This window comes from Pogona vitticeps, chromosome 9 (genome assembly GCF_051106095.1).
Source record: "Pogona vitticeps strain Pit_001003342236 chromosome 9, PviZW2.1, whole genome shotgun sequence".
NCBI classification, from domain to species: domain Eukaryota; kingdom Metazoa; phylum Chordata; class Lepidosauria; order Squamata; family Agamidae; genus Pogona; species Pogona vitticeps.
The window spans coordinates 15,480,730-15,620,575 of record NC_135791.1 but is presented as its reverse complement, the minus strand read 5'-3'; the positions used below and the strand labels follow the sequence as shown (position 1 = coordinate 15,620,575).

Genomic DNA, 139,846 nt, shown 5'->3' with positions numbered 1-139,846 from the left:
AGGAGATAGGATAATGTTTTTAATGATGGTGAACCTGGAAAGCCTGCCCTCTTTTAAACTGGCCTGTAAAAAAAAAAGTTTATCGGGGGCTGGGGAAATTAGTAGATTTGGGATTGCTTTTCTCTGTTTTCTGGTGTATGTGGTTTCCTATCCTACTGCAAAGTGGCAGTTGTGGGCATGGTACCCTCAACTGAGTGTCTGTTGTCTCCCTCCTCTGAACAGTTTTCGAATGCTTGTCAAATTTAGCACTTTATTAGATAAGAGCTGTGTCACCTTTAAAAACTAAACATTAAAAGATAATTGACAGGACTGGAGCCATGCCAGAACCCTGCAAGATCAGTGCAGGCAGGATCGGTCCCATCTCTTGGGGGAGAACTGCTGGACTGGATTGCAGGACTGGACCCTTTCCCTGCAGCTGTTGCCCAGCTTCTCCGGAGTGCCACCTGTGGAAGCTGAGGACTGGGCTATATAAGAACAGGCCTTCCCCACAGAAAGAAGCTATCTGGCTGTGTTGTTGTTCCTGCCTTTCCTCTCTCTGCATCCCTGGACCCTGTTGCCTTGAGACAGCTCCTCCTGGCTTTGACCCCTGGACTGTCTGGCCATGATTTGCATCATCCTTCTACTTGGTTGCTGTTTGGACTCAAGACCCTAGTTGGTTGGTCTCTGATTGGGCTGTGGACTTGGTTCTACCTTGTTCCTGTGGTCTTGCTCTGGACTGGGTCCTGGTGCCTCTTCTACCGAATCCTGACAATAACAAAGGGAAGAAGTGGGGAGGAGGTGGTATTGATAAGGCTGGATTGTGTTCCTGGAGGACTTTGAAATGATTTGGAAGTGCACTGGGGATTCTTGCAACAGGGTAAATTAATTGCATCACTGTGGACAACTAAAGCTATTTCAACAAGGGAAATGACCAAGAACGTGGCTTAAATAACTTTGAAGCAATCCTTGTGTTCCTCACTGTATATCTGCATCCTTAGAGAAGCTTCAGGCTGGACATTAAAGAGCTTGAATTGGAGGATGGGATAGGGGAGGAAACGGAACATTGCAGAAATTATCCTGATCAGAGGTTGTAGGGTAAAAAGACCTGAGTTAAAATAATATCTCAAGGTATAGACTGCAAGCTTCTTGCATCAGGTTTCACCTCAGGCAATATAGGATTGTCTTTTGCTAGCTCTGTGGACAAATGTTGCTTGTCATCTGGTATGTTCTTCTATGCATTGTCTTGAAGTATATATTTCTTGCTTGACCGAAAGTAGAGCCATACAGAGGCATGGCAATCCCCACAATAGAAGGGATGGAGAGTAAATTTCACTGACAAAAGATGTCAAATGGAGCAAGAGACATTGGTTGGGGTCTAATTAAGAGCATTACCTTATGAGTAAAGGAAGATAGAATCCTCAAGTTAGATTATCTTTCTTGAGTAACAATAGATATCCTCGCTCTGGTTGTTGATTGTGCTGAGTGGTTGTTCTGGGTGTTTTCCACAATCCAAAAAGAAAGGGAAAATGCTGTATGGTCCCTGGGCAAACTTTTAAAATAAGTGTGGGTAATAGCCTTTTTGGATGGCTAGAATGATAAACATAGGTGAACTTCTGAATCCAGTAGGACCCTGGGCATTTTGGGGGATAAAGGAAATGGTCCAAAATTATTTTAAATTACCCGTATTTTTCGCTCCATAAGACACACCTTTCCATAAGACACACCAATTTTTTAGGAGAAGAAAACAGGAAAATATAATCTGTTTTCTTCACTCCATAAGACGCACAGACTTTCCACCCCCCTGTTTTGTGGGGAAAAAAGTGCGTCTTATGGTGCGAAAAATATGGTACATCGCGATGCTGCAATATCTGGTCTAGATTATTTTTGGATTACTGTATTCTGTTCAGAGGTGTGCTAATTTCCCAGAATTCTCCAGAGCAGAAAATTTTACAGAGAATTCTGGGTGTTTTGATCAAAAAGCACAAACCCACACACTTCTAATTCTGTTTCTGTACGTTTGACCTGAAGCTGTGTGATGCTCAGCCCGAAAACAACCCATGGTGGACTGGAATATGTGCAAAAACCGCATAATGGTTTTCTTTTCATTTCATTAAATAGGTAACAGTTTGTTGCCTTTTACAGATCTATCCAAGCCAGCTATCTGAAACATCTATTTCATTTTGAAATGGTAGGGCTGGCCTATAGGGAAAGCCACTGATAGAAGTCCAGCTGGAAGGAAACAGATAAAAGGTCTTTTTGATTGTGATACCCTGATTATGGAACAACCTCACACTAGAGTTGGTTCTGGTCCCTCCATTATCTGCTTTTAAGCCCTGGCTGATAACTGGGCTGAAAGAGGAATCAATCAGATAAAAGTAGTATTTGTTCAGTTTTCATTTCTGTTGTGGCACTGTATTTTAAAGAGCTTTGTTACGTTTGTTTTAAATTATTGGAAGCTCTCTTGAATTGTTTTTGTTTACAAAGGCTAAGATGGCATGTGAATATCAATATAAATATAGAGCAAACAAGCACATCTGCAAAATACAACTACTTGAGTCCTGACTTGAAAAACCTAGCTATACTAGTGACCTGGCTGCAAACTGCACCTCTACCAATATTGCCATGTATGAGAAGATCCAGAGAATGAGGAGTCTTAAAGGAAGAACCTAGAGCAGGTCTGGATTTAGACCTTTAAGGGGGTTGGGCAGGACACTTCAGGTTTAGTGGGCCCATCATACACAGGAATTAATATACATGGCTGATCACCAAATTTGTACATCAAAGTCCATTTGTTTTATATCACTGGAACCTATACATACATAGAAAGCTTCAATTAATTATATATCTGAAGTAAATACATGCCAGCAAAACCCCAAGTAGATTTTTATAAGACAAATTATAAAGAATATCGCTATGCTGCTACAAACTCTTTAGTTTCCATAGATAACAATAGTTGATAACAATTTACACAACAAAATTAAACTCTGAACCTGTCAATGCAAAGCATTAAAGTTTAACTCTGCTAAGTATAGTAAGTACTTACCTCTATATGCATCACACTACAGTATCTACAAAAAGTCTTTCTTTCTATACTTGGCATCTGAAAAATCTGTAATGAACTCCTCAAACTGTATCTTCTTTACGACACTGCTGTCTACATCCAGTAGGCACAGAGCACTTGGTCTTTCATGTGTAATTGTGCAGTGATAAGTTTCTTAGTGTCAGCTCTTATCTTTGCATCATAGGTTGACTATGACTTTGAAATTGTGATTTCAAATTTGATTGGTATGCTACCCTGCGTTTTTGTAAGGCAAGAGACAACTGATCTAAAATAACATTAAAAGTTCCACATCTGAATTCCTCTCTTGAGCGAATGGCAATTTCCTCTGAGACTGATGTTGGATTTACATCATAATGTTTGTTTCTCTTTCTTAGTCTGCTTGTAGTTGCTTTGTAATCTGTGTTGCCACAGAAGTTTCTGGCATCTGGTTCCAACTTATCCCAAAGGGATTTCAGAAACCTATCCAGAGAATAAATTAGGGCTTCTACTTCCTTCAGGTCAACTACAACCTCTTGAATAACTTTGTGTGCTGTTGAAGAATTAAGATTCAGATCTTGGCCATCAGAGCAGTTTCAAGACAGTCCGTTTTGTCTGCTAATGTCAGAACTTCATGTCTTGCTTCAGGTGTTTGCTCTAAGTCACTTTCAATGTCTCTGAGGGCATTTTGAATGCAGTTGCATCCATCTACAAGGGCTTCAGTAGCAACGGCTCTTGCTGACTAAAAGTGTCTGATAAGGACTTCACAGTTAATGTTCTTTTAATGCTCCTTTATTTCCTTCCAAAGACTTCATTACATTTGCCCATCTGCGAGCTGATGCACAAAAGTATAACCTTTGTATGAAGCCAAAATAACTAAGAGCTTCAACACAGCAAGAGGCAGCCGCCTGTCCAACAAGATTCAATGAGTGAGCAGCACAGGGAATGAAAACTGCTGCTGGGTTCTTATTCTTAAGTTTGGTTTACATATTGTTTGCATTGTTGTAGGACTGCCTTCTGCAGTCTTCAAAATTAATACCTTTATTTAAAAAAATTCTAGCAAAGATATAGACAGTACTTCAGCCTTGTGAGAACCAGTCTGCAGGAAACTAAAAAAAAACAAAAACAAAACAAAAACAAAAACCACTTAGAGTTTTCGGTTCTCCCATAATATAATTCTTAATATTTTTTGCCATTGGGAGAACAATTTCTACATAGTTGGTGATAATTATGATTAGCACATTCAGGCTTGCAAAATTTTTGAGGTTACCCATCAAACATGGATCAGAATGAGCAATTAGTTCCCTAATTCCTTAAAAAAATCCCATTATGCTTGGATCCTGTGATCTCTTTGCTACCCCTAAATGCCAGGCCTCTCTCAGCTAAACAAAATTGTCACGACCACAATACGGCACAATATTTCAGTCCATTATTTCTTGCACTTGTATTTTCCCAGTTCCTATCATCAAAAACTGAACTTCAGAACAGAATCTCTGTGGACTTGGCTTTGTTCATGGGTTTTCATTTTTTCCTCTGCTTTTTTCAAGTCATTAAAGCTATCCACACTGGGAAACCTGTCACATTTTCTGGACATCAAAGTACAATAAAAGCAATAAACAACACCCTTTGATGGGCTGTAAAGGAGACACTTTCTGAAATATTGCTCAGCATTGTCATGAGTACCGTAAATTGTGGGATTTTTGAAATAATGACAATGCCCATCCCGTTTGTCTTGAATTGATTGATAATGCCGTTGAGATTCTGGGTAGGAATTAGAGTCATTTTTGTTTTGATGTATCACAGGTGCTTTTTACCCATGCTTTTCTCTGACAGGAAATCACATGGCTGCATCTGGATCACATGAAGGTGCTTCACTATCCATGTCTGAAATAGAATGTGCTGATCTATCTCCTTCAATATTTTGATTTGATATGTGTAGTGAACACCCTGTATTCCTATATACAGTGGTGCGTTGCTTGACGACGTTAATTCGTTACAGCAAAATCGCTGTAGAGCGAAAACGTCATCAAACGAAATAAAAAACCCCATTGAAATGCATTGAAAACTATTCTATGTGTTCCAATGGGCTGAATACCTGCTCGTCCAGCGAAGATCCTCCATACGGCGGCCATTTTCTGGTGCCTATTAAGCGAAAAATCAGTCCTCAAAACAGTGGGGGCCATTTTCTTCAGCCGGCGGCCATTTTGAAACCCGATGATCAGCTGTTTGCTGATAGTCGTAAAGTGAAAATCGGTTCCCGAACCAGGGAACCGATCATCCTGAAACAAACAAACAAAAAAACCAATTTAAACAATCGTTTTGCGATCGCAAAAACTTCAATGTTAAGCGGAATGGGGTAATCATCCAGCGGGGCACGACTGTATAATGGTATTGGCCTGCACCAATGGGAGCTGTTGGGAGGTGAAGCCAGAGAAACCAGGAGGGAGGGGGAGTCAGAGAGAAGAAGTGGAGTCAGAGTCTAGTCAGTTCAGTCAGGGAGAGCTAGAGAAGAGAAAAGAATTTAGGGGTTTGAGGCAGAGAGAGTGTTTAAGGAGTGATTAGTCAGAATGCTGTATTAATTGAGATAGAAGAAATTTATTTATTTATTTATTTATTTATTTATTTATTTATTTATTTATTTATTTATTTATTTATTTATTTATTTATTTATTGGACTTATATACCGCCCCATAGCGCTACAAGCATTCTCCAGGCGGTTTACAATTTTAATTATAAAGGCTACACATTGCCCCCCCAGCAAGCTGGGTACTCATTTTACCGACCTCGGAAGGATGGAAGGCTGAGTCAACCTTAAGCCGGCTACCTGGGATTTGAACCCCAGGTCGTGAGCACAGTTTTAGCTGCAGTACAGCGTTTTAACCACTGCTGAAGCTTTGTGTAACTTTAAGAATGTGCTTAAGAACTATTCCTAAAACAACTTGTAATCAATAAACCTGCTTCAGTTTAAAAGTTCGGTACTGAATGGACCTCAGTCTTTCTGATATGAACAAGAGCAGAAAAAGCCCTGCTGGAAAAGGAGTATCTCTGAAGCAGAAGGACAGTGAGCATTCTTCAGAGCCCTCTTCTTCCTGTGTACTAGAGTTGCCCAAGCAGTGTTTTTGCCCTGAGAAGAAAGGAGACTCATTTGCACTCATGCATACAGTAGTTTGCAAAAGGAAGGATGCTCGTACACAGTTTGCAAAAGATCAGATCTTTGCTTTCCTTGGATGAAGCAAAGATCTGGAGCTAATGTCAACTTCCTTCTAGCTAAGTGGAAGCAAGCAGGAGATCTGCTCCATATCTTTGTCTCAGCTGAGGAGAAAAAAGATCTGGTCTCTTTTCTTTTACAAATTCTGTGGGGCCGTCCTCATATCTTGAGGTCCTAAGCATGTGCTTATTTTGCTTATTGGTCAATCTTGGCACTTTTACAGATGATTGCAGGCAAAGTATTGTTTTATAAATTTTAATGAAAGAAAGTGTTTTTTAAATTATTGTATTTTTGTATTGGGGAGGCTTTCTGGCAGGGCCCCTGAGGCCATAGCCCCCTTTGCTCCCTAATAAATCCAACACTGACCCAAGCATAGGAGATGGTGGACCCAGTGAAGATCAAAGAAATTGGCCCTGCCACTGGCCACATCTTTAATTTGGGGAGGATATTGTGGCCACTGTCTCAAAATGCTTGGTGAGGGTGGCACATTGCCTAGTCATAAAAAGGCAACCATAGGCATGCTCAGTTACATGATACCCATTTCCCAGAAAACAAGCTTGGCCTTCATGAGAAAAGGGGTCATGCTTCCCTTAGAGGTTTCATCTTCTGATTGACGACAGTGCCATACCTAATGGAAAGTTTTCATTGGCAACACTCTTTAAGCTTTTCTGAGTAGTACTGGGGTTTCAGGTGAGGAGGACCATACAACACTTTTTAAGATAAAGAAATTCAAGCCATAGTACTCTCTGTCTGCACTAAATAAAACATCACCCCAGTGTACCCCTATTTTGAGACAGCCCTGTCAAACCCTTTCAAGCTGCTGTCCTGCTCTTGTCTCTCTGCTTCACTTCATACCTGTTTCTATCATCAATTCAAATATGGGGATTTGCATGGCTTTCCGGATACTGCTGGACTGCTGCTCCCACCAGCTTTAGCTAAAATAGCTAGTAGTGAGGGATGATTTAAACTATATCCGAACCACATCTGTCCCTATCTCTGCTTTGCTTGAGCAGCATGCTTTTAATAAAAATAAGAAAACTCAATTCTAAAGTGCCTTTTCTTTAAGAATGCAAATATACTTGTACATGGCAGTCCATGCTATTTTTTTATTGGGAAGAGGAGCTGTCCCTACATTTTAAGACATTTCCAGGAGTTTATGGTGTAGTCTTATGTGGGCTTATTTAGAGATAAACACTACTTTCAGTTCTGTGGGATTTAGTACCATGGATTGAAGCCTTAAAGATAACAGTGTCTGCCTTTTAAACTGGAATTTTACTCTGGTCCATGTTTTATAATCATCCCAATCCTAAAGCTCAACATCAAAAAAACTAAGATCATGGCCACTGGTCTTGTCACTTCCTGGCAAATAGAAGGGGAAAATATGGAGGCAGTGACAGATTTGACTTTTTTGGGCTCCGTGATCACTGCAGGTGGTGACAGCAGCCACAAAATTAAAAGATGGCTGCTTCTTGGGAGGAAAGCTAGACAACATCATAAAAAGCAGAGACATCACCTTGATGACAAACGTCTGCATAGTCAAAGCTAGGGTTTTTCCATTAGTGATGTATGGAAGTGACAGCTGGACCATAAAGAAAGCTGACCGCTGAAGAATTGATGCTTTTCAATTATGGTGCTGGAGGAGGCTCTTAAGACTGCTGGACTGCAAGGAGAACAAACCTATCCATTCTAAAGGAAATCAACCCTGAGTGCTCACTGGAAGGACAGATCCTGAAGCTGAGGCTCCAATACTTTGGCCATCTTATGAGAAGAGAAGACTCCTTGGAAAAGACCCTGATCTTGGGAAAGTGTGAGGGCAAGAGGAGAAGGGGACAACAGAGGACGAGATGATTGAATGGTGTCACCGAAGCTACCAACATGAATTTGATCCAAGTCCGGGAGGCAGTGGAAGACAGGAGCGCCTGGCGTGCTCTGGTCCATGGGGTCACGAAGAGTTGGACACGACTTAACGACTAAACAACAGCAATATAGTGGTGCTTCGCATTACGACGTTAATCCGTTCCAGCGAAATCGCTGTAGAATGAAAACGTCGTAATGCGAAAATAAAAAGGCCATTGAAACGCATTGAAACCCCTTCAATGCGTTCCAATAGGCTGGAAACACACCGTCCAGTGAAGATCCTCCATAGGGTGGCCACTTTCGGTGGCTGTCTTGCGAGGAATCCATCCCAGAAAACAGTGGGGAGCCATTTTATTTACCCAGCGGTGATTTTGAAACCGCCGATCAGCTGTAGGAAAATCATCGTTTTGCAAAGAATCGGTTCCCGAAGCATGGAACTGAGCATCGCAAAACAAAAAAAACCCCTATTCAGACCATTGTTTTGCGTTGTAATGTGGTTTCATCATAATGTGGAGCAATCGTAAAGCGAGGCACCACTGTAGTTAAAATGACTCAAAAATTAAAGGAGAATTTTTTTAATAAAATAAAAAGTGATATTAAAGATAAATTTCAAGGGCATTCTAAATTGAAACAACAAAATAATCCAAGTAGGTTATAAAAACAAAATAATCCAAGTAGGTTATAAAAAGGCTATAGTCTTCAGTGATCCTGTAGAACAAGAATCCTGTACTAAAAAGAAAAATTCAGTAAAAGTCCCATTGTCCTTAGGAAAGAAAAATCCAGTAAATGTACCATTGTCCTTACAAAATTACAAGAGCATAGTCCACATGAAGTATTCCAAAAATAATAGTTCATAGAGAAATAATCCATAGTCCTTAGGAAAAAGCCCATAAGTCCAAGGGTAATCCAGTATAGTAAAGGTTAGTCCCATGTGTCACGAATGAGTGAAGAGTCGGTCTTGAAAGACAATGTCCATAGGCAAAAAGTTCCTTTTTCAAGAGTAACTGGCAAGGGCTTATCGCACCTTCCCACGATGTCATCCAATCAGAGTTCGTTACTAGGCAAACAGTCCTGTTGCACCACATGACTTCTTTCCCATACACACCAGATGTTATTTGGGTTACTGTGGCTTCGCAAAAAGTCACAACAATTCCCATCTAATCACACCGAGTCCTTTTCTCAGGCTATCAGAATAACATTCTCTCCGCTCGCCAAGAAAACAACCTGTCAGCATAGCAAAGATACTTCATACAAAGCAACAAGATGGAACCTCTCTTGCTCATTTCTTAATTACAAAACCCCATATTCCTTACAAGACTTTAACTCAAAAACCCATCTCATCACATCATGGTTTGGGAGAATCACTATGATTAAAATGAAAATATTACCAAAAATTAGCTTTTTATTTAGGATGCTCCGAATACAATTAGAAGAAGATTTTAAGTACAGTAGTTTCTCGCTTTACGATTGCCCTGTATAACGACAAATCTGTTTAACGATGCCTTTTTTGCGATCGCAAAAGCGATCACAAAACAATGCTTCCTATGGGCAAAATCTGCTGTGCAATGATGGGTTCCCTGCTTCGGGAACCGATTTTTCACATTATGACAATCAGCGAACAGCTGATTGTCGGGTTCCAAAATGGCAGCTGGCTGAAGAAAATGCCCCCCCCGCTGTTTTCTAAGACGGATTCCTTTTTGTTTTGTTTTGTATTTTATAGTTTTTTTCTGTAGTAATAGGTGTATTTTGTATTCTTTTAATTAAAATAATTAATAAAAAAAAGATGGATTCCTCGCTAGGCAAGCACCGAAAATGGCCGCTGTATGGAGGATCTTCACTGGACGGTGAGTTTTTAGCCCATTGAATGCAATAACCGGGTTTTAATGCATTTCAATATTTTTTTATTTTTGCTTTACAATGTTTTCGCTCTGCAGCGATTTTGCTGGAACGAATTAACATCGTTAAGCAAGGCACCACTGTATTGGCAGGGATTAGTTAATGGATTTTGTAATCAAGGTAAAAAAATCTAGAACAAATAAAAGATATTGGTATAAGGCCCCCAAAAAGGAGGTTTAGGTATTCCTAAAGTAAAAAAATTATTATATAGCAAATCAATTAAGATTTATTGGAGAGATTATATACAATTAAGAGAAAGTAATTTGGTGGGATACAGAATCCTCAGAAATAAATGGGAATGTTGAAAAATATTTGTTTAATGTAGTAAAAAGAAATACAAAAAATCAGATGAAAACCCCCTTTTTAAGAAATATGTTAAATATATGGAATAGATATAGAGAAGCTATGTCCCTTGACTTCACCATTAAAATATTAGTGACTGAAATAGAAAATTTTCCTATAAACCTAAAGAGTTTAGTAGATTTGTTTCAGGATAAAAATGTTGCAAGATTGCAGGATTGGATGAGTAAAATGAGACTGAAAGATCAGATTATGGTCAAACTAATAAACTATCATGGTCTAATTATATTCAGTTAGACAGTTGGACAAATGAATGGTTGAAAACTCATGGTAAATGTAGAGAATGCACTAAGTACGAACAATTTCTATCATCATGTGAAGATATGCAGAAAGATGCTTTGATGAAGGGAGTAGTAAACAGAATATATAATATAATTTCAGAACAAGAGGAAAAAGAGATAGGAACAGAAGGTTTGAAATTATTTTGGGAAAATGATTTAAAGACAGCAATTAAAAGAGAGGATTGGATAAAAATGTGGAGGATGAGAGTTTTAAGGTTAATGTCGGTAAGAATAAAGGAATTAAAAAAAATCTGTTTAAGGTGTTATATAGCAAAGGTAAAGGTTCCCCTTGACATTTAGTCCAGTTGTGTCTGACTCTAGGGCGTGGTGCTCCTCCCCATCTCCAACCCATAGAGCCAGCATTTGTCCGTAGACAGTTTCCATGATCATGTGGCCAGCATGACTAGACACAGAACGCCGTTACCTTCCCACCGTGGTGGTACCTATTTATCTACTCACATTTACATGCTTTCGAACTGCTAGGTTGGCAGGAGCTGGGACAAGCAACGGGACAAGCAACATACATCGCTACTGGAAAAACCATAGCTTTGACTATGCGGACGTTTGTCGGCAAGGTGATGTCTCTGCTTTGTAAGATGTTGTCTAGGTTTGTCATCGCTTTCCTCCCAAGAAGCAGGTGTCTTTTAATTTTGTGGCTGCTGTCACCATCACAGAGCCCAAAAAAGTCAAATCTGCCACTGCCTCCATATCTTTCCCTTCTATTTCCCAGGAGGTGACGGGACCAGTGGCCATGATCTTAGTTTAAAAAATGTTGAGCTTCAGATCATTTTTTGCGCTCTCCTCTTTCATCTTCATTATGGGGTTCTTTAATTCATCCTCCTTTCTGCCATCAGAGTGGCATCATCTGCATATCTGAGGTTGTTGATATTTCTTCCGGCTATCTTAATTCTGGCTTGGGATTCCTCCATTCCTGCCTTTCGCATGACATATTCTGCATATAAGTTAAATAAGCAGGGGGACAATATGCAGCCTTGTCATACTCCTTTCCCAATTTTGAACCAATCAGTGTTTCTATATCCAGTTCTAATTGTTGCTTCCGGTCCCTCAGGAGATGGATAAGGTGGGTCAGGCACTCCCATTTCTTAAAGAACTTGCCATAGTTTGCTATGGTCCACACAGTCAAAGGCTTTTGCGTAGTCAATGAAGCAGAAGTAGGATTTTGAGCATAACCTTGCTAGCGTGTGAAATGCAATTGTACAGTAGTTAGAGCATTCTTTGGCACTGCCTTTCTTTGGGATTGGGATGTAAACTGATCTGTTCCAATCTTCTGGCCACTGCTGAGTTTTCCAAACTCGCTGGCATATTGAGTGTACCACCTTAAGAGCACCATATTTTAAGACTTTAAATAGTTCAACTGGAATGCTATCACTTCCACTGGCCTTGTTGTCAGCTATGCTTTCTAAGGCCCACTTGACTTCACTCTCCAGGATATCTGGCTCAAGGTCAGCAACCAGCAAATTTGGGTTGTCCGGGACATCCAGATCTTTCTGGTATAATTCCTTTGTGTATTCTTGCCACCTCTTCTTGCTGTCTTCTGCTTCTGTGAGGTCCATACCATTTTTGTCCTTTATCATGTCTATCTTTGCACAAAATGTTCCTTTAATATCTCCAATTTTCTTGAACAGATCTCTGGTTTTCCCCTTTCTTTTATTTTCCTCTATTTCTTTGCATTGTTCATTTATGAAGGCCCTCTCATCTGTCCTTGCTATTCTTTGGAAGTGTGCATTCAATTTTCTATAACTTTCCCTATCTCTCTTGCATTTTGTTTCCCTTCTGTTCTCTGCTATTTGTAAGGCCTCATTGGACAGCCACTTTGCTTTTTTGCATTTCCTTTTCTTTTGGTTGGTTTTTGTTGCTGCCTCCTGTTACGAGCCTCTATCCAAAGTTCTTCAGGCACTCTGTCCACCAAACCTAGTTCCTTAAATCTGTTCTTCACTTCCACTGTGTATTCACAAGGGATTTGGTGTAGCTTATACCTTACTAGCCCAGTGGTTTTTCCTACTTTCTTCAGTTTAAGCTTAAATTTTGCTATAAGAAGCTGATGATCAGAACCACAAACAGCTGACTATATAGAGCTTCTCCATCTTTGGCTGCAAAGAATATAATTGATCTGATTTCGGTACAGTATTGCCCATCTGGTGATGTCCATGTGTAGAGTCGCCTCTTTTGTTGCTGGAAAAGAGTGTTTGTGATGACCACCTTGTTCTCTTGACACAACTCTATTAGCCTTTGCCCTGCTTCATTTTGAACTCCATTTTGTTGTTCCTTTTATCTCTTGACTCCCTACTTTAGCATCCCAATCCCCTATAATGAGAAGAACATCTTTGGTGTCAGTTCTAGAAGGTGTTGTAAGTCTTCATAGAATTGGTCTTTTTTAGCCTCTTCAGCATCAGTGGTTGGTCTATAAACATGGATTACTGTGATGTTGAAAGATCTGCCTTGGATTTGTATTGAAATCATGCTATCGTTTTTGAGATTGTATCCCAGTACTTTGGCTCAACTACTTCATTAGCTCTGAATCTACTCATATTTGTCCTCTGCTCTTCCTCAGTAGCATGTTGGACACTGTCTGACCTCAGGGGCTCATCTTCCAGCGTAATATCTTTTAGCCTTTTATTTCTGTTCATGGGGTTTTCTTGGCAAAGATACTGGAGTGGCTTGCCAGTTCCTGCTCCAGGTGGATCGCGTTTAGTCAGAACTCTCCACTATGACCTGTCCGTCTTGGGTGTCCCTTCACAACAGAGCCCATAGCTCCTCTGAATTACTCAAGCCCCTTCGCCATGACAAGGCAGCAATCCATGAAGGTGCACGAGCCGTAGTGTTTTAGAACAAACAAATCTGGAGCCCAGTTATGTTTTTCTGCATGTGCACTTGTGTAGAAAGAAATGAAATGTAAGTTACTTACTTCACAAGGATGGGTGTTCTTTTGCCCATATCAAGAATATGAGGAAACCACAAACAAGTGAAGAGGTTGAAGCAACAGGAGAAGGGATCTCTCAAGAACAGAGAACTGAGGGCAGAAAGATCAACACATCACCTGAATTACAGCAACCCACTACTGGCATCAGGAAGTCCAGACCAACACTCTACCCTTGTAGACAGAGGGTGTCTAGAAAGTATTTTCATAGCCCCTGCCTCAAACATGAAGTTCATCCTGGCCAGAAATGTTCTGGTGAGAGGGATGCCAAAACACAAGTGCAGGTAGCCCAATATGGTTGAAGGTTCTGACTATACTCTTACTTCAGGGATATGACTGCTACATTCGTTTTTACAAGATAGATGTGACTATAGCTTACCTTTTTGGCAAGCCCTGATTAGATTGCAGCTTGCATGCCTTTTCTCCTCACAGTGACATTTCTTTGCCTGAAAGTTTCTCTCCAGGAAAACTCATGGGAAATCTTACAGGATTCCTCAGACATTTTGTGGTCATTTCTATCTCGAAGAAAGACTGTGCATGATTATTATAGTTCTTGTAAAGGATTGACCAAAAAGGGCATTAGGGTACAAAGATAAATGAATACAGACCAAAACCTGTAAAATGCATAAATCTAAGTATGTTGGTAGGTAATGTAAACAGAACTGTACAGACTATTAAAGCTAAGAATTCAGGATAAAATAAATGAGAAAATAAGTGCAGAAAAAAGAACCTCTTGGTTGAAGAACCCTGGAAACTAGTTTGAACTCAGTACATTGTTTAGAGCTACGTAAAACATCAAAAGTCAGTAGAATAATGATTATTTCTAGTACAAGAGGAACAAGATGTTCTTCCACAGTTTTCCCTGGTATGGTTCTGCACCTTTCCCCTCCCTACCCCACCCCATTGATGCATATCAACAAACCAGTTCCACCAGTTTTCTTCTCCATCAGGAGCAGACCGTTTGTCATGCTAATGTGTCTTGATTGCCTTTTCAAGAACTGGTTATTCCAAAATACTTTGCATTGTCACATGGATAGCACTGTTGCTGAAAAAAAATTCTCCTCCAGTTACTATGAGATTGTAGTTCAGTTCAGAGTGAACAGGGTGTAGAGTGGATGGTGGGAGATGTTTTCCCCCCTTACTAAGCAAAACATCCTGATACTTCTATCCTGTAAATTGTCATTTCTTCATAATATGAACAGAACTGCTGGATAGCTCAGTATCTAGTTGTGGAGCCAGAGTTGGGAATTCATTTCCCCACTGTGCCTCCTTGAGAAGGCTGGACTCAATGATCCACAGGATCCCTTCCAGCTCTGCACTTATAAGGTTCTGAGATTATTTATGCCAAAAGAACAAACATACAGCATGCTTGTAGTGACAGAAGTGGCAAAGTAATCAGTAGCAGGGGAACATAATCTCACATATTACCAGGACTGATTCTTTGATTAGGCAAAGGAAGGTGTTTGTCTCAGAAACAGCAACAAGTTGTTCCTTATTTATATTACATGTTTATTTTGACCTAGGTGGAGGGGTGGGGGTGCCATTTCTACTCTGCCTCAGGTAACTCTTTATCTTGGGTTGGCTCTGATTATTACATCATCTGTTTTGTTTCTGTTTGATGCCTATCAACAAACTAATTCTTGCAGTTTTCACCTCCATTATCAGGAACATTTGCATTCCAAGATAACAAGTGGACAACAACTCCTAAGACCAAACCTTTTCTTTTTGAAAACCTGTGACCAGCCCACCTGGATAATCACTTCTTCAGCTCTGCTATCCTTAAGTCCAAAACATAAGAGCCAAACTGATTCAGTTGTAAAAGAAACAATAATGTATTTTTTTAATGAAGCGTAATGGTTGCATGGCAAAATTCTTAGTCATGCAGTTTTTTGTGTTTTAAAGAACCAATTTTCTAACTATAATAAGTTATTTCATAACAATGTAACTATGCTAGACAGTTCTCTTTTGGAAACCCAAACTGCTATGCTGGTAAGCTATGTATCAACCTTCTTCAAGCCCTCTTGATTGTTACCTTTTTCATCAAATTTCTTTTTTACTTTACTTGAACCCACCTGACAAGTCGTGATTGGTTCCACCATGGCCAATCAGTTTCTCCTTGCTGACACTGAGTGAGGCTGCTGGTCACACAGTCCTTCCTTAATTTTGTAACACCTTGCTGACGAGGAGATAGGTATAGGTAAAGGTTCCCCTTGATAATTTTTTGTCCAGTCGTGTTTGACTCTAGGGGGCGGTGCTCATCCCTGTTTCCTAGCCATAGAGCCAGCGTTTGTCCGAAGACAATCTTCCATGGTCACATGGCCAGTGCGACTTAGACACGGAACGCTGTTACTTTCCCACCTAGGTGGTCCCTATTTATCTACTTGCATTTGCATGCTTTCAAACCGCTAGGTTGGCGGGAGCTGGGACAAGTGACGGGAGCTCACTCTGTTGCGTGGATTCGATCTTACGACTGCTTGGTCTTCTGACCCTGCAGCACAGGCTTCTGCGGTTTAGCCTGCAGTGCCACCACGTCCCAAGAGGAGAAAGGAAGCTCAAAAAAATTGTGCCATTTTCGGGTGCCTTTTTTGATCAGCCTAATAAATAAATACAGTGGTGCCTCGCATAGCGAGGTTAATCCGTTCCGGATTAACCTTCGTTATGCTGAAGCATCGCTGAACGGGGCAGGGATTTCCATTGGAATGCATTAAACATGGTTTAATGCGTTCCAAATGGGCCAAATACTCACCGTTCAGCGATGCTTCAGGATGGCCGGCAGCCATTTTCGCGCCCTCGCCTCGCTTAACGAGGGCGCGAAAATGCTGCGCGCCGCCATTTTGGGCCATTTCCAGGCTTCCGGCGGCCATTTTGGCCGCCGAACAGCTGATCGTCGGGGTTCGTTTTGCGAAGATCGGTAAGCGAAACGCTTACCGGTCTTCGCAAAGCGAATTTTCCCCTATTGGAAAAACGTTGAGCAATCGCATTAGCGATCCGAAAAAACGGATCGCTATGCGATTTCGTCGTTATACGGTGCGCTCTTTAAGCGAGGCACCACTGTAGCTGGCTAGATAGCTCATGTATCTGGCTGTGGAGCTAAAGGTTGGGAGTTCGATTTTCCACTGTGCCTCTTTAAGTAGAGCCAGCCTGTGTAGCCTTGGACAAGCTGGAAGTCCCAGGATACACCCAGAAGAAAGGAATGGTAAACCATTGCTGAATATTCTCTACCTGGAAAACTCTGGATAAAAAGGTCGTTTTCTTTTTTTCTTTTTCTTTTGTTTTTGTCTGAGATGATGATGATTAATAAATATATCACATTGGGATGGATTTTGGAGTCCATTTGTATCAACATGGTTAGCATTGCTTTTTCTCTCTCTCTTATGTATGAGATTTTTGAATAAAAGGGAAAAATAATGAGTGTGGGTGTCATACCTTTATTAGGTTGAGAGCCTTACACAGTGGTGCCTTATGAACACCCTGACATACGAACGTTTTGAGTTATGAACAGCTCAGGATGCAAAATATTGCTTTGAGTTACGAGCCTTGCCTTGATTTATGAACGAAAAAAACAATGCCTGCCCTTTTTGTCTTAGGTCAAAAGAAGAAAAAATTCTCCCCCTAGTGGTAGAGTACGGATTAACCAGCTTTGCATTAGTTCCTATGGGAACTAATGCTTTGACTTACGAACTGTGCCTTGACATAAGGATAAAAACAGCCGGAACGGATTAATCGGTTTTTAATGCATTCCTATGGGAAATGCTGCTTTGACTTAAGAATGTTTTGACTTACAGCCTCCGTTCCATATGGATTAAGTTCTTAAGTCAAGGCACCACTGTACTACCCTCCTTTTCTGGTGCTGCCAATGCTAAACATTTTACCACAGACTTGCTGGCCACATCTACATGTGCTGGATTATCTCTAGCCACATGTCTGACTACAATGATGGGAGTTGGAGTCTCTGGAGGGCAGCGGGCTGAGAAAAGTCTCTCCAGAAACTGATTCTTAAAAATGAAAGCTGGGGTGGTGGGGAAGCCAGAGATAGTTGTGACCGCGGTCTTTTGGCCTTTTTCTGGGGCATGATCCCCTGGTTCTGAAGCAGTTTTTCTCATACCATTTTTATCAGTGAGAAATGTCATATGAAGGCAAGCAATCTCACATTTGGACAACTCTTTGCTTTATCAGGCCCTGACAACTTAGAGGCCTTCCCCTCTCCATTGGAGGGGAAAAGGGAGGAGCAAGTGGCAAAGTTGTGCAGAGGGAGCAGCTACAGCAGTGGCAGCAGCTGACTCATAAAATTTCTGGCTAAATCATAAAATATGCACACATGTTGAAACAATGAGATATTTTTAAAAATAAAAAACAACAAAAACCTTAAAACCTGTCTGGAGACCAACTGGCATTGTCAATTGCCATCACTTCTGTTGTTATCTTTGCAACACTAACTGGGAAGCCACAGAGATGGAGGCAGTGGAATGCAAGGGGACACAGGCATACTGGGCACCGTCTGCATCTGCTTTCTGTCTGTCTTCTGTTAGCATCCTCTGTACCCCAACACTGATTCAAAATATTTTGGGAGGTGTGCGAGACAGAAGAGCCATAGTAATGCTAGGAAAAGTACGACAACAGCAGCAGGAACTGGAATCTGCAACAAAAGATTGCTGTTTGTAAAGTGCTTCTTCCATTCAAACTGCTGGATACCTCAGTGGTATAGGCTGCAGAAACAGAGACTGGGACTTCTAATTCCCCACTGTGCCTCCTTGACAGGGGCTGGACTTAATGATCCATATGGTCTCATCCAGCTCTGCAGTCCTAAGATGATGATGGACTAGTACAGGGATTCCCAAACTGCGTGCTATAGCTCCAGGGGCACCACTTGAACAGGGATGGAGCATAGAGCTATGAAGGCTAGATGAGCTGTTCATAGCTCTATGAGCAGCTCCTGGACTGCTTTCAATAGGAACAGGAAGTGGAGACCATTTGTCTGCCTCTCCTTTCCCCATCTCTATGTTCCCCAGTGGAAGTATTTGCTGTGTAGCCTTACAGTATTTATTTATTTATTTATTTATTTATTTATTTATTTATTTATTTATTTATTTATTTATTTACTGCCCATCTGGCAACCCAGGCCACTCTGGATGGTTTGCAAAATACAATGAAATAATAAAATATAAAGCAAAACTGTACAATAAAATGAAACAGTAAGACAAAATAATATAGTGTAAACATAAAATAATAAAATAATAAAAATAAAAATAATATCAATAAAAACATTAAAATAAATAGTGAAGGCATAGTGGAAGGTTAAACATTAGCAAATACCTGGTTGTTAAAGCACTATTATAGAATCCAGTAAGGCCAGTCTAAATAACCATACAAGAGCCTCGTGGCACAGTGGTTAAACTGCTGTACTGCAGCCAAAACTGTGCTCACGACCTGATAGCCGGCTCAAGGTTGATTCAGCCTTTTATCCTTCTGAGGTCGGTAAAATGAGTACCCAGCTTGCTGGGGGGGGGGCAATGTATAACCTGCATAATTAACTTGTAAACCGCCCAAAGAGTGCTTGAAGTGCTATGGGGCAGTATATAAGCAGCATGCTTTTGCTTTTTAATGATTGCTTGAAGGTTCCCAATGATGGAACCAGGCAGGTTTCCACTATTGCTGGGCTACTGCCAAGAAGGCCCGGTTTCTGGTTGTTGTTTTCTGAGCCTCTCTCTAGGTCAGAACTCTCAACCGCTCAGCCTGGGCAGGCAGATCTAGTCAGAAGGCGGTGTGCTGCCAGATAATGAGGTTTCAACCAGTTTAGGGCCTTGTCTGTTAGCACCATCACCTTGAAGGTGGCACGGAAATGGACAGGTAGCCAGTGCAGGGCGGCCACTGTGGGGGAGTTTCCTGCATCAGGACGTGGAAGAAGGTGGGTTGTTGGGGATTTGGGGAGAGGCAGGCGATGAGATGGCTGGGAGTGGGGTAAAGATCCTGCTCCTGGTGGGAGAGAGCCCTGATGGCACTTCTGAGCAAGGGGAGCTATGGCCACTGGTCAGAAAATGAAGGGAACTGTGAGGCCAAAACATTTGGAAACCACTGGATGAGGATTCAGGAGGCCTGGGTTTAAACTCCCAGCCAGCCATGGTAACCCACTGGGGCACTGAACAGATAAAGCCATTCTTTTAATATCTCACTTGGGCTGGACAAAGGTTTTAAAATGGGTTGTACCTGCCATTATATTTATTTCCAAACGTGGTCTTGCATTCTTCAGAACAGTAGAGAGATTTGGATCACCAAACAATGGAAACTATCTGGGATTGCTTGAATTTATTGCAGAATTTGCGATTTTTAAATCCACACCTATTGATAGGTATGGTAACAAAGGTAATCCTTCTTCCTGTCATTGCATGTCTGTGAAGAATTTATTAATTTGATGGGTATGAAAGTTCAAAACGCAGTTGTGAAAGACGTCAGATTGGCCAAGTAGTACAGTATTCAATATGTGTGGATTCCACTCCTGATGTGAGTCACTTGGATAAGTTAAACTTTACATTATGTTATGTTGATAGATGCAGTGGTGAACGAGAGGAAAAATTTCTGCAGTTTGTCCCTATATTTTTGCATACAGGACAGTCATAAGCTGATACAATTTGCAAGACCCTTCCACTGGCAGAATATGTACCATGTATTGCTCATTCTTTGAATCTGGTTGGACAAGGAGCTGCTAGTGTCTGTCCGTGTGCTCCAATTTTTTTCCCTATGGTTGAGGTATGATTTGACTTTTTCTCTTCAACCTATCATTGGTCTTTGCTTCCAGAGCATCTGAAACCAAATGAAAAAGGATGGGTACTTTTCCTGAAGCAGCTGGGAGACACTCATTGGTCTAGCCATGCTAATGCAACATTATTAAATGACTCCAAAATATGGGAAATGGTCTAGATGAAAATTATGACACACAGTGTCCAGTGATAATTGCTTTTTTAAAAATGAAGAAATTGTAAAATATCTTCATGAGCATTATATGGAGCAGGATTTTAAATCAGTTTAATAAAACAAGTATCTATTTGCAATCAAGTAAACCACATTTGGGCACTGCAACTGAAATGCTTGAGTCACTTGTGAAATATGTTCAGAGTTTCAGAAAGGAGTTTCAAGACATGGGAAAACAGCTAAAACTATCCTGCCCAATTGTATGGAAGTTGTAATAAAAAGCATAAAACTTTTTTTGATGAGGCCAGGACTGAAGTTGTTGTTCTAGATCAAAGTATTGACATGGAGGGCCACATAATATATTTTTGAGGGCTGAAGGAATGCACACATATGCGTGTGTGCACATATGGGCGTACGCATGCATTCCTGCCCACCCGCATTCACACGCTCATACACACGCACACACATGCCCGCCTGCTCTTCCGCATCCACGCATGCATGCATGTATGCACACATGCCTGCACGCCCATCCACACTCCCGCCTGCCTGTATGCACACACGCACTCATGCCTGCCCGCCCGCCTGCATGCATGAACGGGCTGGATAAAAAGGCCAGGTGGGCGAGGTGTGGCCCACAGGCTGTACTTTGGAGACCCCTGATCTAGAAGGAAGCAGAACGTTTAAAGTTAAAACTTATAATGTAATTATTGACACAGTGTTCTTCAATAAACAGCAAGTTTGCCTTTTTGGTTGATTTGGCTTTCATATCAGTTCAACAATTAAGAAAACATGCATTTTCTCTACAACAAGCTTATTAGGATGATTTGGAAAACATATTTACAGATGAAGTTGTTGCTTTCCAGAGTTTACTACAAGGATGTCATCCCAGAATCATCAGCACCAAAAAGGACAAACATTCTCCAAATAGTCCATACTGTAGTAAATTCTTGCAATAAAGAAACATCATTTCAGTCTACCCAAATGTCAGTATAGCCTTTTGTCTCCGACATCACATGTCTCTGTGGCTGAAGGAAAGTGTTCCTTTTCGAAACTAAAGGTTATAAAACCAGTGTTATGCTCTTCAATGCAAGAATGCCTTAGCAGATTAACAATAATGTCAATTGAGAGTGACATTTTGAAGCAAATTGAATTTAAAGACATTATTAGTGAATTTGCAAAATGGAAAGCAAGAAAAACTGTGTAAAAATGTTTTCTATTTGAAACCCCCTAATATTGCCTTTAACATATTTGTGGCAAGATCAGTCCTAAAAAGCAATCCTCCCTGCATCTTGTGCAGTGCAGTTTTCTGCATGATTTATCCAGATTGCCTGGATGTAATTGGGGATACCTGTTGGATCCCAATTACATTTTGAGCAGCAAATGGACGTATCTAAAGTGTTTATTTTGGCACTGTAATAGGAGGTAGCACTTTAGCCCTTTGGCACCAGGTTTTTCTTTGGATACTCTTTTTCTTTTCTAGTATTGAAGGTCATAAGCTAAACTTTCTTTTCATTGTTGTTTGCTTGTTTACATTGTTCACTTATTTACTGCTACCAAGATTAGTCTTATTTATGTTATATTACATTGTTCATGCTGTGTGACCTATTTAGGTGGGAGGTGAAGGAGAGGGAGGGAGGGAAGAAGAGGGGGGGCATTATTATTATTTTTTTGCCCATGGTCCACCAGAGCCTTGAATCGACCCTGAACACTGGTACACTGAACAACCAGGAATGCTGGGAAAGAGCTGAGAAGAGAGCTGTTGGTGGCATCAGTTGTGGCCACTTGTGCTGTTTGGAGCAAGGTAGGGAGTGCCATTGTAATGACTTGAGCTTTCTTATTGTACAAGTATGCGTGCACGCGCATGCACACACACACACACACACCTACTTACATACACTTTATTTTGTAATGTTTACATGAGGGACCATCCCATGACATCATGAAGGCCCTGACTGTCATGACATCACAATTGCCCAGAACCTCCTGTGACAACTACCTATGACATTCTGTTCTCAGATTGTAGCCCTGAAATTTCAGAGAATGGGATCTAGCAACTGTAAAGAGGACTGTCGCATATAAAGTAGGGCACACAGCTGCTAAGGTTCAGGCTTGGCTGACAAGTTCAAGTAGCTAGGTGGCTTAAGCCCACTCAGGCCCTGAACACTTTAGTTTTATACAGTAATTTTATAGCATAGCAAAAAAGTTCTAGATGTATGATTAGCAAATATAAGACTTCCTTTCCACCTTTTGAAATGCTTTTGTTTTTCTGTGAATCCTAAAAATTAACCACTAAAAGGCTTACATGTCGGATTTTTTGTGTTCCAGATTCCCACCTGATAGTTTTATAATTAACACCTAGAGAGCTTCAGTTCTACTTTTCCAGTGACTTCTGATTAATATTTAACATTGGGTCCATGTGACATTGGGGGTGGGGTGGGAGCAAAGTTGACTTTTCAGGCTGACTCCTAACCCACACCACAACAACAATAATAGAACCACAAGGGGGATTAAAAGGAGCCTTCACACTGAATTTTATAAGCATGTCATTTTGGGCAGCAACAGGAAGAGGCTGTGCCTGTTAGAGAGAACTTTGCGTGTGAGAGTTCTCCCCAGCAGGCTTATCATGTTCTTGCAGCTGGATTTATGATGCAAAAAAAAGAAAGATCACAGAAAGGAAAGTGAAAATGAAAATGGTATTCATCAACTATGCTTTTTTAAAAAAAATATTCATTTTCAATGGGAATAGGATTGGGAGGCAGGGGAAATAGATATGGGTGGAGGAAAGGTAAAATTCCAGAGAGCAAGAGAGTACTTTTACATCCACTTATACAATTATGCTAAAAGAGGAAGATAACAAACAAGCAAACAACAAACAAAAAAGTAACAAGTTTTACCAGAATAGCTATACTTATTAATATCCCCATTCCCTAGTTGGACTTTCACATCCTTCTTTTATCTATGCTTTCCAATCCATATTTTGAGTCCAGCTATATAATCATTCCCAGTTTATGAGTCCTTTTTGAGATGACCTTTCATTTAGTGTTTCTGTTAGTACATCCATCGCTGTCACTTCCAGTATCTTTTCTTTCAGCTCCTCTAGGGATGATATTTCTGCTTTCTTCAAATATTTCTGTTGAGACTGCACAGCACTGTAGTTATGCTGTTTGAGATTTTCTTCAGCAATCTCCAAACTGAGAGGAAAAACAAAATAAAGGACACAGGAGACGTTCCCTTCACCAAGAATGTATTTACAAAATATACATATAACACCTCAGAATTGGCTGGTTCTCACGATTCTTTCCGACATAGTGACTGGCTGCTCCTCTATACATTAACCCAACAACAAGCCTAGTCAGCAAATGCTCAGCCTCGCAAACAACAGAAGCCTCTGGTAGCTGGTGACTCCCTTTTCACTGCTGCTGCTGCTGCTTGCTTCTCACTCCTGAAGCTCTGCTGGATGAAAATTTCTCCTTTCTCTCCAAAGAGGACTGTCGCAGATGTGAGGTACTTAAACAGGAAAAACATTTTCTTACTCTCATGATGCCTGGAACGTTGTGCTATCTAGGTACAGCTTCTTTCTCGGCTGGTGGTTGCTGGCTCCTTGCCACCTGATTATCGATCCTCTTGGACTCTTCCTCGCTCAGTCTTGCAGAGATGTAGGGCAAAGTTAGCTGATCCCTCGGGACTGCTTCCAATGTCACTGCCAACACATCATAGGAAGTGTCAAGCCTTGACAGGATAATATAGACTTTGTGCAACTCAGTGAATTCCAAACCCATTCTGCTGAGCTGGATGAACATCGCTGTCATCTGCTCCAGGTGTTTGGACACATTCCCTCCTGGCTCTAGCCTCATACGATAAAGCTGCCTGGCAAGGGTTATCTGAGAGGATACTGAGTCCCGAACATGTGCCCTCCTAAATGCTTTGCCAGCAATGCTGTGTGGAATCAGTTCCATGCACCAGAGGTAATTGACTGTCCTCAAGACATGAAATAATAGCTGACAGGGCACGCAGATTTTTTTGATATCATCCTCCCTGCTTTTGGGAGTTGGTGGGTCATTAATGTCCCAAAGTCCTTCCCTGAGCAGGAACATACACATCTTAAGCTCCCAAGCAAGGTAGTTCCTCTCATTAAGATGGGGAAGTTCAAAAATTTGGAGCACTTGCTGCCATTCTGATAATACTGGTGCTATCTCCAATGCTCTCACAAAACAACAGCAAAAATATATTTAATCTGTACTAATGGCATGATATAAGGGACGTGGTGGCGCTGCAGGCTAAACCGCAGAAGCCTGTGCTGCAGGGTCAGAAGACCAAGCAGTCGTAAGATCGAATCCACGCGACGGAGTGAGTGCCTGTCGCTTGTCCCAGCTCCCGCCAACCTAGCGGTTCGAAAGCATGCAAATGTGAGTAAATAAATAGGGACCACCTCGGTGGGAAGGTAACAGTGTTCCGTGTCTAAGTCATGTGACCACGGAAGATTGTCTTCGGACAAAACACTGGCTCTATGGCTTGGAAATGGGGATGAGCACCGCCCCCTAGAGTCGGACACGACTGGACAAAAATTGTCAAGGGGAACCTTTACCTTTACCTTTACTAATGGCGTGACAGATTAAACTACACTCATGGGATGGCTCTCACAACTTGAGAAGCTCCCAAAATTGGCCCAAAAAACTGTGCCCGTAACCTGTTGAGAGTGTGCAGCACTGTTGTTATGCTGTTTGAGATTTTCTTCAGCAATCTCCAAATAGAGAGCAATAACAAAATACAGGACACAGGAGACGTTCCCGTCAACAAGAATGTATTTACAAAATATACATATGTTGCACCTCAGAATTGTCCAGTTCTCATGATTCTTTCCGATAGAGTGACTGGCTGCTCCTCTATATGTTAAATCAACAACAAGCCTAGTCAGCAACTTACTTATACACTGTAGCATTATGCAAGCAGAATTGTCACATGATATTCCTGGCCAAGTGCCAACCTGAATGACTCAGCCTTTTCCAGTTTCCCATAATCCTACAAGACAATTCCATATTTATTTTTAAACAAAATGCGGATAATTTTTCCATATAGTAAATATTTCCCAGCTGCAGTAATTACATGTATTATCAAATATCCCATTTCTTTATCTACAATCTCAGGCATAATATTCAGTGGAAACAATTCCGGTTTAAATGATATACAAGATACAATTTTTGTAACATTTCATACACTAATCTCCAGTAATTTTTTGCTTCAATGCATGCACACCAAATATGATTGAAAGCACCCTCCTGTGTTTTACGTTTCCAACAGTTGTTGGAAACATTTTCATACATTTTAGGAAGTTTATCTGGAGTCAGATGCCATCTATAAAACATCTTATATACATTTTCTTTGAAACTTACTGAGTTTGTAAGTTTAATATTATTCTGCCAAATTTGTGTTCAATATTCTAAATCAATATTATGACCAATATTTTGTGCCCATTTTATCATAGTTTTCACCACTATTTTCATATTAAAGTTATAGATTCTTTTAATTATTTTATCACTTGTTCCTAGCAATAGTTTATCAAATGTAATTTGTTCTCCATAAAAGCCCATTGTTTTATCCTTTACATACCTCAAGTCTAATTGCAATCTCATCCACCAATCTAGAAAGACCTTCTGCTCCTCTAGCTCCTCTCTAGTCTTTAGCACCCCATCTTTCTTAAGCAAGTCTCTATACCTCAGAAATTTTGTTGAGTCCGTTAAGGTTGGCTGTATAAATGCTTCTAGTGGCAACAACCCACCCTGGAATTTTACAGTACAGTTGCTTTTGTATCTTATTCCAAATCCACAATAAAGACATTCTTATCATATGATTATTGAAGACTTTATGGTTTTTAGCTTTTTGATACCATACAAAAGCATGCCACCCCAGGCTAAGATCATGTCCTTCCAGTTTAAGCAATCTGTCATTATCGAGAGTGATCCAGGCCGGTACACCCTGTACTGTACACCCTGTTTCCACAAAAATAAGACCTAACCTGAAAAGAAGCTCTTGTATGATTTTTTAGGATGCTCATAATATAACCACAAAAATATGTCCCAGTTATGTGAAACCCTGCCCTCCACCATTGTGCAGCAACCAGAAAAATTAAGACCCCATCTTATTTTCAGGGGAACATGGTAGTAGATATTCCGATCCAGGAGACCAAAACCCACCCTTTGTTTAGAGTCTTGTAACACTTTCACTTTAATCCTCAGCTTTTTTCCTTGCCAAACAAATTTCATTTTTTAAAGTCCTGAAGAAGTGTTTGCTTTAGCATCACTGGTATTGTCTGGAAAAGAAAGATCAGTTTAGGTAGCACATTCATTTTGATTGTCACTATTCTTCCCATCAATGAAAGTTGTAGCTTATCCCATTTCTCCAAATCTTTCTATATCTCCTTGAAAAATGTCATGTAGTTGTCTTTTATTAATGTGCTTCTCTTATTTGTCATTTGGATTCCCAAATACAGTGGAACCTCGACGTATGAACGTTCCTACTTGCGAACAATTCAAGTTACGGATAGCTCAGTTTGCAAAAAGTTGCTTCAACTTGCAAATGGACCCTTGACTTACGAACCAAAAAGAAAAAAGAAAAAGAAAGAAAGAAAGAAAGAAAAACATTTCCTGCCCTTTTTTGCCCTAAGTTCATCTTGGTCCAAAAAAATTCACCCCCTAGTGGTAGAGTATGGATTAACCGGCTTTGCATTAGTTCCTAGGGAACTAATGCCTCTACCTACAAACAGCGCCTTGACATATGAACGAAAAATAGCAGGTACGGATTAAATGGTTTTCAATGCATTCTTATGGAAAAGTTTGTCTCGACTTACGAACTTTTTGACTTACGAATGCCGTTTGAATTCGTAAGTCGAGGTACCACTGTATTTAACTCTTTATTCCTCTTGGAAGCCCAAGTCTGTCAATTTATGAATCTCCTTCGTTTGAATATTTTGGCCTAGAATTTTTGTTTTCTACTAATTCACTTTCATTCCCACCACTTCCCCAAAATTTATTACTATTTCCAATAGGTTAATTAATAGATTCACTGGGTTTTTCCAAAATAAAAATTAAATCATTGGCAAATACCTGTAATTTATATCCTTCTTCCCTTATTTTCAACCCTATTATGTTTTTATTAGTCCTAATTTGCTCATTGAGGACTTCCAATGTGAGTACGAATAATAACAATGGTCTTGTCCCTTTCTGTATTTGAATGTCTTTTGTAAAATCTCAATTAATTTTGATTTTAGGTTTTTGTTTGGTATAGATGGTCTTTATTGACGTTATAAATCTTTCCCCATATTCATCAATTCTAGTTGCTGTATCATGAAATTCCAGTTCAGATTATCAATGCCTTTTATGCATAAAAAAGATCATAGCCATTGATTTCTCTGGATGCGCTTCATAATATTCAGGTATATTTAGCAGCATTTTAAGGTTATTTTTCATTTGTCTCTTTGGTAAGAAACCAGATTGGTCATGATGAATTATTTATTAAAGAACCTTTTTCAGTCTGGTTGCCAATATTGTAGCATAAATTTTATAATCCGCATTTAGGAGTGATATTGGTCTGTAGTTTTTAATTTCCATGGCGTCTGTTCCTTCTTTATGAATAGTAGTAAGTAATGCTTCTGTCCAGATTGGCGGGTGTGACGAATGCCCACGTCACTCCTGTCACTCATAGCTGGAGCTCATTTGCATGAGCCTATGAGAGGACTGGAGGGGCAGGATCATTGAGTCAGTTAGTCAAGAGAGAACACAATTCCCAAGTATTTAAATGTTTTAACTTGCTCTATATGCTGGCCCTCAATAACCCATTCTTTAACTTTACTGTGTCTAGAGAAAGCCATTATTTTGGTTTTCTCAAAGTTAATTGTTAATAGGTTGTTCCTGCAGTAACTCATAAATACACGCAGAATTCGTTTAAGACCAACTTCTGATAGTGACATAATAACTGCATCATCTGCATATAGTAGTAAGGGCACACTGATTTTAGCTAATTTCGGGGGATGAAATTCAGGTGCTGTGCAGCTTTTAGAGAGGTCATTTAGGTACAAATTGAATAATGTGGGTGCCAGAATACAACCTTGGCGAACCCGTCTCTCTACCTGGATGGGGTCTGATAGATTCCCATCGACTCCACATCTTACCCTAAATGTGGTCTGCTGGTAGAGGCTTCTGATAAGATATAACAGCCTCTTATCAATCGAAGAAGAGTAGAGTTTTTCCCATAATTTTACTCTGGGTGTTGAGTCGAAGGCAGACTTTAAATCTATAAAAGCTGCAAACAAGCTGTTCCCATAACAGCCCGTATACTTCTCTGCAAGGTGATTCAGTACTATACAGTGGTCAAAAGTGGAGTGGTTCTTCCTACAATCAGCCTGTTCATTCCCTAAGATATCCTCCTCCTCAATCCATGTGATCACTTTATTATTGAGGTATCTAGCATAAAGCTTGCCCCCAATTGACAGAAGGCTAATTGGTCTATAATTCGAGGGTTTGTCTTTATTCCCCTTATAGATTGGTATGACTATTGCCTCTAACCAGGAGTATGGAATTTGCCCCGTGTTATTAATGAATGTAAATAGATGGGATAAAAAGGGGGCCCACCAGTCAACATTGGTCTTCAAATACTCTGCTGGTATTAGATCGGGGCCTTCCCTTGTTTTAGGCAAGCTATTAATGGCCTTATTTCATTTTCGGTTACTGGGTCCCAGTTTGGCAATTTGTTTAGATGTAAGGATGTGGAGTTAACAGTTTGTGAGGGTATAGTTTCCTCAAATATATTGGTAAAGTACTGTTCCCATATATTCGCTGGGATGCTACAGCAAGCTGGCCCTGTTTGAGCACCTAGTGCTCCAGAAACCAAGGCCCAAAATAGCTTAGAATCTTTGTTTAGCACAGAGTCTATTAAAATGTTCCATTGTTTTTGAACTGATTGTTTCTTTTTCTGGGCAATCAGGGTTTTGTATTGGTTTTTAACTATGTAGTACTCCTGGGGCAAAGCTGCCAGATTCTTCTTCCTATACTGCATGTATATTTCCCTGAGTTGTTTTTTTTTAGGGAGCATTCCTTATCAAACCATTTATGAGTGTACCTTCCTGGTTGTTTACGGGTGTAAGATTGTTTTGGGCTTAGAACAGATTGTATTATTAAAACTAGGGAGTTGTAGTTTGTCACGATGGAAGCTAAAGTAGATTTGGTAGGTGCTATTATTTTGTATATTTTATATAATGTGCTTATTTTTGTATTTTCGGGTCTATGACCGTATAATAATAAACTAGAAACTAGAGTCAGTTAGTCAGTTAGTGAGTTAGAGAAGGAGAGTGTGAGGTGTGAAGGAGAGAGGTTGAAGAGCAAAGAGAGATAGATAGAGAAATAGAAAGAACTGATATTAATAATAAGCTGGTTAAAGTGAATAAATAAAGCAAATGGTGATTGAGTGTGTAATGAAATATATGAGGTTTCAATGATTTTGATTCTATATAACGGTTAAAGAACATCTATGATTCAGATTCCACCCAATATCTTTTAATAAACAAGTTTTGTTGGTAGCAAGTGTCTGATTAAAGTCTTTTACAGTGTGGATAGAGGAAATCCACTGGTGGCAGTGAAGGAAAGAGAGAACATCACCAGAGTGAACCCTTGGTTTGGGGAAAACAAGTAAGGGAGACTGGGTGAACATTACAAGTGGTGACCAGCAGTGGGATATGAATAGAGTCCAGTAAAGCCAAAGTAAAAGGGAATTTTTCGGAGTCAAAGGTATCTACAGTATTAGTCAGAGAGAGGTCTGTCGTGAAGGGGTGGGTGACTTGCTAGAGCTTTTGTGGAAAAGCTTAGTAGTGGAGCTTTTAAACACAGATCTTGGGAGGACTAAGATAAGAAAAGACTCTGAGGGAAAAATTCTGTTTGAGGTTTACCTCAAGATTTGAATAGACCAGTGGGCTAGCTTTGAATCCAAGGCTCCAAGAGTTAAGGGAGCGCTGGTGGTCAAAAGTGGAAGCCAGGGTCAGAAACAGATCTAAGGTGACAGGAACAAGCAGAGGCTTGGAAAAAAAATCTGAAAGAGTTTTGTGTCTGGAGGCAAGATAGAGTGTCTCAGACCAAAGAACAGTGTGGCTGGGGGGGGTGCAAGAAGAAACAGTGTAGCAATCCTTAGCTGCGGAGGGAGAGCTGCAGAGTAACTCAAAAACAAAAAAAGTATTTTAAACAGAGGCTTAACTATCTCTCTGCAAAATAAACCAGCTTATCAAAATAAATACACATACATACACCTCCTAAAAGAAGTAAAAAGCTAGTAATGGAGGTAACTGATCCTCAAGATTTACCTCATGAAATGGAGGAAAATGGAGTTCCTGTGGAAATATCTGTAGAACAGGAGGAGACTCATGAGGATGCCTCAGGGAGAGAAAATGTTTTAATCTCCATTTGAAAAATGGAAATTGGAACAAGAATTCAAACTCAGAACTGCAATTAAAAGAGAGAGAAATGGCAATAGCAATGGAACAAGAAAAAAAAGACACATGGAATTAAGAGAGAGGGAAATGGCTATTGAGCAAGAAAATAGACAAATAGAATTAAGACAAAAAGAGATGGACTTTCAATTACAAATGAGACAATTGGAAGTTAAAATAACAATAACAGTAATGCTGAGGGAAATTTCTCAAAAATATACCTAAAGAAATTTCCCCAATATAGAAAAGGTGACTGACAAGAATTATTTCTCATTTCCTTTGTAGAAAGCTTGCTGGGAGTTTAATGTGAGAGAGGAAGAATGAATGATTGTGCTAAGGTCTCAAATAAGTGTGGATTTAGCTGATCCCTATTCACAAATACCCCTAGATCAAGCCAGAGACTTTGAGGCTTATAGAAAAATGGTTTATTTGAGGTATGGAATCAATGCAGAACACCTGTGATGAAAATTTTGCAGCCTGACCAAAAAGCCTGATGAATCGTATTCCCAATTAGGGGCAAAATTAGTTCAATGCTTGGAGAAATGGATGGAGCGGGAGAGTGTCACATCTCTAGAACAAATAAAAATGTAATAGGGCTGGAGCAATTTTTTTCTGTTCTACCTGGTGATTTAAGATATTTAGTGAGAGACAAAAAGCCTAAAAATGTAGAGGAGTCAAGTGAAACTGCTGATTCTATAAATGAGATAAGGAACCCCAGAGTCTCAGGTAAAAATTGGTGGGAAAGTGTGGGACAACAGGAGGAGAGGACCTAGAGATTACCCCAGAAATAATCAAGGTATTAGAAGCCATTTTAAAGGCAAGCCTTCAGAGCTGAGAAACATAATCGCTTTGAAGGAAAGGGTGACAAGTCCCTGTAATTTGAACCCAGAGCCAATAAAACATGTTATGGGTGTGAGGAGAAAGGACGTATTTGGGCTCAGTGCCAGACCACCAAGAATAGGGATGTTGGTCAGCAAAAAAGAGGGGGAAACTCCAGTCTGCCAAAGAAAGTATCCTGTGTACAACATAATGGAGCTAAGGGAGCCATTGAATCGGTTGCCATAACAACTCCAGTGACAGAAAGGCTAGAGAGCCAAGAGGAGCCTTCTATGGCTAAGGTCGTCCAATTTTATTTGATAAAATGTGACCAAGATCTTCTACGCAGCTCAGGCGATGCTATATATGTTAATAATAACAAAGATCTTGCTCTAAAAGATTCCTGCTCACATGTTACAGTGTGTCATCCAGAGATAATCCCTAAGAAAAATATGGTGGAACATGAGACAATTTCTATTAAAGGGATTGGAGCTGAAATAGTGGAGTTGGCATTTACAAAAATTCTCATAAAATATAAAAGGTGGACAGGAGATTGGACAGTGGCCATATCTGAGCAAATTCCTGTCCCATGTTCAATAGGCCTGGATTTATTGGAGCATGTACAGAGTGTTTTTGTAACACCTCACTCCCAGGGAAGGCCAATTGAAGACACTGAAGAAAACATTGGGAATTCTGAAATAATAGAAGGGAATGAAACAGCTGATCTACTCACTATGAGGAATCCTAGTAAACTGTCTTTCATAAAAGAACAAAAAGAAGAGCCTACCTTAAGTGAATGCTTTAGACCAGTAGTTCTTAACCTTTGTTACTCGGATGTTTTTGAACTGCAACTCCCAGAAACCGCAGCCAGCACAGTTGGTGGTGAAGGCTTCTGGGAGTTGCAGTCCAAAACTCCTGAGTAACCCAAGGTTAAGAACCAGTGCTTTAGACAAGCTAAGGAAGGGCCCCTGACCCCCGAAAACCCTGAAAGATACTGTGTGAAGGAAGACCTATTGTATAGAGAGTTTCTAGTGAATCCTATGAGAGGAGGGGAGAGCATTCTCAGACAACTGGTAGTACCCTTCAAATACAGAGAAAGAATTTTAGAAAAGGGACATAAAGATGCATTTGCTGCTCATTTAGGAATCTCACGTACCAAGCAAAGGATTGCTCAAAACCTTTACTGTCCTGGGATGGGGAAGAAGGTCAAGTTATATTGTCAAAGCTGTGACACATGTCAAAGGCAGGGTACTGGGAATGACAAGACCAAGGCTAAGCTGTGCCCATTACCAGTCATGTCAACCCCATTTCAGCTAATAGGCCTAGACATAGTGGGACCCCTACCTAAAGTTACCAGGTGGGAAAATAGATTCATTTTATTCATAACTGATCATGCCACAAGATACCCGGAAGCTGTTCCTTTGTGGAATATTGAAACAGAGACAGTGGCAGATGCACTATTAAATTATATGTGTCGCATGGGCTTTGCTTCCAAGATAGTTACCGATTTGGGGACCTCATTTACGTCCAAATTAATGAAAAGGATGTGGCAAGTCTGTGGCATCACTCACATCACATCATCCCTTTATCATCTGCAGACTAATGGATTGGTTGAGAAATTCAATGGGACCCGGTAGGCCCGGTCTACCCCCTGGGAAAGGCTAAAGGTGCCAATCATGGTGGCAGGGGATTCCCCAGGAGGTCTCCGATGGTGGCGGGGAAGCCCTGGGAGACCTTCTGGGGGGGGTCCTATCGCAGTGGTGGAAAAGGGCGGGAAATTTAAAATTGCTCCCCCGCTGCCACGATCGGACCCCAGGAGGTCTCTGAGGTCTCAGATGGCTGTGGGGAAGCCCTGGGAGACCTTCCGCAGGTCCACCGCCACCGTGATTGGAGGCAGCGGTCACCCAGCACTGGGAGGCTTGAGCTGGCTGGGTTTGTTCGGCTGCTTCCCTCTTGGCTTGCCTCCCGCTTGCTCCTCGCTGCCCTCCACCATTTGAATTTGCTGCCGTGGGCCCACAGAGGGTGGTGCAGAGCATGTGGGAGGCGAGCCAGGAGGCAAGCAGCCGAAACCCAGCCAGCTCAAGTCTCCCGGCGCTGGGCGACTGCTGCTTCCACCGTGGCTGGGGGCAAGCGGCCGAAGCACACTGACCAGGCTCAAACCTCATGCAGTAGTGGTCACGGTGGCGACGATTGCAGCGGCGGGGGACCCCCAGGAGGCTTTAGATTGGTAAGTGCTGTTTTTTCTTTTAAAAAAGTTGATCTGGGTGGGTTTTGGAGGGTAGGTTTGGGCTGGGGGTTATGCTTCTGTGTTGTTTTGTTCTTTTGGTGATTTTTTTGCAGTCCCAGCTTGGGACTTGCTCCAATGTTTATTTTTGGATTTGTTTGTCGGGTTTTTTTTTTTTTTGTCTTTTTTGCAGTCCCAGCTTGGGACTTGCTCCAATGTTTATTTTTGGATTTGTGTGTGTGTGTGTGTTTTTTTTGCAGTCCCATCGTGGGACTTGCAGTGTTTTATTTTTTATTTTTATTTTTTGAGGGCATTTTTTCTTCCCCCAAAACGCATTTATCGGTTTTCAATGCATTCCTATGGGAATTGGTGCCTCGACCTACAAACTTTTCGACTTGCGAACACCATTCCAATACGGATTAAGTTCCTAAGTCGAGGTACCACTGTATTTCTCCCTCCATCTCTTCTGCCAAACCTTATATCTGCTGACTCCGCCCCTCCACTCCTGTCATAGGCTCATGCAAATGAGAACCAGACTGACTGTGAGTGACGTGGGGCAACCATCACATACCTCCCCCCCTAGGAAAAGTTTGTTTCATGGGGGAAACCTTATCGTTTACCCGTATGAACAATGAAATTTGCAGGGAACAATTCATCCAGACCATCATTACAATAATATGTTAACTATTAAATCATGTACCATATGTTACTCTTTAACACACTATCTTTACCTTATACAGTACTTCTACATATCTTATTTTAGATTTTCTCTTACTTACCATGTTTAGCAGTTCAAACTTATTACTTTAAACATTTACCACAATCAGTACACTTACAACCATTTGCATTATTTTTATTATTACAACTCAAATTACTTTAAATTTATACCATTACTCACCATTTTTTTCAACAAGACATTGCAGTTTAATTATTTCTGAAAACTAGTGTACAAACAGTGTACAACATTACACTTTCCCCCATCCATCCGTTAGTCCTCTGGTCTTCAGCTACCATGTTCTGGATTCCCTTCACATTACAAATTTCAAAATCAAAGTCCTGCAAGAGTAGGGCCCACCTCATCAGTTTGTTGTTATTGGCCTGAATAGTCCTTAGCCACAAAAGTGGAGAAAGGTCAGTGCATAGTAGAAAATGTCTTCAATTTGTTAAAGGCTTCCTCACAGTCAGCCGTCCATTGGATTTTCTCAGCTTGTCTCTTGTGGATTAGATTAGACAGAGGGGCGGCTATCTCGCTAAAGTTAGGCACAAAGTGACGATAGTAGCCGGCTAACCCTAGAAAAGCTCTTATTTTTTCCTTGGATGTTGGTTTGGGCCAATTGTTAATAGCCTCTATTTTTGATTCCAGGGGTTTGATTACGCCTCCACCTACTACATGGCTTAAATATTTTAATTCTTAACTCCCCAGTTGGCATTTACTTGCTTTAACTGTTAACCCAGCCTCATGTAATCTCTGTAGCACTGTTTCCAGGTGGAATTTGTGCTCAGAGTAAGGCTAATTTTGGCTTCCTCAGGGTTATACTGGAGTTCACCCCTTCCTTCCCAATACTGTAATTCAGGTTTTTCATTGGGCATTTCTTTGATGGTATACAAAACATATTTTTTCTTCCTATAATATGGCTTAATCATATTTACGTGCACACCCATTCTGCCTTCTTCTCCCTCCTCGTTGTTACGTTCCTGGGGGTTACAACAGCCGAAGTCCGATAAACAAGTCAGGAATACCAAGAATGCAAAGCCGATAACCATTTACCAGTCCAAGGTCAGAGCCCAGAGCCAAACACACAACGTAGTCCAAGGTCTGAGTCCAGAGTCAAACACACAACGTAGTCCAGGGTCAGAGTCCAGAGTCAGGAACACGGTTCAAGGTTGTAGGAGTGTGGATGCTAGCCAGAGGTTTTGACTTGTTGCTTCCACAGAAATTCTAGCTGACTAGGAGCTGTTTTTATAGCAAAACAGCCCCTTGAGCTGTTGGAAAACTTTCCATCCTTTCAATACTCAGGGGTAGTTGAACGGATGTTTCTGTGGACAGCCTTCGAGCGATCCTCTGACCTTTTTGCCATAAGTCTTCCCCAAAGCCTGGCCCGAAGCTTGTCTGCTGAGGAAGGAGAATCTGGAGGCAATTCAGGTGTTTCTGATTGCCCAGCATTCTCCTCAGCCTGAGTTAACCCTTCTGGTTCCAGGTCTTCAGCTGCACTCATGACACTCGTGAAGTACATAATTCACGTCACTCATTTTAGAGATCACTTTAAATGGAGCTGACCAAGCTAATTGAAGTTTATTTACTTTAATGGGTCTCAGCATTAGCACTTCATCTGTCGTACCAGTGTTTTTCCTTTCCCTGCTTACTCTTTAAGTTCTCGGTGGCTATTTCCAGAGAGGAAAGTTCGTTAGTTCATCAATGTACAGCGTTCATCAATGTACAGCGGTGCCTTGCTCGATGATGTTAATCCATTCAACTGAAATCGCTGTTTTGTGAAAACATTGTCTAGTGAAAAGAATTTCCCCATTGGAATGCGTTGAAACCCATTTAATTCTTTCTTTCTTTCTTTCTTTCTTTCTTTCTTTCTTTCTTTCTTTCTTTCTTTCTTTCTTTCTTTCTTTCTTTCTTTCTTTCTTTCTTTCTTTCTTTCTTTCTTTCTTTCTTTGATTTATACCCTGCCCATCTGGCCTATAAGACCACTCTAGGCGGCTCTTAATGCGTTCCAATAGGGGGAAGTAGTCATTGTCCAGCGAAAATCACCCATATGGAAGCCATTTTGCGAAGCGCCGATCAGCTGTTTAAATCGCTGTCTTGCGAAGCATCGGTCCCGAAAACACCCATGTTGTGAAGATTGCCCATAGGGATTGTATTTTGCGAAGCCGCCGATCAGCTGTAGAAATTGTCGTCTTGCGAAAAAATGGTCTGCGAATCACGGACCAAATCATCGTACAGCGAAATCCCCCATAGGAAAAACTTTTGCGAATCGCTATAGCGATTGCAAAAAGTCAACATCTAGCGAAAAAACTGTTTTGCGGGGTAATCGTCTTGCAAGGTACCACTGTATTGGACAACTGACTCAGGATCACCATTTGTATAGTCTTCCCAGTTTTGATGGAGTAGATCTAGGGGTCCTCTAGCTTTTCATCCAACTAGTAATTCAAAACAGCTAAATCCTGCACTTTCCTGGGGGTACATAGGTGTATAATAATAGTTATAATTTATGGTTCCAGTCATTTGGATTCTCAGCTGTATATGCTCGAATCATTCTCATTAGGGTACCATTAAATTTCTTGACTAACCCATTGGTCTGGGGATGATAAGGGGATGATGTGATGTGAATGATGCCACACATATAATTTATTAGTGCATCTGTCACTGTCTCTGTTTCAATATTCCGCAAAGGTATAGCTTCCGGATATCTTGTGGCATAATCAGTTATTGATAACTTTAGGTAGAGGCCCCACTAAGTCTAGGTCTAATCGTTGAAAAGGGGTTGAGGTGACTGGCAATGGGCACAGCTTAGCCTTTGTCTTGTCATTTCCAGTACGCTGTCTTTGGTAGGTGTCACAGCTCTGACAATATAACTTGACCTTCTTCCCCAACCCAGGCCAATAGAAATTTTGAGCAATCCTTTGCTTAGTAAGTGAGATACCTAAATAGGCTGAAAATATGTCTTTATGCACCTTTTCTACAATTCTCTCTATATATTTGAAAGGTACTACCAGCTGTCTGAGAATGCTTTCCCTTCCCCTCATAGGGTTCCTTAGAACCTCTCTCTATATAATAGGTCTTCCTTTACACAGTATCTTTCAGGGTTTTTAGGGGTCAGGGGCCCTTAGCTTATTTAAACATTCACTTAAGGTAGGGTCTTCCTTTCGTTTTTTTTAAAAGATGGATTATTAGGATTCTTTATGGTAACTAGATCAGCTGTTTCACTCTTCTCTTATTTCAGGAAGAATTTCATTGTGTTCCTCAGTGGCTTCAGTTTGCTAGCCCTCAGTGTAAGTTGTCACTAAAACACTCTGTACATGCTCAGATAAATCCAGGCCTATAAAACATGGGGCAAGAATTTGATCAGATATGGCTACTTTCAAAATTCCTTTCCATCCCTTATATCTTATGGGAATTTTTGCCATGGGCAACATCACTATTTCATACCCAATCCCTATAATAGAAATGTTTTCATGGTCTAACATATTTTCCTTAGGGACTATATCCGGGTGGCATAATGTAACCTGTGAGGAAGAATCTTTTAGTGCTAGATACTTAGTATCATCAACATAAATAACATCTCCTGAGCTGCGTAGAAGATTCTGGTTACATTTTATCAAAAAAGCATTGGACAAGCCTAGCCACAGGAGGCTCTGGTTTCTCTGGTCTCTCTGTTACTTATGTTGCTATAGTTACAGCTTCAACTGCTTCTTTAGAAGCTCCATTATGCTCTAGGCAAAATACCTTCTTTAGCTGACTAGAATTTTCCCCCTTTTGCTGACCAGCATCCCTATTCTTGGTGGTGGCACTGAGCCCAAAATGTCCTTTCTCCCAACATGCATAACATAATTTACTGGCTCTGGATTCAAAATATGGGGCTTTGCCAACCTTTCCTTCAGAGCTATTTTGTTTCAGGTGACTCAGCTCTGGGGACGAGGGCTTGCCTTTAAAATGGCTTCCAGTAACTTGAGTACTTCTGAGGTGGGGTCCCTCTTCTCCTGTCTTCCCACACTTTCCTGCCAATTTTTACTTCAGAGAACTTGGGGTTTATCTCACTTATAGACTCACCCTTCTCACTTGCTTCTAGTATATTTTTAGGATTTTTGTCTCTTACTAAATAACGTAGCTCCCCAGGTAAAATAGAATAAAATTGCTCCAGCCCAATCACATTTTTCATTTGTTCCAAAGAAGTGACATTCTCAAGCTCCATCCACTTCTCCAAACATTGAACTAATTTAGCCCCCAATTGGGAATAAGATTCATCAGGCGTTTTTGTCATGGTGTGAAATTTTCACCTGAGGTGTTCTGGCATTGATGCCATATCTTGAATAAACCATTTTTCTATAAGCCTCAAAGTCTCTGGCCTGCTCTAGAGGCATCTGTGAATACAACTCTGCTAAATCTTGACTTATTTGGGATCTCAGCAATATCATTCTTTCTTCCTCTTTCTCCATTTCAGAATCTATGGCCTTTTGTCTGGCTTCAGCCTCAGCTTTTTCTCTAGCCCTTTCTTTCTCCATTTCAAAATCTATTTCATTTTCTCTGTTTTCTTTCTCAACTCTGGCTTTTTCTTTCTCCAATTCTAATTGGTTTTTCAGAGCTAGCTCCTCAGCCCTGGCTTTGATTTCTAGTTCCTTCTAGTTTCCATTTTTCAAATTCCTTGGAGCTTAGATCACCTTCTCTCCCTGAGGCACCCTCATGAGTCTCCTCCTGTTTCCCAGATAGAGGAACTCCATTTCCCTCCACTTCATGAGGTAAACCTTGTGCCACTTGAGGATCAATTACCTCAATTGCTAACTTTTTATTTCTTTTAGGTGGCATACGTATGTGTTTGAGCTGGTTTATATTTTGCAGAGATACTCAGGCCTCTTTTTAAAATATTTTTTCTTTCTGTGATACTATATAGCTCTCCCTTGGTAGGATGGCTACACTTTTTCTGGCACCTCGCTAGCCACGCTGTTCCTTGGTCTGACACTTCTTGCCTCCAGACACAAAATGAATTCTGATTTTTTTCCAAGCCTCTGCTTGTTCTTATCACCTCAGACCTGTTTTGACCCTGGCTTCCACTTTTTCTCCACAAGCTTAACTCTTGGAGCCTTGAAGTCTAAATTAGACCACTGGGTCTATTAAAATCCTGAGGTAATCTCAACCAGTTTTTTCTCTCAGAGTCGGTCCCTATCTTTAGTCCTTCCAAGATCTGTGTTCAGGAGCTCCTCTACTAAGCTTTTCCACAAAAGCTCTAGCGAGTCACCCACTCCTTCACGACAGACCTCTGACTAATAGGTACCATTGACTCAGAAAGATTCCCTTTAAACTTTGGCTTTACTGGAATCTATTCGTATCCTGCCGCTGGACACCACTTGTGATGTTTACCATGTAACCCCTGCTTGTTTCCTCAGACAAAGAGCTCACACTATGTCTTCTCACCAGCAGATAACAATTGGAATGTTCCCCCTTTTTCTCACTGCCACCAGTGGATTTCCTTTATCCATGATATATAAAGACCTTTAGTCACACACTTGTCAGGTTGCTGCCAGCGGAACTTATTTATTGAAGTGTATTAACTTTAATCAGAATCACAGATGTTCTTTATTCAATGCATACAATCTACGCATTCAAATATCATATATCTTGCCACCTTCACCACCTGCTCTATTTATCTTGACCAGTTTATCTCTTTTATTATTTCTTCCCACTATTTCCCTGACTCTCTCTCTCTCTCTGCAACTTCTATATCTCTCCCTCCATCTCTTCTGCCAAACTGTCTTATATCTGCTGACTCCACCCCTCCACTGCTGTCATAGGCTCATGCAAATGAGAACCAGATTGACTGTGAGTGACAGAAGTGACATGGGGCAACTTTCACAGGAACTAATCTTGATCTTTGCCAAGACAGCAGGGATGGGGGATCGCTTGGGTCCCCCTTCCCTCCTTCGGCCCTCTAAAATATGTCAAATATATAATGTGGCCCTCATACTGAAAAGTTTGAAGACCCCTAACTTACATGTTAGGTACTATTTATTTTCATTATCTGTGGATATAGGATTCTGTTGATATAAGTGAATAGTTTAAAAATCACTAATTGGAGAAGCATGAATTAGTAAGTACATTGTAGCAAAACACTTAGCTGAGTAACTATTAAAATAACAGATATTATTTACTGCCTAACTTACAGAAGAGTCAGTATTAACTGCTACAGAAGGGGAAATTAATTAAATCTCTCTTTTTTTGCATCATACTGTGTAATGTAGCCACAAGATTTTGGGTCATGTGCTTGTAATATATTTAAGTTTTTTACTTGTGATGGTAAAACAGAAAACTTGGACTGCCTGAGAAATCAATGATATTTTGGTACATAAAAAACCAAAAATGAAATGGTTCCCTGTTTATCTGGATACTGCAGGTTACAAATTATAGCAACCTTTTTAGTGATGCTGCTCTGTTGTTCACACTCTGTTTTGGTAAACCAGCCATCCCTGTGAACCCCTTTTGATCCTGCATTGTAATTCACAAAGTATATCTTTTACTCTTGAATAGGTGCTAAATTGGGGATGTTTGTTTGGCAGTGCTGCCCTTTGAAATGGAATTTTGTACATCTGTTCCCTCCCAAACTAAATATCCAAGAAGCTGAAATTTTCCCTCTGTATGTTCATCATCCCAGTATTTCTGCTTCATTATTCTGGAAGAAAATCAGGATGACTTACTGCTATATGTACTGATGAAGTTGTTGTTTCAAATTATTCTTAAAGACTGAAAATTAAATTTTTGACTGAATATCTGACTTTCATTATAATTTCAGTTGAACAGTTTCCCGAGATTGCTCACCTGGCAATTCTGCCTGATAATCTACGTTATACGTTGCATTTTAGTGCTGCACTATTTAATTTCCACACTGCTTAATGAAAGAGAGATTGCAAGAGTCTTCACACAGAAGACGTTTCCTCTGAGCATGCACTGAAACTATTAATAGATTTAAAATGTATTAAATATTTTGAACTCACTCTATAATACAGTGTATTCATTTACATAGCATTCATTTACATATTCTTTAGAAGAGGAAGGAATAAATACATTATCTATTATCCACATTAATTAGCTGTATATAAAACCCATTAATTATTTTTGAAGTTTTCTCTGCATGTCAGTCTTTTCTCTAAACCAGAAGATCCAAAGTATGGCAAGTGTTCTGTGTATAGGCAAGCTGATGACAGACAAGAGCAGAGGGTATGCAAATGTTTATTGCCCATTTGATTGCCAGTTGTTTAGAAAGATTTCACATAGATAGCAAGTTTTTGTTTTCCTGTGAAAACAAGGGTAGCTGATTAATTAGGAGGGAGAAGGGTGGAGGGCCAGCATCTGCTCCCATGTACAAGTTAAGCTTTGTGCTGAGGGATGTCCACTCCTTCAGGTGCTTTGTTGTCCAAAGACTAGCTATAGGAATGCGATATGGGAATTCAAGCCAGGGATAACACAGGATTCTCTGAATCTTTTATATTTCCTTTACTGCTACTCCCCATTGCTGTAGTCACTACCCAGAAACCAAAACACCAAGTTCCAAAACACTAACACAGAATTAATAATAATATTACTATTACTATTAACAGTACTGTTTAAAGTTATAGTTAATAAGCTCTGTTTTTCAACGTGCCGACATGCCATTGAATTCAAACACGTTGTCGTTTAGTCGTTCAGTCGTGTCCGACTCTTCGTGACCCTATGGACCAGAGCACGCCAGGCCCTCCTATCTTCCACTGCCTCCCAGAGTTGTGTCAAATATGACACTGTCCAACCATCTCATCCTCTGTTGTCCCCTTCTCCTCTTACCGTCACACTTTCCTAACATCAAGGTCTTTTCCAGGGAGTCTTCTCTTCTCATGAGATGGCCAAAGTACTGGAGCCTTAGCTTTAGGATCTGTCCTTCCAGTGAGCACTCAGGGTTGATTTCCTTTAGAATGGATAGGTTTGTTCTCCTTGCAGTCCAGGGGACTCTCAAGATCCTCCTCCAGCACCACAGTTCAAAAGCATCAATTCTTCGGCGGTCAGCCTTCTTTATGGTCCAGCTCTCACTTCCATACATCACTACAGGAAAAACCATAGCTTGGACTATGCGGACCTTTGTCAGCAAGGTGATGTCTCTGCTTTTTAAGATGCTGTCAAGGTTTGTCATCGCTTTCCTCCCAAGAAGCAGATTCGTACACATATAACCATAAAATTGAGTACTCAAGCTGGGTTTTTCAGTTATTGGTTCATGTTCTATAAGAATTGCTATTGTGGGTTTTTTTAAATCCATGCAATGACATGTACATATGTATGTTTCCATTATATAAGCTAGTAATGCATACGTGTAAGAGTTTCAAAATTTAAATTACAGCAGAAATTAATAAAATAATTTTATAATGTCTACTGAATTAGTCATGCATGCATGGAGCTTTTGGAAACATGTTTTGAGTGCTGTGCAAAATTTTCCTTTGAACCACTGAATCGTTCGTTTAATAAAAGATACGCAATGCTAACTAATTTTAAAGTTGAAAATATAGGTTGTTTCTTAATGCACATCAGACAAAAATTGGGATTACTATAGTACAGGACATCCTTTGGAATTTTAATGTAATGTCACATCATTACTAGTTATTCAATTACTGTGGGAAATTTATGATTGCACCAGTCAGTAGCCAGTCTTTCTGTCTTAAAGGAGCTTGTTATTCTATAAATATGTTTGTAACATTTTTAAAAAGTAACCATTGGCAGTTCTGGCCATTCTACCAATTTCACTAGATTTGCCATTGCTTTTCTTAGGGAAGGAAAACTGCAGGTACAATGTTATAGCAAATGTGATAGCAACATATAAAATTTTCTTTTTTATACTTTATTTGGTACATATACCTTTAATTATTTTTCTTTTTTTATTATGTAGGGGCTGCAATGTCTTGGATGTTAATTGCTATAGCTGGTTTCTATTCTTAAAATGCAGTTCAATGCAAGGTCACAGCTCCCTCCACACCTGCAGAAGGCAATAAAATTATTTTGATGTAAAGTGTTACAAAAAACCTACTTCTTCCTTCTCATCTCCCTCAATCTAAAATGCACACATTCTGAAAGGCCATGATCAGGCAGCTCACAGTCCACTAAATTTGGCACTGGTTCTCCTGCATCTTAAATTGCGAAGTGCCAAATTCATTTTTTTTGGTGCATTCCACAACGTCAACTGCAGTTTTTCTCTGGTAACTCCTCTCGGCCGTGGCCATGTTCTCAAATTGGCAGTTAGGCCACCACACAAAAGAAACAGTCTGGAGTTAACAGAGTCACTGTTCATTACTCTTTGATTTTGCAATTATAGATGGGGACGAAGTGCCAAAATGTCACTTCATCTTGGTTCATGGGTCATCAGACTTGACAACCCATGAACCACGAATTGCCCCCCATGGTGCAATCCCAGCCACCACAGCCTTAGGCATAGGAAGAGGACGGAAGGGATCAAAGCGATCCCCTAGCCCTGCTGCCTTGATGGGGGATCACTTCAGACAGGTTACGCTCCTCTTCCTATTCCCACGAGGACATAGGAAGAGGAGCAAAGGGGGACCCAAGTGATCCCCCAACCCCGCAGTCTTTGCAAAGGCAGCGGGGCCGGGGGATCACTTTGATCCTGCTTTGATCCCTGTATCCTTATATGTATTATAATGTTGGATGTGTCATGCTGTTGTCTAATTAGGTTAGTTGTAATAAGTAGTATAAGGCACACAGTGTTGCCCTAAGGCACTATTGCTTTGGATGCCTTTCCTACTTGAAAAATGTGTTGATAACCAAATTATTCTTGTCTTGGTAATGTTTTGTGTGCATGATTCCACCTTTAGATAATTTTCACAGTCATTGCAGTAGCAATGTTACGATATTTTGACACATGGGTTATTAAATGTAATCCCAATTAACCTGTCATTGAGTAGATAATTGTAATGTGACCTCTACCTTTACTTGTCTTTGTCATTTAATGCATTACCAAGTATGTGCTAATATTATTTATTTATTTATTTATTTATTTATTTATTTATTTACTTACTTACTTACTTACTTACTTACTTATTTATTTACTTATTGATTGATTGATTGATTGATTGATTGATTGATTGATTGATTGATTTGATTTGATTTGATTTGATTTGATTTGATTTGATTTATATCCCGCCCATCTGGTCTTGGGACCACTCTAGGTGGTCTTAAGCACCCTGGCCCATAGTAGTAAGTTTGTATCTTTTGGAAATTAACATGGTTATGAGTTGGCTAAAAGTAAAAAAGAAACAAAGTTTAAATCACATGACAGACCACAGCTATTTTGTTGAGTAACAACCATTGATATGATCATGCCCACAAGGAGACATGGCCTCTATTGGTCCCAGAGAGAGCTGGGTCTCTCACTTCAAAACTCAGGTTGAATCCACACCTTGGGGTGCTTATGTGTTCTGGCACAATTGGGTCCAAAGCAGCACTTACTCAGATCGCTAGGGGGATGGGGCATGCAGGGCTTGTTAGAAGTGTGGATCAAATTGAAATGGAAGCACCTATGGCAAGAGTTCAACAGGGCTATGGCCCTATGGTGAGGAAACCCTCTAGCTGGGCATAGACGCCCCCAAACTTCAACACACTTCACCAGTTGTAGACACTTGCTGGTCTACCTGAGCAGGAGCATGCATACCTAGTTAGTTAGTAGATATTATCAAGATAATTCCCTTCATGGATTGCAGCCTTGTCGTGGCAAAGGGGCTTGAGTAACTCAGAGAAGCTGTCTTCTCTCTTTGTTTCATTTGCTGACCCTCTTCCTATCCTTCTAAGTGACTACTCGGCGACCATCTCCAGCTTGGTAGTGGATTTTCTATTAGCGGTCTCCAAGCCAAAACTCCTTCCCCAATCCCCTCCTGTATAACCTCTCTAGTTCGTACCTTCTGGATTGCTTTCCTTCTGTTTGCTATAGTATGGCGCCAACTGTTACTGATGTACACATACTTTAATGCCAATAAAGGTTTAAGAAATAAATAAATAAACTCAGAGAAGCTATGGGCTATGCCGTGCAGTGCCACCCAAGAGTGGAGAGTTCTGACTAAACGCAATACACATGGAGTAAGAAATGGGAATGCCACTCCAGTATCTTTGCCAAGAATGCCCCATGATCAGAAATAAAAGGCTAAAAGATATGACGCTGGAAGATGGGCCCCTCAGATCGAAAGGCGTCCAACATGCTGCTGAGGAAGAGCGGAGGACAAGTACAAGTAGCTCCAGAGCTAATGAAGTGGTTGGGCCAAAGCCGAAAGGACGCTCAGCTGTGGACGTGCCTGGAAGTGAAACAAAAGTCCAATGCTGCAAAGAAAAATACTGCATAGGAACCTGGAATGTAAGATCTATGAACCTTGGTAAGCTGGATGTGGTCAAACAGGAGATGGCAAGAATAAACATTGATATCCTGGGCATCAGTGAACTAAAATGGACAGGAATTGATGAATTCAACTCAGAGTGGGAAAAGCTGTAATGGGATATAATCCCAAAAATGATGGAATGATTTAAATACGAATCCAAGGCAGACCTTTCAACATCACAATAATCCAGGTTGATGCACCAGCCACCAAGGCTGAGGGGACTGAAACTGACCAATTCTATGAAGACTTACAACACCTTCTAGAACTGACACCAAAGAAAGATGTTCTTCTCATTCTAGGGGATTGGAATGCTAAAGTTGGGAGTCAAGAGATAAAAGGAACAACAGGGAAGTTTGGCCTTGGAGTTCAAAACAAAGCAGGGCAAAGGCTAATAGAGTTTTGTCAAGAGAACAAGCTGGTCATCAGAAACACTGTTTTCCAACAACACAGGAGACGACTCTATACATGGAAATCACCAGATGGGCAATATCGAAATCAGATTGATTATATTCTCTGTAGCCAAAGATGGAGAAGCTCTATACAGTCAGCAAAAACAAGACCTGGAGCTGATTGTGGCTCTGATCATGAGCTTCTCATAGCAAAATTCAAGCTTAAACTGAAGAGAGTAGGAAAAACCACTGGGCTAGTCCGGCATAATCTAAACCAAATCCCTTATGAATACACAGTGGAAGTGAAGAATAAATTTAAGGAACTAGATTTGGTGGACAGAGTGCCTGAAGAACTTTGGATAGAGGCTCGTACATTGTACAGGAGGCAGCAACAAAAACCATCCCAAAGAAAAGGAAATGCAAGAAAGCAAAGTGGCTGTCCAACGATGCCTTAGAAATAGCAGAGAAGAGAAGGGAAACAAAATTCAAGGGAGATAGAGAAAGCTACTGAAAATTGAATGCAGACTTCCAAAGAATAGCAAGGAGAGACAAGAGGACCTTCTTAAATGAACAATGCAAAGAAAAAGAGGAAAATAACAGAAAAGGAAAAATCAGAGATCTGTTCAGGAAAATTGGAGATATTAGAGGAACATTTTGTGCAAAGATGGACATGATAAAGGACAAAAATGGAAGGGAAATAACAGAAGCAGAAGACATCAAGAAGAGGTGGCAAGACTACACAGAGGAATTATATCAGAAAGAATTGGATATCCCGGACAATCCAGACGATGTAGTTGCTGACCTTGAACAAGACATCCTGGAGAGTGAAGTCAAGTGGGCCTTAGAAAGCCTGGCTAACAACAAGGCCAGTGGAGGTGATGGCATTCCAGTTGAACTATTTAAAATCTTAAAAGATGATGCTGTTAAAGTGCTACATTCAATATGCCAGTAAGTTTGGAAAACTCAACAGCGGCCAGAGGACTGGAAAAGATCAGTCTACATCCCAATCCCAAAGAAGGGCAGTGCCAAAGAATGCTCCAACTACCGTACAATTGCACTCATTTCACACGCTAGCAAGGTTATGCTCAAAATTGTCCAAGGTAAGCTTCAACAGTATGTGGACTGTGAACTCCCAGAGGTACAAGCTGGATTCCGAAGGGGCAGAGGAACTAGAGACCAAATTGTTAACATGCGCTGGATTTTGGAGAAAGCCAGAGAGTTCCAGAAAAATATCTACTTCTGCTTCATTGACTATGCAAAAGCCTTTGACTGTGTGAACGACAGCAAATTATGGCAAGTCCTTAAAGGAATATAGAAACCTATATGTGGGACAGGAAGCAACAGTTAGAACTGGATATGGAACAACTGATTGGTTCAAAATTGGGAAAGGAGTACGACAAGGCTGTATATTGTCCCTCTGATTATTTAACTTATATGCAGAAAACATCATGCGGAAGGCTGGACTGGAGGAATCCCAAACCAGAATTAAGATTGCTGGAAGAAATATCAACAACCTCCGATATGCAGATGATACCACTCTGATGGCAGAAAGTGAGGAGGAACTAAAGAACCTTGTAATGAGGGTGAAAGAGGAGAGTGCAAAAAAACAGTTTGAAACTCAACATAAAAAAACCTAAGCTCATTGCCACTGGTCCCATCACCTCCTGGGAAATAGAAGGGGAAGATATGGAGGCAGTGACAGATTTTACTTTCTTGGGCTCCATGATCACTGCAGATGGAGACAGCAGCCACAAAATTAAAAGATGCCTGCTTCTTGGGAGGAAAGCGATGACAAACCTAGACAGCATCTTAAAAAACAGAGACATCACCTTACCAACAAAAGTATGTATAGTCAAAGTTATGGTTTTTCCTGTAGTGATGTACGGAAATGAGAGCTGGACCATAAAGAAAGCTGACTGCCGAAGAATTGATGCCTTTGAATTGTGGTGCTGGAGGTGGCTCTTGAGAGTTCCCTGGACTGCAAGGAGAACAAACTTATCAATTCTGAAGGAAATCAACCCTGAGTGCTCACTGGAAGGACAGATCCTGAAGCTGAGGCTCCAGTACTTTGGCCATCTCATGAGAAGAGAAGACTCCTTGGAAAAGACTTTGATGTTGGGAAAGTGTGAAGGCAAGAGGAGAAGGGAATGACAGAGGATGAGATGGTTGGACAATGTCATTGAAGCAACCAACATGAATTTGACACAACTCCGGGAGGCAGTGGAAGATAGGAGGGCCTGGCGTGCTCTCGTCCATGGTTCACGAAGAGTCGGACACGACTAAACGACGATCAAGATAATTGCACCATTTTGAAAAAACGTTTTCTTTTGTCTTCAAGACAGTTGTTATGAAGGTTCTTGCCTTTAAGCTAAAACATGGTCATGCTCCTTTTAATGCAGACAGAATACCAGTGCTGGACACCAATGAGTCACAGACCTCTACTCCTTCCCAGCTTTTAGAGGAAGACAGTCATATAGAGGAGTTTGACAAAACAGGTGTGGCGGGAGTGATAGCCCATGCTGTCAGTCAGTGAGAAGCAGTATACTGTACCGCCTCAGCTGCATATATTCTTAGTAATTTCTATTATTTTCAATTTTTAGAGAATCAGGGAGAAGGAATTACTCATGCTGATGGATTGTCACCACAAAATTAGAATGTTGCACCAGGTAAATTTAGAAAGCTTTCTGTGAGTCCACTGGAATATGGTAGGAGTGCTGTATTATATGCCAGTAACCACTTTAAGCTACTGTCTCCCTTTATGGTACATGCAGTGTTGAAGGAACATCCACTGGAGAGGCCACCATTCAGAATGTCTAGAAAGGTCATTGTAGAGTGGCAGCAGCATTTTGCAGTCACTGGCTCACAAAGGTATAAATTTTATTGTGCAGATAAGCATAAAGTGTTTATAGTTGGTGCATAGCTTTATGAATTGGCAATATAGAAATAATTAGAAAAACAGTTTCAACACACCTCTAATTTTCTCAGTCTAGTGCAGGAGCTGAACTACCAGGTGGACTCACTGGATAATGATATCAGACCACCAATCTGAGAAAAAGAGACTAAGCACAGCACCCAGCTTTATTTGCCTACTTCATGACTTCAAAGAAAACTCACCATGTCTAATATGTTCTTTGTTTACTATAAGTCAGTGTTGTAATAGAAGGATGTTAAAGTGTTATTGGTGTACATTAAAACTTTTTATTTTCACAGGGACCCATGCGTACTGTGATTGGTTTTAATAATTGTGGCAGGGAAATTGTAGCAATAGACAAGTATTTCATTGGTTTCCTGTTCTGAAATTTATTCTTAAAGTAGCTCTGGTCATGGGTACTGACCAAAACTTGTGTGCTGCCAAATACCTGCAGTTCGTGAATAACGGTGAATGAGCATTGATGTGTTGATGAGATGAATAAAATCTACTCCCTCTACAGAACTTGATTTGGTCCTTTCATCAGACATTCCCCAACTCACTCTACCCCCACCCCTTCTATGGTCATTGTAGAAGATTGGAGGCAGGATAAATAGAAATGATTTTGAGCAGTAATGTTAAACAACAGCTGCGGGGGTCCTGATAGCCAGGTTTTTTTAAAAAAAAACTTTTAATCTTTATTGCATTTTAAAAAGAAATCATAAAAAAATAAGTGAATAATTATCACAATATTAGCACATAGCCAAAACAACTTTCTATTATTTTTTTCGCAAAACAGTAAGTCTTTAACATTTTTACTTCCTTAATTTCCACTAAACATTTATTTTCTTCGCAATCTTAATAATACTTTTCTTAATTCTTATTTTATACCCATATTAACAATCTGCTTCACTTTGTTTTTACTTCTGTTGACAGCAGTTCTGCTTCTAATTTAAGCCTAAATCACTTGGAATAGGTTTGGAATTTTTCTTCCACTTCTCTTTAAGATAATTCTTTACTTTCCCCTATTGAGATTCGTGCTCCGTTCTACTCTTTCCTTTCAATGAATCTGTAAGTTTGTCCATTATTATTAATTCCTGTAATTTTATTAAATAATCCTCCACCAAAGGTTCTGCCTTGTCTTTCCATTGTTTTGCCACTTGAATTCTGGCTGCGCCTAATATGTATAAACAATTTTTTGTCTCTTGTCTTGAGTTTAGCTTTACCATATTGAACAAATAAGTTTCAGGTTTCATCTCCATTTTTATTTTTAAGCCTATGGTGATTATTTTTTCTATTTCTTTCCAAAATTTCCTAATAAATTTGCAACCCCACCACATATGATACAGTGTTTCTTTTCTTGTCTTACATCTCCAGCATTTATCTTTCTAATTTTTCTTCACTTTTGCCAATTTCTCTGGTATAATATTTTCTATATAATATTTTCATATAATTTTCTTTCAAATCTGTACTTAGTTTTTGGTTATCATTCCATGCTCTAAACCAATCCTCTGTTTGAATTGTTCTACCTAATTCCTGCATCCATTTTATCATATTTTCTTTAATTAATTCCTGTTCCATATTTCTTTCTGTGGCATTCACCCTTGTGACCCCTGCTTGTCCTTCTGTCACGAAGGCTGATATTGCGTTTTCGTCTCCACAACATAAATGACATTTGTCAGGACACTTGTCTTGTGAACACAAACAGAACTTATTTATTGAATTGAAGCAAATTGAATAATAATAGAGGTTTCTCAGATAAACATTACACACAAGCAAATCATCAACAGTTCTCTTAGTACATACTTCTTTTCTCTTGCTATATCATTACCACCTTCTCTACCTATTTTCTTTACCACCCTTATCACTCAGTATCTGTTCCCTCTCCCTCTGACTAACCAGCCCTTATCTCTGACTCCTTCTCCTCCCGCCAAACCTCATGTAGCTGCTGACTCCATCTCTCCAGTCCTCTCATAGGCTCATGCAAATCAGATAGGCTTTTGTGCTGGAGTGTCCACTCTGGATCATATCTTTTTGCTGACTTTTCTTGCTGAAAAATACGCAATCCACAACAAAACCAAACTTTTTGTTGCCTTTGTGGACCTCCAAGGGACACTTGATTCCGTCAACAGAGATCTACTATGGAAAAAACTTTCCAATTGGAGTATCGAACCACGCCTGCTATTTTTGCTCTGTCAATCGCATTCTCATAATTCTTGCCAGGTTCGTTTACCTGATTCCAACACTCTTACCAAAAAAAATTCCAATTTTCAAAGGTGTTCTCCAAGGCTGCATTTTGGCCCCTTTATTATTTAATTTCTTTTTAGCCAATCTTCCCTCTTTTCTTTCCTCTTGCAATCAGTTGGCTCTGGCCCTTAATGGTGTTCCCTTATCTATACTCCTGTATGCTGATGATACAGTGCTGATGTACTAGATCAGGTCTTCGTCACACTTTACTTAAATTTCAGGATTTCTGTTATCTTAATGATCTATCCATTAACCCTAATAAAACCCAAATTTTGTTTTTTCCCCGCTCTTGGTCGCCTACACCTTGGACAATAGGATCTTCTTCCTACTGTCAAGTACACTCTTATAAGTATCTGGGTCTTCATATTCATCACAAACTCAGCTGGACATTTCATTAAAAAGCTGCCATTTCTTCAATTTTCCCCAATTAAAAGCTATTTCTAAATTTCATTATTCTTCCGGAAACCAATATATCCCAGCAGCCATTCAGATTTTTCAGTCTAAGATTCTTTTCACTTGCTGTATGGTGTGCCTATATGGATACACTCGGCTAATTTGGATATTGATCAAGTTGCAGCAACGTTTTTCGCAGAATATTAGGAGTTGTAAGCCGCCCCGAGTAGACATGGTCTAGAGGGGTGGGGTATGAATTAAATAAATAAATAAATAAATAAATAAATAAATAAATAAATAAATAAATTCGGCTTTCTACTATTTCTTTAGAGTTGGGCATTCAACTACCTTCCACAACTGCCTGGTTACTTACATTTAAATTTTGGCTCCGTCTCTTTTTAAATTCACATTCTGGATCCCTGATATATGATTTATTGTGTGATTCTTACTCCTTTTCTTGGTTCCAGCTTATTGAAAAGAAACTCTTCTCTTCACATATCCCTGGAATCTTTGGTAGATATGAATTTCACTAGGGCTTATTCCATAATCAAGGACAAATCTGTCACACCGAATTCAATCACCTGTGCAATAACCTTAACCCTGTATGTTCCCCTCTTTCTGTTGGATTTTTTTCATCTCAGGATCACTCTCCCAAATATCCACTCCCTAGTAAACCCACATCTAAGAAGAGCTTTTATGTTAGCCTGTTTTAACATTTTTCCTTCGGCCACCCATGGTGGTCAATTTCTCAATATCCCTCGTGACAAAACACTTTGTTTTTTTCGTTTAGAGACGCCTGACACCCTGGTTCATATACTGTTTCAATGCCCTGCTCATTCCCACCTCTGAATTTTTTTTCTTGAACCTTGGATCTCCTAGTTTTCCAATTCTTCTGAGTCAATTCTTTCTATTTTCATGACTGATGAATGTAATGCCCTGACCGCTGCTGTTGCAGGTTTCTTATCTGCAATTCTGAAATTTTCCCCTGCTTCTCACTCCTAATTTGTGAAATTTGTGTAATTTTACTTCTCCTATTTTGCTTGTGTTGTTGTAATTTGTAAATGCCATTAACGGTTTCAGAACAGAACAGAACAGAATATGAATGGCACAAGTGATGTGGGGCGATCGTCACAGTTTCCAATAATAGTTTATACAACTTTGCGATTTGGTGATTTTCTTTTCCCCATATTATCTTTCTAAGTCTCTAAACCTCTTCAGTCTTTGTTAATTCAAGCCCTTTCTCCCAGCTGCTAGTTTAAACAGATCTTTACAGTTCTTTCTTTTAGTTTCTATTATAATCCAGCCAAACTTTTGGAATGTTCCTAGAGACGTAATCTCAAACTCTTATTATTCATAAACCAATATTATGTCCTGATCTTCAAACCGTTGGTTACTCCAGTTTATTCTCAGTTTCTTCAGTTCCGCCCCAGATTGTTTTTCCTTGTGTTCCAGCCAGTCTTACTCAGTCCTCCTTGTGGTCTTTTATTTTTTCTTTTCTTTTTGTATACTTTTCTTGCTCTTAATGTGGTCTTTTCAATCACAAACTCCCATTATGTTATCCTAAAGTCTTTTGTTATTTTCTCTTTTAGAGGACTCACTCTGCTCTGACAAATCCTCACTTTGCTTCTCACCTTGCTCTGTTCAAACCCCCTCCAGTTCTCTTAATTGTTAGTTAATAGTCTGTCGAAAAGATCTTTACTCACAGTATGTTTTGCATTCACACCCCTATCTCCTCTTTTAAAAATAAAGTGGATGGTTTGGTTTCCATAGAGAACCGCTGGTTCAGCGTTATGGCTGCCTTGCATATCCTCCTCCAATACCTGGCAAGTCTGTTTTTCAACTCCCTTTCTTCTATTCACAGATATATATTTTCCCCCCAAGGTCTCTCTGGAGTCAGCGTTTGGCTCCCCTCTGAGTTCCTCCTCTCCTGGAGGTAATTTTGAGTCAGCCGAAAAATCTCTTAGCTGACTTAATCTGAAACCACTGCAGCTTCGATCCTCGCGATCACAATCTTGCTGCTTTCGCCAGCTACACCCACCAGAAGTCCTGATAGCCAGGTTTTAAGGGAGCTGTATTAAAGAGAGAAGGAAACGGGGAGTTACTGCAATATGGATTTTCAGTTTACTCATTTTAAAAATAAATCTACATTAATCTCTAGAGTAACACATACTTTGTAATCCAGAAGTATGCCAACCCTTCCAGTCAATGAGATTTCCATTGGCATTGTCAACCTTTATTCCACCAGCTCTGCATTGCTGTTCCAAACTGGAGGGAAGCTGGATTTAATAACATTGAATGGTATAACAAATTTGCCCTTTTCAGGGCTCACGTCAACTGTGCACATACCTCCCCCATTTCTATTTTGGGATTAGGGAAGGGGGGAGGAAGGGCAAGTGTTATTTGCAGGGAAACCTATTGCCTGCCTGATCGTGTGCTAGAGCACGTAGCAAAGTGGCACAGCAGGGAAGAAAGTGCTAGGGAGCTGCTGTTCTTTTTTTAAGAGAAAGGGAATGTATTGACTGTATCTGTAACAGAGTTCTTGTTTGTTATTTCTTGGGTGGGTTTCTCACTAAAAACTATTCCGAGTACAGTGGTGCATCGCATAACGAGTGCACCGTTTAACGATGAATCCGCATAGCGATGCGGATTTTGCGATCGCTAATGCGATCACATACTGATGTTTTATCGCATTGCGATGGGGGAACACCTGTTCGGTGGTTCCAAAATGGCTGCCGGAACACCCAAAATGGCCACTGGAACACCCAAAATGGCTGCCGGAACACCCAAAATGGCTGTTGGAACACCCAAAATGGCCACCGGAACATGGGGAAACATCGCAGAACGGTGAGTTTTAGGCCCATTTGGAACGCATTAAACTTCGTGGGCTTTTCCGTTCCGTTTAGCGATGTTTCCCCATGTTTGTTTGTTCAGTCGTTTAGTCGTGTCCGACTCTTCGTGACCCCATGGACCAGAGCACGCCAGGCCCTCCTATCTTCCACCGCCTCCCGGAGTTGTGTCAAATTCATGTTGGTTGCTTCAATGACACTGTCCAACCATCTCATCCTCGGTCGTCCCCTTCTCCTCTTGCCTTCACACTTTCCCAACATCAAAGTCTTTTCCAAGGAGTCTTCTTTCCCCATAGCGAAGGTTAATCCGGAATGGATTAACCTCGCTATGCGGGGCACCACTGTACATTATTTTGCTAGAATGTAGGCGTCCCCTTTGCATTGAAGAAACAACATAGACCATGAAGTGCAGCATAAGGTCCCCTTTTTTTTGCCTCCCCTTGTCAGTTTCCCCCACCTTTACTCAGGATACCTTCTGGGAAGAAAATAGGAATGGGGATAAGTAGGTATACACATATGATGATCTGACACCTCATCTGCTGATTAACTCAGAAGGAAACAAACAAAGAAGCCCATATAGCCAATTGTTCAAAGGGTGGGAGGATGGTTAGCTGCAGGGTTTGGAGGCTATGTAAGCAATCTGTGTCACAGTAAATTTGCTGTGGTCCTCCATGGAATTCTATTTCCCGCCTACTACTGATTTCTGAAGACATTATAGCACATAACTTTAGGTGCATCTACCCATTCATTGCTCCTCAATTAGGCTCCCTTTTTTATAATCCCCCCCCCTTTCAGTATCACTTTGTTTTTATTTTCCAGAAAAGTACAGACCCAACTCATAAGTTACAATAATCAATAAGCATAGTTTAACTTGGGAAGATATCTATATGTTCAGCACAGTAGATATTCTGGGGAAAGATCCAAATGGCCAGAACAAAGTCACTGGTCCATGGTGCTATGGTCATTTGTTGTCGTCGTTTAGTCAGTAAGTCATGTCTGACTCTTTGTGGCCCCATGGACGAGAGCATGCCAGGCCCTCCTGTCTTCCACTGCCTCCCGGAGTTGGGTCAAATTTATGTTGGTCGCTTTGATGACACTGTCCAACCATCTCGTCCTCTGACGTACTCTTCTCTTCTTGCCTTCACACTTTCCCAACATCAGTGTCTTTTCCAGGGAGTCTTCTCTTCTTATGAGATGGCCAAAGTATTGGAGCCTCAGCATAAGGATCTGTCCTTCCAGTGAGCACTCAGGGTTGATTTCCTTCAAAATTGATAGGTTTGTTCTCTTGGCAGTCCAGGCTCAAGAGTCTCCTCCAGCACCACAGTTCAAAAGCATCAATTCTTCAGTGGTCAGCCTTCTTTATGGTCCACTTCTCACTTCCATATATTGCTACTGGAGAAACCATAGCTTTGACTATGTGGACCTTTGTCGGCAAGGTGATGTCTCTACTTTTTAAGATCTAGGTTTGTCATCGCTTTCCTCCCAAGAAGCAGGCATCTTTTAATTCTGTGGCTGCTGTCACCATCTGCGGTGATCATGGAGCCCAAGAAAGTAAAATCTGTCACTGCCTCCATATCTTCCCCTTCTATTTTTCAGGAGATGATGGGACCAGTGGCCATGATCTTAGTTCAAAAAATGTTGAGCTTCAGATCATTTTTTGCACTTTCCTCTTTCATCCTCATTACGAGGTTCTTTAATTCCTCCTCCTTTCTGCCATCAGAGTGGTATCATCTGCATATCTGAGGTTGTTGATATATCTTCCGGCAATCATGATTCCAGCTTGGGATTCCTCCAGTCCAGCCTTTCACATTATATATTCTGCATATAAGTTCAATAAGCTTATACAGCTTTGTCATACTTCTTTCCCGATTTTGAACCAGTGTTTCCATACAGTGGACCCTCTATTTATGAAATTAATCCATATTGGAACGGTGGCTGCAGGTCAAAAAGTCTGTAGGTTGAGTCTCCATTGACCTACAATGCATTGAAAACGATTAATCCCGTAACTGGCCGTTTTTGTTCCATTTTTGTTCCATTTTGGTTTTTCTCTGGTCTGTAGGTCGATTCTCCAGCTGCAAGTCGAACCTAAATTTTGCAGCCAGAGAAGTCTGTAACTTGAAAAGTCTGTAAATCGAGCCGTCTGTAAGTCAAGGGTCCACTGTATTCAGTTCTAACTGTTGCTTCCTGTCCCATGTAATAGGTTTCTCAGGAGATATATAAGGTGGTCAGGCACTCCCATTTCTTTAAGGACTTGCCATAGTTTGTTGTGGTCCACACACAGGCTTCTGTGTAGTCAATGAAACAGAAATAGATGTTTTTCTGGAACACTCTGGCTTTCTCCATGTTAGCAATTTGGTCTCTAGCTCTTCTGCTCCTTTGAAATCCAGCTTGTACTTCTGGGAGTTCTCGGTCCACATACTGCTGAAGCCTGCCTTGTAGGATTTTGAGCATAACCTTGCTAGCGTGTGAAATGAGTGCAATTGTACGGTAGTTGGAGCATTCCTGGGCACTACCCTTCTTTGGGATTGGGATGTAGACTGATCTTTTCCAGTCCTCTGGCCACTGCTGAGTTTTCCAAACCAGCTAGCATATTGAATGTAGCACCTTGACAGTGTCATCTTTTAAGATTTTAAATAATTTGACTGGAATGTTATTACCTCCACTGGCCTTGTTGTTAGCCATGCTTTCTAAGGCCCACTTGACTTTACTCTCCAGGATGTCTGGCTCAAGGTCAGCAACCACACTACTGGAGTGGCTTGCCAGTTCCTGCTCCAGGTGGATCGTGTTTAGTCAGAACTCTCCAGTATGACCGGTCTGTCTTGGGTGTCCCTGCATGGCATAGCCCATAGCTTCTCTGAATTGCTCAGGCCTCTTTGCCATGACAAGGCATCAAACCATGAAGATGGTCCTTTACTGCACAACAGATTGCAGAACAAATATAGTAGTAGCTTCCCAGTGGGCTGGATTTGCCGCGGATATAGCACGGAGGGGAAACAAAAAAAAAATTAATAATGGACATGCACCATCTGAACAAAACGAAACAAAATGTTGAAATTCTTGAGCATTAACTAGGTGCCAGAAAAAGTGTAGCCATCTTTAGCTGCCAAGTGAGAGCTACATAGTTCCCCGGAAAAACACTGGGAAAAGAAAACAACAGTAAAAAAATGTTTTAAAAAGAGGCCTGACTAACTCTGCAATAGAAACCAGCTCTTATCAAAGAAGTATTTTGGTACAGAGACTGCCTTGGTCGCCCTGTATGATGACCTTTGCTGGGAGAGAGACGGGGAGTGTGACCTTGTTGATACTCCTGGACCTCTCAGCGGCTTTTGACACCATCAACCATGGTGTCCTTCTGGATAGCCTGGCTGGTTTGGGAGTAGGGGGCACTGTTTTATGGTGGTTCCGCTCCTTCCTGGCTGACCATGTCCAGAGGGTGGTGCTGGGGGACAGTTGCTCTGCCCCATGGCATTTATGTCATGGGGTTCCGCAGGGCTCGATACTGTCCCCCATGCTGTTTAACATCTACATGAAACCGCTGGGAGAGGTCATCAGGAGGTTTGGGCTGAGGAGTCAGCAATATGCTGATGACACTCAGCTCTACCTCTCGTTTTCCACCAATCCAGGTGAGGCGGTTTCTGTGCTGAACTTGTGTCTGGACCTGATAATGGACTGGATGAGGGTTAATAAATTGAAACTCAATCCAGACAAGACGGAAGTGCTGTTAGTGGGTGCGTTGCCAGACAGGTTGGAGGGCCATTTCCCTGCTCTGAATGGGGTTGCACTCCCCCTAAGTTACAGGGTCTGCAGCCTGGGGGCTCCTGGACCCCAGTCTAACTCTGGAAGCCCAGGTGGACTCGGTGGCCAGAGGCGCCTTCCTTCAGCTGCGGAAATAGTACCAGCTACGGCCCTACCCGGATGACCGGAGTCTCATGACAGTTACACATGCACTGGTAACATCTCATATAGATTATTGCAATGCGCTCTTCATGGGGCTATCTTTGAAGACGATCCAGCGACTGCAACTGGTCCAGAATTGAGCTGCGCGGCTGGTGAGTGGTGCGGCCACTAGAGAACACATCAAGCTGATTCTGTTTAAGTTACATTGGTTACCAGTTGCTGCCCGAGCCTAATTCAAAGTGCTTGTTTTGACATATAAAGCCCTAAATGGCTTGGGCCCTGGGTACATGAAGGACCGCCTCCTTCCATATGAGCCTACCCGGCAGTTAAGATCTAGCCAGGGGACCGTTTTGAAAGAGCCATCCGTCAAGGAGGTAAGAGGGACGGCTTGTAGACAATGGGCCTTTTCGGCAGCTGCCCCCAGACTATGGAATGCCCTCCCGACTGAAATTCGTCTGGCACCAACGCTGATGACATTTCGGCGCCAGGTCAAAACCGTCCTGTTCCAGAAGGCTTTTAATTGAAATAACATCAACTGTGGGTCCTGATGGCAATTTTAATTGTATTTTAATCATTTTATCTTTTATTGTATTTTAATTGAATTTTAATAGTTGTAAGCTGCCCAGAGACCTTTGGGTAGAGTGGGCGGCATATAAGTTAAAAAAAAATAATAATAAATAAAGTACACATACTTATGCCAACCAAAAGATTTAGAAAGCTAGTGCAATTAATCCTCAAGAGGCACAAAGTTTACCTCAGGAAGAGGAGGGAAATGGAGACCCTCTAGCTGGGGAACAGAAGGAGACTCAGAAGGGTGCCTCAGGAAGCGGAAGTGTTCTACGCTCCCCCAGATTTTGAAAAATGGAAGCTGGAAGAGGAATTTAACTTGAAGGCGCTAGCTATGAGAAATCAATTAAAACTGGAGAAAGAAAAAGCCAGAGGTGAGGAGCTAGCTATGAAAAACCAATTAGAATTTGAAAAAGCCAGAGCTGAGCAAGAGGCCAGACAAATGACATTTGAGCAGGAAAAAAAGACAACTAGAGATGAGAGAAAAAGCTGAGCAAGAAAACAGACAAATGGAGTTGGACTTAAAACAAATGGAATTTCAAATGGAAATGAAAAGGTTAGAATTGGCTGATCAAAACAATAATAGTAATAACAATAACTACTCTAGTGAGGGAAATCCCTTACAAATCGACTTAAAGAAATTCCCCCAATATAGAAAAGGTGACTGCTTAGAATCTTTCCTCATTTCCTTTGAACGTGCTTGCTGGGACTTTAATATGAAGGATGATGAAAGGATGATAGTTTTGAGATCCCAAATAAGTGGAGATTTAGCTGATTTGTATTCTCAGATGCCTCGAGCAGGCTAGAGATTTTGAAGCATGTAGAAAAATGGTATTTTCTTTTGGTTTGGTATCAATGCAGAACACCTCATACAAAAATTTCATTCCCTGACCAAAAAACCCAAGGAATCTTATTCCCAGATAGGGGCTAAACTGCTGCAATGTTTGGAGAAATGGATAGATCCTGAAAATGTCACTTCTCTTGAGCAGATGAAAATGTGATTGGGTTGGAACAATTTTATTCTATTTTGCCTGGGGAATTTTGTTATTTAGTTAAAGACAAAAATCCTAAAAATCTATTAGAAGCAGGTGAAACAGCTGATTACATTGGGGAGATCCTAAACCATAGGTTCTCTGTGGTAAAATTTAACAGGCCAACCTGGGACTACCATAAGAAACCTTTCAACAAAAAGTACAGCAGTGAAATGTCAGGGAAAGAAGGCCAGAGTAGCGCCTCACCTGAATTGCCTAGTCCTAGTCTGCCAAAGCGAATGAACCCTGAGGAAAAGTTTAATGGATCACATTAGATTGAGCGAAGAAGACAGTGCTATAACTGCGAGGAGTTTGGTCATTTACAGTTTGATTGTATGAAAAATAAACTTAATATGGGGAAGGATGATAACCAGACCAAGAAATGTACTGTTTAAAACCAGTTGAAGCCACTGAGGGAGGCTGTAACAATGGTAGTTCAGTCTCCATGGCAACCGGCACAACAGAAAATTCTGATCTGTCACTAGCCCAGGTCATGCATTCTAGTAAAGGCAGAAAATATTTTAATACCTAACCCTGGTGAGAGGATTCTTATTAATGGAAAGACTTATGTAGGAGTGGTTGATACTTGTCCCTGTCATCCTGAGGAGATTCCTAAAGAACAAATTCTCCCAAACCAGACTGTTACCATCAAGGGAATAAGTTCTACTCCAGTGATTTTACCCATGGCTAAAGTGAAAATAAACTATAGAGATTGGTTCAGAAATTAGGACGTGGCAGTTTCTGATTGAATTCCTGCACCTTGTTTAATTGGGCTAAATCTCACTAAGCCTGTGCAAAGTGCTTGTGAAATAAAAGGTTCCCTGAGAGAGCAGTTAACAATCCCTGAAGGAAAAATGGATTCCTTAACCTCTGAATGTATCAAGGTAAACCCCAAGTTAGAAAAGAACCATGAGGTAACCAAAATGGCTGATGAGGTTATTTTGAAAACCCCTAATGATCCTTCCTGTATTGAGGAACAGATGGAAGATAGTACAGAGGAACCTCGACTTATGAACGTCCCTAGCTACAAACATTTCGACTTACAAACCGTTCCGTTTGCAAAATTTTGCTTCGACTTGCGAATGGAGCTTCATCTTACAAAAAAAGTGTTCTGTTTAAAAGTTGTTCCCTTCCCCTCCTTTCCTGCCCTTTTTTTGACCTAAGTTCATCTTAGGTAAAAAGAAGAAAAAAGAAAAATCTCCCCCTAGTGGTAGAGTACAGATTAACCGGCTTTGCATTAGTTCCTATGGGAACTAATGCCTCTACTTGCAAATAAGAATAAAAAACAGCCAGAATGGATTAAATGGTTTTCAGTGCATTCCTATGGGGAATTTTGCTTCAATTTATGAATGTTTCGATGTACGAACACCGTTCCAATATGGATTCAGTTCGTAAGTCAAGGTTCCACTGTACTTTGAATGATTGTACTACAAAAGTTAGAGAGAATCCCATTCCAGTGACCACACTAGGAAACATTTTGCTGATGTGACTGCAGTCTTATAGTAACTAAAGATAATCTGGTAACCTTTTGCTATTGTAGTACTGTGTTTCCCCAAAAATGAGACAGGATCATATATTAATTTTTGCTCCAAAAATGCATTAGGGCTTGTTTTCTGGGGATTTTAAAAAAATGTACAACTATCTACATTTATTCAAATGCAGTCATGTCATCTTCTGGTTGCTACACAATGGTTGAGGGCAGGGCTTCACTTAACTATGGCTTTTTTTGGTAAGGCTTTATTACAAGCATCCTGAAAAATCATACTAGGGCTTATTTTCAGGTTAGGTCTTATTTTCAAGGAAACTGGGTAATATATATATATATGAAAGAGTCATTTCTATGGGTGACTACTGGCCTAAAAGTGGTTTCAGTTCCTGAGTGTGTATGTCATTTTTACCTGATAACAATGTTGTAGCATTTCCAATGAGTATCCCATGAACAACCCAATTGCTTTTTACTCAGTGTTGCCTAAGAACTGATGGGCCCCTTTGATCATGGCATAGGTTGCAAACAATATAATTCACCCAACTCTAAAACTGGTCTGATTACTGGCTGTTGTGGGTTTTTCAGGCTCTTTGGCCGTGTTCTGAAGGTTGTTCTTCCTAACGTTTCGCCAATCTCTGTGGCCGGCATCTTCAGAGGACAGGAGTTAGAGTTCTAACTCCTGTCCTCTGAAGATGCCGGCTACAGAGACAACCATCAAACTCACTGAGCGTTAGAGATATAATAGTAATACAACTCTTTCAATATCTCACTTATCTTGAAAATTTATCAGCATCATCATCATCAATTCGGACTTATAGTGACCCTTTTCAGGGTTTCCCAGGTAGAGAATGCTCAGAAATAGTTTTTCATTCTCTTCTTCTTCTGGGGCGCCCTGTGGCTGTGCAACTTGCCCAAGGCCACACAGGCTGGCTCATTTCCCAGGAGGCAGAGTGGAGAATCAACTCTCAACCTCTGGCTCTTCAGCCAGATGCCTAAACGGAGCTACGCAGCTGGCCATAGAGACTAGCAAAACGTTAGGAAGAACAACCCACTTGTGACCTCCTCCCAGTTAGAGAATGACCCATTACTCATCACCCTCTGAATATGATTCTGTAGCTAATTTCTTTTGACAGAAATTCTGAACAAATGCTTAGATCCAAAATGCTGAGTGTACATGTGTATGTGTATGTTTTTCTATCTGTCCCCAAACTGTGAAACACAATTTCTTTAAAGAATCAATATGTGTATATGCAAATACCCAACCTATGAATATTTCATAGTTCTTCTCAATACAAAGACACAGCATAGTTTTCATTATGCTGTTGTTTTTTTAAAAAAACTTAGTTGTTAATGAGACCCCCATGCATATTTAGGGACACTGAATAATGTATGAGAAGCCAACTAAAATGCAAGCTGTATAGAGAAGTTGAAGACTCAGCAGATGTGGCAAGATTTTATATCATAATTGAAGATAGGGGAGGAGCACAGGAAAGCTATTCCACCCACCCACCTATTCCACAACACAGAAAGCCATGTGTCCCTATGAAGAGGGGATGCACACCTTTCCACCACAAAGATACTGGGGAGGGGTGAGAACATTTATGAAAAAAGAGAATACTTGGATTTCTATTGTCTCACATATATCACATTATGCTCAGAGTCACTTGAGATTTCATGGTATTGGAGCCAGCCCTATTAGGTGCAGTGAAGAGGCCACTTCAAGCAGCAGGTGAGTTTATTTATTTATTTTTAAGAATAGCAGTGTCACTTCCCACCTGGCCCTTGGTTGTTTCACCAGGCAAAAACACAAGCTATGAGTCGTTCAGCTGCCACCAGTTGATTACATCAACTTTGTTCACTATTAATGACAGAGGTCCAGGCAATGTATCATTTTGGAACCAAGTAGAATAAAAAAAATATTATTTGGCTAATCCGTTGAGGTTTATTGGGGAAATTATATATAACCCAAAAAGGTTAATTTGGTGGAAAATGGAATCATCAGAATTACAGGTGGGTATTGAAAAATATCTATTTGGTATGATTAAGAAGTATGAAATAAGTGAAATTAATAACCCATTTTTAAAGACTATGTTAAACATCTGGTACAGTAGTACAGAAAGAATTTATGTCCGTTTAACTCTCCATTAGGATTAGTGACTGAAATAGAGAATTTTCCTGTCAATATGAAAGTTTATACAGAATTATTTAAAGAAAAAAGTGATTAGTTTAAAAGACTGGTTGTATAAAATGGGAACGAAAGATCAAATGAAACAAATCCTTCAAAATAAGAATATATCATGGTTGAATTATATGGATTGCTGCCTTGCCATGGCGAAGGGGCTTGAGTAACTCAGAGAAGCTATGGGCTATGCCATGCAGGGCCACCCAAGACGGACAGGTCATAGTGGAGAGTTCTGATTAAACACAATCCACCGGGAGCAGGCTTTGGCAAGCCACTCCAGTATCTATGCCAAGAAAACCCCATGACCAGAAACAAAAGGCTAAAAAATGGGATGCTGGAAGATGGGGCCCTCAGGTCTGAAGGCATCCAACATTCTACTGAGGAAGAGCGGAGGACAAGTACAAGTAGCTCCAGAGCTAATGAAGTGGTTGGGCCAAAGCCGTAACGACACTCAGCTGTGGACATGCCTGGAAGTGAAAGGAAAGGTCGATGCTATGAAGAAAAATACTGCATAGGAACCTGGAATGTAAGATCTATGAACCTTGGTGAGCTGGACATGGTCAAACAGGAGATGGCAAGAATGAACATTGACATCCTGGGCATCAGTGAACTAAAATGGATGGGAATGGGCGAAGTCAATTCAGATTATTATCATATCTCCTACGGTGGGCAAGAAGCCCGTAGAAGGAATGGAGTAGACCTCATAGTCAACAAAAGAGTGGGAAAAGCTGTAATGGGATATAATCCCAAAAATGATAGAATGATTAAAATACGAATCTAAGGCAGACCTTTCAACATCACAATAATCCAGGTTGATGCACCAGCCACCAAGGCTGAGGAGACTGAAACTGACCAATTCTATGAAGACTTACAACACCTTCTAGAACTGACACCAAAGAAAGATGTTCTCATTCTAGGGGATTGTAATGCTAAAGTAGGAGTCATGAGATAAAGGGAACAACAGGAAAGTTTGGCCTTGGAGTTCAAAATGAAGCAGGGCAAAGGCTAATAGAGTTTTGTCAAGAGAACAAGCTGGTCATCAGAAACACTGTTTTCCAACAACACAAGAGGCGACTCTATACATGGAAATCACCAGATGGGCAATACTGTAATCAGATTGATCATATTCTTAGCAACCAAAGATGGAGAAGCTCTATACAGTCAGAAAAAAAAAAAAAAAAAAAAAAAAAAAAAAAAAAAAAAGACCTGGAGCTGATTGTGGCTCTGATCATGAGCTTCTCATAGCAAAATTCAAGCTTAAACTGAAGAGAGTAGGAAAAACCACTGGACTAGTCAGGTATAATCGAAACCAAATCCCTTATGAATACACAGTGGAAGTGAAGAACAGATTTAAGGAACTCAATTTGGTGGACAGAGTGCTTGAAGAACTTTGGATAGAGGCTCGTAACATTAGTACCGGAGGCAGCAACAAAAACCATCCCAAAGAAAAGGAAATGCAAGAAAGCAAAGTGGCTGTCCAACGAGGCCTTAGAAATAGAGAAGAGAAGGGAAACAAAATTCAAGGGAAATAGAGAAAGCTACTGAAAATTGAATGCAGACTTCCAAAGAATAGCAAGGAGAGACAAGAGGGCCTTCTTAAATGAACAATGCAAAGAAAAAGAGGAAAATAACAGAAAAGGAAAAACCAGAGATCTGTTCAAGAAAATTTGAGATATTAAAGGAACATTTTGTGCAAAGATGAACATGATAAAGGACAAAAATGGAAGGGACCTCACAGAAGCAGAAGACATTAAGAAGAGTTGGCAAGAATACACAGAGGAATTATTCCAGAAAGATTTGCATATCCCGGACAACCCAAATAGTGTGGCTCTGACCTTCAGCCAGACATCCTGGAGAGTGAAGTCAGGTGGGCCTTAGAAAGCATGGCTAACAACAACGCCAGTGGAGGTGGTGGCATTCCAGTGGATCTATTTAAAATCTTAAAAGATGATGCTGTTAAAGTGCTACATTCAATCTTCCAGCAAGTTTAGAAAACTCAACAGTGGCCAAAGGACTGGAAAAGATCAGTCTACATCCCAATCCCAAAGAAGGGCAGTGCCAAAGAATGCTCCAACTACCGTACAATTGCACTCATTTCACACGCTAGCAAGGTTATGCTCAAAATCCTACTAGGTAGGCTTCAGCAGTATGTGGACTGAGAACTCCCAGAAGTACAAGCTGGATTTCGAAGGGGCAGAGGATCTAGAGACCAAATTGCTAACATGCGCTGGATTATGGAGAAAGCCAGAGAGTTCCAGAAAAAATCTACTTCTGCTTCATTGACTATGCAAAAGCCTTTGACTGTGTGGACGACAGCAAACTATGGCAAGTCCTTAAAGAAATGGGATTGCCTGAACACCTTAGCTACCTCCTGAGAAACCTATACGTGGGACAGGAAGCAAGAGTTAGAATTGGATATGGATCAACTGATTGGTTCAAAATCGGGAAAGGAGTATGACAAGACTGTATATTGTCTCCCTGCTTATTTAACTTATATGCAGAATACATCATGCGGAAGGCTGGACTGGAGGAATCCCAAGCTGGAATTAAGATTGCCGGAAGAAATATCAACAACCTCTGATATGCAGATGATACCACTCTTATGGCAAAAAGTGAGGAAGAACTAAGGAACCTTGTAATGAGGGTGAAAGAGGAGAGTGCAAAAAACGGTCTGAAGCTCAACATCAAAAAAACTAAGATCATGGCCACTGGTCCCATCACCTTCTGGCAAATAGAAAGGGAAGATATGGCGGCAGTGACAAATTTTACTTTCTTTGGCTCCATGATCACTGCAGAAGGAGACAGCAGCCCCAAAATTAAAAGACGCCTGCTTCTTGGGAGGAAAGCAATGACAAACCTCGACAGCATCTTAAAAAGCAGAGATATCACCTTGCCAACAAAAGTCCGAATAGTCAAAGCTATGGTTTTTCCTGTAGTGATGTACGGAAGTGAGAGCTGGACCATAAAGAAAGGTGACCGCTGAGGAATTGATGCTTTTGAATTGTGGTGCTGGAGGAGGCTCTTGAGAGTCTCCTGGACTGCAAGGAGAACAAACTTATCCATTCTAAAGGAAATCAACCCTGAGTGCTCACTGGAAGGACAGATCCTGAAGCTGAGGCTCCAATACTTTGACCATCTCATGAGAAGAGAAGACTCCCTGGAAAAGATCCTGATGTTAGGAAAGTGCGAAGGCAGGAGGAGAAGGGGATGAAAGAGGATGAGATGGTTGGACAGTGTCATCGAAGCGACCAACATTTAACCCAACTCTGGGAGGCAGTGGAAGATAGGAGGGTCTGGTGTGCTCTGGTCCATGGGGGTCGCGAAGAGTCGGACACGACTAAATGACTAAACAACAACAACAAAGAACGATGGACTAATGAATGGGTAAAGAAGTATAATAAAGGTAGAGAATATACAAAGTATGAACAGTTTCTATTATCATATGAAGATATTCAGATGGCTGATTCGGTGAAGTGAGTAAAATTTATAGGTTCCTCCTTGATCTAGAAGAAAAGATTGAGAAAGAAGGATTGAAGTTAGTGTGTGAACAATGATGAAGAATGGAGGAAGATGTGGAAAATGAGGGTTTTACAATTTATGTCAGTGAGAATAAGAGACTTTTTTAAAAATTGGGTTTAAGATGGTATTTAACACTGACAAAATTGAATAAAATTAATGCTAGTTATCTGAATGTTGGTGTGATAAAAGCGTTCCTAAGAACTGCCTTTACACGAGACAGAGAGGGATTCAGAATGATCAGTCCCTATTGCCAGCAAAACCGGGTCCTGTAATTTTGCTCTAGGCGACTTCTCACTCCTTCACCCAAGTCTGTCTCGATTTTAAATAAACCATCTGGAAGGTCTGCTCTTTATCTTTTATTACTTTAGGACCCTCATTTGGTAGCGTAATGTGGCCAGATCAAAACAAACTTAGTTCTAAAATATCCAATTTACTATAGTAGCTTGGTCTAAACAAGGAGACAGCTTACAGACAATTTGTCTTTTTATATTTTATTACAAAACATACCATTTCAACAAGTTTATTTTAACGTCATTTAGTATTTCCAAAATAACCCCCAGCCTTAGCCACCAGTCATTTCCTCTATAAAGTGAAAACAATAAAATGTCTAACTAGATCTTAAATAAGCTAGATCTTACGCAATCCTTTTGATTAAAGTTCTGTCGGCTGCATTTTGCTCGGTGTCGTCTCTCTCTCCCTTCCATCTCTTCTCCGTCCTCCTTCTCCTTCTGTCTCTCTTCGCCCATCTTACTTAAATTAAGAAGTTATGTCCTTGTCCATCGGAGTTGAGATAAGATAAGGGTCAGCTTGCTCTTCTTAACTTTTTTTTTTCTTTAGCTGGAGAAGAACTGACCTTGTACATTTACTCTCTAATTAGCACCTGGGCACAAGCAGATTTCTAGCTTTTTCGTTGCAGCTCTGAAATAAATCCTATGAAATACAACTCTATTCTATTTTCATAATCAGATTCATGACACGCCCCCCCTTAAATATACAAAATATAGGACTATTAAAGTTCTTATTTTGTTACTAACTTAACATTTGATTATGAAAAGTTAACAAGACTACATGTGAACTTACAATTATCTTAACCAAGTATTAAATTCATAACAGTAATATATCTTCTCTTATGGCTAAATACATCTCTAATACAGAAAAAGAAAATGAGTTAATTAATTTTATCCATAAATTCAAGGTAACCATATTATATCAGCATACAATTTTTCAACGATCTGTTACATTATGTTCGATTTTTCTCCCCACATTGTTACAATTAGAATTATTTGCAGATCTGTTTCTATACATTTTTAAACTATTTACATGATACATAACTGGTTTCTTGGATGAATTTAACATTTTCACAAGATAATTCACATTTCCCACTTTTTGTATGATTTCCCCTGGACCTTCCCAAACTACTTCCAATTTTGAAGGTCTGAGCGGGTTTAGTACCAATACTATATCACCCACTTCAAACTCTCGGTGACGGGCCTTCTTGTCATGATGGTATTTTTGTTTTGTACAATCAGTCTGTTTCCCTGTTCTTTGACAGTAATCACAGGTACTAACGTAGTCCTTGACGGTTTTATAAATTCCAGGCCAATAAAAATGCTGCGAAATCCTACTTAAAGTTTTTTGAATTCCAAGATGTCCGCTACTTGGACTATCATGGGCCATTTGTAGAATTCTTTCCCTGTACTCTCTTGGAATGACTAGTTGTTGTACTGTTTGTGATGATTTGTGTTTTTATGTGTTTTAGAATGGGATATGTAGTCCTAAGATTGTCCCAATAGCATCCATTTTGATTTAAAGTCTGTTCTGTAGTAGAAAAGTTTTACATGCTGTTTCAGAGAAGCTTCGCTCTCTGGTTATCTCGTTGCTAAGCTGAATAGAGAGCAGAGACTTTCGTAGTCAAAATAATTCTGCCACAAAGAATGATAACAACTGAAACTCCATGAGAAAGTTAGGCGGAACAACAAGACCCAGGAGGGGGTGTTCCTTATGAAGCATTCTGGGAAGAAGAAGGTAGTGAGTGAGGAGTTGGAAAAAAAGATGGAGTTTGCCTGAGAAAGGGGCAGACACGTGCTTTTCCCTTAATGGACTATTTTTCCTACCTTGGACTGATGGAAGTCAACAGGTTTTCATCTAACATCAGCCTTTGAAGACCCAAGACACGTGAGATGGATTATTTATGCTTTTTGTTAGTTAGCATAATTCTATTTCTTTATTTTTTCAGCTGGAGTGGGGGGAGTGGAGTGTTCCGTTGGTCTTGAATGAAAATGTACCTACTAAACTATTTTACTATCAACTGAAATCTTTTCTAAAGCAATTCTTTTCAATAAAGCAGTAATGATTAAATCTGCAGGTGTTAGTTCTTGCACAGACTGGCTGAATGTCTAATTGGCCACGTGTGTTTGCTACCCTAAGTTCCAGAGCCAGATTATTCTGAGTATAGCTCAAGGATGTGTCTGTGTGTCTTGCTTTCTTAATAAGGAGATTGGCTTTCTGAGGAAGAAAATTTAGACAGAACCTGGCTGAGATTTAAGTGGTTCTGCTCAGCAGTTAGAGGTTTGTCTGGATTTCGTTCTCGTCCCAATTTCCGGCACCCCCATAAATCTTCTTGGAGATAAGGGGCTGCTTACACTGTTTCCGCCTGTTCATTTGATTTGGGAAAATATTCTCGGTACAATAGTCCATTTTGTCTCCACAAAAAGGTTACTTTTTGTTGTACCGGTTGTACCGCGTAACTGTCGGCTTGAGACCTCAAAGAATCCAATGTAGGGTCTTCCATCTGTTTTCGTTTGAATTCCTCTGATCCCATTGGTACTAGTAAATCCTCTGGTTCAGTTTTTATCTCAGTTGTACTATCCGTTTCATCTGCAAGGGGTTGATGTTGCGTTACATGTCCATCTGATTGCTCCTCAGAGTTATCTTCAGTTGGGACTTGCTCTATTGCTTTGCTTCGCGCACGTGTCACTGCTTGTATGGAAGCTGATTTTAAAGTGTGTTGGTAGTTAAGAAATGCTAGATCGTTTCCCAATAAAAAATCAGGTTTACCTTCATGCACTAATAGATATTTTGCGCCTTTCCAATTTTTGTAGCTAATTTGCACATAGACTAATGGTACGAATCTCTCGATTATTTCTCCTGATCCATATGTTTTCACTGGACATCTTAGGTTATTCAAAACTAGTGCCGGATCCACAAACTGTTTGTTAATTGATGAGATATCGGCAGCGGTATCCCTAGAGGCATTTATGGTCAAATCTCCCGTAGAAAAATGTAGGGTTACCGGTTCTGAGAAACTTTTCAGTGACCAATATAACTGTTCTTCCGGTAGGATGCTACTGGGCTCTATAACTGAAAATTTCTCCCCTGAGGATGTCTGCTGGTTTACTGTTGTAGAGACTTGAACTACTTGTAAGCCCATTATCCTTGGCACAATCCTTGGCTCCGTTGCTTGCATTTCACTGGTTTCAGAAAAATTTGGCTTGACTCCTCCTTGACTCTGGGGTGGCACATTACAGAGTTGATTAATTACATGTGGTTCTGTTGGTTGTTCTGGTATTTCTAGCGATGTTGCACTGAGATAGTTGACCTTCGGAGTTGTTGATTTGTATTTCCGTTGAGCCGGTATGGGCGCCTTCTCGAATCTCCTTGGTGCTGGTAAGGGTGTCTGCTGAAATCTCCATGGGGCAGGTAACGGGGTTTTGCCAACTGGCTTCTCCTCTTGACTAGTTGATCCCGCCAGTCGTGGACAATCCCTTTTTAAATGGGCTCCTCCGCATTGAAAGCAAGTCAAGGGTGACCTAGTCTGGCTAGGGCCCATGCTTCTTCGCTCTCCAGCAAAAGACTGTCTTGGTTCAGGAACCACTGTCTTCTTGGATTCGTATTGACTCTGCCTTCTAAGCACTTCTGGAATAGGCCTATCTCTGGGAGTAGGTTCAATCTTCTTAAAGGAAATTATTTCTTCAGTTCCCTGGTAATCAGACAGGTTTCCACTGTCCATGCTCCCTAAAGAGCCTCTGGTCCACTCTCTCTCAGCAGTTTTGCTCTGTAAAATCTGTAGTTTCAATTCATGGTATCTTCTTGCTTGAGGTTCACTAGCTATGTGTGCATTCACCCATTGTTTCTGGCTCTCCATGAAGTCTGCCATCATCAGGGTAAGCTGTTCTTGTAACCTGAAACTTACATCCCTTTTATCTGCTGGACTGCTGCTGGCTTCTGCCACTGCTGCTCCCCTCTGCATGGTTATTTCTCCTGTTAGCAGGTCCTGCTGAGTTGGAACTTGTTCCGCCCCAGTGTACTGCTGTGTCCTTCTTGGCTTCACTTTTGGTTTAACAACTTCAGGATTTGCTTCTATTAATCTTTGGGCATATTCTTCATCCTCTGGGTTATCTACTTCCCAGTGTTCCACTGCTTCCAAAATCTCCTTATCCACTGATACTTCAGGCAGTGAAAACCGACTGCTAAAAGCCATTTTTCCTTTTTTTTTTTTCCTTCTCTCCCTGCAGCCTTGGCCGAAGCATGGGAGGAGCAATAAAACAATTAAACTGTCAGCTTTGACTGATCCTACTTTCCCTCCAGGAAATCCTTTTGGCTCTGGCTTGGGTTAGGAAATTTTCCCTTTTTAACTTTATTTAATTACTTTTAAATTCCTTTTATTATCCTGGCTGCTCCTTATAGACTCCTGCTACACTCAAAACAATTTTGCCACTCTTCACCTGAGTGAATCGAGCTGGCACTTTTTAAGCAGCACAATGCTTGTTCCTTAGAACTCTTAAGCCACTGGCAGAATCTCTCCTTGCATTACTTTAGCCTGAGCTTTCTGCATAGGAGTCTTCTCCAGTCACAATAATTTACAACCTTCCCTGCTTTGCTCTGAAGCTCACGCCAGAGAAGTTTCTCTTGTCCTTTATTTAGCAGTGTGTATCTGCTTACTCACACATCTGCCTTCATAAAACAATTACAAGCGCTAATTCAGCCCTTGAGCAAAGCGCAAACCAAATCCCATCTGCCACCATACTGTAAACACGGCACGTAAGGCTCAGATCCCAAGATACTTTTTACCATCTATAAAAATGATTTCTCCAGAGCTTTCCAGTAAGTTTGATCACTCTTGATTAAATAACATTGTATCACTCTGCCTTCGGGAAGCTCTGGGCTCTCTGCCAAGTCTGTTTCTTCAGCAACAGTGCAGCTGTAGAGGCTTCAATTGTCAATGGCTGAAGGCAAAATACTTTCTTAGGCTGACCGAAATTTATATTTTTCTGAGTTTCGCATTGGGACCAAACAATGTCCTTCTTTATAACAAGCATAACATTGCTTATTTGCTCTATGTTCAGAGTAAACAGATTTATTAGCTTTTCCCTCAGGGTTATTCAGTCTCAGTAGAATTTGCTCTGAGAATGAAGGTGTTGCTTTAAAATGATTTTCCTTGGCTTGAGTATGACTGAGGTAATTTTTACCAGATTGGGATGCTCTCTAATTAATGTCCCAAACTTTTCTGTCAATTTTTACCTCAGAGAACCAAGGGTCTTTGATCCCACTAATAGAATCAGCATATTCAGATACCTGTTGCACATTTTTAGAATCCTTGTCTTTGGCAAGATAACACAACTCCCCTAGTAAAATTGAATAGAATTGTTCTAATCTAAACACATTTCTCATTTGGTCTAAGGAGGTGACCTGTTCCTGTTCTAGAGACTTATTAAGATACTGAGTTAAACGTGCCCCTAGTTGAGCCAAAAACCCCTCAGGTTTCTTTGAAATTGATTGAAATTTTCTCCGGAAATGCTCTGAATTAAACCCAAATCAGGAATACACCATTATTCAGTAAGCTTCAAAATCTCTAGTTTGTTCAAGAGGCATCTGTGAATAGATCTCAGATAAAACTCCCCAAGTGACCTTAAAATTATCATTCTCTCATCATCTTTCACCCCAAAGTCCCAACAAGTTCTCTCAGAGGAAATCAGGAAAGATTCAGGACAATCTCCTTTCAGATATTGGGGAAATTTCTTTAGATCAATATTTGAGGGGTTTCCAACACTGGAATTATTGTTATTATTATGGGCAACTAATTCCAATTTCTTCATTTCAATTTGGAACTGAATTTCTCTGTTACCTGGTTTCTTGCTCAAATTACCTTTTCCTTTTAAGAATTTTTTTCTTTTTCATAGAAACATAGAAAAGTGAAGGAAGGGGCCTACAAGGCCATGAAGTCCAACCCCCTGCTCAACACAGGAATATAATCAAAGCATATCTGCCAGGTGATTATCTAAGTCAGGGGTGTCCAACCTTTCACCTTCCCTGGGCCACATTAGAAGATGAAAATTTGGTTTGGGCCGCACATAAAATAAAATAACAGTAACGATACCTGATCATCCAAAAAAAAAAAAAACCATAGAAAACATAGTTAACATATCAAACTTACTTGGAAATAAAGTTAGTGAGATGTTTGACATTGTTTCTCAGGGAGTGAAATACACTAGCTTTTACTGACATTCTCGACACCATTAATTTTCCCCATGGAGATGATCAAACATAAGCCCACAAGGACTTGCTTTCAACCATGTTAAAGTTGGTGACATTTAATATGCCAGTTTAAGGGGAGGTCTACTGCCAGAAAAAAGTCAAATCTAACTTTTCTGAGTTGATTTGTGGTCTATTTGCAAGAAGGTCCAGCAGCTAGCAAAGACCCGGCATCTCTGAGCTGCTTTCCCCTTCTCAGCAACCATACACACCAACCAATCTCGTGAGGCAGAGAAGACACAACCACAGATGGAAGACACAGGCAACTCCTTTCAAGAGGGTCTTTTGACTCTTGAGCGTCCCGTGGACTGCAAGGAGATAAAACCTATCCATTCTGAAGGAAATCAACCCCGAATGCTCACTGGGAAGGACAGATCCTGAAGCTGAGGCTCCAATACTTTGGCCATCTCATGAGAAGGGAAGACTCCCTGGAAAAGATGCTGATGTTGGGAAAGTGTGAAGGCAGGAGGAGAAGGGGACGACAGAGGACGAGATGGTTGGACAGTGTCACTGAAGCGACCAACATGAATTTGACCCATCTCCGGGAGGCAATGGAAGACAGGAGGGTCTGTTGTGCTCTGGTCCATGGGGTCACGAAGAGTCAGACACGAAGAGCTCCAGAGCTTATTTTTGGGGTAGAGCTTACATTACGAGCATCCTGAAAAATCATACTAAGGCATATTTTCAGGTTAGGTCTTATTTTCAGGGAAACAGGGTATTTAAAATATTTCCTGGTTTGCTTCACCTATGACGTTGCTCTGTATTTCTAAGATGCACTACAATCCTAGTTATGCAGGCTGAGAAACAAGCTGCACTGACTCCACTGAAGCATGCATATTTATACTTTTATTTTATTTACTTGTTCCACTTCTGTTTTGCCTTTTTCCCTAGTATGTGTGCTTAGAATTTATTTCCAATCCTAGGCATCCAAAAAAGGCTGAAGGAGGGGAGAGGACATGCATCGGGGTGCAGCAGGCGCCCCTCCAATTCAAACTGCCCCCCAGAGCAAGGGAGGGAACGGGCGGAGGAAAATGAAGGCCCGGGTTCCTGGGTGCAGTTCTGCAGACTCCCCCGGACCGCTCGCCCTCCTTTCCACAGACAGCTGCATTGAGGCACTTTAATTTCCCCTCTCCCGAGAGCGATGGTCGGAAGGCACCCCTCAGTCTCCCTGCTCAGCCACAGCTGGCTTCCATTTCACCTTTGGTCAGCTCCCGGCCAGACAGATTCAACTGGCCGCTCTTTCGGGCCGCCCGAATCAACCCCTGAGGGACGGCCGCACCGGCAATCGCCTCGCCATCGCCCCGCCTGAAGCCCGCCCAGAAAGGTGCCGCCGCCCGCCTTTGCACGCTGGACATGGCTGGCCACCGCTGACAGGCCCTTCCTCTCCCCAGGGCATCTTTGTGGCCCACCTTGGCGAGCGCGAGGAGGCGTCTGAGGCAGCCAAACGGGCCGCCTCCTTAGCGGAAGGAGGGAGGCGTAAGAAGCAGCAGCCACCGGGCTTCTGTCTCCTGCACCCCACTTTCTCTCCGCGCTGCTCCCTTCCCAGCCAGGCTGGAAAGTTAGCAGCACGGAAGGACAGGGTTGCAGGAGAGAGACGGAAAACTTCAAAAACGTTCTCCACCGGGCTTCTGTCTCCTGCGCCCCACTTTCTCTCTGCGCTGCTCCCTTCCCAGCCGGGCTGGAAAGTTAGCAGCACGGAAGGACAAGGCTGCAGGGGACAGAGCTGGGAAAATTCAAAACCCCTCTCCACCGGGCTTCCTCGCTCACTCTGGGCAGCAATGGCGTCGAGCAGCTCTGCTACCCGCTTTTCCCCACAGGCGCTGAGCTGCAGGGCGGATTTGGCGCCTGACACACACACACTCCATGGGCAGACGGGCAGCTCCTCCCTCTCCACCTTCCCCTCGCTGCGTCTTTCCAGCTCAGGCTGACTGCCCTGCGGCACTACAGCTTTCTGGCTCCAGGAGTTGCTGCTCTGCCTGCACTGCCTGCCTCCTTTTTTGCATTCGAGCACAGCGTTGTGGGGGGTGCGGGACCTTCACGGGGCCGCATTAGGAGCCAACCTGGGCCGCATGCGGCCCGGGGGCCGTGCGTTGGACAAGCCTGATCTAAGTTTTTCTTGAATGCCTCCAGTGTTGGAGCACTCACCAAATCCCGATGTAACTGATTCCATTGTCGTATTGCTTTAACAGTTAGGTGGCTTCCTTTAACTTGAGCCCGTTGTTATGTGTTCTGCACTCTGGGATGATCGAGAACAGATCTTGCCCCTCCTCTGTATGACAGCCTTTCAAATATTTGAAAAGTGCTATCATATCAGCCCTCAGCCTTCTTTTCTCAAGGCTAAACATGGCCAAGTCTTTTGGCCTTTCCTCATAAGGCTCGGTTTCCAGCCCCCTGATCATCCTTGTCACCTTCCTCTGAACTTGTTCCAATTTGCTATCATCCTTCTTGAAGTGTCACATCCAGAACTGGACATAATACTCAAGGTGATGCCTAACCAGTGCTGAATGGGGGGGGGGACTGGCACCTCTAGGGAGTTGGAAACTATACTATTAATGCAGCCTAAAATAGCAGTAGTCTTTTGTGTACCTACATCACACTGTTGGCTCATATTTAGCTTGTAATCTGTGACAAGTCCAAAATCCTTCTCGCTCACACTTTTTCTACACCAGGTATCCCCCATGTTGTAATTGTGCAATTGGTTACTTTTTCTGATGTGCAGGACTTTGCACTTATTCCTGTTACTTTCATTCTGTTGATTCTGACCCAGTGCTCCATTGTGTCAAGGTCATTTGGAATTTTGTTTCTGTCTTCTAGGGTATTAGCTATTCTGCTCAATTTGGTATCATCTGCAAATTTGACAAGCATTCCCTGCACTCCCTCATCCAAGTCATTAATAAAAATATTGAAGAGCACCGGGCCCAGGACTGAGCCTTGGGGTACCCCACTGTAACCCCAGTTAGAGGAGGACCCATTACTCATCACCCTCGGAATACGATTCTGTAGCCAGTTGTGTATCCACCTGATATTTGATCTATCTAGCCCACACTTAGTTAGCTTGCTAATCAGGATATCATGGGGCACTTTGTCAAAAGCTTTTCTGAAGTCAAGATATACTACATCTACAGCATTCCTTCTGTCTATCAGAGAGGTTACCTGATCAAAAAACGATATCAAATTAGTTTGGCAGGATTTATTCTTGACAAACCCGTGTTGGCTTCTAGTTATTACTGCTTTGTTTTCTAGGTGCTTGCACAATGACCTCTTTATGATGTGTTCCAGAATTTTGCCTGGGATTGATTGGTTGACTGGCCTGTAGTTCCCATGTTCCTCTTTTTTGCCCTTTTTGAAGATAAGGACAACATTGACCCTCCTCCAATCCTCTGGCACCTCACCCGTTTCCCATGATTTCAAGAAAATAATGGATAGCAGTTCTGAGAGTTCTTCATGCAGTTCTTTCAGTACTCTCAGATGCAGTTCATTCGGCCCTGGAAATTTGAACTCGTTCAAGGTGGTAAGGTATTCCTTGACTATTTGTTTATATACAGCTGCAATCCTGCCCCCCCCCTGCACTTTTTTGGACGTTCATAATCTGTCTTATTTTTTTTCTTGTTAGAATTGTTTGTAGTTGTGCTTTTAGAATTTCTTTTTAAAGAAGTTCCCACCCTTCTTGGACTCCTTTACTTTTAGGATCTTCTCCCATGGGACCTTACTTATCCTTGTTCCGAGATTATTAAAATTGGCTTTTTTGAAATCCAGCAGACGTGTGTGGCTACACTCTGCTTTTATTTCCTTTAAAATCAAGAATTCTAGAAGGACATGGTCACTCTCACCTAGATTTCCCCTTACTGCCACTTCCCCAACCAAGTAATCTTTTTTGGTCAGAGTCAAGTCAAGGATAGCAAGTCCCCTAGTTTCTTTCTCCACTTTTTATAGGAGAAAATTATCAGCCACACAAGCCAGGAATTTGTTGGATGGGCCATACTTGGCAAAATTTGCCTCCCAACATATATCTGGGTAATTGAAATCTCCCATCACTACTACATCATGTCTCTTGGAAAACCCTGCAGTTTATTTTTCAAAGGTTTTGCCTGCTTCCTCTCTTTGATTAGGTGGTCTGTAGTAGACTCCAACTACCAAGTTCCTTTTGTTTTTTGCCCCAACTGGATTGATCCAGATGCTCTCGATGAGACAGCCAATCCCCTCCTCCTGTATTTCTGTGCAGGAATGTGTATTTTGACATATATTGCCACTCCACCTCCCTTTTATTCTCTCTCTTTTTATCAGTTTATATCCCTCAATTCCAGTCATAGGAGTCATCCCACCAAATTTCTTTTATTCCTATCAAGTCACTCTTCCTCTCCTGAATTAAAATTTCCAGTTCTTCTTGTTTGTTTCCTATACTCCTGGCATTAGTATACAGACACTGGAGGGTGCGTGATTTGTGGCCTGTTTGTCTTTGTACATTTTGATGATGATGATGTTAATTGTTATGTTTATTACTGTGATTATTATTGTTCATTGTTATTGTTGCCCTTTTGATCAAGTTGGTTCATTCCTCTTATTGTGTGTAAGGCTTCATCTACCCTTAACTCTGTGCTTCCATCACCCTCCCCCTTCCAATTCAGTTTAAAGCCCAGTTCTTCATGCTGTGGGCAAACATATTCTTCCCAGTCCTTGTTAGATGCAAACGTCTCTTGCTAGTAGTCCTTCTTCCAGGAAGCTTAGACCATGGTCTAAAAAACCAAATCCTTTTTGTTGACACCACCTTTGTAGCCAGTCTATTCTAATTGGTTTTTCTCTTTTTCCAATTCTAATTGGTTTTTCATAGCTAACTCCTTCAGTTTAAATTCCTGTTCTAGTTTCCATCTTTCAAAATCTTGGTAGCTTTGGATATTTTCTCCTTTTGAGGCAATTATTACTGGTCCCTCAGTTTCTTTTTCACTTTGAATTTGATGGTTCTCATTTCCCTTAGCACCTGTGCCTCTATAAAGAACTTTTCTCTTTGTTTGGGTGGCATAAACAATACAATTTATTATTAAATTGGACTGGTTCGTTTCCTTCACAAGAGCCAAAGGGACCTCTTCTTGGGATTCCCCAGACCTGGTTCAGAAGCCCCGAAACTAAGTCTTCCACAAGGCTTGTAATGGGTAACCACTTTTTACGCCACAGATCCTAACCCCTTTTCCCTCCAGGTAAAAAAAAATTCAATTTCACACTTGATTGTTTCGGATCCCTCCACTATGCCACCAATTTGTCATGTTCCCACCTGGCCCTTGGTTGTATCATCAAGCAAAAGCACAAGCTACGTGTTGTTCAGCTGCCACCAGTTGATTGCATCGACTTTGTTCACTATTAATGACAGAGGTCCGGGCAACATATCATTTAAGAACCAAGTAGAAATTGGTTATTGTTACAAGTGATAAAAGTCCAGTTAATGTTGTTAACTCTCAACTAAACAACCTTCTTTCTCCATTCTCAACTGCCTACTCTCCTCTCACTCTCCTCTGTTTCTTCACCCCACTTAACTCCCCCCCAACTCCTATTGATGCATGCAGGGTGAATGCTACAAGCAGGTTTTTTTGTGGTTTTACTTCCAGGGAGAAATGCAAGTGGATATTTGATATCTTCATCTGAATAGAGGGATTCTGTTTGCTATTCTGTATGAAGTGGCAAGCTGGCTGGATAGCTCAGTATTTTTGGTTATCTGGCTGAGGCGCCAGAGGTTGGGAGTTCAGTGTGACTCGTGGATGTGTGCCCTTGGGCAAACTGCACAATCCCAGGCTGTCCCTACAAGAAGGAAATGGTAAACCACTTCTGAGTAATCTGTACCTGGAAAACCCTGAAGAGGATTGCCATGAGTCAGAATTGACTTGATGGCACATTATTACTACTATGAAGTAGCAAGAAATTTTGGTCCAGCCTCTCACAGAAACAAGAAATTTCTCATTCAGCAATAAGGCTCAATTTCATTCAAGGAGGTAAAGAGGGTGGCTGAGCATTCCAGTTTACAGAGCAGTGGATGATGTTGAAGGATGATCAGAGGACACTCCTCCATTTGATAGAATTGTCTATTTGAAAAGATGTCCCTCCCTGTCTGGTGTAAATATAAATACCCACAAGGAGAACATCAGAGGCCATTTACAGTTAGCAGCTGTGTGGAAGGCTGATGAGGCAGATGCCAAAGTCACCTGGTCATAATCTTTTCCACTACTGTTCACTGCTGAGGTATGTTTTGCAGCCCAGCTAGTAGCACACTTAAGTTTTTAAAGTTTCAAATGTTTCAAACTCATTCATTTATAGTTGCTTTAGAAATGTAATTGCACCATTTTTTAATTTGCTTTTTAGCCTTGAAACTGTAATGGCAGCTAATTATTTAAAAGAGAAGTTCCAAACCCAGGAAATTAAAAAAAAAGGAGGGAGAGATCCTACTGTAATAGGTGTCAGTAGCTATCCACACAAATATCTAATGGGAGACAAGAACGTGCTTTATAACCGTGGCACGAAGGATGCACTGCTGAGCCTGAAGCTGGAGCAGGACAAATGGTTGTCTGTTCTGTCTAAGTTCCATTGTCAGAGAAGATGTAAGGTTTCTGCACTCAGCTCAAAATGCTTAGGGAAATGGTGCTGTTTCTGAAAGCAGGGGCTAAATTGATTTCCATAAATATTTGAACAAGGCTGAATTATTTATGACCCTTCAATGATACAATGGAAGTGGTGAAGGCAAAGTGGCTGTGTCTTGGGCAGGCAGGAGGGGGCACCTAAGGGAGGCACCTGTGAATTTTCTGCCCAATTTTTTAAAACTGTTGCTGGTTATTATTTCAGTTTAGGCCCATATTCCCAGTCTTGAACAGTCCTTAGGCACAAATTAACCCAATGCAGAATCAATGTACCCATGTCCAAATCTAATACCACCTCATCCAATTTTATCTGTCTTACTCTGCCAGCTGCTTAAATGAGCGACATGACTTGCTGTTCGATTTCCCTGAGAGGATTGTAATTGGAAGCCTTTGTCATTCAGATGAAGAAAGAAAAGAGGGAGAAAGAAAAATTAGAAAAGAGACTGAACAAGATCCCTTTGTCTGGGGCACACTCTGTAGCGCATGGCCAAAGGAAATGCCTCCCCCACCTCATTGATCTGGTCCATTCATTCCCTTTCATGGAGGTGGAGGCCCTCATGTTCTGCTGTCTCAGAAATGGAAGCTAAAACTAAAGGTTGTAGTGTCAGGTGTTTCTGTAGCAGAGTCTTCTGGTCAGTTGGATGGGAGCAAAGTGGCTTGTTGCATTCACATGGTTTTTTATAAGGGTAACAAATAGTCACTTTTGAGCAATGTGAAAACAGTTGTTGGCCTACAGCTAAGTAGGCCCAGACCTGAGGATAAAACACACAACATGCCTTAAGTGGAATAAACAGGGCACAACATTATTGATTACATACATACTTTATTGTTACAGCATCAAGCCATACATAAAACAAAATTGAATGCAGAGAAGTACTGACATATACTGCAAAAAGCCAAATCAAATAAACAAAAAAGCAATAAAAGTACAAATACAGTATAAAAATATAAGACCAATGTCTAAGGGTTTGGCTATCTATTCTGCCTACTATGGCATGCTGCCCAAAATTTCACTACCAGTTCTGTAGTAGTCCGATTTTGATCAATTAACAATTGGTTACAGTAGTTCGAGACTGATTGGCTTGTCATGTCTTTTAAGAGAGGTGTAATATATTTTCCTCAAATCTTGTTATGCCTGTTACATCTGAGCATCATATGCTCAATAGATTCTCTCTCACCAGATCCACAAGGGCAGAGTCTCTGTTCCCTTGGGATCTTCTTAAATCTGCCTTCCAAAGCCTCTAAGGGAAAGGCCTCACATCTAGCCAGAGTAAAGGCTTTCCTAAACTTGTATGTCTCAAGCTGTGATAAATAGGCCATGGACAGCAATTGATATTTGTGCGCGTCTATCACTCTAAAGTTGGGGCATCTACTAAGACAGTGGTTCTTAACCTTTTTGAAAGAAACACCCCCTTGAGCCATTGAGGAAGTTATCATTGCCCCCCTCCCCGAAGTGATATCTTTTCTACCTACCTACCTACCTACCTACCTACCTACCTACCTACCTACCTACCTACCTACCTACCTACCTACCTACCTACCTACCTACCTACCTACCTACCTACCTTGTCTCCCTCCCCACCCGGGTGTGAGGCAGCGCTTCACGGGGCGAGGATGAGGACCCAAGAGACCCTTTCCTTCCACCCGATCCACACTCAGTGCTCCCCTAAAGGAGAAAGGTGAGACGTGGCAGGTAGAAAGAGCTGGATCATTTGGCGGCAGCAGCAGCACTGGATCTACTGCCAGCACTGCGGCTGCAGTTGCCTTCACAGGTTTGGCTCGCTCCAGCGCCCCCCTACCGCCCCCTTCTGTTCTTTCACCCCCACACCGCCCCTTTTTGTTTTACCGCCCCCCTGAAAAATGAAATCGCCCCCTGGGGGGCATTATTGCCCACATTAAGAACCACTGTACTAAGATCTACCTGTCTTTCCATGTCCATTATTCTCTGTTTTTTTCTTTTTTCTTTTTATTATTATTTTCAAAACTATTGGAAACAGGGAGGGAATAAAAAACGGTAAAGGGCAATGGAAGGGGTGGAAAAAGGGTCTGAGTATAAGAGAACATCAAATACAGTGGGGTCTTGACTTAAGAACGGCTCGAGTTAAGAACATTTTGACTTAAGAACTGCTCTCATAGGAAAATATTGACTTGACTTAAGTACTTAGATTTGAGTTAAGAACTGAAAAAAAACCATGTGGGAGGCAGGGAAAGTGCAAAATTTGAACTTTCAGTTAACAGTTGGCCAGTGAAAAGGGTGCCTGTCTGCTTCCTCACTCCTCCCAGCGTTTAGAGAGTGGATTGGGAGACAGTCTTCAGACTGCCTGGTACTGCCTGGACTGTATTTTCCCTGCCTTCCCTGAACCTTTCTTGACCTAAGAAAAAAAGAAACAAAATATCCCCCTCTAGTGGTCGAAGGCGGAATAGCAACTTCCCATTAGTTTCTATGGACAGAAAAGAGCAGATATGGATCAAATGGTTTTCAATGCATTCCTATGGGAAATGCAGATTTGACTTGAGAACTTTTTGACTTGAGAACCGCCTTCCAATACGGATTAAGTTCTCAAGTCAAGATCCCACTGTATATAATCATTCAATCCTTTCACATTAAGTATATAGGCGTATAATCTATTCATACACCAATAAAAGCTCATCTTTCTGATTTTTCTTCTACTTCTTTTTAACAATTTGTCTAATTATTTACCCCCTTGGCTTTCAACTTACAATTATAACATAGCTTAAATCTAAGTTATTCCAACACCATCAGGACACCAAGACCAATTGTAGAATAAATCTCCTATTTCGTCCTCCTTTTGTCTTAAAAATACACTCGACAGACCTGCAATAGTATAGATTCCGTTCAACTCTCTCCCTTTTTCTCCATGTTTTTCTTTTGTCTCTGTCTTCCGTGTTTTGAAAGGGGGAACAACACTTAAAGCAACAGTTCAATTTTTAACCTCAGTTTTCCTAACTGCTATAGCCACATCTCTCACTTGGTGACACATCATCCCCTCTATATTGTCTGGCATTATCTTCAATACGCATGGTTCTGGGATTTCTTTTAGCCGTGATTTAACCTCTGCTATTTTCTCTTCCTTAAAATCTTTAATTAAATCTTGCATCTGATCAAGATGATAATTTATCTGTTTGAATCCTTTCAACATTATCATCTGAAAGGAAACCTTCCACTCTAGCCACTGATCTCCAGTTTTCTCAGGGAGGGGTTCCATTTTTCCAGTATATCTGCTCTGTATATATATAGAACGTTTTTCAGTTTCTATTATTCCATCCCTCACTCAGAACTCCCTCTCTCCCTTGCCCAAACACACGCAATATATAGATCGATCCCCAGTCCAATACATTACATTTTAACTAGTACAGTATTAACAGAAAGCAGGCAAACTCAGGCAAGAAATAAGATTTAAAACATAAATCTCTCAGGTGTTTCTGCAATCCAAGACTGATCCTTATCCAGATTTTATAGTCCACTTCCAATCCTCTCGTCACCAACCTCCAGACCGGCTCTGTTTCCCCTCTCTTCTCAAAGTTTATTGCCTTCACCCCATAGGGTATTATCAGAGTGCATCAAAGTCCTCAGTTCAGTTCAAACCATACGGCTCTCAGTTCACAGCTCAGAATCTGTTCCTTCCCTTTTCTTTTACTTCCAAAGGCTTACCTCTCCTCCCCCAAACAGGGGGGCCAACTCAGTTTCCCAGTCAAAGTCCCGCAAGATGTATTATCCACAAAGATCAGGGTCCCACACAGTCTAAGAATATATGTCCAGATGGAGAAATATATGTCCAGATGGAGAAAAGGTCCAAAGTGAACAGCTTACAGCAAGTTTTATTCTCTCAAAGCCTGTCCAGTGTTAATTCTCCGGGAGTTTTTTCCTTAATAAAGCACGAGCTATTCCTGTCTTGCTGCTCCCTTAAATCAATTTGACCTTGAATCAGCAAGCTGGCATGCTAAATACGCTGCTCCTTATCTCTTTTCGGTCATAAATTTTCACAATCGCTTGTTCTTCATTTTAATGGGTTTTTTCATAGAACAAGGGCTTCCACTTACTTGTTGTTATATGTTTTCGCCGTGCTTCTTGTTCTCTAATTATCAGCTGCGGAGCTGTCGTGGCTGGTTGCCAAAGATGGCGCTCATCTTCGGTCTGTGCTCATGTGAATTTCCAGAAGAAAGAAAAATCAAGTTGCTGCCCAATCTTCTAACTTCTGCAGCTCACAGAACTGCTACAGAAAGGTCTCTCCTGACCTCCCCTTCGATTCCCCCATTTCTAGGGGAATCCCAGGCCGAATTGGTTCTAGCTTCTCCCGGGAGCTATTCCCAAGAGCTGCTAGCTTCACCACGACAAAGCTCCTCCTCCATGTCCATTATTCTCTGTTTAAGGGCTGATTTCGCTTCATCCCATTGCATACTCAATATTGCTTGTGGAGAGAAGCCCATAAACTTGCAATTTGTTTAGGACTGCTTTCAATCACTTTGATTGAAAATTGTCCTCTAGAAGTAGATGGGTTAATCCCTGTAACTGAAAATTTATTTTAGCCAGTACTGAAGGGAGGCTAGTGTAATTTTGGCTACCATGGTTAGTGAGCCTGTCTCTAAATGAATTTGTGCATTTGTTATGCATCTTGGAACTTCAAGAATTGCTCTAAGGAATTTAGTCTGAACCCACTCTATCGGATCAAACCAGCTAGATGGAGGCCCTATAAAGGAACATCTGGCTGACCACCTTTGCCTGAAAGAGTTTTTGGGCTGCTGGAATATATCGATCCCTTTTGGAATGGTAGAACCTTAAGATGGCATTTGCTGTTTTTTCCTATTGGGTAACTGCATATTGTATATGAGCCTTTCTGTCCCCAGTGGATTGAAGGGCCATACCTAGGTATTTAAAACAGGAAACCTTTTCTTTTGTCCTCTACCAAAGGCCATAATTTTTGTCTTTTGATAATTTATATCTAATTCCTTCATTTTGCAGAAGTCTGCAAATTTCTTAAGGGCTCTCTTTAGGCCAATTTGAGTTCTCACTAAAAGCACGGCATCATCTGCATAAAGAAGGATAGAAATATGTCTTTGATGTAATTTTGAAGGGTGGAGACTAGGAGAATTCAGGTATTCTACTATGTCATTTATGTATAAATTAAATAGAGAGGGGGCCAGTAAGCAGCCCTGTCTTACTCCTCTATAGGTGTTAATCGGTTCTGTTTTTTTCCTTTCCTTTTGAGCCTAACCTGGAGGTTGGTATTGTCATATAGCACATGCAACAATAGAAGTAATCATTTATCTATTGAGGTGGCTTCTAAAGTGGCCCATAGTTGCTGTCTCAAGATAGAATCAAAGGCCGCTTTCAGATCGACAAATGTGGCATATAATGAGATTTGACTCTTTGACACATATTTCTCTATAAGGTGTTGGATAATGAGACAATGGTCCATAGTGGATCTACACTCTCTAAAACCAGCTTCCTCTACAGCTATCCTATTTTCTTCAACCAACCAGGTCTCAAGTTTATCTTGAAAATGCCTAGCATACCACATATGTTTAGGAGACTAATGGGGCGATAATTTGTCGTCTCATCTCTTAGTCCTTTTTTGAATAGAGGTACTGTTATTTCAGTATTCCATTCTGCAGGAAAGAGGCCCGTAGAGTTGATATATGTAAATAATGCTGCAAGGAAAGGAGCCCACCAGTCAATATTCTCTTTGAAGAGTTCTGGAGGCAAACCGTCTGACCCTGGTGCTTTACCTATTTTCAGTCAGGCAATATGGGATATAATTTCCTCTTGGGAAACTGGAGGCCAAACCGGTAGAACTTGCTGAGACTGGTACTGGAGGAAAGTCTTTATAAAGCTGATTATAAAAGGCAACCCATTTACATTGGGAGATTGGAGGATCAGTTTGGCAAGGGAGGTTTTGTTTCTTAACAGTAACCAATCGCCAGAACTTAGAAGAAATTTCCTGTTTTGCAGCTAGAATTACTTCCGCCCATAGCGAATGAGTATAGTCTTTTTTCTTTTGATAAATTAGATGTTTATATGCTGCTTTTTGAACCCCAAGCTTCTGTTGAATTTCCTGGCTTTGTTTGTTTGATTTTTTAAAAACTGATAATAGACAGCTGTAAGGGCTTTTCTTGCTCCTTGACAATCTTTATCAAACCAGGGTGTAGATTTCCTATAAGTTGCTAATGGCTGGTCTTTATATTCAGTTAAATTTGTTTTTAGTTCCTGTACTAGACTGTTGTAAATCTTAATGGGATCATTCTGTATATTGTAGTCCAGGTCTTCAAATTTAGGAATACAATGATCTTTGACCTCTATTACTTCTCTGAACCTGGATTGCATTTGTGCAGACCATCTCACCCTACGAGTTAGTACTTGCGAGCCTTCATGTGAAGGCTGATCAGTCATAGTTTGAGTTGTAAATAAAGGTTTAACCTGAAGCAGTAGGGGAAAATGGTCACTCTCTAGATAAGGTTACACTTTAAAGCTGGTTATCCGCTTTATTAGAGAGGCAGAAACTATCATATAGTCAATAGTACTGGATCCTTGGCCTGACATGTAGGTGAACTCTGCGGGATGATCCTCTGGAAAAGTGCCATTCAGAAGATACAAACCTAACTTGGAGGATATCTTGGCCAAATGCAGTTCTGCGAGGTTTGAATATGAATCTTTGACAAGCCTAGGGAGGGGAAGAAGTTTATGAAAATCATCCAGATCACTGAAAAATTCCTTGTACTTGGATTCAAGATTAGTACCATCACGGCCGAGGCGTGCATTAAAATCTCCTAGGAGTAGCACCTTTGCCTTAGGGTGATCTACTAATAGGTTTGCTATATATGTCTCTAAAGAGCTCCATGCTTCAGTTATTTGTAGTTTTAAAGTTAATGGGGGGGATATATACATTTATTAAAATTAGGCTATCTTCCCTACTTTCCAGGCCTATTGCCATAGCCCTTGAATCCATGGGAGGTTTCTCTTGACATTTGAAATTTAGGGTATCTGAGATTAAAATTGCCAACCCTCCTTTCATCCTTCCTAGAGCCTCTCCCCTTCTGGCTTTCACCCAATAGTTATTGTACCCTTGCAGGATGATTTCTTGGTTGGTCCAAGTCTCCTGAATTGTTACAGTATAAAATTTCTGGTTACTGATTACAGTAGCAGTTATTTCTGGTCAAGCATTGGGTGGGATCCAGCTCACTGGGAGACCTAAATGCCCCCCAGGGTAAACCAAGGCTGATTCAAGGTTCTGGTGGGCCCTGGGCAAAAAATATAATAGTGCCCCCCTTCCCCTTCCCTCCCTCATCCTTCCCTCCCTCCTAAACAGGTCACACAACATGAACAGTGCAATATAATGTAAACAAGATTGACTTGCTAAGGTAATCTCAATACTGTAGCAGTAAACAAGTGAACAATGCTTAGGTAAATAAACAAACAACATAACAATGAAAAGAAAGCCTAGTTTATGAGGGAGGAGCAAGGAATGGGAAACCAGAAGCTGTGCTTCAAGGCACTCTGCACATACCCAGATAAGAGGATAATTTGTGCACATTGTGTGGAGAACATGCTGAGTCTGCAGTCCAGAGCAGGCCCCAAGAGGAAGCAGGGGAGGGGAAGAGGCTGCCTATTGTGTGAGGTCACAGGATGCCAGGCTCAGGTGTGGGAGGAGGAAGGTCGTGGTCACTTTGAAGGAACAGTCACCACCAAATTGAGGGCACTGGTGGAAAGAATGCCTCTTGAGCCTAAGCAGAGTGTCATGCACGTCCTTGGTCAGCTTTACCTGACCTCTGTTGGGATAGGCAAAGATGGCTGTGTGCACCTCCAGGAGCATGGTGCCTTCAGGACCCTGGAAAACGTCCTGGAGCAGGTCCTTGAGGTGCAGGAGGGCACCCTTCTCCTTGTCGGGCAACAGTGCCCAGCAGTGCCTCCCACTCATGCAGTGATGCCACCCAACACAGGAAGATTGTCGTAGATCACAAGCTGCATTGATAGAAGTATAGTTTCCAAATCCCATGAGGTGCTAGCGCCCCTCTATTCAGCACTGGTTAGGCTTCCCCTTGAGTATTATGTCCAGTTCTGGACACCACACTTCAAGAAGGATGATAACATATTGGAACAAGTTCAGAGGAGAGTGACAAGGATGATCAGGGGGCTGGAAACCAAGCCTTATGAGGAAAGGCTGAAAGAATTGTGCATGCTTAGCCTTGAGAAAAGAAGGCTGATAGCACTTTTCAAATATCTGAAAGGCTGTCATACAGAGGAGGGGCAAGATCTGTTCACGATCTTCCCAGAGTGCAGGACACACAACAATGGGCTCAAGTTAAAGGAAGTTAAAAGAAGCTAGATTTCAGTTGAATATCAGGAAAAACCTCCTAATTGTTACAGCAGTACAACAGTGGAACCAGTTACCTTGGGAGTTGGTGAGTGCTCCAGCACTGGAGGCAATCAAGAAAAACTTAGATAATCACTTGTCAGATATGCTTTGATTGTATTCCTGCACTGAGCAGGGGGTTGAACTTGATGACCTTGTAGGCCCCTTCTAACTTCAGTTTTCTATGATTCTAAGATCAGACACCCAGACAGCACCTACGGCAACCACAGCCCAGCCTGCGGGGGAACAGAGAAAAAGGTGGAGGTGGGTGGTATGCCCATTCTTTAATGGGTACACCACCCACCTCCACCTTCTTCTCTGCTTCCCCAGACTGGGCTGTGGGTGCCATCAGGGTGTCTGATCTTCCTGTGTCCATATCTCAAATGGTATGGATGAGATAGACTACCCCATGGGCATGGCCTTATTTATATACCAGCTGCTGCCAAACTTAAACGCCAAAGAGAGAAAATCATCTGGATGCACTGGCAGAAGCCAAAAGGCAGACTGGATATCCCATTTCACTAAGAGGACATTGGGACCCAGCACCTGGATCAATGCAAGAGCATAATAGAAGGATACATAATGCACTGTGCAATATTGTCAGGATCTGGTGCACACCGCCCTGGCAACCACCACGAATGGCCCGGTGTTTGCAGGCTCAGGCCCTGGCCTGTGTAGCAGCTGCTGGGCCACTCATGATGCTCACCTGGAAACCTGGAGGGGAGACATATTTAAGGAGTGGTTCTCCCACCCAAAACTTGCTTCAGCAAGAAAGGTTTTTGGTTGTGCTGTGCTTACTTTTCCTAGTGTCTCGCTGATCTTGAGCTCCAGAGTCTCTGTGTTCCTGCATTTGCCCTGTTCCTGCTTTGGCCCCTGCTCTTGCCTCCTGTATCTCTGTGCCTGGACTCCAGTGTTCCTGCACCTGCCTTGCTCCCTGATTACCTCTGCTGGCCTCCTGCATCTCAGTGCTGTGTTCTGGCTGCATGCTCCCAGCCTTGTGCTCCTGCTTGCACTTGGTCACAACCACCTGTGCTGTGAGTATCTTTGACTTAATACCCTGTGTGGGGGACTGGGTCCTGGTGCCCTTGCCCTGGTGAGAGGCTGCTTGGGATATCTTGGACTGTGACAAATATTCTTGTGAGATGGTGTTGTTAACGGATGCCCTTGGGGAATAGGACAGGTGGTAAATCAATCAGTACTCCTCGGGTGTTTTCTTAGGTACAATCCCCAATGGAGATACCTTTAAATTTTGCATTGGAAGATCAGAGAAGGGGCTTGTCAGATGGCCCACCAGTTCTTTGTTGTTTTTTGCCCATACTATGTGGGGAAGCTCCCAAGCTGATTTTAGGTTCTCTGTGTCTATTGGTACTTGAGGGCCCTCGTAAGAAATCTGGAACCCTCTATTAAAGCCCTCCTACAAATATAGAGTTGCCTCCTGACAGGAGTTCTGGCCAAAGAAAACAGGCTGTCCGTAAACCCAAGAAATTTACTTTTGGGCTTCTGTGGCTGGGGCACTGGCATGCCCTCCACCTGTTGGGCTTGGAGGGGGCCTAGTTTCTTGAAAGGGCAACTGGGAGCTTTGCTGCTGGGGGCACGTAATCCATGGATATAGACATTAGCAGTCACAGCATGATCAAATTTGCAGTGAGATTTGATATATTTTCCTGCATTATATTACAAACAGATGAGTTTGCTATTATCCTTCCTACCCCATCATGGTAACTTGCTCCCTTCCCCTTAACATGCTCCCTCCACCCTTCCCCTAAATCAGCTACAGTGTCTTGATGAAAATTCACCTTGCATCTGCACTCTGGTATGCTCTTTTCCTAAAAGCTTCATCGTATTTGATGATGGGCCCCATTGCCTGCTAGCTTTCTGGCCCAGAAAACATTCTGTAAATGTTTAAGTGTCAGCCCCTGTCCAGGTAAGCTTCCTGGACCACCCCCATAAATGCTGCATAGCCCAAGGGCCAGTTATCAAAGGTCCTCTCAGCTGCCTCCCATATAGCTCTTTTCTTCCTTACTCTTAGAGTGGCCCTCTTTCCCCTCTGTTTTAAGTAGGGTAAAAACATCCACATAATACACATCCAGATGTGTTCCTGAACCTTTCAAGAAAAATGTATACCGGGGGGATCCTCACTGACCATAAAAAATGAAACAGTGCCACCCCTAAGTATTCGGCCCATATTTCATCAATATCCTCCTGTGCCATCTCACACCTGTGGGATGCCCATCTAGGACTTCCTGGGACCCATGCTGCCTCCCTCCAGTAATGCCCAGATTCCCCATGCATATCTTAATCTGAGGAGAATTCACCAATGTGGTATCTGTGGATGATGAATCAGCTTCCCAGATGGTATACCTCCTTTCCAGATGCATGTTTTCAAAGTTTTTTGGCACACTGGGCATGTTTTCTAAGGGTTTAGGCTACAGGAGTCACCATAATCCACTTGATCTTCTGCAGGCTGTCCTCCTGGGCAAATGTTCCTGGTTCCAGTGCCTTAACTCTTGCTTGTTTAAGGGTCCCCAGCTGCTGAGTTATCTGTGCCAGGTCTTGAATGATGTAACACAAGACACCCTGCTGCCCTACTGGTTGCTGATTTTGCTGCGGCTGTGGTGCACTGCTAGCCCCACCTCTGGGAGCCCATGAGTGTCTTGCCTGACCTGCCCATGTGTAAATATTGTAGGGGCCGGTCTGTGTCTCCAGGGCAGGCTGACTTCTCTATACCCTCTTCTTGGGTGGCAAGTATCTTGGGCAATGAGATTGCTAAATACAAGTATGCTCTGTCTCCAGGAATGTGGCTCTCCTCTGCCTGTAAAAGCTTCCCACTGTACTTTCTCCTGCGACCTAAGGGGTGGGGTTTCCCTCTCCCCATTTTTTTATTTAGGGCACCTGAAGCATCCCGCAGGTTGGGGGATTAGTGCTTCCCCATCTGCCCCAACATAGCTTCATGGAGGGGCAATCTTGCTGCCCCTAGAATTTCAGGATGGCCAAGCCCCCCTGCAATGTGATTTCAGCTCTTTTTATTAGGTATATAGACACAGACCTAGATGTATGCCTATATATAATCATCATCAGTTCTTGTGTGAGTGTGTGGGGCCTCTGGAGGCAACAACACATGCTAAAGATGGTGGTGGTCCTGAGCCTGCCCGCGGTTGCTTCTGATGCCTCATCAGCCTCAGGCCTCATCCATTGCCAATGCCTTTCCTTTTTCTAGACTTCACCACACTGTCTTACCATTGCCATCATTGCTGTCGCCATCACCATTTCTGGATGTCCTCTTGGGAATGCTGCAGCTAGGAACTGAGACTTCCCCAGCCTCTGCTCTTCCTTTTAAACTCCATCTCTCAGGTTCACTGGCTTGGAGCCCCACCTTCCCCACTTACAATGACCAATCCAGGCAAGCTAGAATGATCTGGCCTGGTGGCAGTGCTGTGGCCATGTGCTGCTGCTGCTGCCATCTTAGAGACTTGGGACATGACACGGGAGGATCTGACCACCACTCCAGTTATTTATCCCTTGCAATAAGTGGCAGTGGATTGTGACAAAGAAACCTTTATTGGCATTGAAAAGTACAGAGTGCTTAGATCAATAGAAAAGCTGTGGAGAGCAATAAAATGATGACCAAATTAAGTTGGGAAAAGTTGTGCAACTATGGACTATGCCTGGGAGATAGCCTCTCTGATTTGAATCGCGGTATGTAAAAAGCAAGCAACATAGGTAGTGACATGGTTAATTTTCCCCTGGACTAAATTTGATCCCCTGGATTGAAGTGGCAGTGTATGAACTAGGTTTCTGCTTTCTTTGGGGAAAAAACAGAAAAAAATGCCATGCTGTCCTTGTACACAAACCAAAGGTGCTACCTACATATATTAGACTATTGTAATGAAAAATTATAAACAGAAGCTAGCTTTTGGACCATTTAGTTTGAAAAAAAAAAGCCTATATGAGCTGAAAGCTAGCTTCTGTCTGTAATTTTTTTAGTGGTCTGTGGTTTAGGTATCCAGCTGCAGAGCCGGAGTTTGATTCCCGAATGTACCTCCTATGAATAGAGCCCACCTGGGTGGCCTTGGGCAAGCTGCACAGTCGAAGGACACCCACAGAAGAAAATGGTAAACCACTTCTGAGTATTCTCTAGCTGGAAAACCCTGAAAAAGGGGCCCATAAGAATTGGCTTGACAGCACATGGCTATTATTGTCTTTTAGACATCTGTGCTGCTTTTAGATGCGTTTTGTATCATTAATGTGTTTTCATTTCATTACAAGCTGTAAAGCACCAAGTTACTAACTTCCTGGAGACCTTTAGAAGTTGCTAGACTCCTATCACGTCTATTAACTATACTGCCTAGGAATGATGGGATACATAGTACAGCAAATCTGGAAAAGCCAGATTGGGAGAATTTGCACCCATTTGAGGCATGCTGTTCATTCTCAAAATAATCTGAGTACCCATTTAATTGGAATTTTAGATTTCATCAGCTTGCAAGAATTTAACAAAAAGGTGTATCATGTTACTTCCCAGTCTTGCAAGCTATTATCCAGTTGCTCTCTGTTCTTTGGCAAAACAACAACACATAGAGGTAGGTGAAAAGTGTTAGGATTATGGGGTTATTTATATTAATTACTAATTCCTTTGAGTTGCACAGCACTAAGCACCAAAAAATAGCCAGGAATAAATAAAGGGAAACAGTATTCAATAAACTGAATATTAAGTTTGCATATACTGTATATACACACACACCCATCTGCATATGCCTGGCTCAGAAACAAAAACTCATTGTTTGTAAAATAGCAGCAGTAGTAATAATAAGTTGTTATTGTTTAGTCGTTAAGTTGTGTCCGACTTTTTGTGACCCCATGGACCAGAGCACGCCAGGCCCTCCTGTCTTCCACTGCCTCCTGGAGTTTGGTCAAATTCATATTGGTAGCTTCAGTGACACTGTCCAACCATCTCGTCCTTGTCATCCCCTTCTTCTCTTGCCTTCACTCTTTCCCAACATTAAGGTCTTTTCCAGGGAGATTTCTCATGAGATGGCCAAAGTATTGAAGCCTCAGCTTCAGGATCTGTCCTTCCAGTGAGCTCTCAGGGTTGATTTTCTTCACAATTGATAGGTTTGATCTCCTTGCAGTCCAGAAGACTCTCAAGAGTCTCCTCCAGCACCACAATTCAAAAGCATCAGTTCTTCGGCGGTCAGCCTTCTTTATGATCCAGCTCTCACTTCCATACATTGCTACTGGAAAAACCATAACTTTGACTATGCGGACCTTTGTCGGCGAGGTGATGTCTCTGCTTTTTAAGATGCTGTCAAGGTTTGTCATCGCTTTCCTCCCAAGAAGGAGGTGTCTTTTAATTTTGTGGCTGCTGTCACCATCTGCAGTGATCATGGAGCCCAGGAAAGCAAAATCTGTTACTACCTCCATATCTTCCCCTTCTATTTGCCAGGAGGTGACAGGACCAGTGGCCATGATCTTAGTTGTTCTGATGTTGAGCTTCAGACCATTTTTAGCACTCTCCTCTTTCACCCTCATTAAGAGGTTCTTTAATTTCTCTTCACTTTCTGCCATCAGAGTGGTATCATTTGCATATCTGAGGTTGTTGATATTTCTTCCGGCAATCTCAATTCTGGCTTGGGATTCATGCAGTCCAGCCTTTCGCATGATGTATGAAGAATATGAAGTTTAAAACAGAGAGGGTTTAGTAGAAGAATAAAAAGGCATAAAAGACAAAATATGCTGAATGGGAGAACCAAAACAACAAGAGTAGGAGGCAGGTCAGTGTCAGCAAACACGAGTCCAAAAACACATGTAAGCCTGGACAGAGAGCAATCAGGAGTTTGCACATGCTAAAATGGGCTGAATGAGTCCAAATTCAGCTAGCCATGATACAACACTCCTTCTCACAGGTCTGCCCACATAAGAACACCCTGATACTCTCAGATATTATTGTGAAAAGGTCAAGTGGGCTTTGTAGTCCTTAGACTTAACTTGCACCACTGACAGGACTCTAAGTAAGCTAGGCCGAGGCAGCACTCTCAGATGACCCTATGACAAGTGTACTGTTCAGAAAACCAAATGAGTTTTATAATCTTTATTTTATTAAAGAATAAGCATGTTACTAAGTATCAAAGCCAAATTAACCCAAAGCAAATAAACTAGCATTGTGCTGCTTAGTTACAAAGATGTAGTGAGGCAAAGAAAACATGAAAAATAGAAAAGTGTTCAAAAACCTTACAAAAACACAAAAAGCCATTCAAAAGAATAAAAACAGTTCCAGTCCAGGAAATCATTAGTAAAAACAAAATAATCCAAGTAGGTTATAAAAAGGCTATAGTCCTCAGTGATACTGTAGAATAAAAATCCCTTAACAAAAGTAAAAATCCATTATATGTCCCATAGTCCTTAGAAAAGAAAAATCCAGTAAATATACCATAGTCCTTACAAAATTACAAGAGCATAGTCCATATGGAGTATTCCAAGAAAAGAAGTTCATAAAGAATATTCCATAGGTAACAGTCCATAGAAATTAGTCCATGCATAGTCCTTAGGGAAAAATCCCATAAGTCCATAGGTAATCCAGTATAGTAAAGGTTAGTCCCATGTGTCACGAATGACTGAAAGGTCGGTCTTGGAAAGACAATGTCCATAGGGAAAAAGTTCCTTTTTCAAGAGTAACTGGCAAGGGCTCATCGCACCTTCCCACGATGTCATCCTATCAGAGTTCGTTACTAGGCAAACAGTCCTGTTGCATCACATGACTTCTTTCCCATCCACACCAGATGTTATTTGGGTTACGGTGGTTTATCAAAGAGTCACAACAATTCCCATCTATCTAATCACACAGAGTCCTTTCTCAGGCTTTCAGAATAACATTCTCTCTGCTCGCCTAGAAAACAACCTGTCATCACAGCATAGATACTTTATACAAAGAAACAAGATGGAACCTCTCTGGCTCATTTCTTAATTACAAAACCCATATTAAAAGATTTTAACTCAAAAACCCATCTCATCACCCATTCATGCCTGATGTTGGCAGGCATGAATCAAGGCAGGTTCTGAGCAGTGGTTCTATGAGGAAGAGAGGCTAGGCAAGGAAGATGGAGGGTAAGGCTGACAAAAAGGATTCCCTTTTATACAAGTCAAGTGTTTAGACAAACGTCATTTATATTGTGGATTGAGGTAATCCACTGGTGGCAGCGAGAAGAAAACGCGACAAGAGCCTTTTTGTGGGAAAGACAAGCAGGGGCCACGAGGGCGAATGGCCACATTAAGTAAAATCAACAATTCCTTATTCCACAGATTCTCCAAGGCAAGTCAAGTTCTCTGACTGACCTTGAGCTAATTTCTCTTTCTCTAGCCTAGCACACAGACTTGTGAAAATAAAAATAGAGAAGCAGCAGCCCAGGGATGCTTTCTTCTTTGGCTCCTCTGAGGAAAGGAGACTATTAATATAATGAAGACCAAATAAGTGCTTTGCAAGTTTTTGACTTCAAGAAAACTTCTGTCTTCACCTGACCATAATATGAAGAAGAAATCTGTGTGACTTCTGCACAGTTGTAATGCTAGTGGTGATTGAATAACCAAAACAGTTAACAATTAAGTAAGTGAGTAATGACTTCTGTGCTGCATGCCTTTCATACAATCAATTCAAATAAAGATGGCTGCTGCTTTCTCATGCTACCTAGTGTGGGACTACCTGGCTATTATAACCTATAACAGCAGAATTTGCATATAGCAGCTGGAAACATTTAGATAAAAAACATTTAATATAGTATACAATTTGATGATCTCCCATATGTGTGTTTTGTGCTAGCAATTCATATTAAAATAATCATTTGTGTCTTGGTTAAAATATAAAATAATTTTTACTGATTAGAAACATGTGTAAAACATATCTTACGGTGTTTAGACATTTGGTATGACAGACATATTTTCTCTGGTAAATTTCACACTCAATACTATTATATTTGTAAGCTTTAACTGGCCCTATCACATATTTTAGTTACATCTTTATTCCTGTCTGAGGCATGTATTGTTGTATGAGACCCTGTCTTAGTTACCTGTTTAGTCCTATCTGAGGTCTGTTACATAGTTTTTGTTGCTGTCAGTCTCTGTCTGACGGATGTTTGACTGACACCTGACTTATATAGCAGCCTGACAGAATATAGATACATTCTGATTGGTTAGAGACACGTTCTATGCAAATACAACAATCTGGTTCTAGCAAACACATTTAAACATTCATTTACATTCTGTGTTGCTTAAATATATACACGGTATATTAACAAAGACATACCAAACATGCCCTGTATCATCCCAGATGAGGGCGTAACAAAGCACTTACTCAGCTGGACATTTCCTTTTATGCAGATTATGGAAGACACTTGCATCTTATTTCAAATTGCCTAGGGGTGTGAAGGTCTGCCTGATAGTTTGAATATCTCCCATCCACCATCTGAAAAATAAACTAGTTATTACATATTTTTGGGTTGGGAGGCTCCACCTTGCTGGTGTGTGATTTCTGAACAAGGATGCAAGAAGTCCTGGGCTACTCCTTAAACCACAAAACATGACCTCTGGCAGTGCTGGCTGGGAGATTCTAGGATTCAAAAAGTAACTTTTCTCAGGTCTACCTTCAGTGATGGAAGGCGCACATTTTAGGAGAACAGGGTGGCCACTTATGTATTGACACCAGAGAGGACACAGATCTGACTAAAATGAGTGTGTGTTAATAAACAGGTATTGATGCCAACCGGAATAAATTTCCAAGATAGCTGCTGTGTTAATCTGCTGTAACAAGGGTTTGGGGCATCTAGTTTTATCTGGCATTAGCATTTAGGTTGAGTTCAAATCCCACCCTGAGTTCAAATCCCTGCTTCACCACATAAGCTCACCGGAGGGGTGGCACTGATAAAACAACTTCTTAAATATCTTATATACCTTGAAATGTCTGGTCTCTGGGTGTCTGTGAATTTCGTTGTATGGTATACTGCGTATATACTTACAATGACAATAAATTATATTATTATTATTATTATTATTATTATTATTTAAAAAACACCTAAGATGAGACTCAACAGCATGTAACACACACACACACCCTCTGGAAAATGGCCATCTTCTAGGGGAAGGGCCATGCTTGAACACTAAAACTGATGCTTGGCATGCACAGTTTTTGCTTTTTTCTGTGTAAAGCTAGAAGAAGGCTGTGTGTGAAACCTTGGAGAGTTGCTTTCAATCAGCCAGCAGAGAATACAGAACACTGAACTGAATCATAACTTGGAAAGTTATTTTATCAAAATAATTCTTCTTGGCTGCCCATTTAAATTTTTTCCCTAAGTTTGTTGCTGTTCAGACTTGTTACAATGTAGGTGTGGCATCCACCCTAAATTATAAGTTATGGATTATTCATACATTGTAGGTTAATATGGTTGTGAGGTGGGGCCAAGGGGGTGCTAAGAGGTAGAGCCTGGGAGAGAAGGTGTTCGGTCCGAGTCAGAGAGAGCTAGAGAGATGAGAATAGTTTGGGGTTTTGAGGCAGAGAGTGTTTAAGGAGTGATTAGGCAGAGATCAGTCAGAGTATGACCTGTGTTAATTAATGTAGAAGAGATTAAAGAAAAATATTGAAGCTTTGTGAGACTTTAAGAATTTGCTGAAGAATTATTCCTGAAACCACATGTAATCAATAAACTTGTTTCTATTAAAAAGTCAGTACTGAATGGACCTTAGTCTTTCATAGAAAATATAAGTTGATTGAGAGATCAACTGGTGGCAGCATGTTAAAGGGTGTGTTGGGATACTTTCATGAGCTCTGGGTTTGGTGAAACAAGCAGGGGCCATGGGGTAAACGTCACAGTAGGTTTTTAAAAACCCTTAGATCAATACTTTTTAATGTCATTTTTAAAAACCATAATTTAGGATAGATAAAAGGGTTGCATAAGGCTTAAAACCCCATGTGAAATGCACTTTAAAGTAACTTTAAAAATAAGTAGAAAACATTGATTTTTGCACCAAAGGTGGTGACTTTTTTCCTCATTACATTACTTGAAATGTAACTTTTTAACATACCTGTTACAAAAAAAGTAACTAATTGCAGGTAACTATATTAGGCTACAGTTACACTGGCAATCTGAATCAATTTCTGTCACATGGTATTTAAACTGGCAGCTCCATTCACATACACTGAATAGGAATCAATTTATTTCTGGTGATTTAAATCAGTTTTGCAATCTTCATTGCTGAAATTTACTTATTTCCTTTCTGTTTTAGAAACATGTTATTTTTAAAGGTTTTGATTTTTTTATTAACATATGTGATACATCAATAAATTGTGTGTCTACGAGGTGTCACCTGGTGTCCTAATAGTCACTAGAAACAATGAGAGAAAATACAGGACAGGTGACCCCAGCTGATGAATAATAAAAAAATGAGGCTTCCAGCTGTGGACTGTCCTCCATGTCGAGCCACACCTGTTCTGTCCCCCTGCTTTGTGCCTGCTCTGCACCGGTTGGTCTTTTGCTTCTTCAGTGGCTAACTGGAGAGAACAAAGTTAGTGATTGTAATGCTGAATGTATCCATGAAGTGATGCAGCGATAAACATTTTAAGAAAGAATAAAAAAAAAACAGCACTGCCACGCAAAGTCAACATAGGAACAAATTAAGGGTTTAGTCAAACATGCCAAAAGAACCCTGGTTATATTGATTGTGCTGTTATTTAAACATTTTTTACATTTCCATTCACACAATACATGGGCAACATTGATTCATTTGGCCAGCCAATCAGGTTTTTTCCACGTTAATGGTATGGCATTTAAAAATGATCTGATTCTTGTATCTCTTCAATTCTTATCATTTTGGTGTGTGTGAATATTGCTGTTGATTTATTTATTTATGTAGTAATAGCTAGAAGCTAACACGGGTTTGTCAACAAATCCTGCCAAACTACCGTATTTTTCAATGTATAAGACAATACTTTTGTCTAAAATCTTTAGATTAAAAATTGAGGACTGTCTTATACATGGAAGTAAGCTGAGGAGAGAACAAAGACAAGTGGAGGGGGAAAGGATCAAAGCAATACGGCCGCACCTTGATTGCTGCTTTCCCCCTCCACTTGCTAAGCCCACATGGCTTAGCTAAAGGAGGGGGAAAGCAGGGATCAAAGGGCTGCAGGATCGCTTTGACCCCTGCTTTCCCCACCACTTCCTAAGCCTTTTGCTAAGCCCCACAGGGTTTAGGAAGTGGAGGAGAAAGCAGCGATCAAAGCAATCCTGCAGCCCTTTGATCCCCGCCTTCCCCCTCCCTTTGCTAATGCCTGAGCTTAGGAAGTGGTGGAGAAAGCAGCAATCAAATTTTTTAATTTCGAGTTAGAAATGTGAGGGTTGTCAGGTCATTTTATACATGGAAAAATAAGGTAATTTGATATCATTTTTTGATCAGGTAACCTCTCTGATAGACAGAGGGAATACTGTAGATGTAGTTTATCTTGACTTCAGCAAAGCATTTGACAAAGTGCCCTATGATATCCTGATTAGCAAGCTAACTAGGTGTGGCCTGGATAGATCAAGTGTCAGGTGGATACACAATTGGCTACAGAATCGTACTCGGAGGGTGGTGAATAATGGGTCCTTCTCTAACTGGGAGGAGGTCACAAGTGGGGTACCTGAAAGCTCATTCCTGGGCCCGGTGCTCTTCAGTATTTTTATTAATGACTTGGATGAGGGAGTGCAGGGAATGCTTGTCAAATTTGCAGATGATACCAAATTAAGCGGAATAGCTAATACCCTAGAAGACAGAATCAAAATTCAAAATGACCTTGACACAATGGAGCACTGGGTCAAAATCAACAGAATGAAAGTAACAGGGATAAGTGCAAAGTCCTGCACCTCGGAAAAAGAAACCAAATGCACAATTACAAGATACCTGGCTCAGCAAAACAACGAGTGAAAAGGATCTTGGAATTGTTGTAGATCACAGGCTAAATATGAGCCAACAGTGTGATGTGGCTATAAAAAAGGCAAATGCTATTTTAGGCTGCATTAATAGAAGTATAATTTCCAAACACAGCAAGGCACTAATCCCCTCTATTCAGCACTGGTTAGGCTCACGAGTATTGTGTTCAGTTCTGGACACCACACTTCAAGAAGGATGATAACATATTGGAACAAGTTCAGAGGAGGGTGACAAGGATGATCAGGGGGCTGGAAACCAAGCCTTATGAGGAAAGGCTGAAAGAATTGGGCATGTTTAGTCTTGAGAAAAGAAGGCTTTGGAGTTTTGAGTTAGGTATCGGTGGCTTGGCTCTGGCCTGGTTCCGTTCCTCCTTGGAGGACTGCCCCCAGAGAGTGCAGCTTGGGGAGAGTATTTTGGCCCCGTGGAGTCTCAAATGTGGGGTTCCACAGGGCTCGACTATTTCCCCAATGCTGTTTAACATCTATATGAGGCCGCTGGGTGGGGTCATCAGGGGGTGTGGAGCATCGTGTCATCAATATGCTGATGACACCCAGCTCTACATCTCCTTTTCACCAACTGCAGGTGATGCCGTCCTGTCCCTCCAGCGCTGCCTGGGGGCCGTACTGCAATGGATGCAGGAGAACGGGCTGAGGCTGAACCCGGACAAGACGGAAGTTCTGAGGGTGGGTGGCCCTGTGGATGGTGGCTTGGGAAACTCCCTCATGTTTGGGGGGGGTGGCCCTGGCCACGAAGAGTGGGGTCTGCAGCCTAGGGGTACACCTGGACGCAACGCTCACCATGGAAACTCAGGTGGCGTCGGTAGTCCGCACCGCCTTTTTCCACCTTTGGCGGATTGCCTGGCTGCGACCTTACCTAGACACGGGGGGGCTCACTACCTTAGTACATGCGCTCGTAATCTCTAGATTAGACTACTGTAACGCGCTCTACGTGGGGCTCCCTTTGAAGCTGATGCGGAAACTTCAGGTGGTGCAGAATACTTGGCGGAACACCTGCTCCCACCTAGATCTACTGAGATCACCCGCACGAGCCAGGAGGTGAGGCTGAGGAGCCTAACGCCGAGGGAGGCCCGGAAGGAAAGGACACAAAACCAGGCCTTCTCGGTGGTGGCTCCTCGCCTCTGGAATAGCCTTCCTCTGGTTATTCGTGCAGCCCCTACGCTGGGCACTTTTAAGAGTCAACTAAAAACATGGTTATATGTTCAGGCCTTCCCTCCTGTCAATATTTAATTCTTTATTTATTTTTTCTTTCATTTATTATTTGTTTTATTATTGTATGTGTTATGGACTGTTTATAAAGTTCTTATGTTTTCGTATACACCTTATTGGAAGCCGCCCAGAGTGGTCGACCAGACCAGATGGGCGGGATATAAATCAAATCAAATCAAATCAAATCAAATCAAATCAAATCAATCAATCAATCAATCAATAAAAAATGATAGCACTTTCTTAATATTCGAAAGGCTCTCATACAGAGGAGGGATAAGATCTGTTCTCAATCATTCCAGAGTGCAGGTCACATAACAATCTCAAGTTAAAGGAAGCAAGATTTCAGCTGGTGAGTGATCCAACACTGGAGGCATTCAAGAAAAACCTGGATCATCACCTGGCAGAGATGCTTTGATTGTATTCCTGCACTGAGCAGGGGGTTGGACTTGATGGCCTTGTAGGCTCCTTCCAACTTCAGTTTTCTATGATTCGGTGATTCTGTGATTTTGTGAATGGGTTGGGGTTTTGCTGTCATGGCCACGGCACTTATACCTTTTTAATTTATTTTTTGAAATGCTTAGTGATAAATCTCTTTTTAAAATGCTTTTTCTCAGCAACCATTTACCAATGCATCACTTAGCCCAGTGGTGCCCAACCTTTTATGAACTGCCAACTGGTTGGGGTGTGGGGTCCATGCGTGGGGTAGTGGGGCACCCCATGGTCGCAGGTGGGTGTGGCACACCCACGTGTGGGCAGGGTGGGCTTGCATGCATGCTCAGAGGGGTGGGGTGCGCTCATGGAGGGGAGGAGCACAGTCATATGCATGTACAGAGGGGCAGGGCGTGCTCACATGCATGCACGGAGGGGAGGGGTGCACTAACAGAGGGACGGGGCATTAATGCATGTGGTTGGTGGGCCATGCTTGTGGGTGGGGTGTGTGTGGGTGTATGGATGTAGGGGGACCTGGGAGATTTGCCCAGTCCTGCCATGGCCACGGGCTGGCACCACGCCATGGACCGGGGGGGGGGTTTGGAGACCCCTGACTTAGCCTATGTCTTCCTATGTGATCTCTGCTTTTGCATGGCTTCTGAATCTAATACCCACAGTGCCTTCTACAGTTCTACATAATTGCACATGAATGGGCCACTGCAATAATTAATGGGTCTCTCCAGGAGGGCAAGGTACCCCTTGCCCTCAAGGAGACACTCATTAGGCCCATCAGGAAGAAACCAAATCTGGCAGCGGATGAAATTGGCAATTATAGGCCCGTCGCCAGTGTGTCCTTCCTCAGCAAAGTGGTTGAGAGGGTGGTGGCAGACCAGCTTCAGGCGCTCTTAGACGAAACCAATGCTCTAGACCCATTTCAGTCGGGCTTCAGGCCACGCTATGGTACAGAGATGGCACTGGTCGCACTGCTGGATGACTTGTTGAGGGAGGCCGATGGGGGCAATGTGTCCTTGTTGGTCCTCCTCAACATCTCAGCTGCCTTTGATACCGTCGACCACGGTATCCTCCTGGGGAGGCTCTCCGAGCTGGGAGTTGGCGGCCTGGCACTTGCCTGGCTCCGCTCCTTCCTGGAGGACCGCCCCCAGAGAGTGCAGATTGGGGAGAATGTCTCGGCCCCGTGGAATCTCAATTGTGGGGTTCCACAGGGGTCGATCATCTCCCCAATGCTGTTTAACATCTTCATGAGGCCGCTGGGCGGGGTCATCAGAGGGTGTGGGGCATCGTGTCACCAGTACGCTGATGACACACAGCTCTACATCTTTTTTACTCCAACTTCAGTGGATGCCGTCCAGTCCCTTTAGCGCTGCCTGGAGACTGTACTGGAATGGATGCAGTCAAATGGATTGAGGCTGAACCCGGACAAGATGGACGTCTTGAGGGTGGGTGGCCCTCCCGTCAGCGGCATAGGTGACTCCCTTTCTTTTGGAGGGACGACCCTTGCCACAAAGAGTGAGGTCCGCAGCTTGGGGATACATCTGGACCCGGCACTAACCATGGAAACCCAGGTGGCGTCCGTGGTCCGTTCTGCCTATTTTCATCTATGGCGGATTGCCCAGCTGCGGCCATATCTTGATCGGGGGGCCCTCACTACTCTAGTCCACGCGCTCGTAATCTCGAGACTAGACCATTGTAACGCACTCTACGTGGGGCTGCCTTTGAGGCTCTTGCGGAAACTCCAGATGGTCCAGAATGCAGCAGCCAGGCTTATTAGTGGGGTGAGAAAATATCAGCACATCTCCCCCACTCTGGCTGCGCTGCACTGGTTACCTATTCATTTCCGCATTGACTTCAAAGTATTAATGATTACATATAAAGCCCTAAACGGTTTGGGACCTCAATATTTGGCAGATCGCCTCCTCCCACCCAGATCTACCCGAGTCACCCGACATAGCCAGCAGGGACGGCTGAGGGGACTGACGCCGAGGGAGGCCCGGAAGAAGAAAACAAGAAACCGGGCCTTCTCGGCAGTTGCCCCTCGGCTGTGGAACACACTTCCCACTGAAATTTGGCTGGCACCCTCGCTGGGTGTGTTCCAAAACCAACTAAAAACAAGGTTATTCAGACAGGCCTTCCCCCCAGTCACCTAAGTTCCTTCCCCCTTTTTTCTGGTTCTTAATGTTGCCATCTTGGATAATATTAATTATAATAATTGCATTATGTTAGTTATTCTTCTATATTGTTTTAATGTGTTTTAATTTTTGTAAGCCGCCCCGAGTAGACCTTGTCTAGAGGGGTGGGGTAGAAATTGAATAAATAAATAAATAAATAAAATAAATAAATATATGATGCTTTAGTGATATATCACTTACAATTTTTTAAAAGAAAATTTTAGACAGCAGGGACCCAGAAACAGGATGTAAAATATATCGATGCAAATATATCAATATAAAAAAGGAGGGAAAAGAAATGATTCAAATGGTTCATGTGATTAGTCCCTAAAATGATAGCAGAATTCATATCCACAAAACTGCATTGAATTGAATTAAAAGTAGAAGCAAATTTAGAAGTATTTTAAAAGGACCTTGCCAGCCAGTTGGGAAAAACTTCTTTTTGAAGCCCATATAAATCAATTTTGTGTGAACGATAAAATCTAAATAAATTTAAATGATGCTTAAAGGCAATTCTTATTGCCACTGTGATTGCAGCCTTAGTTGTGATGTTTTTACTTCCAAGTCCTTGAACGGAGCAGTTTGTTTGGAACTAGTGTATCTTCTTTTCCTGAACATGTGGTCTGTCTAAAATATTTGTACCCCACCTTTCTCCTCAAGATAATCCAAGGCAGTTCTAGAGCACAGGGGTGTAACATTCTCCTGGCCGTCAGTTAAACAGTGCAAGGTTTTGTAACTGGTAAAGGGTAGTTCTATCCCGACCTAGTTCATTCAGCTAGTGGCATGGTTAGGAGGGCTCTGGACTCACTCAATTTAGGGTGTGCACATACGTGTGTTTAGGTGGGAAGTGAGAGAGACACATTTCCAAAGGTGGCAAACAAACCCTTCTCTGTGTGGTGGCCCTCCTCTTCATGTTGCTGAGTGGGGCTTTGAATTTCTGCCCTAAAGTCATGACCTGATGGTATCACACATTTATCCATTCTTCTCTGTTATGGATACTGTGTGGAATGTGGAAGTACAGACATCATTCTTAATGGTAAAAGTGATGAGAAACTTCCCCCTCTCCTCCCATACTCATACTGTGCTGTGCGATTTGTTTTCCTTTGAAAACAATTTTTGAAAGGTTTTAGCACATATAGCATTCCCAGTACCTGTGTGTTCCACTGACATGCCACTAAAGAGCTGGATAGGGTAGGTTAAGGCAGGAGTGGGTTTCTTGTGGCCTCTGAGTGCTTTTGTGGACCCAAAGCTCTTGGATTCTGCTGTTAGAATTGTTATTTTTATTAAAAGCGAGAAGAATCAGAAGAAGAATTGGCTTTTAGATATACCAAAGTTGTCTGCTTTGTCTAATTCTACTATATGCATCCATATGATTTCAATATGTAATTATGTACCATCAGGTTGTTTCTAAATTGTGGTGAGCCTGCTAGGTTTTCCAGGTACAAAGTGTTGAGAAGTGGTTTATCAATCCTGCTTCTCCTTCTGGTGACATTTTGGGGCTATGCAGCTAGCCCAAAGCCACACAAGTGGCAAGGCACATAACTACATAATCATGCTGTGGGTGATCTTGGCTGATCTCCCTTCTCCTGGGAGGCACCGTAGGGAATCAACCAAATGAGATATACCAGTTCTCAAGTAATCTTAGAGCCTGACTTAGTGGCTATTCAAAAAACCCTCTGCATTTATTTGTTTCAGATAAAGAAGGAGCCCCACCTAAAGTGAGCACCAACATGCCAAGGAAAGAAGGCTCACAAGTCTGTGTCTTCTTCATGTAAGTGAAAGGTGAATTATGTTGAAATTATTTTTTTAATCATTTCTACAACAAACTTTGCCTTAGCTTAGGTAGTTTTATGTACATCAGTGTCTGCTTCTCTCCTCCTTTTGGGTGACAGGTAAGTGGCCTTCTGTACTTTACAATTGCCTCTGCATACTTGGCATGGTGGAGGAAAAAGAAAGAACAAACACAGATAAAGGAAAAAGTGCTCTGATGATAAGTATTTGAAATTTGCTTAAAACAGAGCACTACCAGGACTGCAGCTATGCAATTAAGTTTGGTTCTGATGTTAAATATGTAAGTACCTTTTTTTTGTAAAATAAGAAACACTCATCTTTCAATTAAAACAAATAAAAAATTTAAAAAGCATTTGTAATTATGTCACTGCATAGTTGGCTGATTCTATCTATCTATCTATCTATCTATCTATCTATCTATCTATCTATCTATCTATCTATCTATCTATCTATCTATCTATCTATCTATCTATCTATCTATCTATCTATCTATCTATCTATCTATCTATCTATCTATCTATCTATTTGGGACTTTAGTACAAATGCACATCTCTAGAAATAAATATCCCTTGATTTTGCTCAAAAGGACAAAGGGGAGTACTTTTGCCTCAAGGCTGACCCCCACCTAATATTTACCTGAGGAGAAGAGGAAACAACTCTTCCTGCAATAGCACCACCATGACACTGAAAGGGCAGCTTTTCTTCTAATAAGGCTCTCAGGGAGTTGCAGCTGTGTCAACAAAGACAGAAGGGTTGTTTTGAAGGTGAAGTCCTCCAACAGTACATTTTCTCAAAGCTAATCATTAGCCTGATCACACGTAGCAGAGGCAGGCTACTCTTGGGCAAGGGTAGGTCAAGGTCCCACATGACAACAGGCTTCTTCCATGAGTGGTGAGCAGAGGCAACACCTTGCTAAGTGTTTCTCCTTTGAGGTTTGCTTAGGTTTGCTTTCAGTCATTGAGTAGGTTATAACTACCAGCAGCCTGTGGACAAGGATGGTCTTTGAATACACTCTTGCTGCTGCTATGAATATACTACATGTTTATTAAACTTCAGTTTTTTATTGTTGTGGAAGTTTCCTAAAAAGCTGTTTAGAAAACAGGTGAGAGAGGCCTCTGCATGGGCTGTATAAGCAGATGTATCTGGATTCTGTGCAACAAATGAGCAAGAAGTGCTTCTTTCATTGTGTCTAAAAAGTCCCTATCATCTGGAAGCATGTGAGGAACTATCTCCTGTATGTCTCAGAAGAAAGCAGGAGTGAAAGCATAAGAAGACAATAGTTAAGGTGTCCCTCCAGCAAATGTAATGAAATGGTTTTGCCATTGTTGTCCTACTTCCCATTTATTTTTACTTTTCTTCATTACTAGATTTGAGTTTTTGTGGCAGTCCCTCTCTTTATCTTCCTCCTTGCTTCTTTCTGTTTTAAGGCAAGTTAAGACAACAAGAAGTGTCAGTGCTGGATGAATAACAGTTTTCCCCAACCTACTATGCTCCAGTTATTCAGGATTATAATCATTAGCATTCCTGTACCTAGGAATGGTGGGAGTTGTAATACTACACATCTAGAGAGTACTGCTACTGAGTTTAAGAAGCCTGACCTAACTTATATAGCTGTGATCATTGCAAATATAAATTCCCAAATCGGGAAGTAAGTGTTGATGCTTTTATCAAGCACTGGCATGGTTATTTGTTGCAGCAGGGAGGCCATGTGGGCATGGGAGTACCGGGGGTTATATGTGTCTTGGCAAGACTCAGATTCAAGGGTGTCTTTGCCATGGAACACCTAAGCCTCTAGCATTGCAGGAACCACAGCTCCTTTGTTCATTAATAATAACGGGCTGCCAAAGTTGATTCTGACTTATAGCAATTAGAGATGGGGATATTCGTATTCATAAATGAATAGAAATATTCCAATCCCAGCTGCAACTAATGCGGGTCCGGCCCTTGGAACCATCCCGTCCCATTCTTCACGCCAATTGTGGAAGTAGCTCCGCTACCTTCTTGCATTCCAGGCAAAAGGCAGTAGAACGAGTCTACCCATATGGCTGCTGAATTCATAATTCAGTTCAGTCTTCTCTCAAAATATAGTCTACGCTCTTCCAGGCAAATATTATTACTTTAAATGAGTTCAAATCCCTGGAGCCAGAAGAACCGCATTCATATTGATGGAACTGGCTGAGGAAATTGCAGAACCACTGTCTATTATTTTCTTGAAATCATGGGTGAAGTACCAGATAACTGGAAGAGAGCTAACATTGTGCCAATCTTCAAAAAGGGCAAAAAGGAGGAACTGGGAAACTACAGACTGATCAGCTTGACATTAATCTCCAGGAAAATTCTGGAGCAGATTATAAAGATGTCACTCTGCAAGTACCTTGAAAACAATGCAGTAATAACTAGAAGCCAACATGGATTTGTCAAGAACAAATCCTGCCAAACTAATGTTATCACATTTTTTGATCAGGTAACCTCCCTAGTAAATGGTGGGAATGCTGTAGACATAATATATCTTGACTAGAGATGGTGGAAATAGGTAGAAATAATGGGGCCGGACTGTCCACTCACCGTTCCACCACAGACATGAGCACGATGGAGCCTTCCTATCGTGCCATTGTCCACAATGGATTAGCCACTCCTGGCAGGAGGCAGGACGACAAGCCTCTCTGCCAGGATGCAGAGTGGCTAATCCATTGCGGACAATGGCATGATAGGAAGACTCCGTTGAGCTCACATCATTGGCAGAATGGTGAGTGGACAGTCCGGCCCCATGGGGTATTCCAAGGCTCAGTCCTGGGCCCTGTGCTCTTCAACATTTTTATTAGTAACTTGGATGAGAGAGTGTAGGAAATACACATCATATTTGCAGATGACACAAAATTGGGTGAAATACGTAATATCCTGGAAGACAGGAACAAAATTCAGAAATATCTTGATAGGCTTGAGCACTGGGCTGAGAACAAAGAATGAGATTTAACAGGGATAAGTGCAAAGTTCTACATATGGGTGGAAACTCAGGATGGGGGACACTTGACTCAGTAACATTTTGAGTGAGAAGGATCTTGGAGTTGTAGATCAAAAGCTGAATGTGAGCCAATGGTGTGACATGGCTCCAAAAAAGGCAAATGCTATTTTAGGCTGTATTTACATAGTATTGTCTCCAAATCCCATGAAGTACTAGTCCCCTTCTATTTGGCACTGATTAGGCCTCATCTAGAGTACTGTGTCCCAAGTACTCCACAGTTTAGGAAGGACGCCAACAAACTGGAGCAAGATCAGAGGATGAACAAGGATGACTGGCAGCCCATATCTTCTTTTTGTCATTTACTCACAAATATCAACGAGTAAAAGTTTATGCATGCTGATATTACATCTTATGACATTAAAAACACACATATGTACTCCCAGGTTTCAGCAGTATGTGGACCGAGTGTGATGAGATGGGTTTTTGAGTTAAAATCTTGTAAGGTATATGGGTTTTGTAATTAAGAAATGAGCAAGAGAGGTTCCATCTTGTTTCTTTGTATAAAGTATCTATGCTATGCTGACAGGTTGTTTGCTAGTGCGAGCAGAGAGAATGTTATTCTGAGAGCCTGAGAAAGGACTCGGTGTGATTAGATAGATGGGAATTGTTGTGACTCTTTGCTAAACCACAGTAACCAAAATAACATGAATAAATAAATAAATAAACATCTGTTGTGTATGGGAAAGAAGTCATGTGGTGCAACAGGACTGTTTGCCTAGTAACAGACTCTGATTGGATGACATCGTGGGAAGGTACGATAAGCCCTTGCCAGTTACTCTTGAAAAAGGAACTTTTTGCCTATGGACATTGTCATTCGTGACTCTTCAGTCTTTCGTGACCAACCCTGAAGTCTATCGTGACCATTCTTTACATGGACTGATTCTTATGCTATACTGGATTACCCTTGGACCTATGGGCTATTTCCTAAGGACTATTTATTTAAGGACTATTTCTTTAAGGACTATTTCCTACGGACTATTTCCAATGAATTATTTCTCTATGGCCTTTTACTTTTGGAATACTTCATATGGCCTATGCTCTTGGTCTTTTCTAAGGACAATGGGACTTTTACTGGATTTTTCTTTTTGGTACAGGATTTTTATTCTACAGGATCACTGAGGACTATAGCCTTTTTCTAACATGTTTGGACTATTTTGTTTTTCCTGATGAATTACTTGACTGGAACTGTTTTTATTCTTTTTAATGGCTTTTTGTATTCTTATAAGGTTTTTGAACACTTTTCTATTTTTCATGTTTTCTTAACTGCACTGCATCTTTGTAAATAACCAGCACAATGCTTATTTACTTGCCTTGGCTTAGTTTGGATTTAATACCTACAAACATGCTTATTCTTTAATAAAACAATGATTATAAAAATCAATTGGTTTCCTGAACAGTAATCTTGTCTTAGGGTCATCTGAGAGTGCTGCCTCGGCCTAGCATACTTAAGGAGTCCTGCCTGTGGTGCAAGTTAAGTCTAAGGACTACAAAGCCCACATGTTTTTCTAACAGTAATATCTGAGAGCACAAGGGTGTTCTCATTAGGGCAGACTTGTAAGAAGGAAGGTTGTAGCACGGCTAGCTGAGCTCTAGGACTCACTCAGCCCATTTTAGCATGTGCAAACTTCTGATTACTCTCTGTCCAGGCATTCACATGTGCTTTCGAGCGCCGTGGTGTTCACACCGAGAACTCACAGAAGTACAAGCTGGATTGTGAAGGGGCAGAGGAACTAGAGACCAAATTGCTAACATGTGCTGGATTATGGAGTGTCATGGTCTAGGTTATTGAAGCTAAAATGTAATTTCTAAATGGGACTTATAGTCATGGAATGGTGTAGAATGAATTCATCTTAGTCTGTGTCATTTTACTAGAAGCATCGAGAAGCTGTTTTCTCTTGCAGCTAGCTAGGAATGTTATCATGTAGATAGCTTGGCCAAGGCTGAAGACGAAGAGCCGAGGCGTAACATAGAGGAAGAACGTCAACAACACCTGCAATCCCATGAGAAAAGGAGGTGGAGAGAGATGAGCAATCCTTCATCCTGATTGGCTTATGTCAGTGGAGAGTAAAGAAGGAGGTGTTTCCAGTTTGTGAAAAAAATGACAGGATGTTACAGGGAGAGAGACTCTTTTTTAACTCATTTTTGGATTAATGGATTTTACCACGGATTTTTGATTTTTGAATGGACTTTGGAGTTCCCAATGCTAAGATGTAGTTCATAGTAGGAGAATAGAAAGGGAGGCTTAGCCTTACCTGCCTTTCTAACTCGTAGACTTTTCTTATTTTAATTTTTGTAGCTGGAATTTGCTAGATTTTCTAACTACCTTAGTTATGGAAATGTTATTGAATGCTATGCTTTGCAACAAACTGAATATCTCTAATTCTTTTTTTTTCTAATAAAACAATAATACTTAAAACTTATGCTTGGTCTCTTGAACAGATAACCTGCTACCATACTTATTTTGTTTTTCTTTAAGGCCACAAATTAAGCTACTTTGAGTCCAGCATTTTCCTGAGTTTTGGGAGTTCTGGATGACTCTAAGACTCATGATTTTAACTTGGTTTCTCAGTGCTTTTTAAGTGGGAATAGACTTGGTGGAAGGGTGCCAGCTAGACAGCCTGGTTGAGACATGGACTCATCTCAACTTAAATAGGGGTCAACTGGACTTGTAACCTCTCTATTCCAGCTTTCAGCATTTTCTTAGGAGAGCTGATAGGTGACATGGAGAAAGCCAAAGAGTTCCAGAAAAACATCTACTTCTGCTTCATTGACTATTCAAAAACCTTTGACTGTGTGGACCACAGCAAAATATGGCAAGTCCTTAAAGAAATGGGAGTGCCTGACCGCCTTATCTATCTCCTGAGAAATGTATATTTGGGACAGGAAGCAACAGTTAGAACTGGATATGGAACAACTGATTGGTTCAAAATTGGGAAAGGAGTATGACAAGGCTGTATATTGTCCCCCTGCTTATTTAACATATGCAGAATAAATCATGTGAAAGGCAGGACTGGATGAATCCCAAGCTGGAGTTAAGATTGCTGGAAGAAATATGAACAACCTCAGATATGCAGATGATACCACTCTGATGGCAGAAAGTGAGGAGGACTTAAAGTACCTCTTAATGAAGGTAAAAAAGGAGAGTGCAAGAAGTGGTCTGAAGCTCAATATAAAAAAAACGAAGATCATGGCCACTGGTCCCATCACCTCCTGGCAAATAGAACAGGAAGATATGGAGGCAGTGACAGATTTTACCTTCTTGGGCACCATGATCATTGCAGATGGTGACAGCAGCCACGAAATTAAAAGATGCCTGCTTCTTGGGAGGAAAAAAAAAGCAGAGACATCACCTTCCCGACAAAGGTCCACATAGTCAAAGCTATGGTTTCTCCAGTAGCGATGTATGGAAGTCAGAACTGGACCATAAAGAATGCTGACCGCCAAAGAATTGATGCCTTTGAATTGTGGTGCTGGGGAGACTCTTGAGGGTCCCCTGGACTGCAAGGAGAACAAACCTATCCATTTTGAAGGAAATCAACCCAGAGTGCGTGTGCAACTGTCATGAGACTCCGGTAGGGCCGTAGCTGGTATAATTTCCACAGCTGAAGGAAGGCACCTCTGGCCACTGAGTCCACCTGGGCTTCCAGTGTTAGACTGGGGTCCAGGAACCCCCCCAAGCTGCGGACCCTGTCCCTTAGGGGGAGTGTAACCCCATTCAGGGCAGGGAAATGGCCCTCCAGCCATTTCCCTGCTGTCTTGTCTAGATTGAGCATTAATTTATTAACCCTCATGCAGTCCAATATCAGGTCCAGACAGGAGTTCAGCACAGAAACTGCCTCACCTGGATTGGTGGAAAATGACAGGTAGAGCTGAGTATAATGAAAGGGATGTGATAACAACCTCTGTCACATTTAAAAATAAATGCACATTCCATGCTGGAACAAGTTAACATTCTATTTATAGCAGGAGGAAATGCAAAAAAGCAAGGAATTGTGCAATTTCAGTTCCACATGTGAAAACAAATTTAAAAACTCAGTTTAGTACAAGATTCCCCCCCCCCCTTTGTTTCCAGGATAGTTTCTTTCAAGAAGGATGTTAACAGGTGGGGAAGCCTTTAATAGTGAAAAATTGCTGCTAAATCTCCACCTGTAGGATCAGGACCGGCAGTGCAGATCCGGTGGTGATTCTTGGCTATTTAAAGGCTCCTCCCTCGGGGTTCTGAAATACTTCTCCAGGGCAAAAAGGAGCCCCAGTGAGCTTCAGAACCTGAAAGAGGTTGTAGCAAGTTTTCAATTCATTTAGATTAAATATTATTGGCTTGGGTGATGACATAATCCTGCTTTTGCTGCATAGATTTACACCAACAGGAATTTAGCCATTAATTCATATAGCTGGATCACAATCATATGCTATATACTTTATTTCCCCTACCCAATTTTCTTTTTCACATTTTTCCCGTTCTGTTCCTTTTCTTTCTCTTTTTCCTTTCCTTTCTGTATTGATATTTATTGGGTAATAATTACATGTGTTTATTATGGACCAGGAAAACTTTTTCAGTATTAAAAAAAGAACCCTTTCTCTCTGATTTCTCCTCCTCTGTATCCTTTGCCTGAGGGTTACAGAGGAGTAGACAGAATTAATTACTCAATTGTCTACTTACCATGTGCACACTCCATCTTTCTTGTTAAAGAGAGGTCTGTCTATGGGATACAGGACCCCCAGCAGGGTGACAGATGGCATTTTACTGCCTGGCAGGAAGTCAGATTTATTTTCTCTTCTGGAAGGCAGTGAACAAAGAAGGTTGTCTTGACCCCCCCCCCGCTCCGCCCCACTTTCTCTTGCTTTGGAACCAACCTTACAAATAGCCTCTTTACCTGGTCATCTATAGTGAATGAGAAGATCTTCCAGGTGTCCATCAGTAGGTAAATTGTTTGTGCAATTTGTTTTGCTTAAAAAGTCCTTTCAGGCTATTGATATATTCAGTATTGTTGTTATTTCTTAGTTGTACTGACATCCTGCTTTTCCTCTTGGGAGGACCTGATAAACATGGCTCTTCTCCTTCCCACTGCTTATATTCACAACAATCCTTTAAAGTAGGTCAAACTGAGAGAGAGAGAGAGACTGGTTCAAGGTCACCCAGTGAGTTTTGCATCTTACTGGGACTTTGAACCTGGGCTTCTCAACACCTCATTCCTCAGAGCAGGCCAGAAGGGGGGCACTGGGGCCAGTTGGCATGGACATACAATTTTGAGAGGGGCCTACTTTAAGCGAGTAAAGCACTAAATATTAATACAGTAATCATCACCATCATCATCCCCTCCATGGGCACAGGCCTTGTTGAGGCGGAGGGGCTTGCATGGTTCAGTGAGGTTGAGAGCTATGCTGAAGGGTCTCCCAAGCCAGACATGACTCAGCTGAGAAGCCAGATCAACTGTGTCCACCAGCCTTCAATTATGATGAGAGAAAATAAACAGAAATCCATACCATATCAGTCGTCCCCCGGGTCAACAAGACTGTGTCAGATGCTATAGCCCCTGGGCATCTGGTGACAAATGGGCTACAGGGCTCAGCAGACCTGTTGAGGAACCACAACAGACTGCTGAAAAGAAAATTGAAAGATATGATGGACACTTGAAACAATATAGAGAAAACACACCAAGAGAGATCTGAAGATGTCTTTCAGGAATGGAAGATGTTGAGCAATCAGTGGCAGCAATTTGAGTCTGGGTGATTGGCAAGAACCGAGATATCTGGCTCAGAAGCAAATGCCACAAACACCAGCTGGGAAACGGCCATCTTGGCACAAAGCCTGGAATGCTCCAAGACAGAATGTGAGCAAGAACGAAATAATTCTGAAAGTATACTGCAATCAAAATTGACAAAAGAGGACCAGAATCAGTAAACTAAAACATTTACAGTGGTGCCTCGCATAGCGAGGTTAATCCGTTCCGGATTAACCTTCGCTATGCTGAAGCATCGTTGAACGGGGCAGGGAATTCCATTGGAACGCATTAAACATGGTTTAATGCGTTCCAAATGGGCCGAATACTCACCATTCAGCGATGCTTCTTAATGGCCGGCAGCCATTTTCGCGCCCTCGCCTCGCTTAACGAGGGCGCGAAAACGCTGCGCGCGGCCATTTTGGGCCATTTCCGGGCTTCCGGCGGCCATTTTGGCCGCCGAACAGCTGATCATCAGGCTTCGTTTTGCGAAGATCGGTAAGCGAAACGCTTACCGGTCTTCACAAAGCGAATTTTGCCCTATTAGAAAAACGTTGAGCGATCGCATTAGCGATCCGAAAAAACGGATCGCTGTGCGATTTCGTCATTATGCGGTGCGCTCGTTAAGCGAGGCACCACTGTATTGGATTTACAGGAGCTTTGAGAGTAAAAACAACCTGAAAGCTAATTAAGGGAGGAAGGGAGAGACACATGAATATTGTTGTTGTTTAGTCATTAAGTCGTGTCCGACTCTTTGTGACCCCATGGGCAAAATCATGCCAGGCTCTCCTGTCTTCCACTGCCTCCCCAAGTTGGGTCAAATTCATGTTGGTAGCTTCGGTGACACTGTCCAGCCATCTCATCCTCTGTCATCCCATTCTTCTCTTGCCTTCACACTTTGCCAACATCAGGGTCTTTTCCAGGGAGTCTTCTCATGAAATGGCCAAAGTATTGGAGCCTCAGCTTCAGGATCTGTCCTTCCAGTGAGCTCTCAGGGTTGATTTCCTTCAAAATGGATAGGTTTGTTCTCTTTACAGTACAGGAGACTCTCAAGAGTCTCCTCCAGGACCACAATTCAAAATCATAAATTCTTCAGCGGTCAGCTTTCTTTATGGTCCAGCTCTGTCTTCCATACGTTGCTACTGGAAAAACCAAAGCTTTGACTATGTGGACCTTTGTTGGGATGGTGATGTCTCTGCTTTTTAAGATGCTGTCTAGGTTTGCCATTGTCTTCCTCCCAAGAAGCAGACATCTTTTGATTTCGTGGCTTCTGTCACTATCTGCAGTGATCCTGGAGCCCAAGAAAGTCAAATCTGTCACTACCTCCATATCTTCCTGTTCTATTTGCCAGGAGGTGATGGGACCATTGGCCATGTTCTTAGTTATTTGATGTTGAGCTTCAGACCATTTTTGCGCTCTCCTCTTTCACCCTCATTAAGAGGTTCTTTAAGACCTCCTCACTTTCTGCCATCAGAGTGGTATCATCTGCATATCTGAGGTTGTTGAGATTTCTTCCGGCAATCTCAATTCTGGCTTGGGATTCATCCAGTCCTGCCTTTCGCATGATGTATTTTGCATATAAGTTAAATAAGCAGGAGGACAATATACAGCCTTGTCATACTCCTTTCCCAATTTTGAACCGATCAGTTGTTCCATATCCAGTTCTAACTGTGGCTTTGTCAAAAAGGATGACTACTGGATCTTTTGTATCCCAAGAAGAACAATATTAAACAGCAAAGAACCTCACAAGACACATTAAAAATTGCAAAAAGAATACACTTTATTACCTATTGATTGCAATTCTAAATAAAGAAGTTTCATGCATTCAGCACATTCACACCAGATACATACTCACCAAAGAGAGAATAATTCTTTATTTGCATTGTCCAAGTTCCAAAGAAAGTAGTTAATTCCAAAAGCCTTTTGGTCTCTGCAGACAAATTATGTTTGCCCAGACCTCTCTATATACAGTGATGCCCCGCATAGCGGGTGGTGCCTTCGCTATGGGAAAACATCGTAAAACGGATCAAAAACCCCAATTGGCCCCAAATGGGCCCCAAACTAACCGTTCTCCGATGTTTTCCCTTGTTCCGGCGGCCATCTTGGGTGTACCGGTGGCCATTTTGAGCGTCCCGGCGGCCATCTTGGGTGTACCAGCGGCCATTTTTTGTTCCGGTGGCCATCTTGGGTGTACCGGCACCCATTTCTTGTGTTCCGGCAGCCATTTTGGAGCCGCAGAACAGCTGTTCCCCCATCGTAATGCGAGCGTGCCCTCACATTAGCGATGGGGAAATCCGCATCGCAATGCGGATTCATCGTTCAACGGTGCACTCGTTATACGAGGCACCACTGTATATTCCTTTTAGGCAGGTTGCTAGCTGGGCTTGCACATTAGATGTTTCTTTGTTTCTAGTTGGGCATGCACATTAGATGTTTCTTTGTTTCTAGTTGGGCATGCACATTAGATGTTTCTTTGTTTCTAGTTGGGCATGCACATTAGATGTTTCTTTGTTTCTAGCTGGGCATGCACATTAGATGTTTCTTTGTTTTCCCCCTAAATATATGGTCCTTATTACTTATTGTGAAGTATGGAATGCTTAATGTGTCTTCCATCACTTAGTGGACAGGTGTGGAATGTGCTTGCTGAGGAGGATCCTTGTGCCAGGGTCTTCTTAACCCCCAAGTTTGCTCCACTCCCTCAGCAGCAGATGTTTTCTGAAAGCGTATTTCAAAACATTCACAGTTCAATAGTTGAATTTCTTACTATGAGGGCATATAGCAAGAAATACAAAGTCCCATAGTTCCTCTGGGTTTTGTTGGTCTCCATCTTTGTGTCCTAACGCTCTCTGGCTCTTCACTTGATCCAGGCCAAACATGCAGACACCTTATAGCTTCCTCTCCCATATATAGATTTCTCAGGAGATAGATAAGGTGGCCAGGCACTCCCATTTCTCTAAGAACTGCCATAGTTTGTCATGGTCCACACAGTCAAAGGCTTTTGCATAGTCAATGAAGCAGAAGTAGATGTTTTTCTGGAACACTCTGGCTTTCTCCATAATTCAGTGCATGATAGCAATTTGGTCTCTAGTTCCTCTGCCCCTTTGAAATCCAGCTTGTACTTCTGGGAGTTCTCGGTCCACATACTGCTGAAGCCTACCTTGTAGGACTTTGAGCACAACCTTGCCAGCGTGTGAAATGAGTGCAATTGTACGGTAGTTGGAGCATTCTTTGTCACTGCCCTTCTTTGGGATTGGGATGTAGACTGATCTTTTCCAGTCCTCTGGCCACTGTTGAGTTTTCCAAACTTTGCTGGCGTATTGAGTGTAGCACCTTAACAGTGCCATCTTTTAAGATTTTAAATAGTTCCACTGGAATGCCATCACCTCCATTGGCTTTGTTTCTTTCTTTTTAATTTATAAAATCCATCCATGCTGATTTAACATTGTGCCACCTGGGTACAGCTTATAATCATTTGTTAAAACAACTACAATACACATTACGCTCCTAATCTATACAACGTCATTCTAACCATTGATAGAACAAGTCCCATGTTTGATAATATTTTGTGTCCCCCTTTCCCTTGATTTTCAGTGTTAGTGACAGAGTTGCAGTATTACCAGGAGGCACTAGGTGGCACTAGCCAAAAGAACTTCCCAGAGAGATGAAGACACCGAGCAGTAAAGCAGTGTTGATAGCAGAATAGTTGTATTATTTACAGGATATATACATACTCATTTAGTCGTGTCCGACTATTTGTGACCCCATGGACCAGAGCACACCAGGCCCGCCTATCTTCCACTGCCTCCTGGAGTTGTCACTGCCTCATGTACAGCTTAGTCCTTGTTTCCAGTCCCGAAGTAATACACAGCAGTTTCAACAGAGTTCAATGCATAAATCAGAGTCAAAGTAAATTAATTCAGCAGTCAAATACCATATGTTCAGTCCAGTAGCCAGAGTTTTTCTTCCAATATGCAGCACAAAGACACAGCTTCTTCCAGGATACTCCAGCACAGCAACACGACAACAGCAATCCACAACGACACCAACCCACACCACCACAGAGTGTATGCACTAGGTCTGCTAGCTTTATCCCAGGGTTAGCCAATCCTGGGATTGCTCTCTCAGCTGTTACCATTTTTAATCAGGTGGATAAACTCTAGCTTTGCTTGTTTCTTTAGTAATGATCCTTACTTATCGCATAGTACAAATATCACGCAGTCCAATGTCTTTTTGATTATTTCTTGATCTGTAGGCGTTTCTTCATTTTTCCAGTACTGTGAAAATATAATCCTCGCGGCTGTTAAAATAAGCAGTATTAAATATACATTTTGTTTATCAACACTTTCTGGTATTATACCTAACAGAAAGAGCTCTGGCCTAAAATCTACATGCTTTTTGATTATTGTAACAAGCCATGTATGCATTTTGTTCCATTTTTTTTTTTGCTTTATCACAAGTCCACCACAGGTGATAATAAGTTCCAGTTTTTAATGACATTTCCAGCATTTACGTGACCTATTAGAATACATCTTAGCCAATCTGTCGGAAGGTAAATGCCATCTATAAAACATTTTATATAAATTGTCTTTATAAGATGTTGCCATTGTCATCTTATAGTTTCTAGACCACAGTTCTTGCCATTTTTCTAAGCCAATATTGTATCAAAAAATTTTGCCCATTGAACCATCGTTTCTTTGACCTGTTCATCCTCCATTTTCCAGTTTAAAAGAAAGTTATATATTTTCCTAATTAATTTATCATCTGATGTTAACATTATTTGCTCAAATGTTGTCTGTTCTTTATAAACACCATACATTTTTAAGACCCTTTCATATCTTGATTGTATTTGCATTATGGACCACCACGATGCATCTAATCCCTGGTCTATAAGATCGTGTTTGGCTTTAATCTCCTATCTATGTCTAAGATATCTGTATGTCAAAAAATTTTCAAAATTCAAAAGGTTGGGATGAACAAATGCTTCTAGGGGTGAGACCCATCCTGGTATTTTTGTGTACATTTTCATTTTAATTTTTTCCCATATTATATACAGGACGTTTCTAATATAATTTTTTTGGAAATACCTATGAGTTTTAGCTTTCTGATACCATAAAAAGGCATGCCAACCCAACTGTAGATCATGTCCTTCTAAATACAGAAGTCTTTTGTTTTTCAGGCTAATCCATTCTTTCAGCCAAGTTAGAACAGATGATTGGTAATATAAGGTCCACTCCAGTAAACCAAATCCTCCATTTTCCTTGGATTCTTGAAGCATTTTTAATTTGATTCTGGCTTTCTTCCCTTGCAAAATATATGTTAATATCACTTTGTTTAGATCGTCAAAGTATTTCTTCTCTATTTTCACTGGCACTGTTTGAAACAAAAAGAGTAGTTTTGGCAAAATGTTCATTTTGATTGTTGCAATTCTTCCTAATAGTGATAGTTGTAGGTTTTTCCATTTTTCTAGGTCTATTTTTATTTGGTTAAGTAGTTTTATATAATTATCTTCTTTTATAGTTACACATCTGGCAGTTAAATATATTCCATGGTACTTGACTTTTTTAACTACAGTGGTACCTCGCTAGATGATGACCCCGCTATACGACGAATCCGTAGGAAAGTGACTTTTTTGCAATCACTATAGTGATCGCAAAATGATGATTCCTATGTGGGATTTTCGTTTGACGATGATTAGGTCTGTGCTTCGTGAACTGTTTGTTCACAAGACGATGATTTTTTCCGGCTCTGCAAAATGGCTGCCCTGTGTTTTCCGGATCCATGCTTCACACGGCAGCCATTTTAACAGCTGATCGGCGCTCGGAAAATGGCTTCCCCTATGGGCGATCTTCGCTGGACGACGAGGTAATTTCCCCATTGGAACGCATTAAATGGATTTCAATGCATTCCAGTGGGGAAACTGTTTTCGCTGGATGATGTTTTCACTAACAGCGATTTCAGGGGAACAGATTATCATCATGGTGCGGGGCACCACTGTATTTGTAGATCTGACATCTCTGAGAGTTGATTTTTTTTGCTTGCCTGTTAAGTTTTTCACTATAACTTTAGTTTTTTCTTTATCTTCAATCCTGCTACTTTTCCAAATTTATCAATTTTCTCCAGTAATCTCGATGTTGTTTTCAATGGGTCTTCCAATATAAACACCAAGTCGTTTGCAAATGCTTGTAATTTGTAGCTCTTGTCCTTTATTTTGGTGCCTTTAATCTTTGGCTTGTTCCTCACATTCCTATTTAATATTTCCAGAGTTAATATAAGTAACAATGGAGAGAGCGGACATCCTTGTCTTGTGCCTTTTTTAAATATTAATATTATCTGTCAGTTCACCATTTACAATTACTTGTTCATTATACAGTAGATTGTCTCCATTACATTTATAAAGTTTTTGCAGAAATCTATAGCTTTTATTTGCTGTATCATAAATTGCCAATTCATATTATCAAAGGCTTTTTGGGTATCCAGAAAGATTAACGCCATTTGCTTCTCTAAATGTAAAGGTAAAGGTAAAGTTTCCTCTTGACAATTTTTGTCCAGTCGTGTTCGACTCTAGGGGGCGGTGCTCATCCTCGTTTCCAAGCCATAGAGCCAGCATTTGTCCGAAGACAATCTTTCGTGGTCACATGGCCAGTGCGACTTAAGACACGGAATGCTGTTACCTTCCTACCAAGGTGGTCCCTATTTATCTACTTGCATTTGCATGCTTTTGAACCGCTAGGTTGGTGGGAGCTGGGATAAGCGATGGGCGCTCACTCCGTCACATGGATTCGAACTTACAGCTGAAGATCTACAGATCTTACAGCACAGAGGCTTCTGTGGTTTAACCCGCACCATCACCACGTCTTTTTGGCAAGAATCCATTTTGGTCTGAATGGATGAACTCCATTAAAAACTTTTTCAATCTTTCTGCTATAATTACTGCAAAGATTTTATAGTCCACATTCAATAATGATATTGGTCTAAAAATTTTTATATGTGTGGAGTCCGTATCTTCTTTTGGTATTAGAGTGATATATGCCTCTAGCCATGTCTTGGGTACTTTAGCTTCTAGTAGAACTTCATTGCAGACTTCTTTTATTGGTAGGCTTATTATATCTTGGAAGGATTTATAAAATTCCGCTGGTAGTCCGTCTGGTCCTGGGGTCTTATCATTTTTTAATGGCTGCCAACGACTTGCAAACAAGCTAGTTCAGCAGTTTGTTTCCGCCCACTGATTCATTGGGGAGTTTTCTGGATCAAACAAGGGTAATCACCATTCCCCCATGATCAACAGGCTTCTCTCCCATTTCATCACCTCTTTGGGGTGGTTGTAATACCCTGGGGGGGTCCCAAACAGGTAGGAATTCAGCCCAGGTGATGGAGCCCCGTCCTCCTGCTGCTGTCTCATCACAGCATCAAGCTGGAAGTGTAAGTGCCGGACTATGTTGAACTATGATCAGAACCGGGGGAAAAAGGTGACATGATTCAAGGCTGGAATAAAAAGACATACAGTGGTGCCTCGCTAGATGGTTACCCCACTTGATGACAAAATTGCTTTATGATGGTTTTTTTGCAATCGCTATAGCGATCACAAAACAATGGTTCCAATGGGGTTTTTCACTCTATGACCACCCGCGCCTGCTTTAGAACACTTTGGAGGCTTTTCCTGCACCGTGAGGTGCTCTAAAGCAGGTGTGGGTGGTTTCAGGACACCCCCGCCAGGGCTCTGATAGTGCAGGGGAACCACACACCCCAGCTTTGGAGGTCCCCCAGGGCTTACCTTGCATCATGCTCTTCCCCCCTTTTTCCCTTCCAAGGCTTGCTGAAGGCTGGAGAAAGAGGAGGGAACTTTAAAAATGGTTTCAGACAAACCCCTGCAAATGCCGATCGCTGTGCAGAGGAACCCGCACGAGTCCTTCCATGATGCAAGGTAAGCCCTGGGGGACCCCCAAAGCTGGGGCGTGTGGTTTTGGAGCACCCCACCAGGGTTCTGATGGCTTCTCGTGCACCATCAGAGCCCTGGCGGGGGTGCCACGAAACCACCCGCGCCCGCTTTAGAGCACTTCGGAGGCTTTTACTGACGGTGCAGGAAAAGCCTCCAAAGTGCTCTAAAGCGGGCATGGGTGGTTTCGAGGCACCCCCGCCAGGGTTCTGATGGCTTCCCCTGCACCATCAGAGCCCTGGCGGGGGTGCCCCGAAACCACCCGTGCCTGCTTTAGAGGCTTTTCCTGCACCATCAGAGGACTGGCGGGGGACCTCCAAAGCCGGCAATTGTGGTGAGGGGACCCTCCGCCAGTCCTCCCATGGTGCTTCCCCAGCTCCCTACCCCTTAAGTTCCTTTAATTTTTTTTTCACCCTAGGAATGCATTAATTTTCAATGCATTCCTATGGGAAATTTGATTTCGCAAGACGATGTTTTCACAAGACAGCCATTTCCACAGAACGGATTAACATCGTCTTGCGAGGCACCACTGTATCTGTGAATTATTGGTGAAGGAGTAATAGGACAGAAAAACTACAGTACTGATAACAGACATTGCTGAAACAAGGCTCTGGAAACAACTAACTCACTAAGTTTGGGGAATTTGTGGACAATTTTACTTTGACTGTGGGAGGTGGAAGAATCAGAGGGAAGGAAGAGATAACAGACAGTGAGGAAGAAAGGAATGTAAACACAGGACATAGAAAAAAATTAAAAGAAAAACAGACTAACAGTGACATCTACTGGATTATGTGTTGGACTTGTAGGGAATCTAAGAGCTTTTGGAAACTAATCTGAATTTTTACAAAAAAAACTTATCCTCTATAATTCCATGCATTTTTTTGTTGAATATAATACTAGACTCGATAGGAAAAGAAAAAAAAGATATCTGATCATACATATAACTACAGCAGCAAGAATTTCATATGCCAAATACTGGGGAAAAAATTAGCCCCCAGGCAAAGCCTGTGTCTTAGGAATGGACCTCAACAGATTGGAAAACCTGACCTCTGAGCATTCAGCCTGGAGGCAGTGCATCATGGCCTCTCTCAATTTGAAGAGATGCTTGTTCAGCAGGCAAAGAGGTAGTCCCGTCTTCAGTGTGGAAGGGATTGTCACTCTCAAATTGGCCTTCTCAGCCACACTAGATGGTGTTCGAACACCTCTATTCAGAGCACGTTACCATAGTCTGTCGAGACTGAACGATGCCTACACACAGGTTGAGTCAACTCTTTGGCAAGATCTATTGATTTAAATGGACCTACTCTAACTGTGACTTACTGTTCACAATTACAGTATTTATTTATATCAGAGCATTGCACAGTTCTGCAAGTTTACAATGCAATGCTTCTGGAAGTGAAGGATTGGCCTGTTTTATGCCATTGCCCAGAGGACACCTGAGCGTACTTGCAAAGCTTTTCCACTCTTCAGGAAGACTACTTCTATGTCCTCCACAATTAGAGTGTGACTATTTGAATCTTCTAATCACAGCTTCTATGCTTCTAAATAAAATTATCTCCAAAAATATTATTTTACTGCAAAATAAACATATTTACAGAAAAATAAATAAAATAAAGAGACTGAATATGTAACTAACAAACAAGATTCTTCTGGCAATTAATTCCTTTTTTCAGTAGTTAAGAAACGAATGCATTAATTTACAGATGTAACTTGTCTAGGCTAAATTTAATTCTTTTGTACTTTTTAAAATAAGAGGGTATTTTCATTAGATATGTCGGGTTTTTTTTTAACCTCATGTTAATGGCTTGTAGTGCTTTAATTTTTTAAAAAGTAACTGAAAAAACCTAGCTAACGAGATAGCTCAGTGGTTGATCCAGCCGCTGGAGGGTCCCTGACCTCGAACAGCGAGGCTGGCCTTGCCCTCCACCCGGGATAGCGCGAGAAGGGCCAACGCAACTTCCGGGTGGGAGGGGAAAGCCCTGGTATTTAAAGGGCCTTCCCCTTCCGGAACGCCATCTTCTTTTCAGGCACCGAGCTGGAAAGAGGGTGGTCGGCGAGCAGCGACTGGTCATTGTGGCGACTGGTTCATTGCTGGATTACTGTTGCGATTAGAGAGGGGGTGAGGCAGCAGCGGACGGGCTTGGAGAGCGGAGCGCGGCAGCCCAGCTTTACCGGATCGGGAGAAGCATCGGCTCCTCCCACAGGCTAAGTACAGAGGGAAAGGGGACCCTAAGCGGGAAAAGGGCTGCCCCCGGGAGGGAGCGTAGACTACTAGCTACTCATCGGGCGCCTGTCCCTTCCGCCCCCCCATCCACCCCTCGCTTTGGCTCCTTACTTAGATAAGCCCCGTGAGCCTCCTTCGCTTTTTTCCCTCCTTCGGCGCTGCGCCAAGGCGGTCCTTTCGGCCTCGCTCGTACATAGGGGCGGCGGCGAATTTTTCGCGTCCCGGACCGTGCCTCTAGGAAGCGGCGCCGCTTCCGCTCTGGTTCCTTTTGTCAGCTTAACCCGCTCTGGGAGCCGCAGGGATAGCGACACGCGCTTGTGGGACCGCTAGGAATCGCTCGGCTCGGCCCGGGAAACCCGCGCTTTCCCTACGCTCATAGGGCCGCCGCTGCGCCTGATTCCTTAGGAACACCGGTCCTCAGGGCCTTTTTGTTGCTGTCGGAGGCCAGCCATCTGCGGGGGTTCACATTGCTCGATTGGGACGCTAGGGGCCAGTGAATATTTTGAATTTCCTGCCATTTTTGGGGCCCCGCCCACCCGCCTACTCATCTGCTGCCCTTGTTTTCGGCTCCTACTGAGTCGCGGGGGGATCTGCGCAACACCGGTTCAGCTAGCTAGCTTGCTCAATTGGGCATTCGCTGATTAGGAGCACTGGTCTTTTGTTGCCTTTGCTGCTGGCGGTGGCAAGCCATCTGCGGGGGTTCACCTCATTCGATCGGAGCGCTAGGGGCCAGAGTAAAATTTTGAATTTCCCGCCAATTTTGCAGCCCCGCCCACCCGCCTACTCATTTGCAGCCCTTGTTTTCGGCGCCTAGTGAGTCGCAGGGGATCAAGGCAACACCGGTTTAGCGACCTAGCTTGCTCAATTGGGCATTCCCTGCATGCTTGTGCCTCACCTGAAAGGAGCACAATACACTCGGATCCTATCTGTTCCTTGGGGCTGTCTATTCCCGGGCACTGCCCTACCTGGGAGGGGGAATACCTCACAGCAGCTCCACAGCAATTACAGTGTATCGCAATTGATTGGCAGTAGCACCACAGCGAATTAATGTTGCAATTGATTACTACTAGATAAATATATACATAGACAAATTAATTGCCTTGTTAGGTATTAAAGCATAAACTGAGCATTGCCTATTGATTCAATTTTGCTGTACAGTCATTTTATATGCATGTATTTAGCCTGATTTGATATATGAACAGATGAATTAATTGGATGGTTAATTAGTAAAGCATAAATTGCACATATCATAGGAGTACTTTTGCCTCCACTCCAATCTATCTGCACTTTAATTTTGTACCATTTCATTTATATAAATTTACTTAGACGTGTTAAATCTATAAATAGCTAATTAATTGGCTGGTTGCATAGCGAATCATTGAGAATATTATTTGCAAATTTGGATATACAATCAACTTGAGCTGCAGTTAATTGATTAATTGATTAGTCCTGCATAGCTATTTACACACAGACGAATTAATTGACGGGTTAAGGAGTAAAAGCCTAAGCTTAAATTTAATTGAATATACTTTATCTCATTCATTTTATACAAATAATAATAATAATAATAATAATAATAATAATAATAATAATAATAATAATAATAATAATAATAATAATAATAATAATAATAATAATTAAAAAGGGACAAATACTGCTGCACGTTTGTACTGTGTACCGTTGCACCACGCGGCAGGGTTTCATATAGGCTTGCTTTGGCAATCCACATAACTAACTAACCACATTTTCGTATTGGGCATAAAGAAATAACCTAACCCAGGGGAGGATTACTCAGGTGTTAATTGTGTTGTTTATATAACGAATAAATACAAGATGGCACCACGAAAAGGGGTTGGAAACAAGAAAGGGAAGCAGCCGGCCCAGAGGAGGCAGGTAACCCACGCATCACCGCCGCATTCCTCTTCAGATGAGGAATCTTGGCCGGTCTGGCAGAAATTACAGAATAAAATTGAGGCCTTGGAGGCCCAAACACTGGGAAAGCAGCCGGCTCAACCACGTGGGGTGCGTAGATCGGCTAGGGAGTCCAAAAGCCACAGGACAGCCAGGCTAAGGGTCATGGCTCGCGAGCTAACACAGAGATGTGCGGCTATTGAGTCCACACAGGGTACGGATGCGGCTTCGAGGCAGGACGAGGATGGTGCCGTGGTAGCCGCAAAGAGGCGCCGGATTGTGGAGCAGCGGCCGGTACCCAGGGAGGAGTCGGAACAGGCATCCGTAAGCCAGGAGGAACAGGAGGAGATTGAGGAGGTTAGCTGCGAAGCCCCACAGCAAGATGAGGAGCAGGGCGGACCGTCCACATCGTATGGTGAGTATGCAACCGGGCCATTTGCCCAAGCAGCTCCCCCAGCATGGCCCTGGCCTGCGGGTGCACCAGGAACATATCCACAGACAGCACCCTACATCTCGATGAGCCCGGGTTTACCCAATGCCCCCTGGCCTTATGCCACCCCGCACCTCACGGGGTGGGGCGCTCCTGCCGGGGCTCCTCCCGCCCAGGCCCAGCCTACGCTTACAGCTGGATCGGGGGCCTGGCTTTACCCTTCGGTACCCAACACGGGCTATAACACGGTGCCTATCACGGCGCTGCCTTATGGGGACTATTCGACGCCTTTGGGCGATCATTTGAGCCCGGCAACTAAGGAGAAAATTTGGAAAGGAAAGTACATAGATGTATTTGAATTGCTTAATAGGGAAGTGGAAAAGAAGGACTTAGAGGGGGAGGATGAGAAGGATAAGGAGAAGAGAAGAAGGAAAAAGCCGGAGAGAACTTGGGCTAATTGGTTCCCCGGGTTCTTAATTTACGCTGGGGTTATTGTAAAAGCACAGCCGTGGAGGGCGCAGGCCCTCTTTCAGTATTTAGACATCATATATAGGGCTTACACTGACTTCGCAGGGCAGGCTTGGTTGCAATATGATCAGGCTTTCCGCATGAGGAGCGCCATTCAACCAAACTTGCGGTGGGACGAACCGCAACCTGGGCTCTGGCTGCAGCATATGGCCCCTTCCAGGCCCAACACAGGGGACCGTTTTGATAGTGGGCATATCAATAGGAGACCGTTAGCCACACAAGCTACCCGCGCAGGTGCGGGGCAGGTGGTTCAACCCTGCCTGCCTTGTTTTCAATTTAACGCCAGGGGCTACTGTAATAAGAAGCCCTGCAAGTTCAGACACGAATGTCTCACATGCGGGGGCCAACATGCAAACTCCTCGTGCTTTAGGGTGGGGGCCCAGAGACAGAGCAGGAACTCCGGGGGCCCCAGGAAGACTAACAACGGAGGTGGCAGCAATGCAAAAGGGGCCCAGCCCAATTAAAGTGCAGGTCTTGGAGGAGTGGTTGAGGTTCTACCCTCGCCATGAAGACGCTAAGTATTTATTGGAGGGTTTTAAATGGGGGTTTAGAATACCGGCTAAAGGAGAACGCAAGGCCTTCATGGCCCGGAACCTCAGATCAGTGGCAGGTATGGAGGATATAGTACAACTAAAAATTGACAAGGAAGTGAAAGAGGGCAGGGTCCTCGGCCCCTTCTCGAAACTGCCTATGGCGAACCTCAGAGTTTCACCACTAGGTATAGTGCCCAAGAAGGTCCCGGGGGAATTCCGTTTAATTCATCACCTGTCCTTCCCGGAGGGGGCATCAGTGAACGATGCTATCCCCCAGGAATTATGCACGGTCAGGTACACCTCCTTCGATGATGCAGTGAAAATGATCAGGAAATGTGGTGTAGGGGCTGAACTGGCAAAGTGTGACATTAAATCAGCCTTTAGGCTGCTGCCAGTTCACCCTCAGGATTTTAACTTGTTAGGCTTCCAGTTTGGTGGCGCATACTTTGTGGACAGGGCCCTACCCATGGGATGCTCAGTGTCATGTGCCGCATTTGAGAAGTTCAGCACGTTTATTGAATGGAGACTTAGGTGCATGGTGAGAAGCAACTCAACAGCGCATTACCTCGATGACTTCCTTTTCTGTGGAAAGGGAGGCACAGGTAGATGCGGCGTCATACTCCGCGCATTCCAAGCATTAGCCAAAGAGTTAGGGTTGCCCCTAGCGGAGGATAAGACAGAGGGTCCGGCGACGTCTTTAACCTTCCTGGGTATAGAGCTTGATACGGTACAGCAAACATCGAGGTTACCACGGGACAAGCTAATTGACCTGAGGGCCCGGGTTGAAGCTCTATTACACAAAAAGAAAGCTTCCCTTAAAGACCTGCAGGAAATAGTTGGCCATTTGAACTTTGCCTGCAAGGTTGTGGCACCGGGCCGAGCATTCCTCAAGCGTCTATGCACAGCTATGAGGGGTCTCAAGAGACCGACTCACAGGACCAGGGTAACACGGGGCATGAGGGAGGACCTCCAGGTATGGAGCCAATTCCTCCAATCGTTCAACGGGGTCTCTTTCTGGAGGTCCAAGATAAATCTGAAGGCAAATTTCCAAGTGCACTCGGATGCCGCTGGGTCATTGGGATTTGGCATCTATTGCCACGGCAAATGGTGCTCAGGCCTGTGGCCGCAGGCGTGGCAACAGAGCGGCATTACAAGGGATCTAACCTTCCTAGAATTCTTCCCCATTGTAGGAGCACTATGGCTATGGGCGGAACAATGGGCTAATTCTGTTGTGCACTTTTGGTGCGATAACCTGGCGGTTGTGCACATCGTGAACAACCAGACAGCACAATCGGAGCGGGTTATGAAACTGGTAAGGGCCTTTACACTCAGGGCACTGCAGTTCAATATAGTGGTGCGCGCCAGACACGTCCCCGGGGTAGACAATAGCATAGCTGACGCCTTGTCACGTCAACAGATCGCCCGGTTCAGGGAACTGGCCCCAGAAGCCAGGGAGACGCCAGACGTTCTTCCCCCGGAAGTCTGGCAGATTGGCGCGACGTCGCATCCACAGCAATAGGGATGGCCCTGGCAGAAAGGACAAGGAAGGGCTACTCCGCAGTGAGTACGGAGTTCATGCAATTTAGAAGGATGGCGCATCTGGACCAGGCTTGGCCGGTCCCGGTGGAACACCTGCAGCAGTTCATGGTATACCTGTATAAGAGAGGGCTAGCGCCGTCCACTATACAGGGTAAGCTGTCAGCTGTAGCATTTCAGGCGAAAAGCAATGGCTACAGGGATACCACTGGCGATTTTCGAGTTAGGAAAATGTTAGAAGGGTGGTCTAAGGTGAGGGGCAGAACACTGGACACTAGGGCACCCATATCACCTGACATCCTGGAACGTATGTGCACGCAGTGGAGGACACTGTGCAGGGATAAGTATGAAATAAGCTTATTCTATGCCGCGTCTCTCATAGCCTTTTTCGGTGCCCTGAGGATCAGTGAATTGGTGGCTCAAGGTAAGGCGGACAAGGTTAGGGCAGCCCTACAGTGGGGGGATGTGAAAGTGCAAGGAGCAAGAGTTGAGCTGTTGATTAGAAGATCTAAAGCTGATCAAAGGGGAAAAGGCAGGCAGTTAGTTTTAGGGCAATGCTCAAACAAGAGCATTTGCCCAGTTGCAGCCGTTAAAGCATACTTAGAATACAGGGGTAGCGAGCCGGGTTATTTCTTCCAGCATGCCGATAAATCTCCATTAACGAAATACCAGTTCTGGAAACTAACAGGTTTAGCCCTACAGGCGGTTGGTATTAGGGGTGCTAGGTTCGGCACGCATTCATTCAGGATTGGAGCGGCATCCACTGCGGCAGCCATGGGCTACAGCACGCAGGACATCAAGCGATTAGGGCGCTGGTCCTCTTCCTGTTATAAAAGATATATTAGAGCCCTACCTACAGTGTAGGCAGGTGTCTGACTGATGTCTTTACAGGTGGCTCAAGCGCAAGTACACGGAAGCACATCTTGATCATCGGGCATAGCTATGTATATTGGGCAGAGCGCTATGCGGCAGCATCTCATTGGGGACGCAACCTGGGGCTAGGAGCACGGGCTACCATTACATGGAAGGGGCTGCGTGGCATGCAATGGGGTCAACTAGGCAGAGCCACGGCATTTGGTCACTGCCCTCCTGACCTGTTGCTTATACATTTGGGAGGCAACGACTTGCCCCGCCTGCCTGGCAAGGCGTTAATACTGGACATTCTACGAGACCTGAAGAGATTGAAGACAACATACCCGACGATGCATATCATTTGGTCTACAATTATACCTCGGATAGCCTGGCGAGGCTCTGTGAGGACTGCTGCAGTGAACAGGGCCCGGCGGGGCGTCAACAGAGAGGTATGCAGAGGCGTCTGCAACGGTATTGGATCTGTGATAGGGCACCACAACATTCAAGCCGAGAGGCTACAAATGTTCCGGAGTGACGGCGTGCATCTGTCGGATGAGGGTCTGGAGGTATTTCTAGAGGACATTCGGGGGGGCCTGCTTGCTGAGCTCACAGGGCTCTGTGGCGGGCATGGGACATAGCCAGGCTAGTCCCTATGCTGTGGCGGGTAGTGCGGAAAAATAGGCATCTACGGTGGGTCCCACAGTAAGTTCAAGTAAGCCAACAGTGCATCCTACCGCACGGCACTGCGGATTGTGCGATTACAGTGCCTGTGGCGGAGAGATGCACTGGGCCACTCCAGACTAACAACCCTCAAACAAAGGGGGATAAAGGTCTGGGGGTTTGGGCTAGTGGCCGGCCAGGTCCCTGCGATACTTTATGGTCGCGGGATCCTGGGCGGCCGGGGACTCGCCCTTATGATAACCCTCTTTAAAGGTTTCCGCACTACAGCAGGCCCCTCCTTCAGAATAAAATCTTGGTATATGATTGTGTGTTTAATAAAGTGTGGCCCATATTTAAACCCATACTATTGTCTCGCGCTTTATTCCTGGGTTGGGGGGGCAATTGGTATTTGTCTGCCAAGCCAGACACTGGGAGTTTGGTTCCCCAATGTGTCTCCTAGGAGAAGAGCCAGTTTGTGTAGCCTTGGGCGAGCTGCACAGTTCAGGGGCACTGTCAAAACAAGGGTGTACTAAACCGCTTTTGAGTATTTGCTACCTTGAGATTTCTGGAAAGGATTGCTGTAAGCCAGAATTGACTTGACAACACATGATTATTATTTTATCTAAATTCCAATGGCCACTGCATCCTTCATATAACAAAATTGTGGAGCACTGAACATACAGTGCAGCACAGTTCAGCTCATGAAATATGCTGTTATAAAGCTCGATGGCTGTTCAAAAGGGTTGTGAACCAGGTTCTTAACCATGTTTAATCTGTTCCCCATTCAATTCTTTTTATTTGGAGAGAGGAATTATATCCTCACTCAGTTTTCTTACATTAAATCAGGAGTTCTAATCTCTCACTGCTGAAGGAAGAATCCACTTTTTATTTGCTTGTTCATTATATTTGTATGCTACCCAATGATCCAAGGAGTAGATTCTGACCACTGAACAGACTTGGGGAATCTATAAACCTTCAGATGTCATTGAATTTACTCTCCTGTCATCTCTGAGCAAAAGTCATGCTGTCCGGAACTGATAGGTATTGCAATCTGGGGACATCAAAGGACCACAGGTCCCCCTGACCTTGTTAATAAAGATCTACAGGAGCCTCTTGGGACTGGTACTGCTAAGGAAGTTTTCTCCAAACATGAGAAGTGGAAAGCATGCCAAATGTCGTATGCTATGTTGTGAAATCATTGGCAAGGGTAGTGGAGAAGCTTGCACAACCTTGTCAAGCAGTAGGTGGGCGTGTTCATGTGATGAATATTACTTGATAAGGAATTAAACAAAACACTGTTGTGCAACTCTGCATTGCTCAAGCCAAACTCTTTGTACCACTGCTTCCTATGTATCTCTGTCTCTCTTCCTTCATAACCCACTCCCCCCAGTGTTAAACAACGAAGAAGCCTGTGGCATCTTGAGACAGAATAATTTTAGATCGACTGTAGGCTGCTTCATTAGACTCTATCATTCATCAATATATGACATTATGAGGTTTTCTTTTTCAGGCTTGTTAGAATGTCAACATGTTCAATTTATTTATAATTATCAATCAATCAATCAATCAATCAATCAATCAATCAATCAATCAATCAATCAATCAATCAATCAATCAATCAGCAAAGCCCTCATATGTCCATGTGCAGACAGAATTAAAAATGTCAAGATGCATACAAAACTATTCTGTTGCAAAACTAAACACCACAAAAGTTCTGGTGCCTTGCACAACAACTTTTGTGAAGTACAGGGTTTTCAAAATAAAGTAACGATGGCAATAATAGCAAAACCCAACAATGAATCCATATATATTTCAGAAGGAATTCCAGATATTTGGGACCACCACTTTCTCTTGTGCCTGCCAGTCTGATGCCCTGTACAAAGGCCACAATCCAAACTGAGGCCAAAAACAAATCAGAAAGGATGGGATAAACATAGAGTAAGAAAGAATCTGTATCTCTCTTAATGTGAATAATGAAAATAAGGGGTTCCTACTGGATTTGCATCACAACTGATGTAACAACAAGCATGTAGACATGGAAAAGAGAACTATACAATACTATTTGTCCCCCTTTTCATGGACTGCCATCCTGTTCTCTGCCTATCACTGCCTATCACTGCAAAATTAATAACTCTTCCTTGTCTTTTCCCATCTCCTAGTTTTTAAACCAATTTTAAAGGGTTTTGGAGAGTTTAAGTATTTTGTTTATAGAATCATAGAAAAGTGAAGTTGGAAGGGGCCTACAAGACCATCAAGTCTAAACCCCTGCTCAATGCAGGAATACAATCGAAGTATAATTGCCAGGTGATTATCTAAGTTTTTCTTGAATGCCTGCCAAGCTAACTGGTTCCACTGTTGTACTGCTCTAACAGTTAGGAAATTTTTCCTGATATTCAACCAAAATCTGGCTTACTTTAACTTCAGCCCTTTGTTGCGTATCCTGCACTCTGGGATGATCAAGAACAGATCCTGCCCCTTCTCTGTATGACAGCCTTTTAAATATTTGAAAAGTGCTATCAGATCACCCCTCAGTCTTCTTTACTCAAGACGAAACATTCCCAGTTGATATAAAACAATAAACATATTGACTATTTGTGGATATGAGATTTTGTTTTATTCTACCATTCCTTTTCCATCTCCCCCCCCTCTCTTCTGGAATCCATTTTTAAAAATAGAATCATTAGATAGAATTATGTAACCATTTTCAATGAACTCAACACATTGTGTTTTGGTACCTGTGAACCATTGGAAACAGATGCCAATTTCCCATGGTTTTTGTATGCTGTTGCCTTTATCTGCCCGCTACCCCAGCCTGTGTGGAGCTATATTTACTTATGCGATTAGATGCTGTTTGTCATTCCATTTAGGCTCCAATCTGCAGTTGGTTAGTTGTACTGCACCCATTGTTATGGCTGGATGATTGGTGGACAGGAGAGTGTGTCTGCTACAAATATACTTTTGTATGTATATGTGTGCCTGTGTATACACTTAAAATACTGTTTCCATGGAGACTTATTCATGTCACTTTGAACATTCACTTTCCACCAACATCAGTGCCCAGAAAATTCAATCACTTGAGTGTTCATTAAAAGCAAGCACAAAAGGGGGTAGAGGTTACTTTTGTAAGCTCTGATTCCTTTGTAATTTCTAAGTTAGCTCACTAACCCTTCTTCTATTGCATGATTAGCTCTCTTACAAATAATGCTAGAAAGTTTATTCTTCAGAGCCTGTATATAATTCAGTTAGCATAGTCAAGGTGGACAGACTTTAGGTTTGTGGGAATCCTGAGACCAATCAACAGGACACAGGCTCAAACTAGTGGCTTAGGTTGTTTATAACAGTTTACCCACTGGCCAGTATAAATTAGTATGCAGCAATGATTAGGGTAGTGAGGTCAAATCCCCAGTTATGAGCCTCACTTGGGAACTTTGGACCATTTACCACTTCTCAGTGTTGGCTGTGGTCACACCACAGAATTTTTTTTTCCAATTGTGCCTCATTGATTTTGAGTTTTTGTGTGTGTTCAGACAATGCATAGCCAATCTCGAATCTTTTGCTCTTTCTCTCTGCTGTCTCTGCATCAAATCCCACCCACCAGGAAACTACTACAGTACGTTTCCTGGCAAGCCACTGTGTGTTGTTCCTGTCATTGATGTCGTTTGGCTGCCTGTCCCTTTTGTAAAAAAATAGAGAGCATAGTACTGATACATTGGTAAACTTCTGTCATTGTCTACCATGCTTCCTCCCTGTGGGATTATGAGCAAGGGGGTTCATCATCCCCCTGGAATTCCATCCTGCAGTTACTTCTGTCAGATGGTGCTCATTAATTGGGGCAATAAAATGTTCTTTCTGGATCCTCACGGTGGAGCTGTATTGGCAACAGAAAAGAACACATCCCTGCAACACAGTCATATGTACCAGGAAGTACATTATAGCACAATTATAATTTATATGATTCCTTTCCTATCACCATCAGATCCTGGAAGCTGTCTTTCCCTGATTGCAACTTCCCATATATTTTTTATAGCAGGAATTGGTAAGCAATACTGTCCCAGCACTGTGTCGATGTGTGCTATGGGTATAACCCACAGCTCCTTTGAAAGGTGAAGGCTGGAGACTGTGAATTACTGTGGCTGCAGTGGCAGGGAAACAAATGTTGCAGCGCCACCCCCTTTTTTTCAGATAGGCATGGGCCTCCCACTGCCTTGGCATGCTTGTATGCCTAAACTTTATGATGAAACAAAATAAAAATTAATTAATTAACTAATTAACTAATTAATTAATTAATTAATTAATTAATTTTATTTATTTATTTATTTATTTATTTATTTATTTATTTATTTATTTATTTATTTATTTGATTTATTTGATTTATATCCCACCCATCTGGTATATTCTACCACTCTGAGTGGCTTACAGCATTAAGATTTAAAAAGAACATAGACATGCCACTTTAATAACTAATATTTCCTTTTGGATGTGACCATCTATGAAGAAGTGCACTCCATCTTTTTGATTTTTCCTCAAAATCACACATTTTTAAAAAAGTGTTATTTAAATCGCCACCCCATTTATGCCTTTTTTTTACTCTTTGGTTTTATTTTATTTTCACCTATACTGCTTGCACATACACAGCTATCACTTTTACAACTACTACACTTTGTGATGTTTGCGGCATCTCCAAAACCTTTGCACTTATGCTGGCAATTATTAAACCTATTCCAGTATGTGCCTACCCCCAGGTCACTGAGCTCTTGCGGTTCTGTTTGTGGTAGAAAACTTTTTATTTTTTTGACAAGATCCCCTTCTTCATTTTTTACAAGAACCCTATTGTATTGAGTCATATCCTGTTGAGAGACACAGCTTTCCTAAGCTGCATAGTTATCGCTTTTGCCATCCACTGCTTATTCTCCCACTTGTAGCTCCTTCTAAGCTAAAGGGTACACCTTGGCAACATTGACACTAATGTCTTCCCTCTCGTGTTCCCTTACATTGGTATCATGTACACGTGAATGTAGGGATCATGCAAAACTCGCAGCTGACATTTGGGATTCAACACATTGACATATAAGTGCCAAAAACGGATGCCTGCCAACAGATATCAGGATTATTGAAATATAACATCAATAATCCTGATATCTGTTGTGTCTCTTTGAAATCCTTGCAATTTGGTTTTCAAAAGTTTCATCTACATCCTCTCCTTGATCGAGTGGTTGGTAGTAAACACCAACTACCGTGTTCCTTTTGGGTTTTTTGCCCCAACTACATTGATCCAGATGCTGTCAATGGGGCAGCCAGTCTCCTCCTCTTATATTTTTGTGCAGCAATATACAGTGGTGCCTGGCATAGCGACATTAATTCGTTCCACAAAAATCGCTGCAGAACGAAAACGTCGCTATTAAAACACGATTAATGCGTTCCTATGGGCTTAAAACCACCGTTCTGCAAAGATCCTCCATAGCGTGGCCATTTCTGGTGCCTCTTAAGCGAGGAATCCATCCCCCAAAACAGCGGGTGGCCATTTTGTTTACCCGACAGCCATTTTGAAACCACCAATCAGCTGTTAAAAAACATCGCTTTGCGATGATCAGTGCCCTAAACAGGGAACCAATCATCGCAAAGCGAAATTCCCCCACCGGGAACATCGCAAAGCGATTGCTTTTGCGATCGCAAAAAATGCGTCGCAAAGCGATTTCATCGCAAAAAAGAAGCAATCACTATTCGAGGCACCACTGTATATATATTTGACATATACTGCAACTCCACCTCACTTTCTATTTTTCATGTTCATGTTTTGAACAATTTATATCATTCAATTGCTATATTCATGGGAGTCCTCCCACCAAGTTTCAGTTATTCTTGTAAAGTCATATTTACCCTCCTGAGCAAAGATTTCTAGTTCTTATCATTTGTTTCTCATACTCCTGGAATTTGTATATAGAATCCAGAGATGGTGTGATTTGTTGCCTGCTTTTCTTTGTACATTTTTATGAACTGTTTGGTCCATTTCTCTTATTATGTGTAAGACCATCTATCTTTACCTCTGTGATTGTGTCTCCCTCCCCCTTCCAATTCAGTTTAAAGCATTCCTGATTAAGTTCTTCATGCTGTGGGCAAACACATTCTTCCCAGTCCTTGTGAAGTGCAAGCAATCTCTTGCTAGCAGTCCATCTTCCAGGAAGCTTAGCCTGTGGTCCCCAAAACAAAACACCTCACTTCAACACCACCTTTGTAGCCATTCACTTACCTGGATTACTTTCTTTTTCATTTCTATTCCTCTTCCAAGTACTGGTAGGATGGATGAGAAAACTATCTGGCCTCCAAAATCCTTCCATTTCCTTCCCAGAGCTTCAAAGTCTAATGTGATCTTTTCAAAGTTGTTGTTGACATTTGTTCCCACATGGATGAGAAGGAAATGATATGTATCCATTAGTTTTTATGAATGAGTTCAGTCCTTCTGTCACATCCCTAATCTATGCTCCAGGGAGATAGCATAGTTGGCGGGTCTATGGATCTTCCCGGCATACTTCCATTTCCATCCCATGCAGTAGGGAGTCTCCTACTCCTACTCTTCTGTTCCTCTTTTTGTAGGGTGTGGGTTCTTTGTCTGTGCTTAGCTGACTTTCAGTCCCTTTCATGTATTCCTGAGGGGTCACCTCTTTGACTTTGTCTGCTTGCTGTCTCCCAGACTCCTCATCAAGAACCTGAAAACAGTTTCGCAGTTCCACCGGTGAAGATAGTCTTCTCTTTCTTTTGCTCCTATGACTCTTTTTCTGTGGTTCTTCCTCCACTATGTTTGCTCTCTCCTCAACATTGTCCTCCTCTGCCTTCCCTTGTGGCTCTTCCTCCTCCAGTGCCTCCACTGATTACAGGTGCTACTCAAGAGTTCTGTCAATATATACTTTGTCTTCCCTTATAGCCTTAAGTGTGGCTACTTACTGCTCCAGTTCTCTCACTTTTTCTTCTAACAGTGCCACCGGTTTACACTTGTTGCATGTGTCCACCATATTACATTCAGGCACAAGGACAAATTTTGCACAAACTTTGCAGATCACAACTGACGTGTCTCTTCCCACCTTTTTGCTTTGATCCGTCTATGAATGCCCTTTCCTTAATTTTGTTAGCCTGAACGTATCTAGGAAAATCCTCTGATATGTAACTCTCTGCCTTTGTCTCCTTGGTCTCTTCCTTTTTTTATCCCTTCCTCCAGTAGACCTTTCCTTCCTACTTTTTCTTTCTATCTTTCCCCCATCTCTCCCCCATCAAACTCCTGTTAGCTGTCCTTGGTTGTGAGCACCCTGGGTCTTCTTCAGCTTTATTACTCAGCTGTGCTCTGTTAGGAACCAGCTATCAGGATACAACCCTTCCTATTGAGCTGAGCACATGGCTCTTGCTGTTAAGGACACACGCTTCCTGTTAAGCAGAGCACAGGGCCCTTGCTGTTAAGGACACACACCTTTCTTGTTGAGCTGAGCACACAGTGCTTCTGCATGGGGAATTCCTTGGGGTTACTCCTGGTCCCTTCCTAATGTTTATCTGAAAATATTCATATCTCTGTTTTTGTCTCCTTGGTCTCTCCCTTTCTTTTATCTCTTCTCATTCTTAGGCCTTCTTTCATGTGTTCAAATATATGCTTAAGGAACCTGTATATACTGATAAGTTTGTGTAGTTTGTGTGGTATTATATTATGTGACAATCTCCATTATATAGGGCACTAACCTAGGTTCCTGAAACATGGGTTCTCTGACTTAAGCCAAGGAGAGGCACAAATGCATCCTAGAAGAAACACACATTCCACCATATAATGTGTGCAGGTCTCTCAAAAGTCAGCAATGATTCACAGCAAAGGTACCCCA

The 139,846-nt window shown here is 42.0% G+C and overlaps 2 long non-coding RNA genes across 3 annotated transcripts; one reads left to right on the top strand and one right to left on the bottom strand.

The window, feature by feature from the left end:
- Window positions 1–22,502: 22,502 nt before the first annotated feature.
- LOC144584305 (uncharacterized) lies at window positions 22,503–24,305 on the bottom strand. The gene is made up of 2 exons (XR_013538469.1): window positions 23,996–24,305; window positions 22,503–23,653 (listed from the first exon to the last, which is right to left on the bottom strand). It is a non-coding gene; the product is annotated as an uncharacterized LOC144584305 (long non-coding RNA).
- LOC140702004 (uncharacterized) lies at window positions 23,554–132,354 on the top strand. Of its 2 annotated transcripts, none has more exons than XR_013538468.1 (4): window positions 23,554–23,966; window positions 106,546–106,621; window positions 125,344–127,866; window positions 131,370–132,354. It is a non-coding gene; the product is annotated as an uncharacterized LOC140702004 (long non-coding RNA). The 2 variants fall into 2 exon arrangements; XR_012081048.2 differs by lacking the exon at window positions 23,554–23,966 and adding an exon at window positions 89,469–90,097.
- The last annotated feature ends 7,492 nt before the right edge of the window (window positions 132,355–139,846 follow it).